Source organism: Zonotrichia leucophrys, chromosome 2 (genome assembly GCF_028769735.1).
Source record: "Zonotrichia leucophrys gambelii isolate GWCS_2022_RI chromosome 2, RI_Zleu_2.0, whole genome shotgun sequence".
Classification (NCBI taxonomy): domain Eukaryota; kingdom Metazoa; phylum Chordata; class Aves; order Passeriformes; family Passerellidae; genus Zonotrichia; species Zonotrichia leucophrys.
The window spans coordinates 67,877,214-68,020,808 of NC_088171.1; the positions used below are offsets into that span (position 1 = coordinate 67,877,214).

General features: G+C 44.1%; 2 protein-coding genes across 7 annotated transcripts; both read left to right on the forward strand.

The window, feature by feature from the left end:
- Positions 1-13,038: 13,038 nt before the first annotated feature.
- On the forward strand, positions 13,039-72,527 carry F13A1 (coagulation factor XIII A chain). 4 transcript variants are annotated; one of them, XM_064703423.1, is made up of 15 exons: positions 13,039-13,079; positions 14,006-14,159; positions 19,692-19,880; positions 31,309-31,560; positions 38,117-38,235; positions 43,874-43,981; positions 47,051-47,225; positions 50,311-50,449; positions 56,758-56,861; positions 57,656-57,744; positions 58,600-58,753; positions 59,348-59,635; positions 63,640-63,800; positions 66,619-66,755; positions 70,598-72,527. In XM_064703423.1, the coding sequence occupies exons 2-15, from the start codon at positions 14,012-14,014 to the stop codon at positions 70,740-70,742; spliced, it is 2,208 nt and encodes a 735-aa protein (XP_064559493.1). In that variant the 5' UTR covers positions 13,039-13,079; positions 14,006-14,011; the 3' UTR covers positions 70,743-72,527. The 4 variants fall into 4 exon arrangements, with proteins under 4 accessions (XP_064559493.1, XP_064559496.1, XP_064559494.1 ...); XM_064703426.1 differs by lacking the exons at positions 13,039-13,079; positions 14,006-14,159 and adding an exon at positions 16,473-16,608 and having other exon boundaries at positions 19,727-19,880; XM_064703424.1 differs by lacking the exons at positions 13,039-13,079; positions 14,006-14,159 and adding an exon at positions 16,636-16,902.
- A 45,542-nt stretch (positions 72,528-118,069) lies between these two features.
- Positions 118,070-134,581, forward strand: NRN1 (neuritin 1). 3 transcript variants are annotated; one of them, XR_010439164.1, is made up of 6 exons: positions 118,070-118,489; positions 122,543-122,687; positions 125,330-126,050; positions 131,003-131,227; positions 132,423-132,473; positions 132,809-134,581. XR_010439164.1 is itself a non-coding variant. In XM_064705325.1 (3 exons), exons 1-3 carry the CDS (start codon positions 118,435-118,437, stop codon positions 125,559-125,561), a joined length of 432 nt encoding a protein of 143 aa, XP_064561395.1. In that variant the 5' UTR covers positions 118,070-118,434; the 3' UTR covers positions 125,562-126,653. The 3 variants fall into 3 exon arrangements, 1 of the variants encoding a protein (XP_064561395.1); XR_010439165.1 differs by having other exon boundaries at positions 131,106-131,227; positions 132,809-134,580; XM_064705325.1 differs by lacking the exons at positions 131,003-131,227; positions 132,423-132,473; positions 132,809-134,581 and having other exon boundaries at positions 125,330-126,653.
- The last annotated feature ends 9,014 nt before the right edge of the window (positions 134,582-143,595 follow it).

The following is a 143,595-nucleotide window of genomic DNA, read 5'->3' on the forward strand; positions in this document are numbered from 1 at the left end:
TAGTGTGGTTGTACCTTAACTGTCCAGCAGATACCATATGAAGGGTAGAGCTCACTGCAACAGTGGGGAACTCCAGTCCAGCTGCAGGGCTGGGCTCTCCTGCCCATGGTGGCCTGGAGATGGGATGGAGCACATTGATGTTCGCTTGGTCTTGGGCCAGCATGAAGCCGAGAAAGGGTTGCTTTGATCCCAGAGATGCACTCTTACTCCAGTCTCATAGCTGCTTGTACTTATGTGGCATAGTTTGCTCTGCCAAAGTAAAACATGTCATTAGCCAAGGGGGGAAGAACAAGGGTGGAAGGGTGAGGGGGCAGGAGCAATATTGTCACTGCTTGAACTGAGGCACATTATGCAGGAGTCTGCACTGGAAACCTCCTCTTACCAGGCTGCCCACACTGTCAGTGAAGATAGGACAGCTTTTTTAGAGGCAGTCCAAGGACGTGACTTAGAACAGTTGAAATGATGTCAAGTGCTTTGGTGAATTCATACTGCATTAAAGACTCTAAAATCATCTTATGGAAGCCCAGAGCACATGGCTTTTGAGCACTGGAAGAAAAGGCACACAGTGCAAAGGCTGTGTGTTCCCATTCTCTTGCCATCAGTATGAGCACTTATTTAGCTGTTTGTAGCTCCAGAATTAAACCCTGGATTGTTGTCTGTCCAGGGGGCTGCTGTCACTTTCTGGCTTGGATTTCTAGCTTGAAAGGATCTTCAATTATTTTTGGGATCACACATTTTAAATAAATGGTGTTTGACTGGTCTGTGTCTTTAGCCTTTTCTACTTTCCAGATTCACAGATGTTTTGCAAAGGAGGTGTGTGCTCCTGCTGAACAAACTTAAACCTACTGATTACAGACTTGCTTTTCTTTACTCTTTTTTTATGTAGGCCAGTGCAGCTTGGGCTTGGCCAGATAACCTAAGTGATGCCAATGATATCCTGGCCCCATTTGAAGTGTCTACTGAATGATGGGTCCAGTATATGTTGTATCTAGGTCTGTTGATGCAGACTGAATTCCAGTAATGACCCATACCTGAAGATAACATGGCTGGAAAGGGGTTCCAATGGCTTGGAAGCATTGCAAGAAGCACATGGAGCTCTCTCCTGACTTGTAGGACATGCTGTTCAGGGCCCTCGTGGGCCAGTGCCAGACAGGCACATGAGCAAGCAGGAGGTTTCAGTTTGATTAGGCTGAAAAGGTAGTTGTTGAAAAACAGGAGGTAACAACAACTCTTGTTGTTACCTCCAGCTTGTAAAGAGCAGTTAATGGTGAATTTGGTTGCTCTGCAGTATTCTGCTTTTTTGGTTTTTAAGTGCAAATTTTAAAATTCTCATTTGAAGAGTCCTATGGGCCCTTGCTCTCTTTTCTGTCTTTTGATGGCTGCCACCTTGCTGTGCCCACTGTGGCTCCAGGGCCTTGCCACATGGCGTGGGTTTTGTGCTGGTTGGTGGTGACACTGAGCCATTACAGTGGGGAAAAGCTAACAGAGGCAGCTGGAGATAATGAATCCTACATCACCCAGGATCGAGGACAGGAATCCCAGAGCTCAGAGGGTTTTCATGGGGGTCTGGTGCAATCTTGATATGTGAGTGACTGGAGAGGATGAAAGCACATCTGGATGGGCTAAGGAATGCATAAGCACTGGAATTCTAATATAGAATTCACTGGAATTCTAATTCTAATTCAATGCTTGTGCATTAGTTGGTTTGGTTTATTGGTAGTTTTTTTCCCCCATCTCTTTTTAAGATTTGCTTTTTTTTCTGGATAAGAAAAGATGAGTGGTACATATGGTTAGATGTATGTTATTGTGTGTGGAGCCTTTAAAAATAAAGTATTCCCCAGACAGTGGTCTAGAAGTAAACGCTATGCATCAAAGCAAGATAGCCCTTACAGTGAGTTACACTCTTGTTTGTTTCCCCTGTAGATGTTATTTCTCTCTTTGCTAGTTTGATTTAATTTGAAACAAAAACTATTCCGGCTGTAGGCAATTTTCATCTAGGCATTCAGGAAATGGAACAGGATCAGATCTACAGAAAATACAACTGCAGAAGTCCTGCCAGAACAGCATGTTGCTTCCTCCACCATCCTGTCAAAGTCACATCTGATGAGGATGTCTACTCTGTACCACCCTGACCTACCTGTGAGGAGGACGGATTCTGAACTGGATGATTATGGACACTGATTTTCTTTCCTCTTCAAAATTACTGTCTCCAAACTAAGGTCTGTATGTTATAACCAACACTCCGGTCGAGAAAACTGAAACTATTCCAAGCTGTAAAACTCATATCTGAGTTCCTGATGAGATAATACGTTAGAAGACACAAATTTCTTCCATCCAGATTTATGGGATGAAAGCCTCAAATATGAGGGATTTATCTAAAGCAGCTGTGGGTCTTGCCTGCATTATAGTTTGGGAATAACAGTCTTGGTGGCCTCTAAGCTGAACTCGGCCTCATGGAGTGCCTTTCTGGGGACTGGTTTATTCTGTTTGTTGTACCTTCCTGTCAAATGTGATGGGAAATCAGTGATGAACAGGAGGTCTCTAATCTCCATGGATACTTGTCTCTGCATGGTGTCAAAATCTGAGTTGGCTGTTAATTTTCTCATATTTTGCATATGACTAATTTACTTAGGAAGGGAGGGAAAGGAAGGAGATTATTTGAGATTGAAATAAAAAATGAGAGAAAGAAAATTTGGCAGTGGTTCTCAATTGTAGCTGCTGGGAGGCCTCCAGAAGCCTGTCCCATACCTGCATCTCCCAAGCCTGTTGTCAGCTCTCAAGCTTTGTTCTGTGCTCAGAGCAGGGTCTCAAAGGAACACAGCTGCTGCAGCTGCTTGCAGACCAAAAGGTGACCTTTTGAGTAGCTGAGCCATGATGCATTATTTAGTGCATTCCTGGCTAAAATGGAAATGAAATATTTTTGTTAGCACAAAGATTTGTTTGTCCTTTCACTTTGATGCATCCTTTTTGCATCACACAATAGCGCGGTGTGCACAGCACTCTTTGGGGTTTCTTCTGGGCAAAGTTGGTAAGACTTTGAAAAAACACTGACTGTTTACTAGAAGGACCCTACTAGCCAGATGTAATAGATTTCAGTTTAGAGGTACTGAGTTTGCAAAAAAACAACTTCTATTTAATAATGTGCAAGAGTGAAATCTCCCTGGTGAAGAGCATGTCTTTAGACTATCAGCTGATACTGGTAAGTACCATAACCAGCTGTTACTTCAGCATGACGTGTTTTGCTACTTCCAATTAATCAAGAGCTTCTTGGAAGTTGCCATAGCAGGGCATTCATTACAGGGATGTTTAATGAGTAGAATATTTGTCATTTGCATAGAGAGAGGCTTCAGCAGTGATCCCAGTGATCTGTGATTGTCAGGTATTTGGGCACTCTCTGTATCGTGTTGGGTGAAGGAGGGGAAGCAGATGGGACCAATTTTTCACAATGTCTGACATTAAATTTCCTATATGGTCTTCCAAACAGAGATTCAAAGAGGCTGGAACCTACCTCTCCTGCTGACTGTGAATGAAGACTGCAGTATATTCAGCTACAAGTCCATCTGCTCTTTAACTTTTTTTTTAAATTCTATCTAAGAGTGTTTTTCCTTTGAAGTTTCTAGCACCATTTATGAAGGCTCAAAAGGAGTATTATTCATATGTTTCAGATGAGGAAAGCTAAACTGTCAAAGTAACATCTGACTTGAGAGTAGCCAGTATTCTCCAAAGCATCAGCATTTAAGAGGACCTGAGAAAAGATCCTGTGCCTACCAGGAAATTTCACTGATCTCATCAAGCCACAAAACTCAGGAAGGAGGAAAAATCTGCACAAATTAATAAGTGCCCAGTAGATCATGCTGTCTTGTTGAAAACTCCAGTGGTAACTGGGCTTCTATGGGATTATTTTTAGCAGTAAAAGAGTAGATGGTGTAAGATAAGGGAAGAGGGATTCCATAAATAGCTGCATTTCAATTGCCTGTTTGACATAATCTTAATTGTTACAACAAACGGCACAAAATGACAAAAATGAACACCTTTCTACTCAGAAGATAAACTGTTTTTAAATAGAAAGGAATGAAACCTAGGTCTATTATTTTTAGAATCCCAGTGAACTAAAATGGACAGGACTGGAGAAGCAGAGACACCTGAGCAGCTTTGAAGACATTCCTCTGGCATGTTCTCACTGACTCCGAGACCTATTTCCAACCACAGTGTCTGCTCATCCTAGTGCAGCACCCTTCAAACCAACCTTTCCCAAAGGATTCAGCAGACATGGTTGAGAAAAGAGCTAAGCACAAGCTGGTAAGCACTCGCTGCAGGGACTTGTAACTGCTGTGGGATTTAGTCAAACAGTAAAGTACAAGCTTCTACTATGACTCATCTGGTGCAAAACTAGTGCTAAGTATTGTACATAATTAAGACAGCATTATTACAGTGAGATGGCACTTCTTTTTTTGGTATGGTTAAAGTCATGAAAAGGTGTAATGTTTGCAGCCTTCAGAGCTGTGAAGATGAGGAGTTCTGATAGGAGTTCATTCTAAAAGATATCATGGCTACAGTGAGTTTAGATCATAATTTGCATTACTGCTGAAGCTTTACATGCATATTTCTGTTGCCTTTGTGAAAAGCTCTGGTATTTGTGAGAATAAACACGACCTTAGACTCATGTTCATTAGATAACACTTGCAACACTGGCCTCTCTACACATTCCAAGGGTTTTCATAATTTTTAAACCCATAAATCAAGTTTGTTTTTTTTTTTGAGATAGAGTTTTAAAAGAGACCTTAATGGTTTTTCAAGCAACAGGCACAAGAAATTATATTTGCCATTGAATGTAACCGAAAATGTAATGTCAGTGAGCTAGAGGTTCAACATTTGAGCACTGACTGTCAGCAGGTACAGAAGTATTAGTAAGACATTGTCACTACCAATGGGAAAAGTTGAAAAATTTGCTTACTTGTCCCAACTTTTTCCTTCAGCCGTCCACAAATCAACTTTGCTTTTAGTGAATGCATGATCTTGGTAAAAATTTATTGTGATACAATGCAAAAAAATTCAGCTTATTGGTCATTCTCAACCCAATTGCTGAAGTTACTTGATTCTTGTTATCCTTTACTAGAAACTCCTATGGTGTTAGGATTTTCTTTCTGTTCATTGGTTATCTGTCTGACTTGCAAGAGCAAGGTGGGAAAGCAGACTGCAAGATGGTGACATGGACCATTTTAAGGGACAGGACTTTAAAAGAACTCATTTCCACCTATGTATTCCAGTGGATGCCTTTGTAGTATGTTTATGCTCTCATTGGAAAACCTATTGGCTACCTATTCAACCTAACTTTAACACCACTTTTCTTATAGTTTCCTCACATACTTTTTATGCTGTGTTTCATACACATCTCTAAGGAATTATTTGTGTAAGTTACAGGATCTACAGAGCCTCAGGAGGAATCCCAGGCAAACAATGCACTTGGGTGAAGACATCTCAACAACAGCCAGTGAGCCCTTTCTTTTTGTATCTATAATATTTTACAAGTCTGAAGATTCTGAATTCCAAGGGTCTTTCTGAAAAAACGATCATTTAATATAAAAGATACATCAATTCCTGTTTTGTTTGCACTGACACTTTCTATATGAGTTTCCAATCTATTAGTGAAGCAGTAAATGCTCCCCCAGCAACCAACCATTGATGTTTTGAAAGCAAATCAAAAGCAGTGCAAGACTGTTGAAGAAAAGGGCTTGAAAGGAAAAGAGTGAAAGATCATACCATTCCTATGGTAGCTGAAAAAGTCTGTGAAGATCACAGCTGAGAGAGGGATGGTCCAGAGACCAGAGAGAGACCAAGGACAAGATGTCTGCCTGCAGAGTTTTGTCCTTACATGCCTTCTTGCAGGCTCACAGCCTAAACAGCACAACTAAAACTCTGTAGGGTTGATCTGTTAGGGGCACCCCGCCAGAGGTGGAATTGTGTGAGAGGAAGGATAAGCTAAAAAAGGAGAGAGCACATATTGACCATAGTTTTTACCTTGGACTTTACCAGCCCTGACAGGATTTCTGGACATGTAACAGAAAAACTCTGCATGCCTGTTCTTTGTAACATAGGGTTTTCACTTCAGCTGAGGGGCCAGGGACCTTGCTGTGGGTGCATGCTGGAGTTACAGTCCTGATGCACTCCCAGCTGCTCTGACTTTTATCTTTATTCCAACCATGAGCTCACTACAAGCCCAAAGGGAAAAGTATTTGTATTCCACTGCGCACGTTGACAGTAATTTTGTGGATGCAGCACAACACTGTAGAAAGAGACAGGTATATGGAGCATTTAGAAGGCAATAATTTCTTCTAACTTTTTTATTTATTTATTATTTTTAGCCACACTCCAAACATTATAGTGGGAATAGCAAGGGAAAGAACTTGCAGACTTCACAAAAATCAAAGCCTGCAGCTTGTCCTGGATGGGTTTATTTGGCACACATCTGTGATTATGAAATGAATTTTGAATTGCTTTTGAACTTCATCTGGGTAATGATTCATCCTTTCGATTTCCCTTTTCCCTCCAGAACATCCGCCATTAACAAACCAACTAGTTGCAATGTTTTACAATCCACATTTGAACTAATGTCTCAAAAGATTGCACATTTCCTTGAATAAACAATTACTCAGATCATTTGCACAGAGATAAGGTCAGTCTTGGGACTGAAAAATGAATCAACACCCCTCTCTGGCAACCGTCTTTGAAATAGTCATAAAGCAATTGCAGTAAGAGCATGTTAAACTGCAACTTCATGTTGCAGAAATGCTGCATCAACAGGCAGCTTAAGTGTTTCTGTACAAACAGATATTGTACAGCCTTGGTTTGGTTGAGTGGAGCCCATTACAGAGTTTAGGCACATGCCTGAAGATGGAATTACACGACTGAAGTTAAGATGTGCTTAAGCGTTTTGTTGTGTTTGGCCTACACGCTACATCTGTGTTTGTATTACGAAGAAAAGCTGTTCTACAAGACATTCAGGCATTTTAAAAATGTATTTTTGTTCTGAACTGGAACAGGAAGTTTTATCTTTTAATGAAATTTAGGAGATCTTTAATTCCAGAAATCTTGTAATTGAGTGTACTTAAAACATTGTGTGTCAGTAATGTTGAAATTATTTGAGACATTAAGATTGAAATATTGCCTGTCCACATATGTTACTTAATTAATTAGAAGCAACTGTTAACTAAGCATGCCGGGATTGCCTGGGTTGTGTATTACCACCCCCTGGATACGGAAGGGATCTGTGGTCTGGTCTAGCTTCTTGGCTGAGATGCAATGTTCTGTGAACATGCTTCTCAGCTGAGCAGTAAAACAAGGACGTTCATCTGTGCACAAAGTAGACCTGGATCTACTAAACCCCGCTCAGTCCAACTGGATTTAGGTAGGGACATCTCAAGTGTCTTGTACCAGGTCTTTGCTGCAAGTGCGTCAGAAATGCAGGGCACAGACTCTGTACTTCTGCTTTTAGGTGGTTTGGGTTTTCCTTGGCTTGTTGGTTCTGCCTTTGATGTATCCAAGATGAGTTCATACTGTCCAGGAACCATGGTAGTTTGGGCACAGCACCATCATTTTCATCTGATGCTGTACATGATAACTGAGCCTCTCTGGAGCTGAGGGCTGCAGCCTGCAGCGGCCAGCCAGGGTGCAGAACTAAGCTGCAGCTACCTAAAGTCAAGCTGGGTCAAGCTGGGTCTTTGCAGGAACTTTAATGTTACCTTCAAGCCTGTTCTGCCATCGACATCCCCCTAGCTGAGGACTACAGTCTGGCTTTAAACTTAAAAGCTAAAATTTGCAAATTAAGCATGTTTTGGTAACTTCTTGTGAATTATATTCCCATAATCAGTCGTCATTTTCTTGAAAATGTTTCAGTATTATGGAATCAGCCTTCACTATAAAGAGACTTATGCACTGGGAAGAATTCAAGAATTCAAGCAATTCAATTCTGTGAGTATATAGCAAGAATGATAGACAAGGTCTTACCAGACTGAATATATTGCTTGTTCTGCCTGTGTCTAGATATAGTGGGTGTTCAAAAGGGAGTAGATATCTGGAAAAAGGCTGTGAATGGGAATGATACTCTGCTCCTTTCTGTTTCCCCTGCTCTTCAAGTTACAATCTCTTATCTCAGCCTCATTGCCTGATAGATCAGGTAGGGTTGATCTCCAAACCAAGGGCTTATCTGGGTAGGTGAGCTTAAGAAGACTGAAACAATTGCTTTAGAGAGGAAACTTTCTGTGGTCAAGGCATATGGCACCTGTGGTCAATTTTATTCAGACAAATATTTCATCTAAAATGGCCTTTCCTGTTTAAGTCTCTGGGTAGTTATGGCTTTGCTTGGATGTCCTGCCCTTTTCTTTTGGGGTTGAAATAAATATCTGAGGTTCACAGTCTTTGTATCCCTGTCAGCTTCTGGGTCAGCTGGCCAGCAGAGAGGTGGTCTAATCCCATTTTTGAGATATTTTCTTTCATCTTTTAAGGCCACAACTACAGCAAAACATAAATTTAGTTGGAGACTGTGAATATTGACCCTTATGACAATTCCCTCTGCCCTTGCTTGTCTCCTCTCTTACTCTTCCTGAAAGAAACTAGTTTCTAGTATCCAACAACAGAATTCTTTGGATTTAGATGTGAATAAGAATAGGAGTGGGAACCTGGATTCTATGTTCATAATAATTATATTATGTTATATTATATTTTGCTGAAGTTACTACATGGTATGGTTTTATTTCTGTTTGAAGAAACAGAACAGCTTCACAAATGAGTATAAAAAGATGTATGTGTTTCCCCAAGCTTGTATGTGCTTTACTGTAATCTGACACTTACTGTAAGAAATACATATTATATAATTGGCAGTGGCAGACACATATTCTGATAGAAAAAAATATGGATTTAATGATACACTATGTATCACTGATAGTGACTTGCAGCCGTATTTCCATAAAAGTAAAGAATAATTTAGCACTTGAAAGTCAGGCCTCAAAACCAAAATAAAATGTTTTTCTGTTTCTGTACCTAGCCTTGGATATATCTGCCCTCACTGCAGACATCAGCAGTGTAGACACATATGGCAAAACCCATCACCCCAAGCTCCTTTTGCAGTCAATACAGGGAGCAGGCACTTTTAGGCCATGATTCATCTGACCTATTTACATGTCTGCTGTAGGAGGAGATGAATCACTGCCTAGACTAGATCTGTGCGGAGGATAAAGGGAGCCTAAGATGGCCAGCACAGATGTAGATGCTTGTAAAGATCTACAGTTTGAATTTAGGCTTTCAGTTTGGAACAACAATTTTCCAGAGAAGAGTAAAATTTCCTAAGCCATGTCTTTCTAGCAGAATATGTGTATGAATATATACATCTATGGTATCTTTCTTCCTGCAACAGAAACATTTTAAACAATATCTTTTGAACACTGGTCCTGTAGCCCCTTCCAAATGTTCTACCATCTGAAGAGTTGCCATTTTATCTCTGCCTCTGCCCCTCTTTTACACATACAGACATGTGTACACATACCATGTTTCAGAGCTGGGCCTTCTGAGTTTTCAGCATTAACTTAAAATATATTCCTCTGTGTGTGGTAACTAGGGCTGCTGTTACACACAGACAGATATTATAACTGGGTTTGTTTTTTTAAAAAATCCAAAGCAAAATATGCAAACAAAAACACCAAATGAAGATTTCTGTAATTTCCTTCTGTTTAAAAATAACATTTTTATTAGGTTTTTTTTGGTTTTTTTTTTTTCTTCTAGGATCTGCTCTACTCTGCCCGCAGCCTTGGTAAGGCAGAGCATCACAGGAAGAGGAACGCGAATTCCTGTGAGACAAGTACTGGTGCAGAGGAGGGGGGAAGACAAGACTTGATCATATAAGGAAGAGTGAGGCAGGTTCCTAAGTAAAGCTGTGAGACAACAAGAGAGAGGCACAGTTGTGTTTTTATGCACAGAAGGCCAGAGTTGTGTCTGGTTTCTTGAGGGTGATGTCCTGGCAAGTACTCTGGCGCACATGCTGTAGTATAGTGTTCCAGTGCATCCGTACATCCATCTATGCTGCAAATGGCACGGGAGTGAGATTTTAATAAAAGAAGAAGAAATGAAACCACCCTGTTGGAGAGCTTTACAATGCTCAGCTGCTCCTGAGGAGTGCTTGGTGTAGCTACAGCAGGCAAAACATCCCTCCCATCTAGTCACTGGCACACAGCACAGCAACCCATTTATGTGAGCACCTGGTTGATCAGTTTGCCTATGACAGATCTTGGCACACCCTCTCCTCTGGCTGTAAAGCTTTACTGACTTGTGTGTTTTTTCCCTCCACAAACTCTTGTCTGGCATGGGAGGACTTGGAACAGAACAACTCTGGCTCTGGCAACAACAGGAAAGTACATTTTAGATAACCCTTTATGGTGCAAGCTTTGCAGCCATTTAAGGGCTTTTCTGTGGGGTTGGAGAGGAAGGGCTTTCCATCATCCAAAGTCTATTGCTGTGGGAAGGGTGCCTGTGGCTGCAAACGTCTCTGGCAAAGGCCACAAGCATCTGAAGGCTGCTCTGAGAAATGGATATGGGCTCACAGTTCCCCACAGGGTGCTGTGCAGAAGTGAGCACTCTTCCAGCGGTCATCCCAGTGCATCATTCATTAAACATAACACCCTACAGGAAAATCAAGGCTTTGTGTTTTCCATACCCCCTCCTGCATCAGCCCTGACGTCAGTAGGTTGGAACAAGTGAAATTAAGGCCAGTGCAGTCTAATAGGCGAGGGATAGCAAATGCTAAGAAGTCAAGGTGATGAGAAAATACCTGCCATCTGGAGCTGTCATAAGCATGAATTTACATCTCTCCCCACAAAATGAATAAATCACAGCCTGCAAAACATTACTTTCCCTGGATGCAAAGTCCCACTCCTGCTGCTGCCACCAAAAATTTTGGCCTCCCCACTTTCTGTGTGGTCGGTGGCTTCTGCTGAAAGCCCCAGGGTGACGTGCCTGGGCAGGGAGAGGCATCTGCAAGCGCTGCCTGCTCAGGCGCCGTGGCTGGAGCACAGGGAGCCGCTCTGCTGCAGCCGCTCGCTCCAGCCCTGGCTCTGATGGAAAGTTTTCCTCCTGGCTCTGACAGCACCGCAGCCACTTGGGGAGGCACATGACTTCCTTGGGAGACGGTGTTTCTTGTTTGTCTTGCAGGCCTCCAGCAGGCATGGCACCGAGGCAATATTTATATCAGTTTTTGTAACATCATCACAGCAGCTGTAATTTTGGGAACTGAAGTGCTGGCTGGAAGTAGGAGAGAGAGGCACAAAGCACAACACGCCACATAGAAATGTGGATGCAAGGGGGAAAGAAAAAGAAAAAAAAAGGCAAGAAAATTGGCAATCTGCCTCCTCCCCCAGAAAGCTCATTGTGTTCCCCAGTGCCAGGGGTGCTGCTTGCCCTCCAGATGGTTACCACGGGGCCCATCTGTGTAAAAGCAAATCAATGGCAATTACAGCTCAGGATGTGTGTGATAGGATCAGATCTGTCCCCTCAGGGTCCTTGCACTCCTGGGGGAGCAGGACAGGGGAAGGGGAGTCCTCCAGCCAGGTGGCTTTCTGTGCTACAAGCCAAACAGTGTTCAGCAGCCTTCTCCTACCCTTCAGCTGTGAGAAAGCACAGTGCAGCACTTGTGTGCAGGTAACCAGGCTGCCCCCAAAACTGCTGCAGCCCCATGCTGTGCCTTGGCAGGCAGCCCTAGCAAGCTCCTTATCCCACCTACTGGTGCAGTCATGCTGCTCCCAGGTGCCCAGCTCGGATCTCTGACCCACACTCTGCATGTGTCCTGACCTCTGTGGAGCTACCATGCTGTGGCTGGGAAATCCCCAGGGAGATAGGATAGGAGTCCTTGTCTTCCAGATGATTTGCTTGCTGCTTCCCATGGGAGGTATTCTCTCCTTTTCTGCCCCCTGGCTTGATTTCAGTGGTGTTTAGCCATTGGAGGTCTGAGAATTCTCTGGTGCTGTGGGGCTGGAAGTCACAGCTGCCTGAAAGACAGTAGGGTTGTCTTCTCTATGTGTCCTTGTTTCTTCATCTGCCCGGCAGATGCAGAGGCGAGTGAGTGCCCTTGGTGGGTGCCACGTGTGCAAGAGGGGCTCTCCACTGCCCATGCAAGTTCTCAGTAGGTGGTTTCTACCTCTACTGCCAAACAGGAGCAGCTGGCAGAACAAAGGCTTGAATTCTTCCCTCTCCTTAGCTTTTTCTCCATGTAACTCCACTGGCCTGTTGAGTTATGTCTGACAGAGGAGGTGTCACAGTGTCTCCAGTTGCCTTAAAGCTTGATGAAACTGAAGAAAGTCAACATGAAGCTAAAAAGCTCCCACAAGGTGCAGCCCCAGACCTGTCAGGTGATGCACATTTGATCATGGGCAAGAGCTGAAGGTCATTTGACCCAAATATAGCTGTGTAGTGCAAAACACCTTCATTGTCCTGGACAGCACAAGGTCTCTAGAAAAAGCTGGGCTCCCAATGAGCTCTCCAGTTCCTGTGTCCTGCAGCCCTCTGAAAGGACTGCTGTGAGGACCTAGCAGGGGAACCATCACTGTGTCTGCCTGGGAGGACTCCTGAAAACCAGCACCTGAAGCTGCATCACAGGCTCTCTGAGGCAGAGACACCACCAAAGTCTGGCAGCGGGGTAAGCATGGCTTCTTAGACTGTGTGCCTCAGAAAATACCCTCCAGTCTCCCATTTCATATGCTCTTGCACCATAAGTACTCCTACTTGGTCTCAAAAAGAACTGAAACTTCAATGGCCAAGTTGTTTCCTTAGCACAAACACCCTGAAATGCTCCTGGTGAGCAGAGTTGGGGTAAGAAAGGCTGGGAGGGGAGGGAGGAAGAAAAGACATGCCAGCTGTGGTGGCAGATCATCCGAGGTGGCGCTGGGAGGGCTTGGCAACCTTTCAGCATTGTCCTATTGCAACAGGAAGGAGGAGGATATACAGAGATTATTTAAAAGCCCCCAACATTTTCCCTGCTTCTATTGCACTGCAGAAATTCTGCAAGGGAGAAGGGAAAAAAAAGACTATCTGAAAAGAAGGTACCCTTCATAACTGAAAAAATTTCCTTTTAGAGCTTACTTCTATTAAATAATTGCTACGTTTTAAATTGCTGTTTTCAGGGGCTTTGGGAAGAAGTTTTCTTCTCAGTCATTAATATTTTCTTAGAAGGGCTGCATGGCTTTTTCACTGTTACATGCTTACACTGAAATAGATGTGAAAGCAGTTTTCAGTAGCTCAAAAAGAAGTCTCTGAACAGCCTACATCTAAGATTTCCCTTAAGGACATTAGTGGGAAAGAAATAAGTGGATAAGTGCTTTTTTCTTTTCCTTTTTTCCCCTTTATCCCCCTCTCTCTTCCCCCCTCCCCCTCTTTTTCTCAAAAGTGGATTGTCGGGGTGCAGGAGTTAGCCCTGTAGATATTGGGTGTTTGTGTGCATAGGGACAAAAATACAGTTCTCCACTTATCCACAGACTGTTGCAGGCTGTAATATTTGGCTTGATTGCAGTATGACTTATAATGTCATTTTTATTAGGGAGAGGTAGTGTGTGATGCACTTTCTGAAAATATAATTTGCTATTTTGGATTCAATAACGCTTTTATGGAGAAATGAGAGAGTGAAAGATTTTCCAGTTATTTTACCTGAAACTTCCTAATGTTTTTAGTGCCCTGCTTCTCCTAGACAAATACTTCTCTGTTAGACTTCCCTCTCCTTCTCCCGCCCCCTCCTTCTTCTCTTATTCATGTGTTTTGATGAACACAAAATGCCTTCCAATCCTTAGAGGGCTGTACTTATCATTAGACTGATGTTTTCTGCCTCTCAGGTTTTATTTATGTAAGTCTAAAAATGTGTAGCTTACTGGCACCCCACATTGCTTTTGGCTTCTCCCATCTTGCATGTGCCATGCTAGCTCACATTTGCTTTTTCTTTGAGCTCTCTCTCTCATGCTATTACAACTTTTTTTAGCACAGGATGTCTGAAACAACGAGCACCAACGAGGAGAATAAACTTCCTTTGAATGGGAGAAGAGCCATCCCACCAAACTACTCCAATGATGAAGAAAATGAGGTTCCTGAGATGGAAGCTTTTGGAGTGATACCCAGAGGATTTAATCCCAGAGGTACAGTGTACAATTAAGCTGTAAATATTTTTACAACTTCCATACTCTTAGCACAGGTCTGTGAACTAAACCCAAACCACTTTTTCCTTACATATTTCCAATTCGGACAGTTTTTCTTGCTGTTCACGGGAAAACTTACTGAAACCACCTGTGTGTATGGAAGTGTTGGCATGGGTTATGGGTATGGAAAGTGAGGAGTAAAGAAGCTGGATGATCACTTATCAGCTTGAACTGTGGGACTGGTTAAAAAAAGGCAAGAATGGTTTTTTTCCAGTTTGATCACAATCACAGAAGCACTTAAGAACCTACTGGCTTCAGGCATGTCTGTGGCAGCATTGGAGCATAGGGCCAGAAGGAGTCTGTTCTCTTAATGGCCTGTTTCATTTGTATGGCCTTAATCTGCCTGTGAAGCTGCTGAAAAATGTTGTCTGGCAGGGAAAACTTTTGCTATATATGTTCAGTTCACTCACAAAAAATAACATGAGACTAAAAGATGTACCCATATGATTTTTGTATTCTCCTGTGAAGAATGTTTCAATCTTTGGCCGGGGAAACAAAGCAATATCATGATAGAGAATAGACGAATCAAAGTATGTTCCCAATGTTGGCTCTTTGGAGTCAACCAGAAATAAAAAATATGCAAGATCTGGTTTAAAAGAAAACAGGATTAAATTCTGAATGTCTCATTAATGAAATTATGTTACATTTTTTGCCTATTTGAATTGAACAGCAGAAGTTGTTGAATGTGGCAGCTCAGGGTAGCTGGATGTAATACTACTTAATGCTCATAGGGGACTTTTCATCCAGAGTTGAAGGAGTGCTTAATAAATGTGGACAAGAATTAATTACTGAATTTCACACATTGGGAAACAGGCAAAGAGATTTTAAGTGACAAGTTGCAAAGCATTATTTCTGCAATCCTAATCATGTGCCTTAACCACATTCCCCTCCCCACACACCCCTCCCTACCCCCATCTTAATACACACACATTTCCTTTCAAAGCATTTATTTTTTAAAAAATGCCTGAGCAAACCAACTGGCATGTTAAGACTGCAGAAATTTTGCTTGAACCTAATTCTGACAACACTGTAGCTCTGGGGCAAGTGTGTGTGTTTAAACTGTCAAACGCAATGCAGTGCAGGTCCCAGCTAGACACAGTTTCAAACCCAACACTCTCACAGAAACTGGAGATGTATTACTGTGGGATACCTTAGAAGGAATGCAGCCTGTAGCTAAAGCCCACCAGTACCAAGAGAAAGATTCCTGTTGCTTTTTGATGTGCTTCACATCAGGCTCTGAATGAAGTGTGGTGCCTGTGGGCGGCAGCCTCCTGCTTTTCAGAAACGCAGTGGAAACTTTGGAATGCTGGGTCAAGTGAGTTGAGGCAGGAGCCCAACATGTCCTTAAGGTGATGCTCTGGTTGAGAAGAACATCCCTTGTCCAAAGCAAGAGTTTGTGGCCATTGAGTAAACCTGGCTATGGGACTGGTATGGCTGAAAAATAAATCTGTGCATTACAGCAGGACTCTTTGTACAGCTGGATCACCTCTGCTGTGCAATTCTCTCCAATGCCTGTAGCCAAAATATGCAAGGGGTGACCTGAGGGGTCCCTGAAGGGACTGCAGCAGTGTTTCTGTTTTGGTGCCCATCAGCAGTGATCTAAGCCTGTGGCACCAGCTGATACAAGCGTGGTCTCTGGACATACTGCTTGGGGCAGGGTGCTTAAGTCACCTGTCAGAGCATGTTAAAGGTTTCTTGCCCCATGGAGCTTGACCTGACATTCAGGAGCTGGGCTTACCCCAGAGCCCTCTCAGTGTTGTGCTTGGGGGATAAAATGGTTGTCCATGGGCAGAGCAGGAGCAGCACAGTGCAATGAGGCCCTAGAGCTGGGAGCACATCCTGGCAGAGAGCTGCTTGTGACACCTTCCCTTCTCCTCCACACCCCTTCACTTCTGGGCTGTCCAGATTTTTCTGTGGTGGTTTCCAGACTTCATTGCCATAACACACTGAAAAAAAGCATGCAAATGCTTCTATCTCTGCTGTTACAATGGAGGTGTTTTCTAGCCTTTGGACACCTGATATAAACATCCAAACACCTGTGTCTTCACCTGTGTCAGATTGTAGTCAACACAGAGCCATCCAGTGAGTGGAGGTGAGGGCACAGGCTGTCCGGAGAGTCACTGGATGTCAGTTCCATGGTGATCTGTGTCCTCCTTTCAGCTCCACTGGCTGCAGCAACCAGCCATCAGCTGGCCATAATAACTTGTTACATACCAGGCTCACATCATTTAGATGCCTAAATTTAACAGAATTCTGCCCTTGATCTGTGCAGTGTAGGAGTCTACAGCTGAGCTAGTCACCCTCGTTTCCCTTGACAGCCAACAGAGAGAAACAGGCATTTTTAGGGTGTGATTCACTTGACCTATTTTAGCTACTACTCTCGGATGAGGTAAGACCCTGTGCTTGCCTCGCTCTCTGCTGACACCCACTTCGGCTGCGCTGAATCACAGCCGGGGCGAGCGCGGCGCCGGCTGCGTCCCCAGCGCGGTCAGTGCGCTGCCTGCTGCTGGAGCTGCGGCAGGAGATGCTCACGATGGGGACGGAGCCCTTCTTCAGCAGGAAGCCTGTGGCTCCGGGAACGTCCCTGTGCTCGTCCCGGCCAGCTCATCTCACCACAGTGTGTCGTGAGTGGGCTCGGTGGGAGGACGCATCCCTGTCATCCGGCTCACCCTTGCAGAGTCCGGTGAGTCGCCAGGCGTTTGTGCTTCCCCTGCTAGCGGAGTGATGGGCACTTCCTTTGGAAATTCACGCCATTTTTTTGTAGTAATTCAAAGTCCTTCCTCTCTGGTTGTTTGAGGAAACCTGATGTTTGGAGGCTATTATTTTTATTTGAAAAATTGCTCAACTTTGTGTTCATTTATTGCCCTGCAAGCTTAACATTACACAGGCTTTTAGAAGGCATCACACTGTTGCCTCTCATGCAGCAAACTGAGCAACAGACCAGGCTACAGGCAAACCCTCAAGTGTACCTGACTTCAAAGGAGGTCTCGACTTGCCACCTGTCCCTCACAGCTGAGAATCGCCTGGAGCTTTCCTTTGGATCACACCCTGGTGCTGGTCCTAGCACATCCCATTACCCTGCTCATGTTTTGCTCTTTGTAATTACCATTACTGTAATTAGCACAGGCTCAACCATGGGTTGTCTTCATCTGGCAAGCTACACATACATTTTAACACTGAGTCTAAAAACAAAATGTATTTTTTGCAGATGTGGATGGCTGTGTTCTGACAGGAGCTGTGTAAAGTCCTGTGATAAAATGAAGCAAATACTGAACTGAAAGCCCAGGGTGGCTTAACTTTGCAGTTTCTTGAAGGGGCTAACAGGCAGAGGAAGGGTGGGGTCACTATTGCCCCCATCTCCTGTTTTATTGCAAAACACCAGATGAAAACAAAACAAACCCTCAGCTCTGTTTTTGTGCATCCTTGGAATGAGGGAGAAGCTGAGCCAGTCTCTTATTGATATTCACAGAACCCCAAAATACACAGCTTTTAAATGTAGTGCTTTTGGGGTTGGAAAGATATAAGGGGAGAGATTCTCCCCTGTCCCTACTTTACCCCTGTACAGAAAATTCCTGCTTCATGTAATGCAATTGTGAGTTTTGTCAGCATTTTTGAAAGAGCATTGGTAAGTTTTGCAAGACATGCCCTACTTCACAGAGGGGCAATGGGAACCATTTCTGGGCAAAAATGTTTCATACAGACATCTCTGTAATCTCAGCCAGTGCTAAAATCAGCATGGATTTTTACAGAAGTTACTCCAGAAGCCTGGTGAATTGAGCAGAGAATAACAATAACACTATCATGGGACTCTAAACCTGACTCAGGATTGAACAGTATTCTAGCCTTTTTGTAAATTAGGGTTAGCAGGAGGCAGATGGTTTTGGGTTCAGTTACGCAGGGCTTTTCCATTAAAGGTTCCTTATCATGCTGTGTCCTCAGGCATATTACTTTCATTCTGTTTCCTAAAGGACATGGATAGGGATCTGAGGGATGATGCAAGCAGGAGTGGGACCTACTCCCATTGCCATTACTCCCCTGTCTCTTATTAGCTGGTGCCCAGAGCCCAGGCTGGGGCTGGAGAAGGACCACGCTGATCATGCTTCTGATCCAGGGAGGGTGCTGCCTGCAGGGCTCTGCTGCCTGTCCAGAACTGGCAAATTAAACAATTGTGCTGAGCTTCTGTGAAAGGGGCCACATTCAGCCTTCACACTTGAATGTCCAACTCAGTTACTGAGCGCATCATTCTTGCCCTCAGTGTGCTTAGTAGAAAGCCAAATTAGCCACCATCAGAAATACACACAGCTCCACCAGCTGCTGTAAATGTGCAGCTCTTTTTGCCAGAGCATGAGTTTGGTTCTGCCACTCTAAGTATAAAATGCAGGAATTAGCTTGTTTCTAACTGTCAGCACCTGGAAAGACAAGCTGAGAGCTGCAAATCTGGCCTTACTCTGCTGTCTGTCTCCTGGTGGTGAGTTGTAATGGTCCTGCTCCTCCTGGCAGAGGTTTCATGATTATGTCCCTAGCATGCAGGCGAAAGAACAATGTCCAGTTCATTTTCATGTGGTTTCTCATAGTGTGAGAAGACTCCAATTGTGCAGATTTGTGGTGTGGTACAGTCATGTAGCTTATGGTGACTGTGAGTGCCTGTGGCTATCCCAGTGCCACCCCACACTGGTCATTTGCTGAACAAACTACTTACAGCTTGCTATAACACTTCATACAGCCTGAATCTGAAGGGAGTAAAGCTTTGTCTGTGTGTGTTATAGATACCTACTGCTGCTTGCCTGTAACTATGCTGTAATTATATGCTGTAATGTTATATTTAGTTTTCATAAGGAGACACTAATAGCAGTGGAGGTGTACTGAGAAGCTGAGACAAGACACATGCAGTACACCCAAACCTTATCTAATACAGGCAATCCAAGCTCTCAGCTGAGTGCAAGATCATTAACTGCCTCTCAGACTCTTCAGCTCTCAGCACTGGAAGCATTTTGCAAACAACATATTTAAGTGTCCCAAAGCCCATTTGAATTTGCATTTTACAAATGGGGGACTTCAAGAAGGGGGGCACAAAGCCTCAGTCATCCAAATCCTGCTGATTGTTCTGGTAAACTTGTGACAGCAAGGCCCAGACTTGCAGAAAACCAATGCCAATGGAAAGGTGGGTCCAGACTCTCCTTGGGGTCATTCAGCTTCCAACACCTAGCAACCTGCTCTTTCTGTGGTTGCTCTCACCATGCACTAGAAGAATTTTAGCCTCTGTGAAAATGGCAGGTGGACAGAGAAGTGTCTGCCTATAAGCCTCTTCTCAGCCAGGAGCATGTAAGCCTCAGACAGATCCAGCATGTTCCTGTTGCATGGTGTTCCTTCCGTGGAGAAGGGGAGGATGGGGCCTCTAACAACATTGATACCAATATTGACATTTCAGCATGCTGACTCCTTCCCCCTCTGCTCATTTACGTGTCTCTGCAGATTACCTGCGTGTTGTGGATATTTATATGTTCAAGGAGCCTCAGGAGATCAACAAGCAGGAGCACCACACTGACAAGTACTACAACCCCAAGCTGATAGTGCGTCGGGGACAGGCTTTCCAAATCCAGATTGACTTCAACCGACCCTACCAGCCACAGTCAGACCAATTCTGGCTGGAGTTTTTGATGGGTAAGTGCCTGGCAAAGGCTGTGTCTTATCTGCAAAGAAATAGTCTCTTATAAACAGGAAAACAGCAGAAATTCATGGCTGGGTCTTTTCCTGTTATGATTGATAAACCATAAAAACAGGCTTAGCCACAGGCAAGGAAGTGTTTTTCTAAACAGGGTTTGAATCCTTTCTTGAGAAAACCAGCAAAATTTCATATGCGAGAAAAGAAGCAAAATCTGGGAGTTTCTGTTTTGTAAGCTGTACTTTTTTGAGCTTTCAAAGTTATGTCTGGTTAATGTTGTATGGCAATGCTGAAAGGTAGGTGGAACAGGAAACCTCTTTTGTCAGTGTTTAGGAGATGTAGGGAAGAGAGTCTGTTGTTTGAAGCAGGAGAGGTGACTGTATGAACTGAGATAGCAAAATATTGATTGCATAAAGAGGGGAACTTACACTGGGTGGAAGAATCTTGCAACTTTTCAGTCTGTGCTTATAAACAACTTAGTAACAAGAGACAGAGTTCAGTGACGGTGATTTTGGACCAGAAACAGAATCATAGAATCACTAAGGTTATAAAAGACCTCTAAGATCATTGAGTCTACATGTTAGTCCAGCACTGCCATGTTTACCACCAAACTATGTACCTAAGCAGGGGTGGTTATTCCACCACTTCCCTGGGCAGCCTGTTCCAATGCATGGCTACCCTTTCAGTGAAGAGATTTTTCCCAATATCCAATCTAAACCTCCCCTGGTACAACTTGAGACTATTCCTCTTGTTCTATTTCTTGTCACCTGTGAGAAGGGACCAGCCCCCTCCTTGCTACAGCCTCCTTTCAGGCAGTGTAGAGAGTGATAAGGTCTCCTCTGGGCCTCCTTTTCTGCAGGCTAAACACCTCCAGCTCCCTCAGCCACTCCTTATTGGGCTTCTGCTCCAGACCCTTCCCCAGCTCTGTTGCTCTTCTGCTGGACATGCTCCAGCACCTCAATGTCCTTGTTGCAGTGAGTGTTCCAGAACTGAGCACAGGATTTGAGGTGTGGCTCCACCAGTGCTGAGACACTTACTCAGGATGATATCAGAGACTTTCTTAATTTATTGCTGAAAGAGAAAGAGAGCTATTTTCCTCTCACTGAGAAGTCTTCATCAGAGACCCAGGTCCTAAGGTTCCTGTTCACTCATTGAAGGCATGGAACTAGAGAAAGGCAGGACCTCACTAGAAAAGGAGAGAAGCTAAAGGGCTCCTGCTATGCTCCAAGATGGCCCCACCAAATTCTGGTCCCTACGACACAACTCTGGGAAACACCCAGCTTCATCTAGATTGATCTGGGGGTTTTTGTGCTAAGACATCAGTGTTGCCCTTATAAAGTCTTTAAAGTAGGTTATAATTGATGTTTTAATTTACTTTCCTGTGAGATGCAGATCTGAAATTTGTAACACTGAGTCTTTTCCATCATTGAATTATGATGATGTGGCCACTTATTAGATTTGTTGCCTTCTCAAGCTAGATGGGCGTTTATCTCTTAAACATATGTGCAGTGAAAATGTTACTGGCTGAACATTTTTTTTCCATGGCTCTCTTCTTTCTAATTTAAATTAGGGTTGGGAGGCATGTTATGACAGTCCAGTGAATGATTGGCTGAACAGCCACAAGTGCCTTTAAAAATTTAATATGCATAAATATCATTAGTTCTTTTGGGATTTAATTAAATTCAAGATTGTTCCCTTAATCTTTATATGTTTAAAACAAACAGCTGTATCAAGAAGACGTGGAAAATGGAACATTTGTTTTTTATTGCACTCTGTGCAGCTTGCATTTGTTTTAATCAGATATTCTATATTGGAAGAAGAAAATTAACACTTCTTTTGACATTGCACAATCCACTTAAGTGAACATATTCACTTATTTTTCTATTGCTCTTTCCTAACACATCCATCCATGGTTTGTAGCTTGAATCTCTAAGTAAGGATAAAAACACTCTCATATTCAGCCATGGTAGGAATGGGGTTAATACAGCCTGAGCAAGGGGAGTCTCTGCAATAAACACAGCTCTGAATGATTCCTTTGGAGCTAGCCCTGAGTGTGTAGGGGAATTTCCCTCCCTCTTCTTCACTGTTGCTGTCCTTCCTGTGACATGGGATGGATGTCCATGCGTGGTGGCTGACAGCTGGCTGCAGATACCAGATAGGGTTCAATGCTATTGCCCTCCCCTGCTTTTTCTTTGCTTCTGTGAGCACCACTGCCCTCATGTTGCGAGGACTTTAATTCACAGAGATTCAAGCTCCTCTTCTGGGAACTAGTCAACACTCAGCACTCTGCAAATGTTTCTCTTTGTGAACATGTGGTGAAAATGCAGTATATTTGTTCTCAGAGGCTAGCAACAGGAAGCAAAACAAACACAGTCCACAGCAGAGAAGGAAAATTCAGAAATTATATGCCTGACTCTTGCCATTTCAAGTCCAATGTTTAATGCTGAGAAGAGAAAGGAAATTTCTCTTACTTAGGAAAGACAACTGGCTGCTGAATGTCTCAGTGCTGTGCTCTCAAACCTTTTGTCAGGGGGAGCTGTGGCCATTTTCATCCAATTTTTTTCGGTTTATCTTCCTGAAGAGCTGGCTCTCACCTCTTGTACTGCCTGAACAGCAGAACACAGACAAAAAGCTCTTGCCCAGGCTGCCTGTGAGCAAGGGAGAGAGGCAGGCACCTCCAAGCAGAGTTTAACCCTGCTGTCTTAAAGTGGGATTAACTCTCTTCTGGATTTTTTTTTTCTTCCTCTCTTGACTCTCTGTCATAGACCAGACTCTGGCTTTAAGAGCACCAAAGGCAGGGAAGTTGAATCCTGCCCTTTGGTACTGTCAGGCAGAAGCTATCCCTAGGGAGTGGCTCAGAAAACAGCCTTGCAGCAGAGGCAGCTTGAGCTCACAGAAACTTTTTGTTCTGAAAGGATTATACTTCCTAGGAATGTGCTGAGCTTGGGAGATTAAAGTGATGGACATACAGAAATATTGGCAGGCTGTTGTAAGATGACCTTTGCAAGGAGCACTCTGTGTGCCTGAATAGAAGATTTCAAATGGTGCAGCAGAACTGTTGAATAGAATAACCTCGATTGGAGGGGCCTCTGGTGGTCTCATCTCTAGCAGGTGAAAGCAGGTCCAGCTTCTCCAGCATCTCTGGATCTTTCCCTATGAGCAGGTTTTGAGTATCTCCAAGAGTGTGGATGCTTCCCCAAACAATGTGGACCAGGCTGTCCTGAACTGCAGAATATTTTGAGTGGTTCAAGGTTCTATTCTCATAAGGGATGGCTGGCCTTGACTCCCAGGCAATTCAGTTGGAGCTGGGAAAACTTGAAGTCTTCTTTTTCAGGGCTGTGCCTGGAGTGGAGGCTGTTTGTACAACAGTGTCTGCAAAGCTATTCAGAAGTTATTAGTTCCCAGCTTTGAGAAAGTTTCCCAAGTTGACATTAATCCATCACAGAATTTTTATCCATTAAAGACTAATTTTGATCCTGAAAAATGTGACAATTGTAATGGATTGGTCCTGTGGGTGTGCACAGAACTATTCTATTTCCGCTATTCCCTAAAATTTACTTTCCTTTCTCTTTTTTTTTTCACTCCTATTTTTTCTTCTTTTGCATCATTAAAAAGATGATTAATGAAGCAAGTAAAGCAAGTAGAGACTGCTTAATCCTTCTAATTGATAATGAATCAAGGGTACCTGGAACAAATACTTTTTCTGTCATGTGAAACAAGATCTGAAACACTCAGAGAGCAATCTTTAATTACAATCCTTCTTAATCTACAGTCCATTAAAATGCCATTTTCACAGAATTCAGGGGTTAAATTGTATAAATAAATATATATATGTTTGTGTGTAAATATGTATATATTTGTGTATGTGTATATATATATATGAGAATATATAAATAGTTCACCCCAATCTCTTGGAAGTCACTTTTACAGACATTCTTCTATGATAGTTCCGTATGACTGTAGTCATTCTTGCTTTAACACACTGTTTTCTGTAGAGTCATCCCTGGTGAAATTGACTGAAATGCTAACATGTGAATTATTGTAATTCAGTTTTGCACATAATCCTTTATTAAATTAGGACCATAGCTGCCTGCCAAAATATGGAACACAATGAATGTGCCAAAAAATCCACATGGAAAAATATCCACTTATAAAGAGTAATTAGATGTAATTCCAGTTCTTGTGCTGAACCTCAGCCCTGCCTACGGTTTGAGAGCTGCTCTGTCACCACATATTTCCTTCATTTCCATTTACTTTCTGGCTTTCACAAGAGGAAAGGTGAGCATCACCTCTTGGATGAAACTTGTTTTATTGGTCTGGGGTTGTGTTGAAAAAGCCACAGTAGAAGTGCAGGTGCTGTGCTTACATCTAGTTCCCCACAGTGGGATTAATTCCAGTTTGTTTGGAGCCTTAGTGAACCCAGAAGAGCCAAAGGACTTCCTCACCCATCTTGATCTGTCCTGACTCCTACCTTTGTGGCGATGGGGGTATTTTGTGTTCCTCTTAATTTTCCATAATGCAAGGCTTAGTGTGGGACAGCCAGTTTGGTGTGGGTGCTGCAAAGTTTCCACTGGCACTGCTGCACTGGCAGGGATTTCTCTGAAAAGCAGATGAATGATGAGATGGGCTTATACAGCCTTCAATCTTGCTTTTAGTAGTAGTTTCCAGTACGTGGCTGTAAATCCTTGAGGAGTTGATGAGTTTATATGGTGCATCCTGCCTCTAATGATGTATTTCCCCACATCCTCATAAATTGCTGTCTATTTGTGTTTTCCTTAAATGGCTTCATAAATCCATATATATTGGTCTAGCCCTAAATGTTATTATGAACGTTTTATTCATTGACACACTTCTGGAAGGGCCATAAATTCCAGTCCCCCAGGCTACTCTCACCTTTCCACACGTGTGCATGTGTGGATACCCACCCACCCATCCATATGGTCTCCTCAGGCTTCTATAAATCATTGGCTTCTGGCCAGAGATCAGAGGAGAGACTTACTGCTCCTTTTTCCACAGTCTTCCCAAGCCAGTTCCAGGGGGATAGTTATAAACACATCAAAGGAGCTAAGAACATAAAGATGTTAAAGCTGATCCCATATGGCTTATTTAGGTGATACCAAATTCCCACTTACAGTCAGAGGGATATCTGAGTTCAACTAAATAACCAGAGGTCCAGTTCAGGATATGCACACCAGAATCTATGGAGCTCTTCATACTGTCCTACAGTGTCCACTGCCTTTCCCTGTTTTCACAGCAGAGTTGGGCCAGGAAAGATTCCAGGGTTATTGAGGTTTTGATGATTTTGTCAAGCAGTAATTCTGCCTTAGTGGGAAGTATTGCTACCTCTGCTGTCACCTATTCTCCTCAGCAGTGTTGGGGCAGGGTGGATTGTAGCCAACAGAGGTGCTAGAACATGAGATGTCCCCCAGCACTAGGGATGGGATGCCAAGCTGAATCTTACTCTGGGTGAAAGTTGCTCTTTGGAAAACTTTGGATCTTCATGTTTTAGGAGATTCCTTGGCTCTATCAAGAGAATTAACCAGTCTAGAGGACACACTGTGTTGGTAGGTAACTCAGCACTGTGAGTTTATTAGATCTTTGTTTCACAAAGAAGTACAAAAAATTGAGCAGAGATACAAAAACACCTGATGGTCTAAACTTGGAATTTCAATTTTATGTCAGAAAAAATAATTTATTAGCAGCAGAACGTATTTCCTAGAGATTGCCTCCCAGCAGACAAGAGACCTGTTTGCCAGCTCTTAACAAAAAACAAACCTCTCCACTTTCTGAACAAAGGCATTGGGGTATTCTTTTCCTCCCCTCTGGAATTCCCAGCTGGGCCCCAGAGGAGTAGAGAGGAGGGAGTCCCTTGAGGTGGTGTATGAATGCAGTATTTCATGCAAATTAGGCTTTATTAGGCTGACTTTTGCACTGCTTCAGCAGCATCAAGTGGCACATAAAATCTGGCTGTATTTTTTAGTTGTTTTACTAGCTAAGGTGCGTGGCTCTGATGTGTGTTTTGCAATTGTAAAGTACTACAAACATTCACTGCTGGGACAGAGTGGCCAGATGTTGAGGATTCATAACGGGAGCCACGAGGAAAACTTCTTTCAAGATATTTGTGTTTACTACATTTCCAAGTTTGTATATAGCACTTCTGAAGGCAATGGAATTTGAGGGTGGTAGGAGGCCAGATGAGATGTTAGAGATTTAGAGACTAATGTTTTTAACAAAAAAATATTTCTTCTTCTTGCTTCTTTTGATTATTTGGAATTTTATGGGAGCACCTCTCCTGTTTCTTTCTAATTTGTTTTACTCTGTGTTTCATGTCATAAATCCCATATGCTAACACCTATCTCCAAGGCTGCTTGCTATCAAAAGGCTGACCTCTGCTGTACTGGTGACTTCCAGCTCAAACTTATTTATCACAGTAATTATACTTCCATAAATGGTGCTGAAATAGATTTTTTACCCTTTATAAGAAAGAGTGTATCTATATAAAACAAATGAACTTATAGGAAAATTGTTAATTACTGTGGGCAATCAACAACTCCAAAGGGAAACAGGTCACTTGACTTCTTGAAAAGCCAATCTTCCAAGGAAGGTTGCTAAAAAGACAAAGGCTACTGAGATACAGCTTTGTTCGCCTCCTTCTCTTCTGAAGTATCCCACTTCCATGAGGAACGAAATTCCCTGTGAAGGTCACTAGATCTCTAATCTCTGTGCTACCAAACCTTCCTTCCTCCCTGCTGGAACTAAAGCTCAGTTGTGTGGGACCTATCCAAGAGCACCTGCTGGTCCCTCCAGTGTCTGTGCCAGCAGCACAGCACTAATTCAGCCCTGGCATTTATGAGCTGTTTAAGGCACACACACACACACACAGAGCAGTGTGCATGTCCACTGGGGATCAAGGGGAAAATTAAACTACAAGTAGTCAGGAGCTTCCAGGGACAGGATAGAGAAGGAGAAGGAGGAGAATAGAACCAAGCAAGCCTTGGTTCCCGTTAGTCACTTATAAAGAACAGTGGCAGAATTGGATAACTGGAGGAGGACTGCTCGTGTTTTGACAGCTGAACTCACTGTACCTATCTGTCACCCTCTCTCTGCTGCTGTAATCCCTCCCTGGTGTGGCAGTTTTACCCAGAATGTAACACATGCTTGATGGGCCCAGAGCTGACATGCTAGGGATGAAAGGCATATGTTGAAAATAACTGACTTTGAACGCATGTGTGTGGCCACAGTTCTGTGATTTAGATGGCTTATTATTTTGCTGCTACATAAATAGATTTTGGCAAGTTTTAACAAATGCTGCACTTTGCTCTTTGCCCCTGTAAAGTGTTTATGTGTGACAGGGGACATCCCATGCATACCGACATCCACATACACTGCAGTCATGGTGCCTTTTGCCATGTAGATCTTTACTCATGATTTTTTAATTTATCTTCTGAACTTCTTCAATAGCAACAGCAGCTACTTTGCTCCTCTTTTCCTGAGTGCCTGGAAACCCCAAGGAGTGTAGAGTCAAGCTGAGGTGCAACTGAAGTGAGAAGGAGCTTTAGGACCCCAGCTTAGTTAGCTACAGAAACCAGGGTGGAATAAGAAAGGATAAGAAAAAAGAAAGAAGTATCAGAACATTGCAGACCTGTGCACTGTGCATCAGGGGAAATAGATTTGTTTGTGCCATTAGATGTTCTGTATAAGGGAGGTTTCTGTAAAAATTAATTTCTTCTGGCAGCATTGTGGCTCAGGACCTAGCACTGAAATGCAGAGTGTTGGAGCCCTGAGAAAGGGGGTCACTGTAAGTTCTCTCTCCTCTCCTGCTTCAAAGACAGCACAGTCAGTAGCTTCTATTCAGTACGTGATATTTTTGAAGGAGCCTATTAAAAAATTCACCCAGTGCAGGAATCTCCAGACTCTCTGAGTTCACAGGCTGGATTTTCCCATTTCCATGTGCTGTTAGAGTGAGCAGACAGGGACATCCCAACAGCATAATGTCATGCAATGACTTTGTCTGCCACAGAGCAATTGGCTGTGAAATGTCCTCATATGAGGGCCAGGGCCTCCTACACCCAGAGAAAACGTGAGCACTGGGGAGTGAGGCAACCACAAAGAGCTGGCTGTGGAGCATAGTTCAGGCTGCCAACTCGTGGTGCAAATCAGAGCTGGAGAGATCCTGAGCCCGCTAATGCTACTGGCATAATGTCAGCACCCTCCTGTCAGCATAAAAAGGGTTTATCTTGTCTACATGTCCCAGTTCTGACATGCACTCAAACTGCCTCCTGCCTCTCTGTGGGTTGGGTTAGCACCAGACACCCTACAGAGAGTGCTCTGCCAGGCATTTACAGGCTTTTTGTAATAAGTCTTTGGATAGTATTGAATCTTCTTCCTTGGAGACTCAGCCAGAGAATGAAATCACCACTGCATGTTACTCCGTCTGAGGAAGGGCCAACATTGCAGATATCCCAACTCTGAGCCAAAGCTGGCTCTACTTTTCCACTGCAGCCAGAAATGTGTGCTCAAGATGTAGATAAAGGTGAAAAGGCCAAGCCATCCTGATAGGACTTCCCTACAGAGTTGATAAACATAGTACTGAGCCTATGTAAGAATTATTTGGCCAGCAACCTTAGCATGCGATGCCAAAGTTACTCAGCTTTATAGCACTCTAGTACCAAGACAACAGATGTGTGTAAATGAGACTAGTGTGGCTGATGCTGTCAGGTGTCTAGATGTGTGTTTACAATTCAGCTCCACAAGCTCCTGACAGAAGTAACAATTCCCTTACTCTTTCATTTACACCCCCTATTGTTCCATTTGCATTTTGTTTTGTTTGGTTTTTGGTTTGGTTTTATTTGGTTTGGTTCTATTTCAGAAGAATGGGGAACCTGTCCCCTCTTCAAAGAAAACATTGGAAATTGCTCACTGTGCTGTTGAAGGCTCTGCTCATCTTCCCAAACTTCCTTGTGGGTTCAGGATTTATGTAACCATTAGCAAGCACCAGATCATGATTGTCTGTCAGGAGCAAACACTGTCCTCTTGTATTTACTATTTATAACACCTGCAAATTATCCTGACTTCTAGGATATCCGTCCCTGGCAAACCTGCTATGTCTGCAGGGATGTAGAGCATCCCTGGTGTCCCAGAGCACCTGCTCATGAGAGAGCAAGCTAATGCAGTGACCTCTTACCCTGTGGGACCAGCTGTGTGGGGCTCTGGGCTGAAAGAACCTTGCATACTCCTTCAACAGCAGCTACAGCTGCTGCCCTGTTGAGCAGAAGGTATATTAGGGTGTCTTGTGGCTTTGCTTGTTTGGAAGGGAAAATGCGATTTTGAGGTTTCAGAACAAATGAGAATGTTTTTTTTGCCAAACCTGCTTATGAGGTGCCAGTGGCAGTGGTCCCATAAGGATGTCTTGAAAAGTTTTGGTGGCCTCTTTGAGATCCTATCAGATTCCTATAGGCAAATTTTCTGGGAAGTGATTCTGCAGTCTCCCCATGTACACATGGCATACACAGACATGGTGGTGCAAAGTCACTGCCAGAGCACAGCTCCTCCTGTCCCCAATAGGCTCCTACACCGACATGCAGCTTCCAGCAAAGACAAGGATGTCAGTTCCTAACCATGTTAAAATAGTAATCTCTTCCCCCTCCCACCTTTCTGAAGGAGGTATGGGAGGTATTTTTAAAAGTAGCACTTGTTAACAGTTTTCAAGGATATCAGTTCAACTGCTTGGTTTGCTCTGCTGCTTTGTTTGGATTGCTGTTTTTAGAAACAGATTATGTCAAAACTAGAAGCAAAATATCAACTGTAGATGCAAGCTGGGTCATGCACAGTTGCACTGCAAAGAACAAAAATGTGTTCAGCTCCCAGATCTGTTACCTCTATAGGTTCTTCTCTCTACACTGGCTTTCTTTTGATGGTTGATATTTGAAGTGTCCAGTGCTCTATCTTCTAGTGTTTTCTATTGATTTTGCTCTCTTATTCTATTCCTTTATTCTTCTGTAGGTCTTTTCCTTCCATTGTGTTCCTCACTGATCTGAATGAGTTTCATGGGTTACAGCTTCCCTGGCCTGTAGGGCAAAGTGGGTTATTTATGTGCATTGAATATCTACAGAATGAAAATTCATGTGCTCAGAATAACCTCTTGGATGAAGCACAGTAGCCCCAGATTTCTCAGAAACACAAATGTCGTGGCAGCTTGCAAGTTTCAGATTTAAAGCCGGAGTTGTCCTTTCCCAAAATGTAGCAGTGTTCAGATCTGCGATTATCTCTACATGGGCAGTATAAAAATAAGCAAGCAGGAAAATGAGTTTAATTTTGAAGTTCTTAAATAGTAGGAATGAAAAATATAGAAGTCTGTCCCTCCGTCTGCCATCATTGCTTTTCATTACCCTATTTTTGAATGAGGCCAACTTTCAGCCTAAAATATGAAATGAAGAGTAGATTTGAGAATGAGATAAGGAACTCATCCTTCTCACAAATGTGTCTTCTGTCTGTGCTTCTGGTTGGCTTCCAGATTTAGTTTGGCTCTACCTCAGTCTCAAGGGGTGGAGCCTCACACAACTTTGAATCCTGGCACTGAGCATGTTTACATGTAGCCTATCCATCTAGCTGTTTTTAGAGTTGGCGGAGTAAAATAAGCTCCTCTGGGGTGTGATTTGTCTTACTATGAGGCAGACTCTCACGTGAGGTACTTTGGAGGCGTGTCATACTTTGGGACCCATTTCTGGCAGAGAAAGTTTGGTGATTCAGCCCCAGTGTGGTGGTTTATATTCTGGGCATCCAGAATCTAAACCACCTGAGGAGTGGATGCTCGGAGGGAACCGAGCACTGCATATCTGCATATGGACTCATTTGTGTTTCCTCCATCCGTGTGGACTTCATGAAAGAGCTCTTGGCCTCCGCTTGGCAGTGCAGTAGTGCAGAGAAGAACAGGGCTCTGCTCTGCTAAAGAGCCCCAAAGCTGATGTCTGTGCCTCAGAGGGCACTTGTGTGCTAGCAACAAGGGTGGTGGGTGCATCTGAACTGGGGAAGGGCTCTCACCTAAACTCCTAAACTTACCAACAGTCTAGCTGGTGTTGTTGACACCAAGGCAAGGAGCAAGCTGAAGTGCAGCTTGCTGCACTAGGATAAACAATGGTGAGCAAGAAAGGCCTGGACAGCCCCTTCTCATGCTGGCAGGGCTATCTATGCTCTAGCAGTGCTCAAGCCAGTGAGACTGGAGCCTGCTGGAGAGAGGTGGGTGGGGTGTGGGGACAGGCCGCCTGCAGGGAGCTGTTGCAACTATTTTTCAAGTTACCAGGCCCTGTGAGGGGCAATGAGAGAGTAGGCTCTTTTTGCCCACTAAAACCTGTCACCTCCATTGAAAATAAAACAAAAAGACAGAGGACTACTAGAAAATTTAAAAACTGTCTTCACTTCTCACTCCAGGTCGCTACCCACAGCAAAACAAAGGCACCTACATCCCAATTCCAGTAGGCGGTGCACTAAAACCTGGTCAGTGGGGAGCAAAGGTTATCCACAGGGAAAACAACTCCATTCGGCTGTCCATCATGTCTTCTGCCACCTGCATCATTGGCAAGTTTCGCTTTTATGTTGCTGTCTTGACTCCCTATGGCATCCTTCGGACACGCAGGAATTCAGCGACCGACACGTACATCTTGTTCAATCCCTGGTGCCAGCGTAAGTACCTGCTCAAAGGCTTGCACTTTGTGCTGCTGGGCTCATCAGCTTTTAGGTGGGTTGGTCCAGGAATGGGGCAATGGTACCAAGGAGGTTGGAGACGTGTCAGTTTGGGTCTGGAAAATTTACAGGAATTCTTGCCAAAGGTCAAGTCTTTCAGGCTGGGGAATAGCCCTGTGTGAGCAGGGTTCTGTGCTGGAAACCAATTACTTCATTTTGTCTAAACTGCAGTTTTATGAGGCCAAGCCTGTGTTTGCCAGCTCAGGCTCCATTTCTCATAGTAAACACACCCTAAGGCTTTACTCCGACTTGAATAGGCAACACCGAGAGTCTCCAGTTTGCCTATGTGCGCCTTAAACAAGTCAATATAAGCATAATTTTTTCCAGGATTTGTTGTGGGGCAGGATGTGGTGGCTTCACATACTCTGTTGTCTTACATTGCTAATTGCCACATTTGCGATTCAACATCTGAAGTCAAAATATTGTGGGAATTTAATGGGAGCTGCACAGTTGGGTGGAGTCAGCTCGCTGTGGCATCACTGGTGGTGCCTTCCTGCTGCTACATGACATTTGCCCTTATAACTTCCCTTTTAGTGGTGACTAATTAGCAACGGTGCCCTCTCTGAGGAACAAAACATTTTGCAAATGAGCCTTTTTTTTATAATACAGTGGGTTGAAGAAAAATTATTTTTTTTTTTAATCTCTCGGGATCCTTGGAAGAAATTAAGCTTTATGCTGTCAGGGTTGTATTTTACCCAATGAACTCTGTGTCTGGCTTTCAGGAGAGGGCAAGGAGGACCAGAGAGGTTTGGCTCTGCCTTCTGACAGGCTGTAGCACTGTCTTAGCTTCCGACACATGCAAAGCTCCAAATCACATGTATTGCAGTATATTTAGGTCACCAGCTACCTTCAATATTTTCCTGCTACCCTTCCTTCATCTTTCCATTTTTTTTACCACAGTATTTGCATCAAATAATCCTGTACCAAAGAAGGGCCCTCCTACCAAGTGACAAGTAAGTTTAGCATTATTAGTAGAGCCCATTATTCAGCTGCACTGCTGTCAGTACATGGAATGATTTGTGCTGGGTTCATTACTTGCCCCTAGTCCAAGGGAATATAAGCAATGATTAGCTTATGCATTATTTAAGAAGATATAGATTAATGCTGAATAAAGAGGAGTTAGTTAAGTGGGAATAGGAGGGAAGGGCAGGGCTGAAGGCCCTGCCACACTGTGAGATACTTCTAAAATCATTGTAAGGTACCTCAGAGCAGTGTGCTAACAGTTTGTTCTGGAGGGTGGGCAACAGAAAGAGAGGAAACTTTGCCAAAGCTATGATCAACTGTGAGCAGATAAAACTTCTCAATGTTTGTTTTGGCATGATCAGACTCACAGCTTCAGCCACGGAAGGCAGAAAGCTCTGCCTAAAGGTAGAGCACTACTTGGTTTTAGTCCTGTATGTTGTAACAGCCAGCACAGTGATGCTGCAGAGGCTCAGCTCGTCTTTGGAAAGGTATAAACCCCAGGGAAAATCTTCTTAAACTGCCTCAGTTTACCTTGTGTTTAGCAGACAACCAGCCAGGGCTGCATGCTGTCCTAATGTGGAGAAAAGATGTGATGTGGGGGGGTTGCCTACCCCACTGTGATGTGCCTGGGACCACACAGGCTGATGTGAGGTGTTAGTCAGAGGGAAAAAGGAAAAATCGATCCCTACTTCACACCTCCTTGCCCAGCAATTCTACATGCAGACTGGTCCACCATTATTCATGGTATACAGACACTTTGCTCGCCTGTGCCCTCCCTCCCTCACACCTGAGCTGAATGAGTCCAAAAGCCAGCAAGATTAAAAACCACAACACGGGAGTAAACTCACAGGGAGCAAGACATGCAGCAGTTGCCTCCAGTGGCAGGCATCCTCAAGGCTGATGGAAAAAGTCTGCCTTAGGAAAGCAAAAATATTTTCTGTACAGCAAAGACATGTTGTGTGACCCTAGAGCCAGGGCAAGCAACTTGGGGACCACATTTCCCTCTGCAGCTTACATTTTCAGGTGTGTCTCAATGGCTTCAGGTCCTGTCCCTTGCTGAATACTGTGGTTTTCATTTCCTGCTTGTTTAATTTGGATTTGGATATATCCTCATTTCTTGTTCCTCTTTTACTCCTAGGTAGTTTGGGTAATTGGCTCCTATATCTGTCTTTCCCTCCTCTCCTTTTTTAGAAAATCAAGGACTGTTTCTTCATGCTTTATCCCCTGGCTGGAAAAGATTTTTCAGTGGAATGACAAAAGGGTAGAAAAACTGAGGCTGTTAAAGTGCAGAGAAAACAATAGTTTGAAAATCTTCTAGGCTTGTTTGCTGGTTTAATAGCTAAGCAGAAAAGTCTGAGTGAAAAGCCTCATTAAAAAGAGAGGAGAGTGATGCCAGGAATGAATGGGGATTGTTATAGCAGGGAGCAGAGTGTCGGCTCTAGAGCCTGGTGCAGCTTTCCGACCCATCATCTCGGAGGAGCATCAATATGTCAGTATGAGCTTTTCTTTGAGACAGAGGCATTTGTGCCCTTTCTTATTACTCCTTTTCTCACTATAGTTCAGTTTTGACATATTTTCCCAGGCAGGGTTGTTTTTCTTGTCCTGCTGCTTCAGAAGAAGTTTGAATACTTTACCAGTCAAACTACAGAGTACTTTGCTTCCAGAATCATCATATGCTTTTATATATTTTAATCCCTTTAGCTATATTTAAGACTGATAACAAAGAATGCTTTAAAGACACAGGGCCAGGTTCTCCAAAATTATATACACCAGTCCCAAACATCTGGGAATTCAGCTAACTTGTAGATTGAGATTTCAGTTACTCAGGTGAAGTTTTAATTACTTAATAAGCAAGGCAAAGTCTATGAGGAGAGACAGCATCCTTTCTACAGCCAGACGACATCGCTGGATAAAACAGATGTGCTTTTAGGCATGCAGAGCTCTCTTCAGTTCTGGAACAGAAGATACAAATGGCAAGTAGTTAAGGATAACTTTTTGGAATTTAACTAAACTCTTGGCAATATCAGACTACATGAAAGCGGAGAAGAACTCCTTTGATCTGGATACTGTGAGCTCTTTCCAAGGAGCTGCGAGCTCTTTCCAAGCAGGTGCTGAGTCCTTGCAACTTTCTGCTGGGGAGTATTAAGTGCTTATCAGGAAAAGACCTTGTGCTGACTTCTGTGACTCTCTCACAGGTGGAGGTGCACAGTGTATCTGAGTAAGTTGCAAACCTTGTGGGCCGAGGTGTGCATTTTGCTTACCCAAGCCTCATGCAAGTGGATTACATTTAAACAATTTAAATATACTGCAGCTTTATTGGGTCAGCTGCATATTTCTTCTGCTTAAATGTTCTAATACAGTTTGAGGATTAGTAACATGTGGTTGACTCTGGACTCATCTCACATGTTACCAGTCATCCAAATCTGGCCCAATAACATTTTATTACTTTTATGGGTAAATCTTAAATTTGATTGCTTTTGCCATAGATTCCACATGGGCAAAATTCACACAGAGCTTCATCCTTCTGCTACATTAATGTAGGCAAGTACTAGCACTATTCAAGGCAGCATACTGACCTTGATCCTGGGTAGACTGTTTTTTGTAGATAACTGCATTGACCTCTTGCAGCTTGGAGTTTGTCACAGCACCATCCTCTTCCCAACACGAGCCCTGCGGGTTCCAGTTGAGGCCCAGCCTCACATTCCTGGATTCCCTCAGGAGCACACTGAAGGGAGGCTGGGAGCTCAGGGCAAGCCTGCTGCTTCCACTTCCACCTGTCTGCTGGTGCTGCTGCGTTCAGCTGTCACTGTCTGCATGAAGAAATGGCTTTTCCAGCACCACAGGGTGGCTGTGCTGGGGTTGGGGTCTCTCCATGCAGAGTATAACTCATTCCCTTTCCCAAATATAAAGGGTTACTCTGCACTCCTCATGTCTTTAGCAAGGGATTCCTCACCTGCAGTGCTGTCTTCACGTGAAGTGTATTTTCACCTTTCCCAACTTCAAACAGAGTAGTATGGAAGCTAATTTGCTTCTTTGTAGCATTGCTGGTGTCTCGGTAAATTCCCAGGATAAAAGTGAGTAAAAAAACCTCTGAACTGCTAGAGAAAAAGAGCAAACAAACCCAGCACATTTCTGTGGAATTCTTCTGTTTGTCAGATGTGAGCCTCCACTTGCACAAAATAATTAGGAGTTGCATTATGTAGAGCATGCTTAGCATCAAAGTAGTCACAAATGCCTCATATTTTTTTCTAAACAGTCTCAAGGGCAGTGAAAGCTGTCAAAAATCAAAGCAGCTGGCTTCCCTATAAAACACAAAAGACCTTTTTACCTTATCAAAAACACAAATATTTAAAATAATCGACAGAGAAGTTAATCAATTTTCATCTGATTTAGCAAAGATCATGCAGTCTCAAAATAACATAAGCATCTCAATTGATACCAGCAAGATCAATGTTGATATTTTTAATCCCCAAAAGAAAACAACAGCTGTCAAGAAGGCATATGCACACACTTCACTGAATGTGTAACTGCACAGAAGAAGGTGTGAATTCTCCTTCTTTAAATGAACTCTATGTACTATTTGTATGAACAGACTTTAATAAAATCCAGTGCTCAGTGAGAGAATGCAGATAATCGTTCAATGAGCAAATCAGGCAAATCCAGCCTAATGAAACAGAGCCTACATGATCTATAACACCTGCCATATTTTTAGTGGGATGTTATACAGAATTTGTTGGACCACAAAAAAATCATGTAATATACAGTTTCATAAGTGTATGAGAGTCCCTGCTTGCAGAAATGGCTGCAGCCTTTTCATTCACTGTCAAGTTTGAACACTCTTTCACCTTGTAGTCTCTGAATATAGCAAACCTATGATCATCCACTTTGTACACGGCTGCAGCTTTTCACTACCCTAGGTCACGGGTACTGAAAAGCTTACAAACTTCTTAGTGGCCCTGCCTTTAGAAGGCAGGTGAATATCACCCTGCCAAATAACAAGAGTGGGTCTCAGACCTGTCTACTTTAGGTAAAACTCCATGGAACCTGCTGTTCCTCTGCTTGCTCCAAGTTGTACGTAGTCATCAGTCATCATAATTTAAAAAAATTATTTGTAATTATTTTTATTTATTTTTTATTTTCTAAATTTTTAAAGTTATTTTAAAATTTAAAAAATTTAATTTCAATTTATTTTATTTTTAAAATTTTTAAATTTTTAAAATTTAATATTTTTTATTTTTAAATGTATTTTTAATTTTTGTTTTAATTTAAATTTTTTATTTTATTTTAAATTAATTTTTTAAATTTTAATTTTTTTTTAATTTGTTTGTTTGTTTTGTGGGCTCAGGTTTTAGCTTCTTTTTGGCCAAATTGCAGATTCATGGAGAAATGAAGAAGCTTTTGAGGATGAGGTTTACACGAAAGTGCAAATCTGATTTGCATTTCAACAAAACAGAGCAAATCAATAGGCTTTTAAAAGTTAAATGATCCTCTAGTAATTTGTAATGGAGTGCTGAAGAAATCTACTATGACAGTACTGAGTGTAGTTTTGTACTTGCTCATATCAAGCTGTTGGAAATTTCCTTTAATTTCCTATCTGGAACCACAGTACTGATTACTTCAAATTAATTCATTTCCCTGGTATTAATTGTTAACGTGTATCTTTTACTCTCAAAATACAAGCATTGGTACAAGAAAGAAATCTTTAACTATTCTAGAATCTCAGCATTGCAGCCTGCTTCATACTTCTCTGTGAATGTCTGAATTGTTTCCTGTCATTCAGGGTTCCTTATGAACGTAAATAATGAGTTATTTACACATGTAAATTATATTTGCAAGTCAAGTATGTATGCATATGCTCTTGATTTTTGATATAAGTCTAGTCTAGAATGTACCTTTTGTATATGTTTTGATAAAGACCTCTTGCAATTACTTCTAGGTCTCACTTAGACACTTGTGAATATGAATTTCTCCTCATATTACCTGATCAGTCAAGCTATGTGGGGAAAGGATGTTCCAGTCAATAAGTAATGCACAGAAAAGGCAACCAAACCTTTCTTTTAATATGTTAGAAAAACTGTATTCCAATTTTTTTAATGCACTACAGATTTTTCTTTAGATCTCTTGACCTGAGCTGTTTTCCATTAACATTAATAGGTTTGAAATTGTTCTTTGATCTGTTTATATAGATGCAGAATTGCATCATGGTGCTCCAACTTTTAAATTAGTTGTACACACTAATCATAAAATTCTTGACGAGATGTGACATTTTAATCATACTTTACAGAACCCTGAGAATACGGACAGGAGTTGCCAGCACTTTTCCATCTTGCATGTTTTTAAGTTGTATATCATATTCCTAACTAGGATGACCACCTCCTTATCCTTGTACTCTGTTGAAGCAAGTAATGCTTTGTTTGATGCAAGAGCGGTACTTTTCACCAAAGATGAATGTATGATATGCTAAGATGTTTTATCGGTCCTATGTGAAAATTAGGCACTTGTACTAATATTTATTTTTGGGAAACTAATGCAGTGGATGCTGTGTACCTGGATGACGAGAAAGAAAGGGAAGAATATGTCCTGAATGATGTTGGTATTGTATTCCATGGAAACGCTGAAGATGTAAAATCAAGAAGCTGGAGTTACGGGCAGGTGAGCTGTTTAGATCTCCTCTGGATGCTCCCAGTAGGACAGCAAATGAGTTTAATTGACACCAGACTGTGGCTGAGACTGTGGGCTCTGGAATGCATTATTGGTTTCTCCTTCAGAAAGATAAGGGGTATCATTTTAAAATTGCATGAAGTGGGTGTATGCCTAATCCAGTAAAGCAATATTATAATAGCTGATATTTAAAGACCTTGTTTCAGGGGCATATTTCAGATACTAAGAGGCTGCCTGTTGGAAGTTATAATCATTAGCTGAGGTTTCCACAGGGCAGAGGTATTTCTGCTGCTGCATTATTGCTGCTTCAGGATCAAATCAATTTATGAAAGGTAGAGTTGTTTGTTTGGCTTTTTTTCATTTTTTGACAACAGGTTGTATTGCTTTTTGACTTTTCTTTTTAGCTTTAGCAACTAGGTGGAAATAATTTTGTTATTTTTGGGGATCAGATAGTCACAAGGTTCCCATGACAAAGTAGTGTTTAATTCCAAAGTTCTAAATTCTCTCTCCCTTTTCTGCCTGAGCTTGATATCATCAGTCTCCAGTGGTCTCTTGCAGTCTGGGGAAGACACCCTCCACTAGGCTGGAGTGGGATATTGGTGTGCATTCAATAACACAGAATCATAGAATAATTTGAGTTGGAAGGGATTTTTAAAGATCATCTGTTTCCACCACCTCACCATGGACACAAACACCTTCCATTAGACCAGGTGCTCAGACTCCTGTCCAGCCTGGCCTGGAACACTTCCATGGATGACCACCCACAGCTTCTCTGGGTAGCCTGTTCCAGCAATTTACCACCATCATTGAAAAAACCTTCTCCTTTATACATAATCAAAACCAACCCTCTTTTAGTTTAGAACTAAACTAAAACAGACTTTTTACTTGCCTATTTTACCTCAACTTTCTCATAAGAGCTACCCAGCCTAAAAATCCCCACAGGATAGAAGAATTAATTTATTGTGTTAGAATGGGAAAAAGGCATTGCCGAGCAGAACTGAAATTGAAGCAAAGCTATAATCCTAGCTGTCACTCAGAGGGGCTCCAAGAGACAGATATTGGACATGGTCAATTTGTCTCATCTCATCTGTTGATTTTCACAACAGCATAATTAAGAAGGTATTTCCTTACTACTGTGGTGATGGATCCATTCAGTTTTTGTGGTACCTCCCTAGCACAGCCTTGCAGAAGGGTCCTTACAACCTGCTTTTTCTCCCTCAGCTAAATACCACCTCAAAGCTTGAGCAGGATGGATTGCCAATGTGCTTGCCCTGGAGAGCTCTTTGAACTCACATCTCTCTTTTTTCCTAATTTAAGGGTACAATTTAATCTTTTTTTCCCTGTGGCAGCACTGCATTAGGGAGTTCCTGCCTCTGCACCATTCCTTTGGTTGTGTCAGTGCCGTTGTTTGCAAGGGCTGAGTGGTTTCCTGACTGAGACAAAAACAACCCATAAATAAGGAGTGGGGAAGAAATTCCATAAACTGCTGGTGCCTCTGATATAAGAGATGTGGAGCCAGCTCCTGAGGCCAAAGCTGGGCTTGCATGTAAGCTGACCAAAAATGCCCCCTCCTGGCCCTTCTTTCCCCCTGCAAGCACTTGTGCAGCCATGCAGTGACTCACACTGGAGAGCTGATCTAGCTGAATAAGACTCTCCTTGATTTTTTTCCCCCCTGGGTAATTTCTGGGTTTGCTCTATTCCTGGATTTGGGATTCACTCCATGACAGATGTAAGGGGGAGGGAGAGAGGGGAATAAGCAGCTGGGGTGGAAGATGCTGCCTAAACCAGCTGCTGGATTTATGTCCTAAGATGTTAAATTTATGGCCTGTGATGGCTTGGCCGGAGATGTTTATATTCTGGGATTCTGGCATCTTCCTGACACAAATACCAGCCTTCCTTGAGAAACTGCATTATTTATTTGGTTTTGCTAGGAGGTAGTTCTGCCTGGGAAGTTAGGGCCATTCCACAGTCCTTTGTCATGTACTTTGGAAATGGAAATTCCTGTGTTGGTTGAAATCAGAGGACCTGATTTTCACCTTATGCTGTGGTGCATCTTTTGGTATTGGTTGCCCATGTGAAAGCTGAGTGTGGCAGATGCATCTCAACAGGCCCAAGCCAAGAGCTTTGATGGAATTAATAATTTTGTGGGGGTTTAACAGACATGTCAATCTGCAAAGGAACAGAAAAATGTTCTTCCGGTTCCCTTGCTTTCAGTGAAAGGGAGGAGAGAGTGTTCCCGATCTTACCCTGTCCATTTCCAACCATTAAAGACATTTTTGGCAATCCTAGGTGTTAAAAACAGCAGTATTTCTGTGAGTAAAAGCACTAGCAGAAAGGCCTATATTAAGATATATCATATAATTATGCTTTTTATATTTATGATATATAGCCCTTTACAACATGTAAGTCAGAAGCACAAGGCCACACAGAGTCAAAGAGGTGAAAGGTACGTGGTCATATACAAAAATGCAGATAGACTAGTGCATGGTAATATTCTTAAGCTAAAAAATTACTTAGGACAATGACAGCTGGAAGCTTTAACCCATAAAAAAACCCATAAAAAAGAGCATAGAGTTCAAAACTGGTTGGAGATGGTTTTCAAATCTGTTGTCTATAACGAGAAGCATCAACACGAGGGAAAAAAAGGCAAGAAATGTGGACAGAGGAAGAGAAAAACCCAGAACAGCTGAAACATGGCTGCAATGAATGAGGACGGAGGTGTTCCTTGTAACCTGGCTGTGATCCCTCCTAAGAAAGTGTAAAAGGCAGTCACTAAGAAAATTCCATGGAGGATCCAGGGGAAATTTGGGTTTGGAAGAAATCTAGGCACATAGGAATTCTCTAGCTGAAAAATGTCAGAAGTTGGATGCTATATCGATCATTTAATGTTGACTTTTGGTTTTGTGAGAAGCAGAAAAGAAAACAAGTGAACACAGAGTTCTGTTGCCATCATGGCTTCTCTCAAATCCACACATTGATCTGCTTGAGCCTGGAAACCCAAAAAACTGTGCCCATGTAATTCTACAGCACATGCATTTGGTCAGGTCAGACCACAGGCAACATGAGATCACATCTGCCTGCAACTGATTGTGAGAAACACAGCCTCAAGTCAAGCAGTGCAAAAAGTGATACAGCCTCTTTACTCTGGTTTTAATGGAAGATGATCTATTGGAAACAGTTTAGCATGCAGGTGGATGCCCAGGACAGCTACATGTGCTGCTCTATAAAACAAGGCATGTCTGTGTGCACTTCACCTGGGTGCTTTCTCGTGCCTTATTTTCCACCTGCATTTTTTCCCAGGTGGTTTTACCCAAGTTCCTTCCTCCTGAAAAAGGTATATTTTCATTTCAGCTTCAATGGAATAGACAGGGACTGTGCCTGAACCAGGTTCACCCAACTATCCTAGCTGCCCTGCCTACTACTTCTCTAGTTCCTCTGATATTTCAGAGATGTTCAGTCTTATAACTGCTATTTTTCTATTCCACTTCCCTCTAGGGAGAATTTTCTTGCCAAGAATGAGGGCAGAAAACTGATTTAGTTTGATTAATTATTTTTAAAATTCCTTAATAGTCAAGAAGGGTAAAACTGGCCTTAGCATTAAGGCTACTCTGCGTCCTACACTACTCCAAAAGTGTAAGCCAGGTAGCCCTTGCAGCTTGTCCTCTCTTCCCTGTTGATCCAGTTATTTCACTAGCATTCATGTCACTTTGTAAATGCTAAGGTGGAAGGCAACATCCCTGATAGCTATTTATTTCCTCTTTATTCTTTCTGTGAAAGAATACACTGGCAAGATTGACAGCGTCTCATAAAATGTAGATGAGAAAAGTTTAATTTGCAGGGTAAACCTCTTACTGATCTAACCCAGGCCTGATTAATTGAAGTGCAGATAGCAGATTTTGATCCTGGTAAAAGATTGTTGGGCCAGACTCGAAGAAAAGTGAATTTGAGCCTGGAATGACAGCTTCAAGGGCCCAGAGTTTACATTTTCTGTTGTGAGGATTCTCCTTGGGAAAGAGGTTCTCCACAGCACAGTTATTGACCCGACATTATTTGCATCACATCCCAGTAGAGAGGACTGGGATGTGCAATTATTCAGCTTCCCAGTAATGACAAAATACTAGTAGTAGGTCTCTGAGAAACACTGATCCTTGTTTCCCTATTCCCAAACACCATTAATTCAGTTTTGCTCAACTATAAAGTGATCACTAGCGAATATCTGCTCCAGAGAAAGTAATTCAGTGCAAGTGTGGGTGATAATAAGAGAGGTGTGCTGCCTTGGAAGATGCTTGCTGAAAAGGATCCATACGGCAGTGGTATCCTCAAGGCAGAAGCAAGGGACTTCCATTGGCCAGGAAATGGCTGAAGATGGTGAAACATAATTGTGCTTCCCCTTTCTTGGCTTATGCCAGAGGTCAGTGTCTAGGATGTCACTTCTATCCCTCCCATCTTCCCTGTTGTATCAGCACCATACAACAGGGCCTTTTTGGGCCTTCCTTTTCAGCTCTCTGACCTCACTCTTCATTCTCCTCTCCCCAGACTGCCTAAGCAGCAGTTTGATCTGGGACCTTTCTCACTTTCTTCAGGAGGTAAAATTCAGGATGGCCTTATCTGCCAAGGAGCTCTAGGCCAGGCTATAGAGAGTTAGGAAATCAATCCAGCTCTAGAAGCAGCTTGAGAGCAAAAATCCTATTAGCATGAATCATACCTTTCAGGATGCAAGCATAGGACATAAAACCTAACACCATGAAGTTTCTGTCACAGCCTTGAATGTTAATATAAGTTTGTGTATCTAGAAGGTATTTGTTTTATTATTGTGCATTTCCTGTCTACTGCCATTTTCCAGGCGACAGAGGTATTTTCCTTTGTTATGCAGTTCTTCTGAGGAAAATGAAATACATAGCAGGGCAAGTTCTGTGACAAATGGCTTCTGGTCTATTTAGACACCTCTGCCCTCAATTCATTCTTGTGCTTGTTCATGCTAGATTGAAAAAAAATGTACCTTTTCACTCTGTTTTTGAAGAAGACTGCTTTAGGTAATTTGGTACTTTTGATGTCTAAATTTTTTAGACCAGGATTAATCTTTATAATAAGCCTTTGGCTTGTCAATTTTAAACAGATTTAAAAAATAACTTTGAAAGATAAGTGTCTTCAAATTACCACTGGCAAACCCCTTATTGTTCAAGTTCTCAGCAGTGTACTGGCTGTGTCAGAGAAGCCCTGGAATTAGCAGGTCTGGAATCTATGAAGGACATAAAGTCCTTTGCAAGTAGACAAGCTTCTTGTAGTTATTATTATATACCCTCCTATTATATACTTGTTAGCACTTAAAATTTCATGTCCTGTCACAAAGTCTGTGTTGTCATTTCAACCTTGAAACTGGACTGAGATTGAACTGAAAATTGCACTCTCTTCCCTCACAGACTCTCACATTTTTATTTTTTTTCCCACACATGGGTGATTATTCCGGAAGAAAATTTCTATTGTTAAACACAGAGCTTTGATGTGACCAGCTAATTTTGAAACTGATCAGCAATTACAACAACAGGGAAAAATAGCTTTGCCAGTTCTTTCCAGAATAAAAAGTGAGTGAATTTTTCCCCTGTGTCCCCTTTTATTTTCTTTTATCTAGTTTGAAGAAAACGTTCTGGATGCTTGCCTGTTCCTGATGGACAAGGCAGAACTGGAGCTCTCTGGTCGTGGAAACCCAGTCAAAATCTGCCGTGTTGCCTCAGCAGTGGTATGTAATGGATGACTAATATGTTTCAGAAAGGACGCATAAATCAAAGCTGCGCTGAATTAACTGGCCCTCTTGCCCTGACATGCTGTCTACAACACACAACAGATCAGTTGTCCATTCTGACAATTGTCCATTCTGGAGTCTAACATTTTATTTCTCTCCACTAAGGTTCAAGCAACTGCTGTTGGCTTATTGCCTTTTCCTGAGAATTGTGCCTCACTGGTGGGAAAGCCACTTTTAGACATTGCACTCCAGGCATAAGTGTTTCTTATGTGAAAATGTGCTCATTTTCCAGTAGCTAATATAATTGAGAAAGCAGTTTCTGCTGTGGATAATACAGTGGCATGATGGGTGGAATTTTGGATGGGGAACTGAAGGACTTTATGTGGACTCCAGCACCAACCTCAATGGAGTCTTAGAGCACTGCAATGGTGCATGTTGTTTTGTCTGATCCAAGGCCCAAATGACCTAATCCAGCTGAGAACAGTCATATAAGTGGGCTGCTTTGGCCCCAGAGGAAAACACTGTGGGAACTGTCCTCTTTAACATGAGTTCCACATACCCCAGTCAGAATGAAAGTACCTAAAATAACTGAGGAGACTATCCGGACCTCCATTCTTTCCAGCTGCCAGGCACCAGGAATCATGCTATGGGTGCAAGAGCAGTCCTATCCCTAATACTCAAGATACTAGACTCATCCAGGTTGTGGAAGAAACAGGCTGAGTCCTCTCTTTTGCCTTGTGAGAGGTCTGAATTGGTGCTTTCTGCTTCCCAGAATAATACTCTAGTCACTGAGCTAGAGTAATTAGATGTTCTCCTGAGCCAGCTACTAAAATAGACTGTCCACAAAACAGGGCTGCTGGAGATAGATGATTCATTTGTTATAGAATTTGCCCAGGCTTTAAGAAAATGAGGTCTTTGTCTTAGAAGACATTGAAGTGGAATCTCCAGCCTCTCAATCTTGCATGTTAAATAGAATAGCTTGAGCAAGAAGTATTGAGAACATCTCTACTTAGCTTTGTCTTTTAACATTTTAGTTAGTTCTTTCACCCCTGACATTAGAAATACAGCTTTGGACCTTTGGATAGAAGAAAGAATCAAATGTGGTTTCCTCATCCCTGAACTAGTAGATGCAAAATACCCTCATGTATGGACTGTGAAAGTCCTCAGGACAGAATTGAACAAAGTTTATGAATCCAAATAGGGCTTGGATTCATAAACTTTAGTTGGGTTTTGAGCCACTCAGCATTTTAGAGAAATGGAGGAGTTCACCATTGGAAATCCAGGACTCAGTAACGGTGTGGCCAGCAGGAGCAGGGAGGTCATTCTTCCCCTGTACTCAGCGCTGGTGAGGCCTCACCTGGAGTATTGCGTCCAGTTCCGGGCCCCTCACTTTAGGAGGGACGTTGAGATGCTTGAGTGTGTCCAAAGGAGAGCAACGAAGCTGGTGAGGGGCTTGGAACACAAGCTGTATGAAGAACGACTGAGGGAGCTGGGGTTGTTCAGCCTGGACAAAAGGAGACTCAGGGGTGACCTAATCACTCTCTATAGCTTCCTGAAGGGTGGCTGTGGTGAGCTGGGGGTCGGTCTCTTTCTCCAGGCAACAACAGACAGAACAAGAGGACACAGTCTCAAGCTGTGCCAAGGGAGATACAGGCTAGAGTTAAGGAGGAAGTATTTTACAGAAAGAGTGGTCAAATACTGGAATCATCTACCCAGGGAGGTGGTAGAGTCACCATCCCTCGAAAAGTTTAAAAAAAGACTGGATGTGGCACTTGGTGCCATGATCTAGTTGAGGTGTTAGAACATGGGTTGGACTCAATGATCTTAAAGGTCTCTTCCAACCTAGAATTTCTGTGATTCTGTGATTCAGTAGACTTTAGGGCTGATCTGCAGTATTGGGCCATAACTGGGTAGGGAGTTTGGTCATTGAAATCTGGATTTCAATAAGTGGGCCAGAGATGCTGAAATCCCACCTGTGTTACTTAACCTCATTCTTGCTCAAGTTGAAATGTGGTAGAGTTGGGCTTGCCTGAAGATATGCACTCCCCATGCTGGAATCCTTCTGGGGCTTTCTGGCACAGCAGAGGTAGAGTCCCTCTCTTCTTCCACTCATTACAGTCAGAGTAGAGAGTGAAGATCAACATGTTGTCCTGTCCTTGAAGTAATTCTTTCCTTGGCATGTTTCCTATGCTGGTGAGATGGGCACAACCTCTTAACCTGTTGGTTATGACTCTGAATACTTATCTCAGTTCAGTCCTAGAGTTCACAGGAAGTCGATTTTCTAATTATAAAAGAGTAGTTAATGCAGCCAAAAGCTTTTAAATGAGAATTGTGATTTATTTGGCTGGCGTGTAGCTGTTCCACATTAGCATAATCAAAAGGTACAGTGTGAATGAGCTTTTTGCACAGCCTCAACTGGTTTGGTTCAAATTGCAGCTAGGAGACGTATTGCTCGTTAATGCCTATCAGTATAGCCATTAGTCAGCAAAACTGTTTGCTTTGTATAATCTTACCAGAGGAAAACTTACACAGCAAATTCCTTCTTGTTTTCACGTGGGCCAGACCTAAGAAATTAGTTTCTACTCTGAAAATAGGAGTAGACTGGTTCTCTTCTCTATCTGGTGTAAATTAGGAGTGATTTTATTAAAATCTCTGGGCCGATATGGACAGAAAAACAGATGATGGAAAGAATACAGCTTAATATTTCTGAGACTTGCTTACCAATATATAACTGATTATGTTTATTAAAAATACACAACAATAAACATGTTTAATGTTAATAAAACTTATTAACTGGCAACATGGATACTCAGTGTGGTGATTTAATTTCAGAATTATTTTTAAGTGCTTGACCTTCATTCAGAATTGTTCAGTGATGGAGAATCCATGTCCCTTAACAAGATTGTCCTACTTATACTCCTAGCTTCATAATGAAACACTTCTCTCTTACTTTCTAGCCTAAACTTGGCTATATTCACTCTTTCTCATCTTTTTGGTTTGCTGAGTTAAAGAATTTTTTGTTATTCAGTCTCTGACATCTCTAATGCTCATTTCCTTTGATTTTAGATTAACTCCAGGGATGACGACGGTGTGATTGCTGGATCCTGGAACAATTCGTACGATTATGGTGTTGCACCTTCAGCCTGGACAGGAAGTGTGGACATTCTCTTGGAGTACTACAGTTCTAAGCAACCTGTCCGATATGGCCAGTGCTGGGTTTTTGCTGGTGTCTTCAACACATGTAGGTGTCAGTGAGAAAAGCTCCAAGCTGCTATGCGGCTCTTGCTTAACAGAGTTTTTAGGTAAAACTAACTAAAATACTTCCTTGCTCTGTGCTGTTCAGGAGCAAATTGTAGAGATACTTAAAAATACATGGCTGAAATAGATGGTCTTTAAATAAGCCTGTGGTGTGTCCTTCAGGTCAGCTGCTCTTCCACACAAATCTATTAACTATTTATTGGTTCAGTGAAATGTACTCAGTGACTCATAAGGGTAAGTTTATGTGAAAGGAGTTGAGTCCTTCAGCACAGACCACATTTCTGTCACGAATTCTTAGACAGAGTGCTTGTTTCTAGACATGAAAGATTAAATAAATACTCAATATGGCATATGTGATAGTGTTTCTGCTCCAGAAAGGCCAAATCTTACCTACTGAGTATTGGTCCTAGGAAAATTGCGGTACACTGTCCCTGCACCTGTTAATTGAACACTATTAACATTTTATGTAGAGTTCATGAATGGAGAAAATAAATGATGGCCTATTTTATGAATTGTCTAGCACTGCAAGGTTAAGTATAAACACATTTGGTCAAACTAGAGTTCTAGTGTTGCAGTAAGCAGAATGTTGCACGTCATAAAAATCACTGGGGAAAGCAGCCTTGGATTAGTCCCATATTTTGACTGTCTAGCACTTTCTAACAACATGATCTTCTAATGCACAGGAACACACTTTGTGGCCTCCTATGGAGTTGCTCCAACAGGTCCATGTCCTTCCTATGCTGGGGACCCCAGAGCTGGAGGTAGCTCTCAGAGTGGGGTCTCAGCAGAGCAGAGGGAAAGAATCCCCTCCGTTGCCCTGATGATCACACTGCTTTAGATGCAGCCCAGGATGCTGTTGGCTTTCTGGGCTGTGAGTGATCACTGCCTGGTTATGTTGAGCCTCACACTATGGGTTGGAAAAAGTTCATGCAAATGTTTCTTATGGATGCAATTCCTTGCCGTGGATTCCATGGGCCTCTTTGTCTTCTCTGCCCATTGCCTTTTCTGGATTTCCCTAGGTGACAGACAGACAGACACACACACCATTTCTCCCACCTTCCCCCCACACTTGCCCTGAATCACCACTACGCAGTAATTTGCCTGCAGGCCCCTGTGAAACTGGGGCGATGCAGCAGAGCCTGGAGCCTGCTGTGTTAAAGGGAGAGGCATATTTATCTGGGGCAAAACTTGCCTTGGTTTGCTGACTAAGTTAGTCAAGTCAGAGACCTGGCACTTTGCATTGCAAGTATAAAGTTTGTTGAGCATTATGAAATGCAAATATTGTCCAGTATTGGCTGATCTGATGATGGCCACTGACACATACAGCTGCTGACCACTGCACAGGGGACAGCGAAGGTCCAAATAATCACATGCAACTCTCAGGGTTGTTTTGAGGTGTTTTTGAGTCTCTCTCATCTGTCAATGTTTTATCATTGTGACCAGTTCAGCTTTCCAAGGTCACTATATTGTACACTCCAGATACTCATCTGTTAAAAATGCTAAAACATTCCAAAAAATGGTCATTAATCTTGAAATTGTCAGACAAATTATTTCCAATGAGCCCTGATGGCTCATGTGCTGGAAGCCTGGGAGGGCACTTGAATTAAGTTTAATCAATAGGTACATATGGTATTGGATGCATCCAGGTAATTTTTCATCCAGGAACTTGAAATGAATGTGCAGTGTTACACTTTATTGGGAGTCACAGTAGTGACAGTAATGAATATACAAAACCCAGCAGTAGCAGCAGGGCTGTTCAGCTCTGCAGTATTGGAACTATTTTTAAATAGGATTTTCAATAAAAACCTTTTCCCTTAAGGAAACAAAAACAAACCACCCCCCCAAAAATCCACCCCAAACCAAAAACCACCGCCACCACGACCACCAAAAAACCAACCAAAAAACTGAAAAAAAAACCCAACAAAAAAGATTTTTAAAAACCCCAAAACAATAACAACAACAACAACAAAAACCTAAAAAACCAAAACAAACCCTGTCAACCACCAAAAACCCCTCACGGTCTGTTTCTTGCAGAACCATGTTGGCCCCTAAATTGAAAGCCAGGACCTTTTCCTGGCTGAGACAATGTATGTCATCTGGAGTAGCTGAGATGATGTGTCACCCCACAGACCCGTTCCCCTAGCCCGGGAATGTGCTCCGTGCCTATTTATCTGCCAGAGTGCACAGCAAACACAGAAGCCTATTGGTGCACTTTTTCAGATTATAGATATAGCTGTAGCACTTCCACAGTTTTTCCACATCTCCTAAATTTACCCCTTGTCAAATGGTAAGAAGGGTCATCAGTGCTATTTTGTGATGGTGTGAGAGTGAGGGCTAGGGGCTTTTTTTGTGATCCTGCTTTTAAGGCCTTAATGAAGGAAGGGACTATTGACAACAAAATGCTGTTACTTGGCAGGCAATATGAATTATGTAACACATTTTATTCAGATTCTCAAACCTTGTGATTTCTGTTGCAAATAATGCAGCTTTTCCCCATTGTTAACAGTAATTTTCTACTTTATTCTTTGTGCTCTCCAGATCTTGTCTGACAGCAGACATCAAACAGGAAAACTCCAAATAAAAACTCCTTAAAAGGAATTTAAACTCCTTAATACTTTCTATTAATTTCCTTTTCACCATTGTCCCATAATTCTCCCAAGTTACTGATGCTAAGAGACCTAATGTATTGTGTATCTCTTGCAAGCTCAAACTTCTTTTGTATCACATTTGGTCATGCAGCTGACCCATTGCACCCAGATTTGACCTGAAATTCCACCATGTGGTCACTATGCAAAGCTGCTTTGAAACTATTGGTAATCAGCATCTGGTAATCAGATGCTTCGGTTATAACCCTTGTATCAGTATTTGTCTTTAATGCTCATAATTTTGAGACCAAATCAAATATTTAGCATGTGCAATATGAATCAGATGCAAGGAATTATTTGGGTTGATTTGACTGAATTTTCCCATTTTGTTCTGGTAATTACTATTTCAGTCCTCTCACCCTGTCTTCCATGAACGCAGTCTCCATATTTGTCCTTCTCATCACACTTCTGTCTTTGTCACAGTTCTGAGATGCTTGGGGATACCTGCAAGACTCATTACCAACTATTCTTCTGCCCATGATAACAATGCCAATTTACGGATGGACTTCTTTCTGGATGATGATGGAAAAGTGGACACCAGACTTACAAAAGATTCTGTGTGGTGAGTCCTCCTGGAAAATGCCTTTAATGTGTCAATGATCAAAGTAGTAAAAAACATGATGGCAGTGCCTGTATTGTGTTTATTTCTCTGTGCATTGAAGAACACTGCTGGCTTATGTGAAACAGAATGAATAGAATGTTGGTAGGCTGACTAATATGAAGACTTGTGGTATAAACAGGCAACCCCTGGGGAATCCTGCTATTAATATTCCCACACAGTGCTCATTTAAGCACACTGGAGAGCTGGAATGGGCTTATGCTCCTTAGGGATCAGTTTTTCTAAAAATGGAAGAGGGTAGGATGGGCACTTCCATTCTTCTGGAGCCAAGGTGCAAGGGGTACCCCAATATCTGTGTAAAAACACCCTTTTTGATATGCTTGTGCCCAGTTTCCATATTGTAGGCTGTTTCACATTGTGTGCACACAGTCATTGTTGCAAAGGGGTGCTTTCCAAAATAAACCCTGTTCAGCTGAAAAAGAAACTAGTCAAGGTATCAGAAAAGATACTGAAATGCTATCACCAGATTTATAAAAAGGAAACTCCCTAGGGCCAAGAGGAGTTTCCGCAATCTTTTTAGGAAGGCAGCCCTCTAACTGGCTCTTCAAACTCTTACTGTCTTCTGTCTGACAGGAGAAGTGTAGCATATATTGATTATATGCTCTGTGTGGGATATTGGCCCTCAAGCCTCTCCTCCTCAGAGTGAAGAAATGAATGTGACCTCTACATTCCTAAATTCAGGAGATCCTTGTCCTACTCAATGTTAATATACCTGACTTGTGTCAATGAGATCTTCAACTCATTAGCATAGCAGCTCATCAACATGTTTCATTAATAACTTAATCTCTGGAAGTCTTTGTATTAAAACTGTAATAAACCCACTACGTGGTGGAGGAAGTGACTGAACCTGTTGCTGTGACATCTTTTATGTGATTTCCATATTCAAGAGGAAATCTAAGGAAAGCAGGTTCATTTACATGTGATGCTTGTGTCACAACAAGACAGAGTAGTTGAGACTAGAAGGGACCCTTGGAAGTCACCCAACCCTCCTGCTCAGAGCACCATCAGCTAGAGAAGGTTGCTCAGGTCTGTGTAGAGTTGGGCTTTGAGTATCTCCAAGGATGGGCACCCCACCACTTCTCTAGGAAACTTGTGCCAGTGCTCAACCATTTTCACAGTAAGAAAAGTGTTTCCTGATCTTCACACAGATTTTTCTGTGTTTCAGTATGTGCCCATTTCTTCTTGTCCTGTCCTTGGACTACTGAGAAGAGTCTGGCTCTGTCTTCTTTCCCTCAATTCCCTAACCAGGAATTTATACATATCATAAGATCCTACCCATTCTTCCCATCTTCAGTCCCAGCTGCCTTAGTTTCTCCTTGTGTACAGTCTGTGTTGTATCAGCTATTCCTTCCAGTTTCTTTATTAGCAAACTTGCTGAGGGTACAGGTAATCTTGTAACCCAGGTAATAATAAAGCTGTTAAACAGTGTCAGACCCAGTATCAAACTCTGGGGTACACAACTAATGACTGAGTTTCAGCTGGGGTAATCACTTCTGATCACAACCCTCTGATCCCAGCAATTCAGCCAGTTTTCAATGTATCTTGCTATCCATTTGTCTAGTCTACACTTCAAAGGTTTGTCTGTGAGGATGTTCTAGGAAATGGTACTAAAGTCAAAAGGACCAACCCCTATGCAGTGGTCTCCCCTTTGTCCTTTCAGTCACTTGTTTCATCAGAAAAGGCTCTCAGGTTTGGCAGGCACAGCTGGCTGCTTGTAAATCCATGCTGACTACTGCCAATCACCTAGTCCTTAATGAGTTTGGAAATGTTTTCCAGAAGAACTTTCTCTATAAACTTCCTAGAGATCAAAGGGAAGCTGACAAGTCTCTCTCTCCCTGGATACTTCACTCTCTTGAAGAGTAGAGCAATATTTAATTTCCTCCAGTCTGCAGGAACTTCCTCCAATTACCATGATCTTTTGAAGATAGGTATGAGTGGTCTTACAGTGACATTGGCAAGCTCCCTCAGCATTTTTGATGGGATTACCTCATATTTTCCATCAGATCCATTGGATTTGTGTGTGCGCAGTTTGTTTAACTGTTCTCTGTCTTGTTACTTGTCTAGTTTTCAATGTTCCAAACCTCCACACTGGTTTCATGGGCTGTGATTCCTGAGGGCAAACCTTAGCAGTAAAAACCAAGGTAGAGAAAACATTGAATGCCTTCTCCTAATCATTTGTCACCAGGCTGCCTGCTGTGTTCAACAGCAGAGCCACGTTCTATAGGCTTCCTTTTGACACTGATTTGCTTGCATTTCCTGCTGCTATTCATGTTTCTTGACATACTTTTTTTGCCCTGTTCTAGCTTTCCTGTACCTGTGCCTGCATGCTCAGGGGGTGGCTCTGTTTTCCTCCTGGTCACCTGTCCTCACTCTGCCCCTCTTTCTTAAACACCTCTCTTTTATGTTTAATTGGAGTTTAATTGGGACTGCCTTGTGGACTTGTGCCACTTTTGGTTGATTTCCTGCACACAAGGATGGACCATTCTTAAGTCTGGAGGAGGTGACTCTTGAAAAACATCCAGCTCTTGTGCATCCATCTTCTACTTAAAACTGCCTCCCATGGGATTCTTCCAAGCAGGACCTTAAACATGTTAAAGACTACTCTCCTGGGATCCAGAGCTGTGGTCCTGCTATTTGCCTTGTTGCCTCCTGTTAGTACCCTTGGGCAGTTTTTCTTGCTGTCGGTGAGACAGAAGGACTCAGCAGGTCTCATGGGGCCGGTCCTTTTATGGCTCAGAGAACTGTAAAGGAGAAGTCTTCTGAAACCTCCTCTGCCTATAAAACATGTGAAACAAGAGCCAGTGTCTGGGAGCCTCAGTGCACAATCCATACAAACCCAGCAATGGATCATTGTTATACTTTACAATTTTCACTCTCATCCCTTCTCTCCTTCTCCTAACCTGATCTATTAAATACATCCCACCAATTTTTCACACTTCCTTTTACTTCCCTCTCTTTTACCCAGCTGTTTCCCATGACTTCTTAATTTAATCTCTTTTCTCCTGCATTCTTTTAGGACAGGGTAAAATAATCCAAAATCATCCTAGTCTCAATGAAATCCACATGCAATTTTACACTTACATTTCATCCTTCTATCCTACATTTCTTTTCCTTGGCTTGATAACTTTTTTAACTGCCTTGTTCATCCTTTTATCCTCCCAGTGCATTTATTAGTACATGGTGCACATAACCCTTTGGGCATGACTTAATATATACACCTCTTTTCATTTCTCCTCTGTGTCCTTTCTTTTCATTACTCTGTAACACTCCTTGGTAGCCCACATGCTGACTCCTAATGACTTGTGTCTTAACCCTGATTTTATTTTTAATGCCTCTTTTATTTCTTTTTTTAAGAGGACAAGCTCAAGGTATTTATAATGATTTTTTAAAATGCATTTTTCACTTTTATTTATAATCTCTTGCAAACTGGAAGCAAAGCTCTTGTTCTTTATTCATATATCATTTCTATTGTACTCTAGCCTTGTACTGTTGGAGCTGATCTGTCTTCAGGTCTTAAATACTCTCAGACTTCAGGGATACTTGGAGCCAGGATTTTTAGTCCAATCAATCTCTGAGTGTGGGGTTCCCTCTGAATGTTATCTGACATTTATTTATTTTTATTAAAGATTGTCTTCTCCTCAGGATAGGAAACAACACCACCACCAACAAAACTCATATACAAAATTACACAAACTTTGCAAAAAGTTATTTTTATAAATCTGGCCGGATTTAAGGCCATCAGTACTGTCTGTTCTCCTTGTCTTTCTTAATGATGATATAAAGACACTTAAAGAATATTTCTCTTGGATGGGAATCAAGACTCACTCCTACTGTGAGGTCCAAGCAGATCAACATCAGCATTTCAGCAGAAATTTTCCTGATGTCACCCAACTCCACAGGAGTTCATCCATATCCAGGCCTGTGGAGAAAGCCCTTCTGAGACCTCTGCTCTCCCATTTAGTCCCAGATCACTTTGCTCTAATTTCTCAACAATATTGTCAGTGCCTGACCCTTAGCAGTCCCTCTCAATCTCAATGCCTGAACTTGTTAGCTCATAAAAGGGCAGCAGCTGCTTCCAGCATCTGCCTGTCCCATAAGCAATACGAACTACAGTTCTTGAATTGTCTTCCAGGCATAAAACCCGCCTGGTCATCTTTTATTAATTTCCCCATTGCTTTGTTTAGTCTATCCGTAATTATCTCTGTAAATATTTTATGGTCACTACATCGATCTCTATTGCCATTCTTGCTTTCTTTAATGTCTCAGGCTTGCTGTGGAATACAAGAATTATAGAATCAGTTCAACAAATTATGGCCATGGAATCAGCTCCTCAGCTATGCTCACTTCTATAGTGAGGTTTCTGCTACCTTTAGAAAGGCAAATATTTCCCTCATCCTCCTTTTCTTAATGCTTACTGCTCTACAAGCAGTGTCTTTCTGTCCATTCAGATTTAATATCCTTATGTGTGTTTTTAATTTGCATGGCAGGAGACCTAAAAAAATTGCCATCCTATTGTGTCCAGCACTACAGCAATAGAAACCAGAAACAAAGGTCCTGTCCCTAAGACAAATACAGAAGAAAATATAGAAAAACTGTGTTACCTAATTAAATAATGAAGTGGATTTGCCATTTTCCACAGTTACCCGACTCCCAGCCTTGTTTTTATCATCCTTTCCTTTTGCCTGCTCTTCAGGTTCTTCTTTCGCAGAATGCAAAGCCAGTGACATCCAACTTTGATTCAAAGTGAACCAGTGAAGGTTTCAGGGCAGGGATTGTCTTTCTCATATGTTGGCATAGCAGTTTGCAAATACCCACCTTCCATGAAGTGTGTCCCCAATCTCGGGTAGCCCTCAGCAAAGTTCTGTGAGCATGATTCAGCGCGGAGTACTCAGCAGCATCAAAAATTCTCCAAGTGTGCGTCATTTTCCTTGAATAATTCCTTTTTCTGTAGTGCTGCTTCATTAACTCTCCTAACTGACAAGTTTTGCCCTGATCCAAGCTTTCATTTCCACTTTGAAATGTCTTGTTAGACAAGCTTCAGATCCTTCTGACTCTGCTCCATACTGTTTTTCACCTATTATTAATGAAATGGTCAGAGTTTAACAATCCCCCTTTTCGTTGCTAATATCATTGCGTGTACTAGAGGCTATATCAGCAGCTACACAGATGTAAGTTTATTCAGATCTGCTGTAGGATATGTATAATTTGCAAGCAAAATTGCCCCTTTCTCTACTCTTTCCTTCTTTTATTTTTTGCAGTAATGAAATTCAAACACTTTGCTGTCTTTACTGAAAGACCTTCTTTCCAGATTATCTTTTTTTCTTGCTTGTTCTCTCCCTTGAGCATTGGTAGCATTGCCGGAAGTTACAACATCTGTCTATCCTTTCTGCTTATCTTTGAAACGCCCAGGGCAGACAGGGATGGTGCTGTGCTGTTTTTTTAATTCTCCTGAGCATCCAGCCAAGTGAGAGCATTTTAACCCTGAGCACCTAGATGAACTACTCTCAGAATTTTATAATTCAGGTCACTGTCCTGAGCCCTAAAGATGCAAGTTGGCCCACAGTGATTGTAGGTAGGTTTTATGAAAAGATGTGTGTTTTAGGAGGTCTGACATCATGCATTGTCATGACACAAGTGGGAAAAAACTTACAAGGAATCAACATTGAAGATAGTTTTCAAAAGGCTGTGCAGAGTCTTTTTCTCAACCAACACAGAAGCCAGTAAAGCATGCTTGTTTTGAGCCATGAAAACAAAACTACACACTGTACATTGCAGAGTTGATCCCAAATCTCTTCACAAGAGATGCCAAAGCTTCAGTCTGAATAATTATAAAGCAGACCATCTTTGATTGGCTTGAAGATTCAAAGTTTGCTTTAGCAGGCAGATTGAAGTGGAGGTGTCTGTCTGGAAAGGAATTCTAGTTTGTGTAGCTTTTCATATACCCCAACAGTCTCCAAACACTGGCATATCTTCTGAGACATTTACACTCAGAACATATTAGAAGAATCAAAAAACCTTCTTCAACTTTCAGTCAAGAAACTACAAGGAAGGATTGTGGCTTTCAGATTTTAACAGCTAGGTACCAAACTTATAGACCTAAAAATCTGTTATCTTTAAAGAGTCAACATTTTTATCCCTGAATTGGCAAATGGTGTTATTGAAGCAATGCCAGGACATAAATACACAGGATTTGTTTGGTCTGTGTGCTTGTTTCCAAGAATTTAATATATTGGTCCCATCTCTTTTCTAAGGAATTATCATTGCTGGAACGAAGCTTGGATGACCAGACCTGACCTTCCTGTTGGCTTTGGAGGATGGCAGGTTGTTGATGGGACACCTCAAGAAACCAGTGATGGTAATATTGCTTGAAGTCCTCCTTAGTTCACATTCTAATGTTTGGGATCTCTGTTTCAAACAATGAGCTGATGGTAGCCGAGCCAGTGGCACCATAAGGCCAGTGACAACTTCTTGAACCAAATAACCACACTCACCTCAGGGCCTTCTCCTGATTTGTTCTGAACTCTAAACTAAATTTGTCCTTATTATAACACTGCTCATGATGCCCTGGGACACAAAATCCTTCATGAGAAACGTCCTGCTTGGTCCTGAAGAGATGTGATCCTGTTGCCAAAGATGGCTTTTCACATTTTAGAGTACCTATATAGGAGCCTGATCAGATTAATTTTCCTTTACTTTATGCAGCCCTAACTGAACTGCATGAATAAGCAGTAGGCAGGAGAGAAAAAAGTCACTGGTCTTTCTTTCCAGTCCTTAATTTCCCAGCCCTCAAAATACAATCTTCTCAAATTTGTAGCAAGGTCTTTCTCAGCCTGTGGTGTACCTGACTCCTCCCAAAATTATCTGGGTTTACCAAACCCAGCCGTAGCTGTATTTCAAGTGCTTGAGACTTATAGTGAATGTTATAGTGCCATTAAAGTTACTGAACCACCAGGTTTCTCCAGACCCGAGTCTGTGTTATCTACAAGGGCTGGTAACAAAATTTAGCTTTTTGCTTCTTGGTCAAGAGCTCCTGTAAACTATTAGAAGATTTTCTCAAACCCCAAAAATTCTTTTTCTTTGAGAAAATATAACATTTTTACATGTTTTTAATTAATTTTGTCTCTCACTTTGTCTCTCTTCTCCCTATAGGTATGTACAGGTGTGGTCCAGCCTCAGTTCAAGCCATTAAACATGGTCACGTTTGCTTCCAATTTGATGCTCCTTTTGTCTATGCTGAGGTACAAAGTGAAATTTTGTTTTATGTGAAAATTTTTACTGGAGTGAGTGATATCAGAGAGACCATAGTGAGACCGAAGATAGCTCTCCAATTTATGAATTGAAAAGTTACTTCATGTATACTTCCTGTCACAGAACAATCTCATCATTGTATTTTGACATGTCAGCAGGCATGATATGGCTGTAATGAATGACAGAGATTTCTCTACTCTCTGCTCCTCAATGTAATAATAAGAAAAAGTTGCTCTGATTTCACTGCATCCTCAAGCTGTGGTCATTTTTCCTTCCCAGATTCAGCTATGCTGAATGGGTCACTAGCTCTAGCTGCTCATTCTCTTTGCCCATCACATTCCTTTTGGCTGCAGTGGGTCATGGAGATCTAACAAGGGTGATTTGACTGACAGATCTGAGAGGGAAATATCTCAATAAGGAGATAGAGGACCTGGTCTGGAGCTTCAACCTCTTGCACCACCAGAAGAGGCATGCCCAGAATTGCAACACTGTGAGACAAATTTCTCTCTAATTGAATTGTAAATGGCTTAGGACAGAAAAGAATGAAGACATTTTAGCTATTAAGCATTCTCCTCTCTATTTCTAAAGCTTTTTGGTACAAGAAATGTGTAGTAGCGCTCCTCAATTTTGAATGACCTCTCTGTAGCCTTGTAAAGTTTACACTCTCTGTAATTCTGGAGCTGTGAATAGTAAAATGCATCTCAGCATACAACTAATTTTAAACATGAAATGTAGATGTGACATTAGCAGGACTTCAAGTCAATGTGTCATTATTTTGGGGGGAATAGGCTGACTCCTTCTCTCTACTTTCATATACCTCAATCTTCTTTCATTTAATTTCATAGGTGAATAGTGACATTTTCTACACAAGAATGGAGAAAAATGGAACCCAAGTGGTAGAAAACATTGACACAAGCCGTATTGGGCAGTTGATTGTGACCAAGGAAGTTGGAGGTGATGGAATGATGGACATTACTGAGGAGTACAAGTTCCGAGAAGGTAACCTGAAATGAGCTGAGACCATATGGACATAGACTTATATGAATAAGACATAGACAGTCAAATCCTGGATGATTTGGAAACTTCTGTCACTGAGGGAGCTTCATGAAAAGCTGCAAAAGTCCCCTCTGGAATTCTTTATTTGTAACTCCATCACAGAAACACTGTAGATGCCTTGATCATAAGGCACAAGCAAAACACAAACTTTGCTACACTGAAATGCTTTAGACTAAGTTAGTTGTAGTGAAAATAAAGGCTAGTCATGGAGCAATTCAAAGCGTTCAAAACAATTCAAGGCTTTCTGTACAGATGTTTAGACATTTCTTATTCAGGCCAGATGTTCACACAGAATAAACCAGTGTAGCTGTATTGATAAGAATTCAGCTACATCAGTTTGTCTGATATGGTTTTAATACCAACTCCTTTGGTAGCTGTGAAGTTCTCCCATTGCTGGTGCTACCCCAGGAGGGTTCACTGTCCTCATCTATTTATTTCTGCTACTACAAACTATGGAAGACACACCCTTATCATCAGTAGGGGGTCTAATGCTGCACTTCTGTTTCTTTTCTAAATCTGGTTTTCATTCATTCCTAGGCTCAGATGAGGAGAGGCTGGCTCTTGAGACTGCTGTGATGTATGGTGTTAAAAAGCAAAGTATCCAAGACACCACATACCAGCCACAGACAGATGTTGACATGGACTTCCAAGCGCAAAAGGCAGTCCTTGGCAATGACTTCAAAGTCACTATAACTTTCAGGAACAAGAGTCGCAACTCCTATACTGCAACTACCTACTTTTCGGGCAACATCGTGTTTTATACAGGAGTCCCAAAAAGTGAATTCAAGAAACACTCTTTCAGTGCAAAACTGGAACCCTCTTCATGTAAGTCTTGCATAGTTATTTTCTGTGTTTTTAACTTTCACCAGTGTTTACATCCATGGGTAGAGCCAGTTCTAGTAGCCAGGGGTAGGATATTCTATTGAGTATCAGAAGGATCCTTTCCCTACCCTGAACTGGATACCAGGGTCATTTAAAGCTGAGGCTGTTTCCTTCAGGCTGTTTCTCCTTGCAAAATTCTCTTTTACACCAAGCTGCATCTCTGGGAATTGTTAATTTTAGTTCTTTTGTACAAAAGAAATCAAAGAAGCACAGGTGTTAAGCTGCGAGGTATTGTTTTTCCTTTGCATTCCTTTATTTTCCCAGCAGCATTTTAGCAAGTGAAGGGGAAGTTCTGGTTCCCAAAGATGCCATGTACAGAGACAAGAGGGTGTATTTTTTTGCCTTACCTGGTAGAAGCTGACAAGTTCTGAGTAGATTCAAGTGGATATCTGCCTTTGGAGGACTCTGTGGCTCAGGATTTCATATTTACAGTGATCTAAAAAGTTTATATGCAATGAGAATGTGCCACAATAGAGCAGGGATACTTGTCAGCTGGGCAGCAGCCCCTAAGGTGAGTTATCTTTACACATGCAGCATTTACTTTTCCTAGTCCCCTCTGGAATACAGTAGGGAGATCCTGCAACTTCTCATGAGAGAAGAAGGTCCTGGCAGACCAGCTTAGGAGGCTGTGGGCAGGTTTTTGTACTGCTCAAAGTAGGAAAGAGAGATGTTCTCCTTTTTAAATTTGGACATAATCTATTTCCTGTTAGCCATTGCAACACATGTTTAGGACCAGCTGTACTTCCAAGTGCTACCTAGCAGGCTCTAGCAACAAGTGACTGCCAATCACTTGTTCTCCTGACAGGCCTGTGTCTTTGGTCAGCAAAAGTGATGACCACATGCTCTTACAGAGAAGAAGTAGAGGATCTTTCACTTGAGTTCCCTGCTGAGAGGGTCAGCAAGCCATGACTTTGCCTTCTAGGCACTGCTACTGGGCAAATCAATCTTTCTGAGTGCAGGAGGAGTAGCAGGACTTTGGGAGACCAAAGGATGGCCCTCCTGAACTGGGTCTGCTGCTGGATCACAGCAATCCTGGCTGGCCTCTGAGTTTTCTGTCTTCTCTACCTCATCCCAGCTCCAGAGACATTGTGAGCCCTCTTTCTTCCAAGAGGACTAGTTTTGTCTCAGTGAGAAGTCTCCATGGAACCACAGTTCCTATCAGGCCACAAAAATAAAAAAATCCACTGCTTTCTTCCTCACTTTGAACATCATCTGAAATGGCACATTTTATTTGGAGCTCATTATTCTGCAAAAATATAAGTCCACTGATAAAGATCTACTTGTGAAGGTTAATAAAACTTCTACCTCCAGCCTGTAACAAAGCCCTGAGAGCTACTTGCTGATTCTTTTTACCTCTGTGGATCATTTGCAGGGGGCCTGGAAATGGGCATTGGATTGTTCCAATATATGCTATCAAAACACAGAGTGAGGGCTTATAGTGACTTATGTCAGTTACTAAATATCTAATCTGAAATACTGCAAAACTTTTGGAGACTTGAATAGGTGCAGCAAAAAAAACCCAGTTTCAATAGTCTTGTTCTAAATTCTGTGCCACTTCTTTGATGAGGGAAAATTTGGTCATCTTGTAGGAGAAGTGTCTACTACATTTTCTGGCTGTGATTTGTGCATGGTTTCAGGACTTATTTATGTCTGCTCTTGTATCAAAGGTCTGTGTAGGGTATTACTACCTAAAATACAGCTTCTGCAGTGCTTTGAGGATCACCTGGCTCCTCTCTGCAAGAAATAAAATTAATAGATTTTTCAACATCACTGAGCATCACAATTAATTTTTTCTAATTTAAGTAAATGCTAAGAAAAAAAGCTTTTTTAAATAGCGCTGGAAACTCTGAATTGAGCAGTAGTGAGTGAATGCAGACTGGGGAGAGGCACCTGAAAGACCAGAACATGGATTTTTATGCATGTGTATCAAGAGTGTGTCCCCATCACTGCTTCTGGTCAATGAGACATTTTTAAAGTTATTCCCACTTTTCAAGTTGGGGATTTGCTTATATCTGACCTACAGGCATCAACTTGTGGGGCACCCTGTTCAGTAACAGGACAAAAATTCCTCCATTTCTGGAGGTAATACATGACATTTGAGCATGAATTCTTTCACCTTTTCCTTGGAAAGAAGTACATGTGAAATCAGGAATAATGTCTGAGCAGGTGGGCAGTGTGAAGGAAGGTAGTGTGATTATCTGCAAGTGTGTGAGAACAATCTGTCAGGGATGTAACAGGAGAGTACCTTCTGAGGCACCCAAGGAGGATTTGTTCAGGTCAAGAAGTGTGTGTGTGTATATATATATATATATATGTAACAAAAAATTACAATGCTAAACAGATTTATTAAAGGCATTCTTCCAGCCCAAAATAGTGAAAGTGTGAGTCAAGCTCAGTTTTCAAACAGGAAACGAATGAATTATTTTCAGAATAATGATTAAAGGAATTGTGTGGGTTGAAAACATCTTTGAGGATTTGAATAGCTTAAACCTTCCAGTGCCTTCAAAGGTGCTCTTGGATCTACTGAGTTATATTTAGTTTTCTCTATTTTTTTTGAAAAACTATAAGGCAGCTCAGTGTTGTGTCTCCCTTGGCTTTCCCAGATGCAGTAAGTGGTACTGACAAATTATCCACACAACCAGTGCTAAGACAATGGAAGTATATTCTTTTTTTCCTGCAGTGATTAAATTTGAACAGAAAAGTTTGCCTTTTCTTCCATTGTAAAGTAAATTTCTCCTTGTTTGTAACTAATTTATTTACTTATTTACTTCTCAGATGAGAAATGCCTTGCCTGATTTATAATTTACAGTTAAGGGTATTATGGGAAATTCTTTTACACAAGATAAAGAGTGAGAGTGAGGGCGCAGGAGCACATCAAGTAATTTTAAGGCTGGCCTAGTAAATCCAGGTCAGGTGGCCACCGAGGGAATAGCTTTGAAACCAAATCAAGGAACTGGTTTTGATGTGAGTGGATCGAAAGAGTGAAACGGGGTGAATGTCATTTACCCAACTGAGTTCAATTATCCCAGTGTTTACAGTGTATGTCACAAATACAATACAAATAACAGATAACAGTAATCATCATAGGTAACAGATGGGAGATCTTGATGTGTTTACTAGGGTTATAATGAATGTTTATAGAGAGAAGAGCTACAGGTCTATATATTTTGCCTGGTCAGTTAGTTAGCAAGTCTGATTCTCTGCATCGCATTCTCACACCATTGTTGGCCTGGGAATTGCAGTTCAATATAGTTAAAATTAATGATTCCCTGCTTCTTAACTGTCTGGCCTACAGGGACTTGTTCCCTCCGATAATTATTGTCAGAGAGCACGTGAAAAATCTCTGGAGGGCATGCTCGTGACAGGAAGACCTTCTTGCTAAATTTTGCAGGCAAATCCAATGTAGAGCAAAGGCAGATAACCAGACATGTCCTGGAGAGCAGGTGATCTCACAGGTAGCCTGCATGGCTCACATTCCCCAGTTACTGTTCTGGTGGCATCCCTGTGCCAAGAAGAGAGGCAAAAGAAGAACAGGAGTAAATTGAAAGAGCAAACATTTACAGGAATGACACTCAAAAGCTGGTTTGGACCTTTGTGCCCAATAGATACGTATTTCCAGCTTTCCTGCTCATTAATTTTGTGATACCACCTAGAAATCTTCAACAGTGACCTGGCCCACGCTGAGGGTACTGGGCAGGGGCTGTGCACAAACCCAGCCTTTGCCCCTGGAAGCTCACAGCCTAAATGGAAAGAGGGAAAAATAAGAGGGGAAATGGTGTAGTGAAGAAATTAAGTTAGTTTGAGGGAAAAAGAATCAAAGCCATTCTTTATCTCGAAAGCCACCTTTTTTCTAGGCACTCATGTAATTGGCACTGGCCATGATGAGAGGAGCAGTTAGTGATCAGATGGCTTCAGATGCCTTTTTTCTTTGCTGTGTCTCCCCTCAGCCAGCTCTTTCGACGTTGTGATCAAATCAAGCGAGTACATGCGCGACCTGCTGGAGCAAGCCTCCTTTCATTTCTTTGTGACCGCGCGGATCAATGAGACGGGGAAGATTCTGGCCGTGCAGAAGGCGGTAATGCTGGAAATTCCCACCCTGCGGATCAAGGTAGCTCAAGGTTGTGGTGGAAGGGATGTGTTCTCTACAAAGGTGTTGCATTGGTTGCGGGGTGGAGGAATGTGTGGGTTTATGCACATTAGAGCATCTAACAGGGACCTTATAGAGCAGTGGCTGGCTGGAGGGTCTGAGGGTGTACAGGTACAATATTATATAGTGTATTGAGCGTCCCTACACTGAAGAGTAGGCCGACAGACGCACTGGTAGTGAGGAGCTGAAATAATCTCAGTGAAGGAAAGAGGGGGAAAGATCTGAGAAAGCCTAAGAAACTCAAAGGGTAAGAGAGTTTACTCACTCAAGTCACTCAAGTTCTTTAACTACTTCAAAAGTTTATTATGTTTAAAGCAACACAGCACAGGGGCCTCTTGCTGAAGAATGAAAAACATTGCTATTGAAGTTATTTTGCTGGGAGAGCTTCCACAGGTACTGTGGACAATTTCTCCAAACTTGAACAGGCAGCACTGATTCTGGATAATATCTTGGGACCTCAGTGCTTTGCTGCCACTCTAAATGTACTGCCAGTGGTGTTCCCCGAAAGTTGGAGTGTTTCTGCAGGCAGTGGTGTGTTACCTATGAAAATGGAGAAGAATAATGCCTGTGATACTACAAGGAGCATATGTTGTATGGCAAAGACCAGGCATTTTAACCTAACTGGGATTAACTTAACAAGCCCCTTTAACTGGGATTTAAACGTCTCAATTCATAACCGAGCATCCAAATGAACTGCATTGATTTCAAAAGCACCAAGCCTTCGTCTGCTTTGAATGATGGAATTTGGATATGCTTGTTTCCTAATACTAGAAAAAAAAAAAAAAATCAGAACACATGTTCAAGAAACTTTATGTAAGTATGAATACAGCTCTGTAAAATTCAGGACCTTGAAAGAAATCCAGCTTTTCCCCTCTATATATTTATTTGAACTAATGCTCAGGTTTCCATATAATAATTTATGTAGCAACTGAAAAAAGAACTTTTTTAGAAACATGGATCAAGACTACATCAAAGTTGTCCAAAAAATCTACTCTGTTTTATGGTCATTAGAAATACCATGATGCTCTGATCAGATAATTGTATTTTCAGTACTAAGCATTCCAGAGAGGAGGTAAACAAGACAAGCAAACTCTACTTCAAATAGCTGTCTCCAATAACTAAATTTTAAAAGTAAAGAATTCTTTCAATTCAATACCTAAACCGAACATCTTCTACATCATCTCAGATTTTCAACTTCAGAATAGTTTATCTTCCCTGTTGTTCTGAAGAAAGGATTTTTAGCATATAGAGTAGACTGTTGTCCAAAACCCATGTTTCTGAGTAAAACTAAGTTTTTCTCTTTTCTGTTTCTTTGTGATGCATGAAAATACACTGAAATTTTAAAAGCTGGAATTTTTAAGGGGTGTGTGTGTATGTGCACATGTGTGTGAGCAGATATTGATAGAAGAAATTTTAATTTATTTCTTTTCAATGAAATTTGAGATAGTTTATCCGTGATATAGTTTATCTGTGAAGTTTGCTTGGTGGATGTGATTGGCAGACCAAATGTCTTGATGTGAGAGGCAGAGACAAGAATGAAAAAATGTATATCACATTATGTCTTCAGATGAACCTTTGGTCTTTGTCTGTTGGTCTAAGGGGATTTTCAGACTCAACAGTTGAGGAAATCACACCATATTCTAACCTTGAGATCAGGTTACAAAAATAAGACCAGCAAATACGTATCATGGTCTCAGCTGCAAGTCTGGGACTTTGGGATCATTTTGATTAACATCCAGTGATCTCAAATGGTCAGTTGAAATTAAGAGGTTATAGGATCTCTAATTGAGCCAAGACTTCTGAAAATGCCAGTGATGTCCTTTTGCGTATTCAGGTGGCCAAATGCCATTGAGAGCTTAGTTGTATCTCCTCCTTTTCTCCAGTTATTTTATTGGTTTTTGGCACAGAGTAATCTCTTAGACCACAGTCTATGTAGCTTTTTGCAAGTGTCATACTTCCTTAAAGCTCCACTTTAAATTTATTGACAAGGTACTTGATTCTCTTACTTACCTTTCTCAAGACCTTTTAAATCAGTTGATGGACCATGAAGTGGGCTGGAAGATCTGCCAGCCACAAATTGAAAACCCTTGCCTGAGCAAAACAAGTTCACATTTTCTGAGAGAAATGCTGAATTTCCAGAAGGATAAAGAACCCCAAATCCCCATGCATGTAGCTGTTGTTTAAAAACACATTTGTTTGAAGGCTTACTATTTTCCAATGCTAAATGTACTGCCCTTTTGCTTACATAGGGTTTGAAGGAAACTAGCCTTCAGGCCTCCATAGAGCCCATGTGGAAGGTTGAAAACCCTTCAGGGCATGAGAAGAAAATGCAAAAGCGAGGGGAAAATGGGCATGACAATTTTGAGCGTGTAACCACATAGCCTGGTGTTTCTAATTTAGAGTAGAAAGACCTGCCCTTCTCTTCTGGAGCTTATGTCCTGAGCAGATCCCCTCAGTGCTGGCAGGGAGCTTGAGGAGGGGGGCAGAGTCTTGGGGAGAGGCCCCTTCAGCTGGACTCACCCTCAATTGAGTCCTCAACTCCAGAACTGTACATACAGATTTCTAGTTTTCTATGGAGATGAGGGCCAGCCTCTTGATCTACCATGTGGTTTGAGGGAAAATTACAATGGGTGGAAAAATGTACCATCCAACAATTTTCTTCTCACTAGGCTTTCTTTGCCTCCTGGAATTTTGCTGTGTGCTCTGTTCTTCTGCCTTGCCAGTACTGTGTATCTGTCATTATCAGTTTCTGGTGCATTGTCCTTTCCTTGTCTTGCAGACCAAAGGTGAACTAGTAGCTGGTAAAGAAATGTCTGTGATTGTGGAATTCACCAATCCTCTGAAACAAACCCTGGAGAACGTCACACTCCGCCTCGAGGGACCTGGCATGCTGAGAACAATAAAAAAGCAGTTCGGGTAGGAAAGAAAGCACAACCAGCTGGGGGTTTGCCCCCTGCTTGCTCACAGTAGGAAGCTCACAAGAGACACTTAACTAATGCTGTGCTGAGTAATTTAATTCAAACACTCTCTCTGTACTTTAAAATCCAATACACAGGGGAGCTATAGGTCTCAATAGTCAGTAGAAGTTGGGCTATCCAGAGAGATTGTGAGAGCATTTCATCTGCTCAGTACCAGGGCTGGAGGAATTGGTAGCATTTGTGAGTAGTTGCTAGTGCAGCCCAAGTTTACTTTTTCACTGTATTACATTAGTTTTAGCACTTGACAATAGCACCTACAAGCTGCTATTGCAGAGAGGAAGATTTATCCCGCACTTGAAGTGTTTACTGCCGCTCACTCAGCATGTGCAAATCGAGTCCTGTGCTGTTTCTCAGAAAGGGCTTTTCTCTGCTCATGTTAATCATGATTATACAAGACATTCAGGTACCTCAGATAATCTTTTCAAGCTCTTGTCAAGACACAAAATGTGTGTTGTTTGCAGAGCCTGCTGGCATAGCTGCGGTGTGTGTGTGAGCGCACAGCTCCCCCCAGTAGCTCCACTGCACAGGGCTGCCCTGGCACACAGGCATGTTCCCAGCACAGGCCACTCCCAGATCTGAGGAAAAGGAAAGCCACCTTCATTATTCTCAGAGTCACACCTTACACTGATACCATGATACCCCTATGCTAAGCAAGTTGTATATCCTCTTTCCATTTGAGTTCTGTGTTATGAGCTTAGCATTAGCCAAGGGTATATAACAAAGAAACTTGGAAAATTTTGAGGCTATGAGCATCTATCTATCTGGGCTTAGTATCTATCATTACCTGAGCTGATGGTCCCCAGGTGTGTGTAAAAGGAGTTTGAGAAATTGCCTTGTGCTTCAGCAGCTGCATAAATTGTCAGCATCCGCTGCAGCCAGCAGGGGAGGTCTGATCCTGACTGCACCTGGGACAGAGATAAAAAGATCAAAACCGATCTCCAGAGTAGAGCTGATAGAAAAATAACCATGAAAGGGCAACATACTGTGTTTGCTTTGTGCACAAGGTATCTCACAGGTGATGCTGAGCATGACTCAGCATGGTCCACAAGAGTTACACAAGTTGTGGCAATAGCCCTCATTGCTGCCCAGCTGTGCCAGCCTCTCCTGTTGTTCTGCATCCTTTTCAATCCAAAAGCTGCTGGGGACTGCCCTCACCTTCAAGGATGCAGAAATTATCAGGTGCATCAAAGACACAAGAGTTAGGGGAGAAAAATGACTCACAGAACACATGTCATTTTCCTTAGAGTCACCATGTTTTCCCCTTTTCAGTAATGCCCTTGGCAACATTGAAAATGGAAATGGATCAGCTTAGTAATTTTAAGATTTAACTTCTCTGAGATGAATGTAGGATGCAGGTGATACACACGGAGGACAGAGCAAGGGGCAGTTGTAGTTTATTTAAATAATAATCACATTTGTCTCCATGCATTCAAAGTGATAAATGGCTCCAGTGTATTGATGGCTCAGCATATTATGCAGAATCATTCATCACTAAGTTCTCTCCCAGGAAAATCAGATCAGGGTGGCTTACTCCTTTTGCAAAGAGAATTGAACACATTCTAGGCTTTCCCCGCCATTTCAACACTTCCCTATTTACCAGGGACTGTTACATATGGGATGGAGCTTTTAGTTCTATGTGGAGATAAGGTTTTTGGCCTCTGTGTACTTTTCAGGTAGTTTTTCTGTACCACTTGAATGGCTCCAAAAAACTGATAATGTGTGACCTAGCTGATACAACATTATTCTGGCAATGTAGTGGCTGCAGGGCTTCAGTCTTGACCATTCATAAAGTCTATATATAGATAAAGACATTGATATTTAGCTATTAGCCTCAGACAGATGAGGAGCATGAGTTATGGAAAAGCCTTTGGCAGCAGCGATTCTTACTCAGGGCATAGTCTTTGCATGACAAATGAGAATTAAACAGGCAGTGATGGATAGTGCTAAAACAATTATAGCCAAGCATACTTTCACACTAGCAGGTAAGTAATTTTGGGTGTTTCTATATGTCAGAGCTAAGCTAGTATTAGCATCTGTAGTGAGAAGTAACTTGTTCTAGGAACAGGACAGTAGAGAGACAGGAAAAGGCAGCTTTGGTTTCCCAGCACAGCTGTTGTCTTCTTGCACATGCACACACACACACATATATATATATGCAGAGAGATGATAGCACTATAAAACAAAAATGGTACCTTTCTCTCACTGGAGCACTGTGAAACTGTGGCCCAAAAACCTTCATCCTTAGGGAATCTGGACACCCAACTGCTCAAGAAGTCTGCATAGCAGACTTCTATAATTACTTCACTTTCCATTCAGATAATCCCTTGCAGATAATTCCCATAAACTCTAAAAGGTGTTTTACTTTCTTCAGCAATTTAATTCATTGGTTTATCATAATTCCATTTTAGTGGGCACCTGGTAGATGCAAGCTAACCAGCTATAGGGAACAGAATCTCTCACATTAAAAACAAAGATAAAAAGAGGGAAAACACTTGCTAGAAGTAGTCTGCATATGTTCACATCAAAAATATGATCCTTCTCTGCTTACTTTTTTTTTTTTAAAAGTGGGTACGTGCCCCAAGGTACCTCTATCTGTGTATGCAAAAAGGAGCTGGAATACCTCATTTTACCAGGGGCAGACTTGCACTGAAACAAATACTCAGGTGGGAGGATTCCAGGCTAGCTCATTTAGAGCTAATTAAGGTTTCTTGTCTCATGGCAATTTGTGCTGAGCCTGGGCAGACATTTCTGTCCTGACCCTGGCATATGATATGACACCTGAGAACCAAATCCTATCAGATGAGAATTTGAAACAGTGACTGAAGAATAGGCTTGCTTTGCTCTCACTTTGTTCTGTTGTTTTCAGGACACTGTAGCCATATGAGATAAGAGCAGTGAACTTAGAACCCTCTTATTTAATGCTGAGGAAAAAATAATTCATTTTCATAAATAGCTCCCCACTATACTGCTTTTTCCATTGCTTCCTTTGGAGCAGTTGTATCCCAGCATCCACCAAACACAATCAATCAATCAATAAATATCAGCCTTTAAGATCTGCACGCAGAACCTTGTGAAAGCACTGAGAAAACACAAAAACCAAATACCTGAGACTGTCCATGCATCTTAATTTTAGCAAAAAAAACCTGAAAATGAAGAACAGTGCAGAGTGCCGTTATTTTCCATATGAGTTATCAGGAGTCATACATAATGTAAAAGAGTAACCAACAACAGCAGGACTCCCAAGAATATTTTAACTTGCTTTTTGGACATGAAGAAGTCATCAGAAGGGGCCACTGAGGCAATCTGCTTGATGGCAGGGTGGTTCAGGGTAGGAGTGACTGAGGGGTTGAACATCTCATAGGGTTTGCAGAGAAATGGCCTGAACACCTGGACTTATCTAACCGCTTAAGGAATCACCACCAGGCTATAGGCTATAATAAACAGGAAAAATGGAATTATAAAGTAGAAAAAATATATGTTAGATATAAAGAAGGCCATTCTGAAGGTGATAATGAGAGGAAGTGACAGGAGGCAGATGAAAATGGATTCAATTTGGAAATTTAAAATTAGCCTGGAGGAAAGGCTAGAAAAGGCTTTAGCAGGGTCAGTTCTGAGGAATAGAAGATGGAGAGAGTAATTTACATGACGTTTATGAGAATGAGTGAAACATAAAATATTTGAGACATGTTATACTTATCTACCTTCAGTTTCTCCAGTTTTGTGTCAGGTTGAGAGCATGGACTGACTGCAAAATTCAATTATTTTTTTTTTTTTATTCAGGAGAGTCCCGATGAACTCTACATTGACCTGGGAGGTAAAATTTACCCCAATGCGAGCAGGTTTACGGAAGCTGATTGCAAGCCTGAATTCTGATGCTTTGAGGCATGTGTATGGTGAGCTGAATGTCCAGATTCAGAAACCATAAAGCAAGGTGCTGCCTTCTTCTCTCATTAGCTATATTTAAAAATATCATGATCAGGGGTGGCTGATGGAGAGATATAAATCTGCTTATTGTTATTTTGGTCATCCTTCTGCTGTAAAAAATTGATAAAGCAAACTAATTGGTATGACTGAGGAGAGCATAAAAGAGCACCTGGATGCTGAATGATTTAAAATTAGCTATATGTAATTAAAAGGAATTCTAGGTCATATTATTCCTGTAGCTCACTTGTATTTATGGTCTTTTGCATTAGTGCTGCAAGGGAATTTGAAAAGCTCCATTCGCCAGAGTAATCTGAACTTTAGTTTTAATTAAGGCCTGGTATTTCACTGAAAATGGAAAGAAAAAAATAAAGAACCCAGTGTTATAAATTCTTAGACTGAATTACACAATGTTATGGTAGATCATTCAGGCTGCAATAGAAACAGGTATTTCTAGCTAAAAGGGTCTGCTCTATCCTACAAATTAATAATGTTCTGCTTAGGGGAGAGCTCACTTTGCTGGAAGCATCTTTCAGGATGTTTTATCTCCAGAATATTCTCAGCCTCTTGTTTTGTCTTGCAGCTTCCCTGTGCTTTTTCTCCTACTCTCTCATGTGTGCAGGCACTCACACAGACTCACTTCATACCCTCATCAGACCCTGTATTTAGTTGGCGTGCTGTTCCTTTACTTTGCTGGGTGAAAATCCAGAGTTTTTCTGCCTCTGCTTAGAGTTTATCACACAAAACCTGCACTTTCTGGTCATATTTCTTGCGTAAGACATGTTTTGTCTTCACTCTTCTCTGCCTTTTTTTCTCTCCTGAACCCACCCTGTAGACCCCGAGTGTGTCAGGAGTGTTTGCTGTCCCAGAGCGGTCCAGGCTGGCAAATGGGGTGAAGGAAAGAGGAGTGGAGCAGGGAGCCTGAGGCTCTTCTCCTGCCAGTGCCACAACTTAGCCAGTGTCCTGCACTGGAGCTGGGGGTGGCTTTAAACTAAAAATATGGGTATGAATTTAGATTAAACAGTGCCTGAAAGTTCCCAAGAATCATGGCTAAAGCAGAATGAAGACCTGTTACATGAGTAACCCCAGGAATACAGAGGGACAGAATCTCATCTGGGAAAGGAATAAAGATGTATCCTGAGAGTCAGAAAATTACACAAGCCCCAGCAACTCCGCCCCTCTGGCCACAGTGTGTATGTAGGAGCAGATCAGGTATTAACAGCACAGGGGAGCTGGCTGAATTTCTAAAGTTAAAAGGAACACATTTCTCATTTAACCCTGGGGCTTTCCTGGATGGCCATGTCATTTGTGGTCTCAGTGAAAACCAAGAGAGATGCCTTCCTTCCCTTCTGCTCCTCTTGTTGCTGCACATTGCCCATGGTACTTCTGCAAGACCTGTAACCAGCTGTGAAAGTCTTGGGGGAAGAGAAATGCAGCTCTTTTCACTAAAGTGTGGGAACAAAGCAAAAATTCATACCACCTGATACAGTCTGGGACTACCCCAGAATCCAGGAAAACCAGATTTTTGGGGACTTTCACTTCAGGAATGCACACACCTTCATTTTATACAGCCTATGTGACCACATCAGAAACTTTGCCATGTCAAAGTCCTGTGGGGTAGAAGAGACTGAAGAATGTATTGTCAGTGCAAGGTGACAATCTCTGCTAGATAATTAAGCAGTCTTACCAAGCTCTACATCTTCTAATAAAATAATCCATTTTGTGCTCTTGCATATAAACCTGCTTTCTATTCCAGGCATTTTATAAATACAGTGTAATAAGAATTCAAAATAAAGTGTGTCTGATTGCACTTGTGTGTTGTGTTCTGCATTTTGATCAATTACTTCTACATAGCAGCACTGTAGACACCAGTTGCTGCATCTTCATTGTAAAAATTAAAAAATACACTTCTGAGCCATGTGTCTTTTTTGGTGCAAAGGAGAAAAACTCATATTCATTTAAATGAAAATATTATATTACAGGCTAATTTTAACTGTTTTCCTTTGGTTTTCCTTCTGTTTCAACAACTGGCTACCTAATGAATTGGAGAAGGTGATGATTTCCAGAGAACATCACTAGTGCCAGGAAAAAGGTTCCCTGGAACTTGTTTTAACTTGTCAGAGACCATTAAGGCACAAGTTTGCCCCTAATGAAACCTTACCTATGTCCCATTTCTAAGAAGTGCTTCTCTCAGCGAAATATTTCAAGTCATTTTACTAACACACACTTAGCTGAATGACCTTTGCCAGGAAACAGGAAGTGTTTTACTTATAGTTTATAGAGAGGTATGTTGAAGTGAAGTGATGGCTGGGAACAGAGACCAGGGATGGCAGCAGCCCTTGGCACCACCTACCCTCTCACTGTGCACCGAGATGCTCAGAAAAATCTAAGGAAAAAATGAGGATGGATTCTAGGATTTCAGCCACTCACCAGCCCATGCATGGGCTGTCACATCAAGCACAGGTAAAACCTGACTGAAGGAGAAGGGAGTGCTGTGATTGCACTTCCTGTGCCTATAGGGTGAGATCAAGAAATAATGAGGACAGATTGGTGACCTCAGATTGGGAGGAGCTCTGAACTGGAAATGAGTTATAGAGTTCAAATTTTTCAGCTGAGGGTCTTTTTTGAGAGAGCTGAACTTGGGTCCTGAATGCAACCATCACAGCTCAGAGATGCACTGGGGAGGAAACAGTCCAAAAGCAAAGAGACAGAGCTGAGACTTCCAAAGTTCTCACAGTCCAGCAGCTCAGAGATGCTAAATGCAAACAAGTCACTCCTGAAGCAAACCTCATTTGTTACCAACTTGTTTCATCTAAGCTGTGGGGTAGCTTGCTTCAATAGCCATTAACTTGTCACATTCCAAATCCTGCTATGATCAAAAGGAGACACGTCTTACATGCAGACCTGGGAAGAATATGTTGTTAGTCTTGTTAAAGATAATCTAATCAGAGAATTATTAGTAGCTGGAATAACTAGGATGGTATTATATTCTTGTACTTTAATACAATGATACTACCATTTATAGTCCAAATTATATTAGGTACACATAAACTTTATAGAATTCTCCATTTTCTCTGCTTTTATATGGATCTCTACACTGCCCCTGTGATGTCTCCAATCTGGATGGGGGCATGTGTAACAGCAAGTCACCAGTGTCCCAAGTCCTCTACCAAGCAGAGTTTGATATTAGTGGGGAGTCTATCTTCCTCCTCACTGGGATAATCACAACAGAAAATTTCTTCCTTGTCACCCTATGATACATCAGAGGTCATTTTTACAGACTTCTTGTACACACCATGTCTTGTTCTTTTTTTTTATTGATTCAGCTCCACAGCAGATCCTAATTTGCTACGTGATGCATTTTACTTGTGTTGGGTACTCAGTGTTAGGTCTCCTTTGTTATATCTAGAATTTTTCTGACCTACCACCTAATGTTGCAGCCTTTGACAACCACTTATTAACTACTGGTGAGCTGTTTGTAGCCTGAGGCCTCATATCATCCTACACCTGCACTGTCAAGGCCCCTGTTACCATCCCATTCTAGTGAACCTTTATGCTGCATTTTATTTTGAGATCATGAACAGTTCATTCTACAAGGAATAACTACCTGCACTTACTGTTCTACTAGTTACAAAAAGGACATATAACAACAAGAATTTCACCATGCAATTGGATAAAGCACAGCAAAAACTAAAAGAAAGCCAGTAGTAGATAATAGGGCATTAGATAATTGCTTTTACAGGTAAAAATCTTGACAAGCCCCAGTGCCTGTGCTGCTACGTTGTCACCAAGCTATGATCTTTCTCAAGCAATGGCACATCTGATTTGTGCACCAAAAGGAGAGAACATGACTGAGCATTGACTTTTCTAGTGACTGGTACTACCAGTGATAATTGGTTTGAACTGAAACTAATCAATAAACAATGCCAAATCAGTGACACACCTGGCCCCCTGCCCCTTTCTGCTATGCCATTTTCTCAGCATATTGCTTTCATATTTGTCCTTGTTTTTCCCAAGGAGAAGGCTGTGGCTGCTGGTGCTAACTTCTGAATTTGAGTGATGGGACAAGAGAGGAAGACAACAGAAGACAACCAGATGAGAGGAGGTGAGGAAACCAGAATGGCTATCCCTGTTATGAAAGAGGAAAGTCTAAAGTACCCTTAAGTGTTGATGGAAGGAGAGGAATTGTCTTGTATATTGGAGCTGGCATGATAGCTGGATGAGAAAGGGAGAGATGAGTGTGCCCTACAAGGAGATCCCAGCTGGGCTCAGCCTTTTCCATAAGTCACCTGCAGCCCAACTCAAACAGGGCCTGTCTGGTCTCTGCAGGATTAGCCTGGGAATAAAAGGGACTCTTTGCAAACACTCATGCAGCTTCTGCTTGGGTTTTGGCTACCACAGAGTGGGCACAAGACCCTGACATATGCTGGAAGCACTACTCAAAGCCACAACAACACACAGGCAGGACATGATTGAAGAGGAGGGCAGGAGGTCATTCTGCAGCTGCCATCACCTGCACCTTGCCATCCCTGCAGCCATAATCCTGCTGTATTGATTGTGTGACCGTTTCATCAGGATCCACTAACTTATGGAAATGGTGTAGATGTAGATCAAGATTCCAAGCTGGAAGTTATAAATACATCGGCTTACCCAAAAATCTTTTGAAGTGGATCCAACAGCAGGCAGACTGATGAGACATTTTTGCCTCCAGGTGTGAAACGGGACACCCACAAAGTTATGGGGGAGGAAGAATGAACACTCTCACTGTCTACTTGGTAACTTCTATGTTCATTGCTGTGTGAGTTGCAAGTTATGAATAAAAGAACTGCAAGTTGGAAACATGATTAATTAAGTGATGAATCAGTGAATTGGCATGTTAGACTGATTTGTGCAAAGTTTGAAGTGTCTGTTTTCTTTCCCAGTGTGTTCACAGAATAGAGTTTAATTTAGGTATTAATTTTAATGTATTTTCCTGTAATTTCAAGCAATCAAAATGCATCATGACAACCCTAATGGAAGGAGTGGGAAACATCTGGTCTAGTGAAAACTGTAGTAGCAATGAATGGTGTTGCAGATTCAAGTATTTTGCTTATGCAACAGGACTATCCTGGTTGGGCACAAATGCAACATAGAATCTCTGTTTAGTAGCTTTGGTGGCTCTTTTTTTGTGGTCTTTGACAGCTTCCTTAGATTTTGGCATCTACCAAGGCAATTCCCAAGTGTGCTATCAACAGATATAATCAAACATCTCGTATTTACTTTGAACCTCATTCTCCCACTGACCTCCCTTGATATCCTGTGTCTCTGGTACTGGGAGAATCAGAGACCTTCTTCCCTCTCCAACATGCAACCTATCGTTTCATCGACTTCTGAACTGCATTCCACCCACATCACATCTTCTTCACTTTAGGAGTCCTATCTCAGTCATTTTGTGCATGTAAACTCTTCCAAGCTTGTAACCTGTCTTGTTTCTCTCCTCTGAACTTCTCCCAGCTTTATGTCACTTTAAGTACCATTTAAACACAGCAGTTTTAAGCATCTGCATTTTGAAAGGATACTGCTAATGAGCGACTGGCCTACCTTTGCAGGGAGAATGAGGATCTCTTGGCACCCAGATTCATTAAGTTAAACCTGGACTCAGCTGTGGTTGAAACAGATTCAAAACCAGCCCTTGGTGCAAGATCTGTACAATAAAGGTTGAACACATTTTGTGCATGCATTGTTTCATGAAATACCTCTATTCTGTCAGAGAAGTGTGACTGCCCTTGAAAAGACCACAGGTCACCTTTCTACAGCAGTGTATGACAGTAAGTAGGGCATTAACATTTGAAAACCAACTGATCTCTTTCATCACTATGTAGATTCATAGGATTATGAGATGTGCTTAAATGTTATCTGCATGCTGCCCTTCTTCAAAGTAAATATGTCTCAGAATCTCTGTGGTTATATGGTGCTCTAAAGGTTGTTTTATCTGATTACAAAATTCCTCTGCTTGGAAATAACCTGCAGAATAGTAGTGAAATGCTGCTGTGAACTTCAGACATCTGCACAGAAAAAAACCTGAGAGACTAAGGGGTAAATCCAGTGAGCTGTAACTCAGTTTTAACATTCTTCAGCTATATTTGCATTAGTAAGTTTTACAGGAACAGATCTTTAGAGTGAAGCTGCTGGCACTGAGTTCCCAATAGCTACACTGTATTTTGGAGGGTTTATATTAGACTTGCCATCTCTGGTCTGAATGGCTGTGAGCCCTTGGAGAGCCTTTTGTTGCACTCTTCAATTCAGTCACTCTTCACTCTTCAGTCAAGTCAAATAAAACAAAGCTGATCCACTGTGTGCTCTCAGATCACTGTGACATGAACTAAAACACTGTAAACCATTTTTTCAAAAACCTGTTCCTGGTCAAAAGATGTGAGGAATGGTCGAGAGTTCAACATCTGTGACAGCTGCATGGCAAAGATCTGCCTGGGCAATGCAATCTGAGAGCATGGAAGCATTCACAATTTCTCTGTGTAGATGTACTGGTACAAAAGTTCTCTCATCACTGTTGCTAACTCCAACAGGAGGTACAAAAAGTGCACCTTCAGAAGTAATGGTAGGAATGTTTGGTAGACCAGCTTTAATTAAAAAACTCTCTAGTATCCCACAGGTCTGGTTTTGTATCAGCAGGAATGGATGGTGCTCTCTCCAGAGTGGCACACTAACGCTGTGCGATCCCTAGAAGTATCTTTATGCTGATCTGGCTGTATCTCTGCTTGTACCAAGATGCATGCTTTGGGAATTTGTCTCCTTTTAACCAAATGCTGTGCACTTCACTAGTGATGCACGCTGCCTCCAAATCCCCTTTGCAGCTGGAAAAGTTTGCCCTGCTGTTTGCTTAAAAGTTTGTTGGGTTTGTTGTCCTTTATAGAACAAAGAAGTTGAGCTAATTTAGGGACTGTTATAAAGATGATGTTCCAAAGCCTCTGCTGCCTAAACAGTTTAGTTTGTAGGAAGACATTTTCCTTTACTAAGATAAGCTTTGCACAGGGCCATTATAAACCCCACTGCAACATACTGATGAATTATTTTCTGCCTTTCAACTGGTTTAAGTTAGGTAGCCACAGCTTTTGCAATATAAAACAATACTTTGTGCTCCAATCAGCTGGTTCTGGAAGAGCTTTTAAGTAATAAAACCTATTCCCAAAGCTCTGTTGACCTCATCAGCATTACTGGTGCCCAAGAAAAAAAAAATGCCTTTGCGTTCAGAGACTCAGCAATGGGGAAGTGTCATCATCAAACTGCAAATTAACTTGCATCCAACTGTGGTTACAAATGAAAGTGTGAGATTAAGCAATGAGAAAAGCTACCATTTTGGGGAAAAGATAAAAAAAAAAAGGAGACTTTAGATGAGAGTGTAGAAATTTAGGAAAGTAAAAGAACTTCTACCTGTGATTTTTACATATTTAAAAATTGAGTAGCAAGAAACAAATACAGCTAGGAACAATTTTGGGGGAGAGAGGAAAAAGAGGCTGTATCTAGAACAACATAGACATGCCAGCAGGAAAACTGATTATGCCACTCTGAATCTGTTAATTCCCGTCACCAAGTGTATCTTGGTTCCTTTATATCACTGCTCAAACAAAGAGCAGACAAATATGTCTCTTCCTGCAGAACAAAAGGGACTTTATGGCTCAGACCCCTTCTTGAGTGCTTTTCATCCACAACAATTTGTTCAGCCTATGGGTCTCTTTTACACAAAACCTCTACCTAGAAAATTGGTGCTTAGAAACAAAGCATAGACTAAACTGATGATGCAAGTGCTCCTTGACCCCTTACCCCAGTCCTTTCTTTGCTTCCTTGGCCTTGCTGAACTTGGTGCAGAAAGCTGAGACACATTGCAGAGCCCACAAAAAGACAAAGCAGGGGATGTCTGAAAGCTGAAGGGGAGAAGGCAAAACTCCTGGCCAAGATCCAGGGTATCTGTGGTCATTGCACTGGTGGTGGGATCCCCCCTTCTGAAACATCTGTGGGAACAGAAGCTTGAGGCGGGCTGGCTGTGCTAGCAGCTTGGAAGTGGAAGTATCTCATTCTGCTTTCAGTGGGACTGGAGTGGCTGAAGTGATGGGCCATTGCAGTAACCAAATTTACAATTACTCAATTGTCCAGTTATTATAATTTTTTATTTTAATGATTTGTTATATTAATTGATGTTGCATGTATGGGCAGTTGAACACTTCTATCTTCCAGTTGGATCAGGGCTTTCAGGAAAATCAGAAACCCCACACTGAGCCTACCAGCTTGGAGCTTTGGTGAACCATAAACCCAGGGTGATGGAATTGAATGCTGGAATTAAAGGTTGATATGGCTGGGAGGTAGCTGAGATAAGTTTGGTAACTGCCTATACCAGCAGATACCAGAAATCCTTTCTGCTCCCCTTTGCTAGGTCTCATCACAGTCCTTGGTGAGGGGAGAGTTTTGATTTTGTTCTTCACTCTCCATTCCTTGAAAAGAAAATAATATACATGAGGAAACACCAAATAATGAAAGATAATGGTGGTTTTTCCTCTTCCTTTTTTACTTTTTTGTGCTTCATTAGTTTTGAGCTGTATTGTTGATATCTGGCTAAGTTACATTTACTATTGCAACCCACCCTAATAGGTTCCTGGTAAAAGACATGGGCAATGAAGTCAGCTCCAGGAGCTCTTCCAAGGAGTACACCAGAAAAGATAAAAAATAACACAGAGAAGAGCAGGCAAATCTTCCTCAGAAATGTGGTTGTTGTTTCTCTTGCTGTCACATATGTTGACTACAGGAGATTTCCAAAAATTAACTGGAAAATCAAGGGAAATAAAGGGAATAAAATCAGAGAACCTGAAGAAAGACAATAGTTCCACAATATAGGAATTAACTAAACCCATTCCTGAAGTCAGAGAAAGAGGAAATATTTCTGAGGATCAGTCATTTGCTGAGGGAGGCAATAATGTCAACCAGATAGAGCTGGACAGTGATTCAGGATAAAGTATCTCTGCAGATGATTTTTTGGCATCCTTGTGCAAGTCTGCTCTCTGGTTTTCATCCTGTTTCACAGCTGGGACAGGAAGAATAAACAAGTTTCAAATTAAAATCTGTACGACGATCAAAAAGTCATATGTTATTTTTTTCCCAAAGACTTGACATGGACTGTGGATTTAAAAAAAAGTATAAATCAGAAACATGGTATTATTATTCCAGGTTATTATAAACCCTGTATGTAACATAGAAGTAGACAGAGGAGTTAAAGTTGTTCCATATGTAATGTCTCCAGCAACAATCATCCCAGATGGTTGCTTCCAGCGAGGGTTGATTTACAGTGAGATACAGGGCTGTCTTTCAAAGGTACTGACTAAAAAGTGCTTGGCTCCTGCTGACTTCAGTGAAAGCACATGGTCCCTCCCAGGACAAGTCATGTCTTATCAGAACACATACAAGACCATAGATAATGTGCCAGCTTTTAAAGGAATCGATATTAACTATGTTTTGTTGTGCTGTAAAGGCAGGTTAAAGTTATATCTAAAGCAGCTGCTGTTGCAGGGTTGGACTGGCTTACATCAGGTCTTGGTTTGGCTTTTTGCTCTTTATTGACTAAAACATAGTACTTGATTGCAACAGCAAGATCTACTTTTAATTAGCCCAAGTTGGATGCTTGTATCCTGGGTCTTTGATAAATTTACTTTGATAGTAGTGCAAATGCTGAACACACCATTGCTGTGTCATCTTTGACTCAGAAATTTCTCTTGAGAAGAACATCAATTGAGTATTTCTGTGAGTCAAGCACAGTAAATCAACATCCCCATACTCCAGTCAGGTTTTCTCATTTCATCAGAGACCAGCATTTTTACTACTGCATCAGCCTTGAAAACACTTTTCACCTTGTTTCCTCTCTCAACAATTCTGTAAGTCATCTTAAGCATCTCTCTACACTGGAGGCTGATCCAGAATGGCTCAGAGTGATGTGGAACAACACAGTTAGATAATTTTTGGCATCCTAGAAGTATGTATAGTGATATTTTGATGACTCTAATTCAAAATTAGCCACAGCTCTACCTCCTTAAAAGCTTGTTTCGTTCTATTGCCACAGTCTTGATGGTTTCCTACTACCTCTGAGTCAGTCACTTCAGTTGATGATGATGCTGAAGTATTGCCTACAATTTTCCCTTTAAACTGATACATCAATTTTTGAAATATTAGCACATATACAGGTTGTTGATACAAAAATTAATCAACTTTGTGGTAAAGTACATTACATAGCCTGTAGCCTGAATGTTAAACTTGTCCCCTGGAAGATCTGTAATAGTTTTGAGGTCTGAGCCCAGCTCTGTTTGACTCTGCAGCCTTGAGTACATTATTGAGATCCCAAACAACTCAAAAAACAGGCACTGAGGTCTAAAGGCAACACCATAAACCCAAGAGCCGGTGCTACTCTCTTGCCACCTCTTTGTTTCAAAAACTCTTTCTCTGCAGTTGTTTTATCTTAGGTCTTCCAAGTCATTCCATGTAAATGCTTAGGCACCATCAACCAGAGTGCCCTCAAGGTCTCCACAAATGCATTACACACATGCACACACATGCTCACCTTCAGGCATCTTCAAAGCACTCACTTACCCAAGGACATTGAGCCCTGGCCCTTTGGAATGTATCAAGTTGGTAAGAAAGAGGCCTACTTTTTTTTTTTTTTCTAATGCCTATTAATGAATGTATAAAGGGCTTTCCAAGAGCTGCTGTGAAGAAATAACCTAATGTGTCACATGGCAATAATCAGGGTAAGGGTTCATAGAAGCAATAACAGGATCTGACCACTTTCTACAGGGTTAATATTTTTCTGATAACTCCAGTCTATGCCATGGTCTTTGCTGATCATTCTTCCTCTTTCTCTGCTGTGCACTTGTCACAGAAGTCCCTGCCCAATCTCTCCATGTGGGCCCAGGGGTACACTTAAGTACTCCTTGCATGAGAATTATCATCTGGGATGGAGCCCTTCGGGTTTGGTGCTCATTTGCTGAATTCCCTGTGCTAGCAAACATAATATGCAGAATTGTGCTTTAAAGACCTGCTTACATCTTAAAAATAACTTTTTAGAAAACAATTCTCCTTTACCTTTTCCCCTAAGTCAGACAACTCACTCACGTCCTGAGTTATATATATCTTTTTTCCTTATGCGTTCCTAATAATGGCAGTGGTATTTTACTGGGACAAGCTTCTTGCTTGTCAACAATTTCTCCTCTCCTGCAGCTAATTTCCTCATTGGGATCACAATTCTCTGCAATATCTTCATTGATTTCTTCTGCAACTGTTAATATAACTTAGTTCTTTATACATAATTATCAGTAAATGTAAACTGGCAGGATTTTAGAATGTGACTAGCAATCTCTGCAAATTCATGCTGCAAGAAAGCTCATTTTCCTAGCGAATATTCCTCTGCCTTCTGAAAATAAGTTTTGCCCTCTAAAGTGGTTCAGGCTGCATGCCCATGTTAAAGCTAACAAGTACCTACTACTCACTGGCCAACAAGTCTGAGTGTGGAGCTTCATGTCCAACTCAGCATGCTGGAAACACCCTCAACATCTCAACCAAGGCTGTGCTCCCAGTCCCCTCCGCTGCTTTCACGACTGCTGCACGAACCTTTGCAAGGCTACCACCCCAACCTGCCCCCCCAGGCACACATACACCTTCTCATCCTCCCATACAAAGCCTTCAACACTGCACTTTCATCTGGTGAACCTGCTAGCAAGGTTCCCAAACAGATGGCAAGTCTCGCGCATGAGACAAATTTCTATTTCTAGCCCCATTTTGCAGAACACAAGAGCTCTGGAAGAGGCTTGCTCACAGCCTCGCAGTGAAATCACGGAGCTGCGAGAAGCAGACGGGTTCTCGGACCTCCCCAAGTGCCATTCTCCAGCCCTGAGGCCAGGGTGGGCTGTGCTCTCTTGACAACAACTCTGCTGCTCCTTCAACCACTGCAGGCCGGCCACCGCAGGAGCTCAGGCTGTCCAGCAAGCCAGCAATCATGCCTTTAAAAACAGAGTGGCCACAGCTCATGAGAGATTAATTTTCAGTCTATGTCTGACCTTCAGCCATAGGTTTCAAATCCCTGCATTAGATTGCAAACATGCAGCATACAAGGAACAAAAGGTGACCAGAGACTGCAAATGTACATTGACCAAAGTGGAGAGATGATCTCTCTTCCAATTTTTTTGTTGTTCTTTTGTTTTAATCTGGCTATCTGACATGCTGAGAGGGTCTCATATGAGGGGAAGTGGTTTCATTTCCTCTCAGAAAGGGAAAGTTTGTGGACACAGCAGACAGTGACATCTTTATGCTATCTCCAGTGCCTGGAAAGTTGTTTTGCTTGTGAAAGGCAGCCAGGCTGGAAAACAGTGAGAGGAGGTCCTTGATCCAAGGTATCACTGAGACCCTCAAAGGACAAGTGGATGTCCTTACTCTCTCTGTACAACATAAGTGAAGTGATGAAAATGGAATTGCCACACAAGGGCTGGGAGAGACCATCTGAGACAACTTCCAATTCTTCAGACAGAGAGAACAGCAATGAAGATCTGGAAAGGAGGGTGTATTTAGAGTTGCAGGTGCAAGAAGCTGTTGGGAGAGCTTAGAACTGAGCAGTTAAAAATCTCCTAGGTAGGCAAGAAACACAGGATCTTGATGACTTTGGTCACCACAGGTGAATGGATCCACTGGTTGGACACTCTGTGTGCAAAGAAAAACACCTGTATTATGGTGGCTTCAAACAGGTGTCTCGTGGGAGTGGATCCTTCACAACGAGTTTTTGTAGGCTGTTTTAATAAATCAAGAAAGAAAGCATATTCTGACCAGCAATTCCTTGTTATTATTTCAGCTAACTGCGAACTCTGCTACTATTTTGGCTCAGCCACCTGCTCACAAAGCTTAGTTTGTTGCTAAGTGTCAAAATACCCTAAATCAGAACTGGTGTCTCAGCTAGCAAGCAAGCAGCAGTAACACTAATGAGTCTGCAACTTGATTTACATACAGGATCTCGGTGCCTGCTACTATAAGAACAGCAATGATAGAGACTGGGAGGTCTGCATGAGCTTAAACAGAAAAATCTATCACAATGATGATCGCTTTTGGGAAAAAACCCCACACATTCGGGGGATTTAGAACATTTTAGTATCCTATATCCTCCTGAATTACTGAAACCTTATATTCATGCTGACTTAAGAAGTCAGTATTTTTCAGACATGTCCCAGGAATAGCTTTTAGACATTTTAGGGCTTTTTGTTTTTCTATTTTTGACTAGGAGTAAGTATTTTTATGCAGAACAAAGCAAAGGTAATTTTGAAGTATTTGACTCTAGAAGCATTATGGTCAGCAGGTCAGGATCTGGCTATCAGGACATTGGATTATGGCAGCGCGCCAATTTGTTTTTCTTTGTTTGCTCTGCTTGGCTCTGGCTGTACTCTAGTCAACAAGGATTGGTTGCAAATCTCATTAACATTGCTGGAAAGTGTTCATGTGTGCAGGGGATGAGGCTCCAAACACCCGAATATTCATCAGCAATGACTCAGAGACCAGAAGACATTAACTCATAACAACACAAGTGCGGGGCAGATGCTCCCAGACACAATTTGAAGTCTGGGATGGCTGGGGGAATTCATTACACAAACCAGCTATGGTGGGCCTGCACTACTGAGAGTTGAGCAGTGGGACCAGCAGGGAGCATGGAACATCCACAGACTCACCTGGGGTTCCTTTCCTTGATGACACTTAAATGCACAGTAAATGCTGGCATTCAATTTTGACCTTCACTCCATGAAAGCATAGAGGGGAAAACAATTGGAATATGTATCCCAATATAACCAGTTAGATGGTGCCTAGGCCAGTTCTGACCTTCGCTGCTGGGCCAGAGGCAGCGCTGCGGTGTTTAACCGCAGAGATACCTTGGCTGGCGGCAGAGTGCAGCGGGGCACAAGACAGGACTCCGTTCTCCTCAGGAGAGAGCTTCTGGCGATGGTGGAGAGAAAGGGAATGGATTCTGCTAGAAGGTAGCCAGATGTTTATTCCATGAGTACAGATACGTCTGCACTGGGCCACTGCTGGTAACAGAATGAAGCCGCATGGTCTCATTCACATTTTAAGCTCAGGACAGGGGAAGGGGAGGGACAGGTGAGTCACCAACCAGGTGAAGGGGCAGGGTCTCAAGGTACTAGGGACACCTATCACACGACGCCTTGCTGGTATGTTAGCCTGATTGACAGGGCACACTCAGCGAGGGGCGAGGGGAAGGGAGAAGGTAAAACAGGATATTGCAACACACCACAACATCTCCCCCTAGTTTTGTTTAAAAAGAAGAGGGCTGTGTTTATGGTGCAGAATGATTCTACTGAGGCTTCCAGGTCATCCACTGGAGCACTGAGGGCTTCCAAATGGTAGACTTCAGGAGGGGAGATGAGTTTGAGATTAACTTGAGAACCATGCGTCTGATTACTCCAAAAACAATGCTAAAAACTACAATAACTACAACTAAAATAAACAGCACTAAAATTACAGTTTTCAGAATAGATCCCAACCAGCCCGAGAGTCCCCAGCCATTGAAAAGTCCATTCAGCTCGTTGTCAGTTTCTCTGTTGATGTCTGAGAGCCTTTGTCAAGGTAGTCCATACGTGGTTTGGGCTGCGGTACTATGTAGGAGATTGCAGGTGGGATGATCACGAGTAGGACGAGAAGCAGGCTCGGTCTCATGACGTCTCGAGGCTACACACGAACAGTGGGATCTAAACTGATGCAAAAACTTGAGACAAACATATATTACAAACTATTCCAGATAGGAGGCTTAAATGGAATTTCCTCCAGAGAACGTGCGCGGCGTTTTCTTCTCCAGGCAGCGTGAGCAACCTGGGGTGCTTCTGCAGATTTCTCTGAGACTTTGGGAACATAGGGCTTTACCCATTTGGAAGGAACCCACCTTAAACCAGAGGGGGTGGACACACAGGCGTATCCACGTCCCCAAGTAACCAATTTGTAAGGTCCCACCATTTTCCAAGTCTCAGGTCCTTTACTAAAACTGGAGGTTTTTCTTTCATCAACCTGTGACTGTTCCCCCCAAAGTGGCGTAGGATGGGAGGGTTCAGGCTGTCAAAAGAACAATTCAGAAAATTTATTGTGAATAGCGCCCTGGATAACCGGATGTGGGGAGGTTCTACCTTCAGAACCTGTTGTTGCTGGTCCAGGACCCTTTTAATATCACGGTGAGTTCTTTCTACAATGGCTTGACCTGTAGGGGAGTAGGGGATGCCAGTTTTGTGCTCTACTCCCCATTGCTGCAGGAAGCTCCCGAATTCCTTGGATCTATAAGCAGGCCCATTATCAGTTTTCAGCTCCTTGGGGATGCCCATGAAAGAAAAAGCCTGTAAGAGGTGCTTAATAGCATCAATAGATGATTCTCCTGTGTGGGCAGAAGCATAGACCGCTCCAGAAAAGGTATCTACGCTAACATGAACATATTTCTGCCGTCCAAAAGCCTGTATGTGTGTTACATCTGTTTGCCACAGTTCACAACTGTTCAGTCCCCTTGGGTTTGCTCCCGTACTCACTGTAGGGAGTGCATGTTGTTGGCAATTTGGGCACGTGGCCACAATCGCTTTGGCCTGTTCTCGAGTGATGTTAAACTGGCGAACCAGGCCAGGTGCATTTTGGTGGAAAAGCTGGTGGCTGATTTTTGCCTGTTCAAAAACATTTGGGAGAGTGGCCATCACTGCAGGCGCAGCAAGAGCATCTGCCCTTCTGTTGCCTTCAGCAATAAACCCTGGCAAGTCAGTGTGTGACCTGACATGCATCACATAAAAGGGTTGCTCTCGGTGAGTGACTAACTTTACCAGTTTGGAAAGCAATTCAAAAAGTGCAATGTTAGATACATCTTGCAGTATTGCTTGATCTGCTCTGGATACTACTCCTGCCACGTATGCAGAGTCTGTAATCAGATTAAATGGTTCTGAGAACCTTTCAAAAGCCCTAACAACTGCAGCCAATTCAGCAACCTGAGGCGAACCTTCCACCTCAGCAATGTCCGTCTCCCACTGCTGGGTTTGAGGATCTTTCCAAGTCATAACAGACTTGTGGGACCTCCCGGACGCATCTGTAAAGACAGTCAGAGCCCTTTTTAAAGGTCTCCTACTTAGAGCAGTTCTTAATTTTAAAGTAAATTGAACATCTTGTTCAAACAATTTGCAAGCGGGCCGTGCTACCGAAAATTGTCCTGAGTAGGAATCCAGAGCAAACTGCAACACTTCATTTTCTTGAAACAATTGTTCCAGTATTTTCATAGTATTTTGACCTGATTTTAACTCAACTGGAATGTGAATGCACTTAAAATCACATCCTGCTAACTCCCTGATCCGGGTCCTTGCTTTCCGGATCAGTTCTGCTATCAGCTCTTGAGGCTTTGTCAGCCTCTTGGACCTTTTGTGACTGAGGAAAACCCATTCTATGATCAAGAGAGAGTCCCTCTGGTCCCGGTCCTTTTTTGGTGTGTCCTTTGCCTTAGGTGTTTGTTTTTCCTCCCACTGGAAAATAATTCCATGGAGGTGTGGCAACTTACCTAGGATGATAAATTTGAATGGCAGGTCAGGCCGGCATCGGTGGGCCTGTCTTGTGGACATTGCAATCTGAACCTTTTCTAGAGCTTTCCGTGCCTCTGGGGTAATAGACCTAGGAGCCCCTGGGTCCTCTCCCCCTTTCAATAAATTGAAAAGAGGGGCAAGGTCTTCATTAGTCAGACCAAGCCATGGTCTTACCCAATTCAAAGACCCACACAACTTGTGGACATCCGCAAGGGTCTTGATCCTTGGATTGATTTCTAGTTTTTGAGGAACAATGGTCCTATTTCCAATTTCTAAGCCCAAATACTTCCAAGGTGGCATCTTTTGAATTTTCTGTTCCTGGAGCTCGAACCCTGCAACAATCAATGCATCGATCGTTAGGTCAAGCGCATGTGTTAGTAAATCATCATTGGGGGCACACACAAGGATATCATCCATATAATGATAGATGATGGCCTTCTCTGCGGCTGCACGCACTGGGGAAAGCAGGGAAGAGACATACCACTGGCAGACAGCTGGAGATACTTTTAGGCCCTGAGGAAGAACAGTCCAATGGTACCTTTTCATAGGAGCTTCTGAATTGATAGAAGGGACAGAGAATGCCAAACACGGTGCATCGTCAGGGTGCAATGGGATTTGGAAAAAACAATCTTTAATATCAATAACAGCTAATTTCCAATCTTGGGGAAGCATTGTTGGGGATGGCATACCAGGTTGAGGAGAACCCATATCTTCAATTACATTATTAATTTGTCGGAGGTCACAGAGAAGTCGCCACCTCTTTTTGTCAGCTTTTTGGATGACAAACACTGGAGAGTTCCATGGGGACATGGTCTCCACAATGTGGCCCTTTCTTAGTTGCTCTTGTACTAGTTCCTCAAGCACCTTTATTTTTTGTTTACTGAGTGGCCACTGTTTCACATCAACTGGTTCGTCTGTTTTCCACTTAAGTTTTTGGGTGGGGCGCTGTTGTTTAATGACTGCTGCACAAAAATGCTGTGGAGAGTCTGGAATATTAATTGTGACACCCCACTGGGCCATTAAATCTCTCCCTAACAAAGGTTCTGAATAATCTAACACAAATGGACGGATATTTGCCAATTGTCCGTTTGGACCCTCGAATTGAATAATGCTTTTGGATTGCCTTGCCAATTGCAGACCTCCTACACCTCGAAGGTGACCAGCAACATTTTGTAAAGGCCAGTGTGCTGGCCAGTCTTGTACTGGAATCACTGTGCAGTCTGCACCTGTGTCTACAAGCATTTCAATGCGTTTAGACTCCCCACCCCCACTGACATTGCACCACAATTTGGGTTTATCTGTCCCAATAACTTGGACCCGGGCGACTGTGGGCCCTTGTTTATCGACATTTTCAGGTAAAGATGGCACAGGGATAGCTTGAGCAACAATTTGTCCCTTAGGAAGAAACAGGGGTGGGTGGAAACAGTGCAGGCTGAGAACAAATTGCTTGGGATCTGATGTTGTCAGTCCCGGAGCAATTTCGATCTCTTGTGGTGTGTTTTTGTCCCCAGTGATGATGTACTTACAACGAATTTGGTTCCAAGTACCTTTCTGTTCAGGATTTACAGAGACAATATGCCAGTCAGTGTCCTTCAGGTGGAGTGACTCTGTCAGCTGCAACCTGTAAGGCTCATTGACAGAAGATGCGGTTAATACAGAATTACTTAAATCATAACAAAGGTTATTTTGTTTCACTTTCAACAGTGGACTAGCAGACTTGGTCTTTGAAGCACCTGCTTCACTTACACAAATGTTAATATTATCGCGCGCTTGATTTATTTTGCTACCCTTATTCTCTTGGCCTGCTCCTTTTATGTCTGCACGCCTGGCAGGCTGGCGCTTTATTCTTCGTTTTTTTGTTGTTGACCCCCAGGAGGGCTTGCAGTTCTCCTCCCCTGCTATTTTTAAATTCATCAAATTCCCTTTTCAGGGGCACTGGTTACTCCAGTGTCCTAGGTTATTACAAAGCAGGCATGGTTTAGTGGGCTCAACCATTGCCGGTCTCCGCTGCTGCCCAGGGTACTGCTGTGCTGAAAGAGAAGGTGCAGGGCTGGCAACAGCAACACGCTGAGGTGGTCTTGGCAGCAGCCTTGGTCTGGTGTCTTCAGCTACAGTCATCAGAGGCACTTTCCTGTTACAGACTAGAAGCATATCTTTTAATGTAGGGGAAGGTTCCATAGGAAGGCTCAGGATTGCTGCTCGACACTGTTCATTTGCATTTGTGAACGCTATTTCTTCTAAAATTGCTTCCCTTGCATTTTCCTTTTTTACTTGTATTTCAATGGCTCTAGTTAGCCTTTCTACAAATTTCACAAAAGGCTCTGATGGTAGTTGTTTGATTTTACTATAGGGCTCAAAAGGCCCCTCAGGTTGGAGGGAAAAGAATGCCTTTTCAGCTGCTTCCTTTACTTTCTCAAGTGTTTCTGCAGGAATTGCAGCAGCTTGGACTGAGGGAGAAGACCATTGACCTTCACCACAGAGGTGGTCAATAGTAATAAGGTTACCATTGTTGTCTTTTGCTGTGTTTGGATCAGCCTGTAAGCTTGGGAGAGCATCTTTTAGCAGTTGTTTCAATGCTGATTCCCATAATTTGAATTCCGTGGATGTCATGAGACATGAAAACAATTGTTTTAAATCATGTGGAACCACAATAGTCCTACTTAATTCAGAATTTAAAAGGCCACGGAAATATGGACTGTGTGGACCATATTCTTTATGAGATTTACAGATCTCTTTAATCAATTGTCGTCCAAAAGAACTCCAATTAGCAGTTGGGGCTGCTCCAGCTTGAGCTGCAGGCTGAAACGTAACAGGGGCCAGTGACAACATGGCACCATGCATTGGGTCTGCTGTCCCCTGCTCTGTATCCCTTGAATCAGAAGCATTGGGATCACAGCTACAGGTTTGGGGACAGGCAGTGGGTGTGTCCCCACCGTGGGAACCCGGGAGGGGGCGGGACAGGGAGCCGGCAAGGGGCGGGGAAACCGTGGGAACAAGGGGCGGGGTCAAGGGGCTGGCAGGGGCGGGGATACCGTGGGAACAGGGGGGGGGGTCAAGGGGCTGGCAGGGGGCGGGGATACCGTGGGAACAGAGGGCGGGGTCACCTGGTGACATCACGTCAGCAGCCGCCCCCTGGCAGGAGTAGAGGGGCGGAGCTGAGGGTACTGCAGGAAAGGCGGGGGGAGGGGGGAAGGTGTCACGAGGAACAGGAGGAGAGGGGATGGGGCAGGAATTTTGGGATGCTTAAGAGGATTTTGGGAAGAAGAAGACCAGGTTTGGGAAGATGCCACGTGGCACCCACCATCTTGTGCACCCCCTAGGGACTGGGGGCCATTTTGGACATCACTGCTCTCCGAAAAGCTAACACGTGCTCGGGATTTTTTGGGGAAAGAGGTTTAGGGGTTTTAGAGGGAGAGGGAGGAACAGGGAGAGCAGAGGCACATGGCTTTACATTTGGCTTTTTCTCCATTTCCTTTTGTTTGAGCAATGCTGTTCGAATTTGTAAACTCCAGAACACAAATTTAGCTGAGGATAATTTGCCAGATTGTCCTAAGGTTATCAATTCATTCCCAACTTTATCCCAGAATTGAATATTGTGGATTTCTTCAGGGGAAATGTTTGGGAACTGCAGAAAAAGCCATCTTATAAACTGTTTCAATTTTCCTTTAGAGAATTTCACATTACTCTTGATTAAAATGCTAACAATATCATAATACACTCCCCTTTGTACAATGCTAAGTTTGGAACCCATGTTAAAAAGCAAAGTACTTAATCCCGCCTGACCAAAAACAAAGCTAAATTCAGCTACCAATTTCTAAAAAAAACCACAGATAGAAAGCGATAACGAGCAGACAAAAGCTTCACAATGCAGCTGTATATACTGCTTTTAAAATTCCCGGGCAGCAGCAGCAGGGCACGCCCTGCCGAACAGAGGCAGACACAAAGCCTCCCCCGCGGTGGAATGCAACACCCCCGCGGAGCAGAGACAGCAGCCACTCCACGTGGCGGCCGAAACCGGGACGCCCCCCCCCCCCGCCGCCGCGTGTGCAGAGAACACTCCCGACCCCGCAGATCCCCCGGCCACGTGGAAAGAGAGCCCCCCCCTCCCCCGCAAAGAGAAAGAGAAAGAGAGTCTCCTAACACGTGTCTGAACACGCTGCTGAGCCGGGGGGGAAGGGCAGAGAGCGATCCCGCTCCGGCGCGAATTCTAAAAAACAGTGAAACACGCAGCAGGAAAGCTAACACTAGAACGCTATGAATTCTCGTCTGTGGGGCTGCGCAGCCAAAATGCAAAGGCAAAAAGGAACAGAACTCGCGGCAGAGTCTGTTTTTGAGCTTCTGCTCTACCGAAAGCAGAGATACTCACGTGAAATGGAAGCTGTAGGCTGGGTACAGGCAGGCAGGTCTCCACCGGAAAAGGACCTCTCTCTGGGTGCAAGAGAGGCTGCCCTTTTCTCCCTCTGGAAAATCTGTTCACCACAATGAAGCAGGGCTTTCCAAAGGCGCCGAACAGTCCACGAAACTTTTTCTGGGAGTATTCCCAAAGTCTCTAGCTGGGAGTCTTGAAGCCAGGCTCCTTTCAGCTGGATGCACGGCTGGCAGAAGCTTCTCTGAGGAACTGCGAGTCCTTTTTCGGGCTGCAGAGTCGAGCCACCCACAGGGACGCCAATATATTGGAATATGTATCCCAATATAACCAGTTAGATGGTGCCTAGGCCAGTTCTGACCTTCGCTGCTGGGCCACAGGCAGCACTGTGGTGTTTAACCGCAGAGATACCTTGGCTGGCGGCAGAGTGCAGCGGGGCACAAGACAGGACTCCGTTCTCCTCAGGAGAGAGCTTCTGGCGATGGTGGAGAGAAAGGGAATGGATTCTGCTAGAAGGTAGCCAGATGTTTATTCCATGAGTACAGATACGTCTGCACTGGGCCACTGCTGGTAACAGAATGAAGCCGCATGGTCTCATTCACATTTTAAGCTCAGGACAGGGGAAGGGGAGGGGACAGGTGAGTCACCAACCAGGTGAAGGGGCAGGGTCTCAAGGTACTAGGGACACCTATCACACGACGCCTTGCTGGTATGTTAGCCTGATTGACAGGGCACACTCAGCGAGGGGCGAGGGGGAAGGGAGAAGGTAAAACAGGATATTGCAACACACCACAACAAAAACTGTGGGGAAAAAAAAAAAAAGTAGATAATAATCTCTTACCCTTTCTTTTCCTTGCTAAACCAGCAGGCTTTACCCAGCAGGCTGCCAAACAGTACAGGCCTGATCTTCCTCCTCTTCCTCTACCCCAGCAGGAACTACCAACACCTCAAACTGTGCCATGGTGGGAGATCTGCCTGGCAAATCTGCTCCAAAGAGATTGGTTGCAGGAATTTGCAACCAATGGGCCCAATTCAGAGAGGACATCAGAGCTGCTGGAAACCAGCAGGACTGGGGCAGAGGGTCTCAGTTTGGGAAGGAGCAATAACAGCTCAGATAAGTGATTTGCAGCACCCAGAGTCTGAGTTTACTGGCACTCTAGCAGAGGTAAAACAACATCTCGTAGGGACACTTGAGGCTTCAGTTGTAAAACCACACCTGGCTCAGCAAAGCATCAGAGCACGTGATGATGTCTACATGTGAAGTAATCACATGCATAGAAATGCGATGGAGCACATTCATCCTGACATGGGAGTGTTGGAAAAAACAAGGCCTCCTAGGGGGAAAACTTGTTATCTTCAATAAGAGGAGAGGAGAGGAGAGGAGAGGAGAGGAGAGGAGAGGAGAGGAGAGGAGAGGAGAGGAGAGGAGAGGAGAGGAGAGGAGAGGAGAGGAGAGGAGAGGGGAGAGGGGAGGGGAGGGGAGGGGAGAGGAGGGGAGAGGAGAGGAGAGGAGAGGAGAGGAGAGGAGTGTTTGGTGGGGTGGAAAAGCAGTTTAAAAAACTGGAAACAGTGTGACTTCCATATGTAAATGGCTTTTGTGGAAGTTCTCCCAGTCTAAGATAATTTTCCATGGAGGAGTAAAAAGAAAAGCATTGCTTAAATCCATTAAATGTGGTGGAAGTAAACTGCACATCAGTACTGGTCTCACCCTCTGCACACAGGGAAGGAGGATCCATTTTTTAGCAAATTGAAGCCTTGGTGCTGAAAGCTTGTCTTCAAGTTTAGGTAAACAAAAACACAAACTAAGCAAACAAACAAAAAACAAAACCAATCAATCAACCAAACAAACAAAAAACCAAGCCCAAATCATAGAGGAAGGAAAAAAATGGGGGAGGAGATAAATCTAACAGAGTCATTCCCCTGCATAAGAAGCCCAGAGACTTAGCTCCACTAAACACTGTTGATAAACATATGTAGATATTCAAGGAGAAACCCTTTTCCCACTTCTGCTGTGGGCTTCAATGATGCCACAATTTCATGTGTTCTGTTGCAAATGAAGTGTATGAAAATTCAATGCATAAAACCCATCACAAAAGAATGGGCCAAGAGCAAGGAGGGTTTATTCTTCATCCTTATATAAAACTGGACACTCTGTGCTGCAAAAACACATTTACAAGAGCATTTTTGACATGGTGCACAGGAAGATAGCTTCATATATGACTATCAGTGAAATCAAGAATAGAATAATGCCAAGTCTCTTGCCATAAAAGCCTTACTGTAAGAGCAAGAAACTAAATAAAATACATGGACTACCTCCTTTCTCCAACACACCATGATGTACAGTACAAAGGTATTTAAAACAGCTCTAATTGGATAGAGTATAGCTTGAAAATGTCCTGAAAGGACACAATTACAATAATCAATGCAATAATGTGGGATAAGACCTCACATTATGCCTAGACCTGCACCTTGACTCAAAAGGATTTCTCTCTAAGCAGAGCCCTAAAATCCAGGTTGTTTTGCATTCTGAGGCTATGTTTGACAAGCATATGAAGCAGCAGCTGCTCCATCATTGCTCCATTTCAGATGTCAAAGTCTGACCCTGTCAAACCCACTCACAGCCTCACGTGTTCTGGTGAGGAGCTGGAGAATTGCATGGACTTATTCACCAGAGCACTGTTCATTCATAACAAAGTCATCTGTGCTACCCACATCCATTAGCCAGAATCTGAAATACCACACAGAAAAGCAACTGCCTAAAATTTTCATGAACTGAGGTATTAGTCCTTGAGACATGAATGGAAAGAGAATCGGATATGTGCTTGTGATGATGAGTCATGGGTTTAAGAGGATATTGCCAGGTAAATATTTTTTGAGCCTTCCTCTTTCTATTAACAGCACTTATCTCGCTGCACCTGTGAGAATCTGCAGGCCTGCATCCTTGCCTGGCAAATTCCAGCTGAACACCTCAAGCCACTATTTCCTGCTCAAAGGCTAAATGGTCACACCTGGACTGAGAGTACAGCATGGCCTTTAATGTAAAGGATATTGCAGCACCAGTCAAGAGGTGTTCAGCTTTTCTGGACATGCCATGAACCAGGTGGTGGCAGAAAGGCACTCATACACCAAAAGTTTCTCCAAAGACTGGAGAACATTATGGCATATAAAGGGTCCATTTTCAGGAGGAGCTTCTACACTGAAGCATGTGGTAGCCCTTCAAAGACTCCACTCATGATATGAGCTTGTAGGAAAGAAATTAATGTTTCAACAAAGGTCTGAAAGAGACAATTACATGTAAAACCACCTAGGTTTCCATAAGATTCTGTATTAAGACACAGAGATGAATTCATGCAATCATCTAATCAGCTACCTAAATGAGCCTTGCTTGGTCTTATCCTATGCAAGCTGTTACAGCTCCAGAGCTCAGTCCCCAAGGGGACTGGGTGCTAGAAGCCAGCTCGCTCTCAGACCAAGGCCACGGGTTAGCCCCTAGCAAGCAGGGAGATATTCAGCTCTTAGTGATTAGGCAGCTCTTGTGATTTCAGCTTTGCTTGCTAGGTAGCTTTTCCCTTGGCCTAAGGCTCCAGCAGACGGTAGAGAGAGGAGAAGCAGAAGACGCTGGCTGTTCCACGAGTATGGCTTTATTGTAGGGTCCGTGAAGGGTCTCAGCTCTTCTTCTTCCAAGTTAGTAGGGGTACAGTATGCTACTTTTATACCCTTGGCCTGGATCCAATCCTGACCAATGGCAAAGGTGTTAGAGTGACCATAAGTGACCAATAGTAGGGTTTAACACAATATTGCCTTACATGGCTATAGGGATAAGGTACAAGGCGGATGTCCCTGGAGACAGGAAACTTCTTTGCCGCTGTGTCAGCATTCTATTCTCCAAGGGGCCCTGGCTAAACCTGAGGGGTTTACTACAGCTACCCACCAGTGATGGAGGCTGTACAAAAGTGGCCAAATTACCCCATTTCCTGCTCACCCTTGTGCTGGAGTATCTACATGAAGAGAACAAATCCTACATTTTGGGAGTGTTGGCTGGGGAGAGAGATCTTTGGATGTCCCAGTCAGTCAGCTGGTTGTCACAGTTTGGAGCTACACCTCTTGCTTCAGGTAATGAGGAGTTCAAAAGACAATCAACTTTTTTTTTCCTCAGAGAGAGAATATCACTGAGAGGGGCTGGCAAATCCAGCCCGGTGGAGAAGGGAAAGAGGAGTCTGCCATGAGAAAAGAGAGGGCACAGAGAAATGAAAACTATTAGAAGGGATGGAGTTGGAAGTGATGGGAAGAGAAAGAGGAATCTCAAGGGTAGGCAGCAGCAAAGGTGTTGCTAATCATGGTGCAGAGTAATATGGAAGGTTATAGAGACAGAGGACTTTGCTGATGTACATGCAGAGAGCGTGTGCTTCTTGTCCCTTGTGAGGATCACAGTGAGTTGTCCCTTCTGCCTTGGCACAGTTCAGGTGAAGGACCTGGATGGCCTCAGGTGGACTGGATTCTCCTACCTAGTGCCAAGTTTTCCATCAAGGTAAGCAGTGCTGACGTACACCAAGGGCACCTTGTGCATGACCAGCACGGCCAAGGTGTGTGAATAAATTTCCTGCACACATTGCACACATCAGTGGTGTCCCACTGGGCAATGGAGGGGTCAGGATACCCCTGGAGAGGACAGTGTGTCCCACTGGTGGTCCCAGCACAATTGGGGTATGTCATACCTCCAGCATGCTGTAGTGGCCACTTGAGGTACCTTAAACAGCCTCAGTTTATGGTTTGGGCAGCAGTGCAGGGCTTTGCAGCTCTCTGCAAAGTTGACCTGCCCTTGGAGCTGGAAGACAGCATAAATACACATAATTATTTCCCTAAGTGGAGACCACAAGTACCTCTGAAGGCAACCTTTCACATCCAGACATCAGTGGACGCACGACAGGACAGAGGCCTGTACAGGTGCAAGGTGCTCTGGGTACTAGAGGGATCTCGTGTCTCTATTATTGCCATTTGGCTGAAGGAGGGGATTGTCCTGTTCTACTCCATGCTGGTGCAGCCTCACCTCAAGTCCTGTGTGCAGTTTTGGGCAACACAATATCAGAAAGACACAGAGCTATTGGAGAGCATCCAAAGGAGGGCTACAAAGATGGTGAAGAGCCTTGAGGGGAAGCCATATGAGAAGGGGCTGAGGTCACTTGGTCTGTTCAGCCTGGCAAAGAGGAGACTGGCAGACACTCTGTGGTGGCCAGTGACAGGGACCGAGGGAATGGCCTGAAGTTCTGTCAAGGGAGATTTGGGTTGGATATCAGGAAAAGGTTCTTCACTCAAAGGATGGTTGGACACTGGAATGGGCTCCCCAGGGAAGTGATCACAGCACCAAGCCTGACAGAGATCGAGGAGCACTTGGACAATGCTCTCAAGCACATGGTGTGACTCTTGAGGCTGTTCTGAGCAGGGATAGGAGTTGGACTTTGATGATCTTTGATGGTCCCTGCCTGCTTAGGGTATTCTATCATTCTGATTCTCCCATTTTTCCAGAGGTGATGCAGCACAGGGTAGGTGCATCCTGAGCAGATGAATCCTGTGATGTGCAGTGTGGATGCCCTTGGGACAGACAGCTCACGAGGGGTGAGGACTCAGCAGAGCAGCGTCCATGGGCCACCCTGTGTAGAGCAGGGCCATGAGCCTAAAGTCACTTAGCTCACCATTCCCTGCCTGCCAACAGCCATGCATTATCTTCCATCCTCTATTGAAACAGCTGAGGCTGGGGCCATCTTCCAGGAAGCATGTTTTGTTCAATATCCAGCACTGCCATACTGTGGTCCATGACTTCTTGATGGGAGATGAGTTGAATTGCAAAGCTCCATCACTGAATGGTAACTCAGCATAGATTAAGGAGCAGCGGGCAAGGGAGAAGCATTTGAAAATATTGCTGTCACAGCCCTCCCCTCTTCCTCATATTCTCTTTTCACTCTAGATCTCTAATAAAAATCTTAATCTAAGAATAATATCACAGAGAAGCCTCTTGCATTGACATGTGAAACAATTTTTGCCTAAGCTGCAAGATATCATCAGCTTGTGGAGTCTGTCAGAAGGTCAGCTCTGTGACTGAAGTTTATTAGCAGGGCTGACAAGGTTGTGCCTGTCTGTGCCAGCAGCAAATCACAAGGTTCCTGACTCAGAGCCTCTAACAGCAGTCCTGGTTCCTTGTTTTTATTTGTAGGACTGATTGAGGGCACTGTAAACCTGTAAGTGAGCAGTCCAAAAACCTGAGTTAGAGTGTGAGGGGGCCAATTTTGGTGGGAACAGCTCTGTAAGTGTGTGCACTGCCCGTGATTCCCCTGCTTTGCTGAGGTAGAAGCTCAAAAAAAAAAGGAGCATGTGAGGTGATACACAAGAGAAGTAGGATACCCATGACTTACTGGTGTTCTTTAGCTCTCTTGCCTCTAGAGAATGGCACTCTTGGAAATACACAGCTGTCATGCAGACCTTATCAGATAAAAGGCAATTTGCCTGGGGAAAAAAAAAAAAAGCTTTATTTACTGAATTCTGATGCTTTGTACCAGATGACTCATTGTCACACTTCTTTTCCCTCTTCTCAGTGAACTAGAATCGTGTAGCAAGTTACTTTCATCCATTATGGCTTGTTGATAAGATGAAAGGACAAATTTTAAACTTTAAGATTTAGCTTATCCTAGAAGAGCATCATTCTTATCCTATATGAGCATCATTAAATTTTTCTCTCTGGCCACCTGGTTGGCATTTTGAGTTGAGGAGTGCCACTTAGTATTGGTGACCTCAGACTTCAAATTTATATTTTTTATAAAATTTGGTTCTGGGCTTCTTTGCATTGGTTCTGAGGCCCTCAAATTGGGGGAATGAAGGTTGCTTGAAGCCCCCAGCTCTGCTTGCTGGATTTTAGCCAAGGACATTTGCATGAATATAATTCCTTGGCTATGATATTAAAAAATCACACAAATTACAGTTTCCCCCATTGTTTCCCAGAGTCTGGTCTAGCTCTCTAGGAAGCTGGCAAAAGGATTATTTGGTTTTAATTAGAGTTGGATAAAGACTTAGAATACAATGGACCAACTATTTATTTTGCATGGAGTCGACAGAGTACAATTGGCTTCAATAAAGATGTGCCAGTTTACAGCATGTGACAAACTGACAACAGACAGCTCCTTAACAGCTAAAAAATGCACTAACTTTACAGTCACAGGCTGATGTCAAGATTTGGGTGTCAATATATTTGGATTTGGGCCATTTGAGGAAACAGGTAGAGTGAATAATGAAAACGAAGTGAATATTTTTTCTCAATAGTAGTTCCATTTCTGTTATTCTTTTATGTTAGGTGTCAAATCAAATATTTTACAGATGAGACATTTTGGTATGTGCTAGACTGAAAGAAACCCAATCTTGTACGGGCCTTCTAGTTGAGCATACACCCCAGCTTTTAGACCAGAAGCAGTAATATTTGGTAGATTATGAAAGCTAGGCAGACAAATAGACCAAGCTCTTAATTACACATCCTGGAGAATTTCTAGATCCTGTTAAATTGATTTATTCTATATTTATGAAATGAGAAAAAGGTCCACATGTGGGAGGCTCAATTTGTGTAGCAATAAGATGGAAGATTAAGACAAGAACACTACTTTATTACATATATCTTTTTTCCTTGCAAAACAGAAAAAAGGTAATTATTTAAATTAATTACTCTAATAATACAAACCCATTATAATAGCTTTTGATCATGTTAAATAATGACACAACACTTATGAGGTAAAGTTCACCTAAGGAAAGTCATCACAGTAGGTATTTGGGCTCAAAGGGGTGGCTGCAGTTAGCACACAGCAGGATTTTATATAGATAGAATTAGGATAAAGAAAATTGATTTTTAACCAACCATGAGGACCACAAGAAGAAAAATTACCATGCTCCTAAAGGGAACAGAAGTGCAGTCACCCCCATGGGAAGAGAATTAGACTTCATTTCTCAATGAAGCTGAATTTCAGCAAGATTCAATAATTAAACTGCTTGCTTTAGCAGTCAGGATATTTGCAGCCAAATTATTGTTTCTTCCTGCTTAATTGATAGGAAGGTACATTTGCATTCAGTGCTTGTCTGAGTCACAGCCACACCATGGCGTTTTCTGCTCAGAGGCCAAGGGCTGGAGAGGAATCCGAGCGCTTGACAGAAGCTGGAGGTCAAACCCCACCACCTCCACTTGTGCTGGGCTGCACAGCCTGGCCCTCCAAGAGCCACAGTGAGCTCTGCTTGTCACTAGCTATTCCCATCAAATTAAGGGAAATTTTGAGATAGAGCCCCTTTGAGGTTGTGTTTTTCACAGGCAGCTTATCTGCATTAAGTTGTGCCGGCATATGTGGAGGCAAACATTTGCGTTGGGCTCTGAGGCAGTTTGATCATTTTTATTAGTGCCTGGAAAAGCTTTCACAGGGAGTGTACCACTGCCACACGACAGGTGTCTGTCAACAGGGTGTTTTGAGGAGTAACAAGGAATGAGGTGCTGGAGATACGTGAGATTGCTTGAGACTCACCCTGAATTTACAGCTTTTTCCTAGTGGTTCAAAGGCAATTTCTGTGATGCTCCACTCCTCCAGGCCTTAGGAATTAAAAGTAGAGCAGGTCATTTGCTCTGGCCTGAGCAACCACCAGGCCACCACCAGCATCAAACCTGTGAGCTGTCACCTGCTGGTTTCTTTGGGAATACAGAGAAGTTGGTCCCAAATGGGACACTGGGTGCAATGCCCGGGGGCTGATTGGCACCCCAGGCTCCTGGTGCCAAGCAGAGCTGCTGCTCCAAGCCTTCCTTGCACCACACAGCAGAGCTGACCATCCCACTGCTGACCACAGAGCAGGAGCACCAAGTCAGCGGGAGGAGAGCGAGGAGAGTTCAAACAACAAAAGCTGGGAAAAGAAGTCAATCTGAGCAGACAGAAAGGGAAGAGGAAGGAAAGGAATAAGGAAGGATGGCATTTCAGTGGGCTGGTAAGGAGAAGGATAAATGTATCTGGGAAGAACTGCATTTGCTCATTCCTTTCTAAATTAAGACTTGTAAACTGAAGTAAAGAAAATAATTGGGGAAAACAAGAAGCAGGTGCAAAGCAGGAGGTACTGCGTGGCTGGTAATGAGGAAGAGGATTTTTCTTCATCATGCAGAGGAAATGCCAGGATAACAAGGGAAGCAGATGCTGCTTCCTGGCAGCTTGAGTGAGAGGTAATGTCAGGGAAGTCAGGAGGGGCAACAGTTGTCACTTTTCATGATTTTTCGGTCCCCATAATGGCCTTTTCTATCAGATTACAAGATTATTTGCACTGGAGAAAAGAGTGAAAATGGATGTCTTGCTGCGTATGCATGAAGGACAGAAGGGCAGCAGCCATGTGGAGGGACTCAGCTGGGTCCCAAATGGAGACAGAAACACACCAGTGTGAAGAGAAATGCCAAAAGTTCTCCCATAGCTTGTGTACAAGCAAAATTCCTCCTCACCTTATCAAAATCCCTTGAAAATTTGAAGCACTGGAAAACATTTTCAGTAAGATAAACAAGAAAGCTGGTCCCCAGGTGGAAGTCTATAGAGAAACAGAATATAGAGAGCTGTTTTAAGGGATTGTTTCCTTTAAAAATTCAGATCTGCTGTAAGATTATATGAAGAAATATTTAGTTTTGCTATTCTTTCAGAAATTTCCTGAGCTGTGTGACTGGACTTGAGCTCCCCTAGGTCTTCCTGCCCCATGTTCACACCTAACAAAGCTGTGATTGATGGATGCTAGCATAAGAAGGCTGCTCTTTGGCCCCTGCGGGAACAGAGGATTAGGTATTAGCCAAGCTGCTATTGCAAAACAGCACCATGACACCTACTGACCCATGGCTGGGATAGCCATCAGCTGGTCTTGTCAGTGAGGGCTAATTTGTACCTGCAAATGCAGACTGTGAGGATTTCCTGTTGGGCCAGCTGCATGAACTTCCACACAGGCTCAAGCCAGCTGCATATACAGATGTGGCAATTACTTTTGCTTGCAAGTTGTCAAAACCTTTTTTTTGTGGCAAAACGTACATTGAAAACCTTGCCATGGATCTGCCTGTGTTCTCTCCCTCTGAGTTACTTTGTCATATTGCTAATCACAAATCAGACAATACACTCCTGGGCTTGCCAAAATCGGGGCTTGACATGAGTCAGAAACTTTGAATGCATGGATGGATTCCACCAACAAGATGAAGCCACAATACCTCTTGGATGGGTATTGGAATATGAATCCCAATATTAACAGTTAGATTGTGCCTGGGCCAGTCTGACCCTCGCTGCCAGGCCGAAGGCGGCAGCTGTGGTGTATCACCCCAGAGACACCTTTAGCTTGCTGATGGTTTCAGCTGGGCACTAAACAAGTCCAGGCTTGTTAGGAACTCCGTTTACCTCAGGAGGAAAGCTTTAGGCGATGGTGAAGAGAGAAAAAGGAGAGGATTCTGCTGGAGGGTTTAATATCCAGAGGTTTATTCCATGGTTACAGAGGTCTGAATCTTGGGAAGAGCTCCAACAGAATCATGACCGCATGGCCTGATTCACCCTTTAAGCTCCCGGGGCAGGGGGAGGGGAGGGGACAGGTGAGCCACCAACCAGGTGGGAGGGGCAGGGTCTCAGGGGAGATTGACAGCTAGACAGGCCAATGACCTCTGGGCCTGAGGGGCATCCTTTGAACTTGACCAACCACACGACGCCTTGTTGGAATGTTAAACCTGATTGACAGGACTCACTCAGGAAGGGACGAGGGGGGGGAGGGGAAGAGGGTATTGGTACACCTGGGGCAAGGACCTGAAAGTTTAAAACACACCGCAACAGATGGGCATAGCTTATTTCAAGGTCACTGGAAAGTACAGTGGCCTTCTCCAAGATGCAAACATCACCACCCTGGCTGCACTTCCAGCAGTCATCAAGCCATTACTACTTCAGGTTGGCTACACCACCTGCAGCAGTGTCTAGAACACAATTTGATGATTCCTGAAGCCACTCTCTCCCTCCTACATAATTTTCATTCACTGCCGATTCCTCTTCTTTTTGTGCTTGTTAGCTAATAACTAGCTAAGTCAAAGTCACCTTTTATCATGTGTGATCCAAAAAATATCCTAGCAGTAATACTCAGAACAGTGAAACATAATTAGAAGCTTGCCAGTTGCTGAAGCAGCTGTGATGAATCTCTGTTTCTCCAGACAGTTTGCTAAAAAAAAAAAATCAGCGTGGAAGACAGTAACCTTTGTGATGGGATTTGCTGTGGGTTTTTTCTCAATTTGTATGTGATTTGCATGTTGTCTCTCTAAAAGAGTAGCCAGAATGAATGGCCATGGCCGTAGGTCAGGAAGGATTCCCTACTTTTCCTTTCCTACAATGCAGGACACTGCGAGACCAATCCTAAATTCACCAAAAATATAAGAAAATGTAAAATTTTTCCTCTAATTGGTAAGGGAGCAGGAAAAAAAAGGTGTTCATGCAATAAAATTTACTGCTTTTTATTTGAAGGGCTTTAACCACTTGCCTCTTCTCTTTTGTGTCTTCAATAAGAAATGAAAAATTCTTTAATGGTGGTTGTTACTACAAAAACAAGGAAAAAAATCACTTGCTATAAACCCCTGATTTAAAGTTGATTGTTTAATCTTGCAGCAATAAATCCAAGACTTTACATGAGATGCAAATCTGATCCCTTCTTTAGCCCAAGACACTCCTTTATCATTAACTCATATGCATCAAAAGGCAAGATTTACCCTGGCATTCCTCTTCTTTTATGATCTTACATGTAAATATTATTTTTCTATCCCCTGAGGCCATTTAGATATTCTGAAGAAATTAGAAACAAAGATGGAGCAATTCTCAGCTCGAGTGATTAAATCAGCTTAATAGAAACCCAGGATCAAGGAAGCGCATTTCCTTGCTAACTCTCTGAGCTCCTGGTGGGCTCAGCTCTGGGGCAGGAATGAGCCACTAAGCACATCCTTAATCACAGCTCCTGAGAGATGGCTTGTGTGTTTTCTGCTGTACTGTATAGCCATACCCTTATGGCTCCCAGTTACAAAAGTCCAGACTAGTTTTACCCTAAGTTTATCAGACTAATTCAGATCACACTAATTTAGATCTCACTTCAAAAGTAAAAAAAAGAATGTACCCCATGTGTGCCATGACTTCACACGGTTTTCTTCCCTTTAAGAAAAAAAAAAGCATGCTAACAATTCAACTGGTAGAAATTTCACTTAGCGTCTGAAACAACCAGAATGTATTTCAAAATAAATTCTTTACTTCTACTGTAATTTTCCCCAGACCTGAAGAATAATGAACGGCTTTATGTCCCCCACCAGCTCTGTGGTTCCTCAGTGGAATTCTTCTCTCCAGCTTTTCAAGTTCAGTCACTTTCTCAAGATGCAATTTCAAGCTAATAATACTAATAGTTCTGTGCCTAGCATTCCTCTACAGCCAAGGACCTGGAACAGGATTCACTGGGGAGATGTTTGTTTTGGGTTTGTTGAGGGGTTTTTTTGCCTCTTGTGACAGGTGCCATCATAGACTCAGAATTTTCTTAAGTTAGTAAAACTGCTTCTGGAGTTTGCTACAATGCTGTCTTTTAAGTCTCTGCACTGATGATCTGCACCCTTATGCTCTTTGTGGAGCTCATTACATTAATTGTTTGACCTTTCCTATAATGAAGTGAACATTCTGCTGCTCTATCTACTATCCTTCCTGTGTGACCCTTCCAGATTCCAGGATTCTGTTGGGCAAAAAACTGGCTGACAGGTTGGGCACAAAGGTTTATAGTGAATGGGGTGATACCAGGCCAGCACCTGGTCACTAGTGGGGTTCTGCACAGCTCTGTTTAGGGCCAGTGCTCTTCAACATCTTCATAAATTACTTGGACATAGAATCAAAGGTATACTAAGCACATTTGCTGATGATACTAAATTGAGAAGAGCTGTTCACCCCCTTGAAGGCAGAGTGGCCCCTCAGAGAGGCCTTGACAAATCAGAGACATGGGCAATCCCCAACTCTATGAAGTTCAACAAGGGAAGGTGACAGATTCTGCACCAGTGGCAGAATAACCCTGGATGTACAGACAGACTGGAATGAGAGGCTGGAATGCAGGCCCATGGAAAGGGACCTGGGGCTCCTGGTCAGTGGCAAGCTGAACAGGAGCCAGCAGTGCCCTGGCAGCCAGGAGGGCCAGCCCTGTCCTGGGGGGCATCAGGCACAGCATGGCCAGGCAGGCAAGGGAGGGGATTGTCCTGCTCTGCTCTGAGCTGGGGCAGCCTCACGTCCAGAGCTGGGGGCAGTTCTGGGCATCACAGTATAAGAAGGATGTAAAGCTGTTAGAGACCATCCCAAAGAGCGCCATGAGGATGGTGAAGGGCCTTGAGGGGAAGCTGTATGAGGAGCAGCTGAGGTCACTTGGTCTGTTTAGCCTGAAGAAGAGGAGATTGAGGGGAGACCTCACTGCAGTTACAACTTCTGTGTGATGGGATGAGGAGAGGCAGGCACTGATCTCTGCTCTCTGGTGGCCACTGACAGGACCCAAGGGAATGCCCTGGAGTTGTGTCAGGGAAACTTTAGGTAGGGAATTAGAATCTTTAATAGCTTTGGGTGGTTGGGCACTGAAACAGGCCACACAGGGAAATGGTCACAGCCCCAAGCCTGACAGAATTCAAAAAGTTTGGACAACACTTTCAGGCACAGCCTGTGACTCTTGGGTTGTCCTGATCAAGGCCAGAAGTTGGATTTTGATGATCTTTGTGTGTTCCTTCTAACTCAGGATCATAGAATCATTTCATGGAATGGATTGGGTAGGAAGGGACCTTAAAGATCACCTCCCTACAACCCCCCAACCCCCCCTGCCATGGGCAGGGACACCTTCCACTATGTAGCTAAGGAAGGCTGCTCAGAGCCCCATCCATCCTAGGCTTGAATATTTCCAGGGTATGGGGCAGCCATAACTTCTCTGGGCAACCTGTTCCAGTGCCTCACCACCATCCCAGTAAAGAATTTCTTCCTAATATGTCATGTAAACCTACTCTATTTGAGTTTGAAGTCTTTCTCTCTTGTCCTGTGACTACCTGACCTTGTAAAAAGTCCCTCTCCAGCTCTATTGCAGACCCACCTGAGGCACTGCAAGGTGCTGTAAGGTCTTCACTGGGCCTTCTCCAGGCTGAACAACCATACAAATTTAAATAATGTTGCTATGATTGGTGTGAGATTGGAATCTCTTGGCCTGAAAGCCCCGCTGGGCTTAATAGAGCAGAGTTTAAACTCTGTCTTGGAGAGAGAGCTGAAACAACCTGGACTATCACCCAAAATACAGTCAGGACACTCTGGCCAGTGAAAAGTCATATGATGTGACTGGCAATGTTTTACAAAATGAGTTTGGGTGAAGTGCATGTCTGTGAATGGAAGCAGTAAGAAAACTGGAAGATAAAAGGAAGAGAACATCATAAATGTTGGAAGCAAAGTACAGGAGGAAGAGACAAAGAGGCATAAGTAAGAAAATCTTTATTTTAAAGAAAATTTCTGAGTGGAAACAAAAAAACAAAAGACATAAATCAATAAAACAGAAACATCATTTCCTGATGGTGGGTTCTTACCACACCAGGGAAAACAAGACTTATTTCCACAATGGGTGGATCTGTTGGATCACATGAAAGAAACAACGAGCTCCATTAACCATTCTTCTAACAATCAGGAATTGGGAATTAGGAAAATAACAGAAAGAATCAGGATTACAGTGAGAGATCTGTTTTTTAAAACGCAGGAGCTGCAAGGGCAAGAAAGACAAGGTTAAATGTAGGTCAGCTGTCGAGCTAGGGAGGTCCCCAGTGAGCAGAGCAGGGGCTAGGATTTGAGAAATCTGATGGCACTTCAGATTTATCTTCCACTTCACTCTGCTGCACTTTAATCCCACTGATGTGAAAGAGAAATCTTTCCTACCTACCAAAATAAGCAGTGAGGAATAAATTTAGCACTCTGGAGATACTGGTGTGATTTGCTGCCGGTTAGACAACTGAGCTCCAAGAGTAAGGCCAGCTAAGTTTTCATGTTACCTGAGACTCCTTTACTTGGATGGAGCCTGAAAACCTCCTACAATTTACAGCCCTTGAGCCCAAATATACTTGCAGTGCCAGACCTGAGTCTCACCAGAGCTGGCAGGAGCGTGGTCACCTGGGCAGACACTGAAGTGAAGCAATCCATAAGGTGATGCTGGTGCTAATAGCGCCCAGACTGTGCCTGCATCAAAGGCTTCTAGCAAACGGCATGCTAATCAATAGAATTTAAAACTAAATTATTTGAATAAGTAATAGATAAACTATATAGCCTATTACATAAAATATGCAATTAAGTGTTATTTGTGGACTAGGAAGTCCAGCATGAAGATTAAGCTGACTGTCCAAAGCAGCAGGAAGGTCAATTCCCCTTCTCAGCCACGTCCCAGAAGCACCAAGACACACTAATATTCCTCACAAGATTGATGAGAGTTTCCTTAGTCATTCACAGAGAGCAGACATGACATTTCCTCTCTTGTGTCTCTTCACAGGGTGGGAGGGAGGAGGGTGGCTGCATCTGCCACAGGACCCCACAGCAAGCTGCCCTAAGAGCCCCAGCAGCCCTTGCTGGCGGTCACCATCCCATCAGCAGCAGCCCTGGAACCACCAGCACTTCCCCTGCGCCTCTCGTCTGACACAGTTCCTCTCTGGACACGCACCAGCCAGCAGAGCCTCCCTGTACCACCACAGTCATCAGCAGCCACACTAGCCTATCTCGCAACCTGTTTAACCAGCAACAGACTGCAGAAATTAGTGAGAGAAAGGAACAAATATGGATCTTCTAGGAGGTTTTAAGCTGCTTGTCCAGTTTTCTCTAGTTTTCCTAAGGTTGTCTGTTCATTCATAAAATTCTATGTAGACAGAAGAGGGTTTCCCAGTCTGCTTTGCTTGTAAAAGCGCAGAAACTTAGGCATATAGGTGGACTTTTTATTTGAATAAGTGCTTAGGTTGTTGCTGGCATGAAGTAGATTGAACTCAGAGGCCTGTGTTAAAACAATTACACTGTGGAATTCTTCAAATTAAATAGTGTCCTTGTTAAAATATTTATAGGGGAATAATTTTTCAGATAAGAAAGCTAAATAGTCACAAATAAATGCTTCCATACCTCGAGTTTAGAGATTTGATGTTTAAAAATATAATTTAAAAATCCCCCAAACTGAAAATGCTATACCAACAAGAAAGCCTAGTCTCAGTGTGAGGCTCATCTCTCTAAGAATCCTTGTCAGATTAACTTCAGACTTTACACACACAAAAATCCTTCTCTGGCTAGAGAAAATAATTGAAAAATTCTGAGTAGAAAGCAGCTTTTTTTCAGAAAGTTAGGAAAAGAAGGCTGAGCTAAGTGCAAAGCTAGGTGTAATCCTCCAAATGGAATCACTGGAATATTTTTAATATATGAAATATTTTAGGTTTTAAACTCTATACCTCAGTCTCACTGTATTGCATCTATAGACTATCAGACCACTAGGCTTCCTATCATCTTTTCCTGATACTTTTTTTCTGTTTCAAGACTTTTTGTTGGAAAATGTTAGAATCCAAACCCAATACAGCTGTAGTAGTTGAACAGCTGCCTCACTTTTGAGATGAATGGTGCAGCTCTATCCTCAAGTGCACTCAGGGCTGACTGATGTGAGGCACTTCCCAGGTGATCACATCCAACCTCAGATGTCTCAGCAACTTTATCACAGAGAGATGAGGGCATTAGCTATGGGAATGGGCTGGAGGGCCTGCAATAGCCTTTACCTGATGGCCTCAAGAGGTTCCCTTCTCCATTTCATGCTGAAAAAATATATGCCCAGCCACAACCACTGCTGTGAGCTGTGGCAAATGGCTCTGCATTTGCTTTCACAGAGAAAAAACGCATGCAGCTCTTCGCAACACTTTGTATTGCCTTGGTGCTTCTGGTCTTGGCTGGTTTCTTCAGCCTTTGCAGCTGGTTAGAGACTCCCCTTCACCAGGAGAGCAGAAATTCCACCTGTTCCCTAAGAATGGCAAGAACAGCCTCTTGTGACCTTGGTGCAGGCTTGCAGGAGGTGAAATCCATGGCCTTCTCTGCCGAGCTTGGAGGTGAGTTTGCAAAGCGTGAGTGCTTAGCAGGAGCAGCAAGGTCTGTTGAAGGCATGCCTAAGCATTTCACAGGCATGCAAACACAAAATATTGGCATTTCCTTCAGTTGCATTTCTTAGGCTACTCAGTGTAATCCCTCTCTTTGGTAACAGCAATTCTTGGTGGTGTTTTCCCCATTAGAGTCCTTGGATGCCAGGAACTTCATTGTGTGTATCATATTGCAATACAGCACGCTGCTTCTATTCTTCTACATGCTCATCACTTTCAGGAATTGTATCAACTCTAGAAGAGTCTGATCCTGCTCTTATTACAGGTGATGACTGAGCTTTTCCATGAAGCCCATACATGCTAACTATCCATTTAACCTCATTCCTCAGAAGGAAATGAAAGCAGCCAGTGGCAGGAGGCAGGTGGGAGAGGGCTGTGGTGCTGACTCTGCAGCAGCCAGACCTTGGGAGCAGCCCCAGAACACTGTGCTGGCAGCCAGGATCAGCAGCATGGTGGGTTTGTCCTGCACTCCCACTTCCAGCATTGGATCAAACTGGTCTGCTGTCCAGTACCTGCTTCTGGGGATATGTGTTTATTAAGGGTAGAAGCTGATCTCACTGTGACACATGGCATCCATGAACCTATAAATTTCCTTTAGCCATTCTTCCCTTCCCTGCTCAGTCTGGAAATCTCAACTGCAGAATTCCTCTCAAGAAAAAAAAAAAAAAAAAAAACAACAACAACAACAGCAAAAAATCCAAAAACAAAACCCAAAAACAGAAACAAACAAGCTGTGCATTGCAAAGAACCCAATTATGATACTGGAGCTGAGATCTGGGCACTAAGGCTGCTGGAGTGAGTTTGCTAGTGAATTTCCCAAATACTTTTGGGAAAATTAGCTGGAGAGACACTGGAAAATTCACAAGCACTTCATACACTACTAAGTAAGTGTAAACACCTGGGGATGTTCACTGATAAGTTTAACAAATTCTGTAGGAAGTCACTAGCTGTTCAAACATGTAATTATGTGTTAACAAGCTTAACAGGGCAAAAAATAACAAGGATTCAATAAGTGGAGGATGGGATGCTTTTCTTCCTTGTTTCCCTGCAGATTAGAGGCAGCATATGTACCTTTATTTGTCCAACTTAAAAAAATAAATAAAATGACCTTTCAGGAGCCCTTCAGCAGCTTGACAATTGTGTCATTTTAGTTCTTTTAACAATCAGATGGACTCCAGAGCAACATTATTTCCTGGCCAGGGGAGTGTGGAGCAAGCTATGGCTTCTCACATAACCTGCTTCCTTGGGCTCCTGAAACTCATACTGCACCAGCAGTGCTTTTCCCCGGTGCCAATTCAAAGCCTAGAGAGCTTTGGGTTTTACCCTATTTAAAAATAAATACATGCTAATTATAGGACAAAAGTAAAAAATCTCCATTCTACTGTGCTGTGCAATTCTGCTGCTTGGCATGGGCAGAGGGTTCAATGCACCTTTGCTGTGAGCAATGGGGAGGGCTGAAAAGGAAAAATCAATGCCATTTCTTGTTCAATTAAGTTCATTGTGATTCAGAACCACCTCCTCACACTGCAGAGCCTGCAAGAGATCAGTGCTGCAATCACTACCTTTTAACAGCTTGTGTTCTCCGTCTGGACTGCACAAGTCACTCACTGGCAGGGCATCACACTCTGAGGAAAAGAAAAAAAATGGGGGAAAGAAGAAAATCCTCCTTATGGGACCCTCTGAAATGTGTTGTCTGAATCTTGGGTCTTCAGGTGGTCATTTCACAGGGGGCAGAGAGGGCAGTTTTCTCAATGAGTCATTTTATTCAGATGTCAGAAGTACTGCTGTCTTTTTACCCTTCAGTAAAAAGTTTGCTCTCCTTGCTGCCTGGATGAGAAATATCTGCATTACCTATCGTGCTGCTTGGTCTGGCTCAGGCTAAGCAGTGTGATGGTCTGACTCAAAGACTTTTGGAAGTCAAGAGGAAGATTCTGAGGACTCTGTTGGACTACAGCTCAGATCAGCCCAGCAATCAGGGGCTATCAAGAGGTCGTGACAAAGGATTTTTAGGGGCTCTCCCACCAACTGCCTCACTTTCACTATTCTGAGGCAGCTGTAAAAAAAAGTCTGTGCAGAAGAATGGGTAACCTGACGAGTTTCTAATCCCAAATCCCAGCCTGCTGAGGATGCCAAGGTCTACCATGGAGCAGGGTGCCCCCTCAATGCCAGCACCTGCCCTGGCACCCCACAGGCCTGCTCAGCACCTCCCAAAAGAGGAGACCAGGATGCTTGTGAGCATGTCTCACTCTAGTGACAGGACAGAAAAACTGCAGCAGCCTGCCTCTTCCTAGCCTGCCTTTAGTGGCCACTGCCTGCTCCCCAGCTGGAAGGGCTTGTGCAGGGCCCTCCGGGTTCAGTCCCCAAATCACCGGGGTCTGGCACAGCTAACTGTTCATTGCAAACCCCAAAGATGAGAATGATCAGGGGTGGCACAGGCAGAGAACAACATGAGAAAGAGAAGTAACTCCTTAATGTTACTAAGCAAAGGTCTTTGGTGCTCACAAACATGCTTGTTTTAGGTCCTGAGTGCATTTAAGCTAATGGCAATGAATAAGTGATGCATGAAACACCTTAATTCACAGCCGTCCACATCCCTTCCCAGCCTCTTTATTGCACTGCTAGATCATCTCAGGAGCAAGACAAGTCCTCAAGGAGGCTCCTGGCTGTGTGGGGCTCTTATGCACCTACGAACAGCAGCTTGGAGCTTCTCCTGATTTTCCAGCTGCAATCACCTGCATGGCAGCTGACACATGACAATGATATTTGAGCTAATTATGCCAACTGGGGCATGCACAAAACAAATGTGGCCCAAATGCAGCTGCTGAAGAAGGGTGTTCTTTGATGAATGTGTGCTTCTCTGCTCAAGTCATGCCTTTGTGAAATCACTTTGCCATTCACATCAGGAAGAAGCTTTCTACTCAGATTCACAGGACTTATCTCTGACCTTTCCCAGTTTCCAGTGTCATAAATAGGTTCCTGAAGCTAATAGTAGAGAAGGGAGATGAAGAAGTTGCCTGTTCTCAGCACCTTTGCAAATCAGACTGCTGATGAATGTACAGATCCATAATGTGTTTCCTTGTCACAGAGCCCTTTTCATCTTTGTATACATTCTTCTTCCCAGATTTCATCCTTCCTGGGAAAGTGAGATCTCACTTGGAGTTCTTGCAATGCCCGTGTGAGTGGCTGAACATCTGTCCTAGCAATGTTCTCATCAGCCCACAATTAATTAACACATTGGTTTCCTGCTCCCTAAAGCCCCAAGTTCCCCAGAAATTTTGGTTTTCATGACTAAGGACTGATGAAGAAAAATCTTGAAGCAATATCTTCCTATGAAAGCTGGAAATCTGATAAGGTTTGTTCTTTAAATATGTATTTATGGTTTTTTTCTAGAACAAATCATATTGACTGTTACAAAGAAAACTCAGAGTGGTATTTCAGTTATTGAAGTCCTACTGTAACTGAAGGTTAATAGCTGCTGTGGCAGTAGATACTCTATAAATCAATGGCAGAAACACGTGGATCAGAATATCACCCCACTGAGGCACATCCCATCTCACTGTGGTCAATAGAAGTTGTGCTGCCAATGTCCATGGAAGCAGGAAATGTTCACGTGTCAGCAAATTTTAACACTAGTTATTGATACATATTGAGGATATAGGCTTTGTGCTTCCAGATTTTGTTCTGACAATGGCACTGTTTACTCCGGAATTGAAGTTTGGTTCTGAACCAAGATCCAGAATTTGGTTATTGGCGTTTGCAACCAGAGAAGCTGGAATTACCTTAATGCCATGGGACTACACTCAAGGTTATTACTGGGCACTCAGGATGACAAGTATCTGGGCCAAGGTGTCTATTAAGGATGTCAGAGAGGGAACAGCAGCTCTGGCATGTTATCTACAGCTCATCACAAACCTTCTGATTCCTTATGTGGTGTGGATTTCACCATAAGGAAGCAGCCACTGGAACAACCTCCAAAAGGATAGAATGGACTCCCCAGCACTGGAGGTTTCTAAGACACAGCTGAACAGGGTGCTACATAATCCCACCTAGATTCCCTTTTCCATCCAAGGTTGGACCAGATGATCTCTGGAGGTCCCTTCCAATCTGAGTTGTCCTATGGTTCTGTATTCTATGACAACAGGAATTCTGGATGCCAGGAAATCCAGCCATACAAGCCTTTACACGGCCATTTTCCAAGTCTGTATACTTCCCTGTAGCCTATAATCAAAAGTTCACTACACGTGCCATCAGAGTGAAAAAACCCCAAAGATTGGCTTTAGGCTTCTGCTTCTTGACGGAAAATATCAGTGGTAAAGATGCCAGGAGCTGATACTGCTTTTCTTCTGAGACTGCTTTAGTGAAGCCACCCCACTCTTTTGAAACATCCGCAGGCACCTTAAGCAGATCATGTGTTGCAAACATAATTGTGGTGGGTGTGAACTCCATCTGGCTCTCAGCATGCCTCCCCTCAGCTCGCCTGGGCTCGGCAGCAGAGCCAGTGCCACCATCCCATGGAAAGGGGTCGCGCTCATGAGCAGCACCTGGAGTGCACGCACAGGCACCCTCCTAAAAATACATCCCAGAGGAGTGCAGCTAAATGCAAACACTGCTCTCTCTGTAACAGATAGCACTTCCCTTCCTGGATTGGCTGGCACGAGCTGATCATGGTCAAATGATGCCTTGGTTTTTGAAGGCTGCTTTTTAAAGGAAAGAAAGCACTGAAGAATGAACACGGAGACTGAGCTTTTCAAATGAACATAGTGGAGCCTGGCATTCTGGTATTCCCCTTTGAAAATCACAGAAGCTGGGCCTGAAGTTTCCATTATTCTAATCACTTTCTAAGTTTATATCAGATATTTTTTTAATGTTTCAAATAGGTTACAAATACCTTAACCAGCATTTTTCATTTTTTAAAAGATTTGGTAACAAGCAATAATGTCCCTTTTACATCCACTCAGCCATATACTTTTTCTTTCCTGATTTTGTACTTGAAACCAGAGCAACAGTTTACATTTCAGAAATATATTTTCACAAACGTGAAATGACAATGATTTTCCTGGTGAATGATAAGTGCCTTTTAAGTACTAATTTCTAGAGAGATGTGGGGCAAATTCTGGCGCATAACTTTAATTTTTTATGCTTAGCTAAAACCAGACATGTCCAGCCAGTAATGAAGCCAGGTGTCTAATGAACAAGACCACCCAAAAACCGCTTTAGAATTCCAGCTGTTAGCAAAAGGTATTTCTTTAATCCTACCTGTCACATTTTCAGTGTGTTCTCATCATTTTTCTGCTTAAATATAATCTTGGAGGATCATACTTTGAACGGCTATTCATTTATCAGCCAGGTTTGATATTTGCATGTCTTTTTCTGGCTGGCTGCCTTGCTCTAGGGAAGGACTGGGACCCACAGCAGGAGCAAGGACAGCCGCCTGTGCAGGACTGCGGGGCTGTCACTCAGCCCGTCCCTGCTTCCCAGGAGAGCCCCGAGGCAGGAGGGTGGGAGCACAAGCCACTGGCTCCCGTTTCCATCAGCTTCTCCAGGGCCAGGTCTCTCTCTGGCTGATGGTGAGGGAGAGAAAAAGCAAGCGGTCACCTCCTGGTAGAGGCAGTGTTACTGCAGGATGAGCTAACAGCGAATGCATCGCTCAACACCCATGGGAGGGACTTTTTAAATATCACCGTGATCGCTGGACCCTCCCCTTCAACCTGAGACGACGCTTAGAATAAATCAGTCTCTGACTGACAGCACCAAAGATTTAGTTTTTATCCCTATTACTAGCCTGAAAACATGAAATAAAAAGCCCATGGTGTGAGCCGTTTGAAGAGATATTTTGCATTTTAAAAAAGGGATGAAGGGGAAAAGAATTTGTGGGGATACAGACAGCTTTGCTGGGGAAAGCATCTCTCTGTTACCTTGAGCCGGCTGCCTCTTTTGAGTTTCAGCCATGACAGTCAGCCAGCCAAAAACTAAATGAGAAAACACATCCTCTAAACGTGGTGGGTCCCCTTGTGGTAGATAATTTCTGTGGAGCTAGGCTGGAATTAAATCATCTGCCCAGCACACTGCTCCGTGCCTGGCAGCAGCAGCAGGGCAGGGCTGCCCACCCAAGCATCCCCACAGCGCACGGAGCTGCCCACACCGTGCCCATCCCTATCCCTGGCACGGCTGTGTCTGGCCAGCAGCCCTGGGCTCTGTCCCTCTGCCTCCCCCACCACGGCAGGACGTGGCAGACTACCCTCACAAGTGGAGCATGAGCCTGCTGCTGCTGCTGCTGCTGCTGCCAGCGTGGAGAGGTTTTTCTTAAAAACAAGGGCAAAATCGTACTGCTGAGCAAAGTGTCCTGACAGGAACTGAGCAGGGCACCGTCAGATACTCCTCTCCTTAAGCACAGACTGATGTCTCTTGGAGGCAGGCTGATATTCAAGCACCTTCTAAAACATGACACCTTCCAATACTAGCTTGGGGGAAAAAATAAAGGAAAAAAAGGACAGTCTGATAAACAACTGTCCCCACTCCATCCTGCTCCCCGGCTCCAACAGAGCTGAGAGTGCTGCTATTTGAGATGGGCAGAAACTGCTGGCTTTTGTTCAGAATCTATAGTGCAGTGGGCCTCTTCCTGGGGCAGGAAAGGTGGTAAGACTGGAGTCAGGCTTGAATTTCAGACAGATCTGGACTGCCACAAAAGTCAAGAACATTTAGAGGAATTTGGCCAAACCCTTTTCTCCTCCGTAATTGATGCCTCAAGCTGTGAGATCTCTTTTTGTTGTTGCTTGGCCAGAAATCCCCCAGAAATGCCTGTTCTTATGAGACTTGTGGCCAGATTGCCAGAGGCTACAGTCATTTCGGCAGTGATAGACATATCAAAAGCCAGATATTAAACTCTTCCTGATTGTGCATTGGAAACTGCCCCAAAGTTAATTCCAAAGCAGATTTGCAGAGTGCAATATTCAACACAAGCTTCTTGGAGCCAGCCCAGCCTTCAACCTGAAGCTATAGCTTGTCTGCCTTCAGAAAAAAAAAGGAACAGTCAAAACCCTAGCAGATATGTTTATAAATCTATAAGAAATAATAAACCAATAAACCAATACAGTTATCAGTAGGGCAGAGAAGTGAAATGAAAAATTCCTCTGGCTGCAGCCTCCACAATCTGGTGCTCCTGCAAAGGTGTCTTGTCCTTCTAAGCAGCAAACACAGCCATAAATGGCCAAGCTGCCAAGACCTGAAAAGTCCAATGTTTATGCCCATGCACCTCAACCAACACTCCTTTCATCCTCTTCCTTTTTTATGCTGATAATGCACCAACTGTGAGATATAAAAGGTCTTTTGGGCTATCAAACCATCCCTCTGGGTAAAAGGACAGGGCTCCACATTCTGATAGCTGCTTCAATCTCTCTTATGCGTTATAAAATCCCTCATCACCACAGCAGCAAAGAGCTGGGTACTCAAAACTTTTGCTACTTTGAAGGAGAATTTTGTGCACAGTGCAGAGCTTAGCCTTTGCCTCCTTGATATTGCCATTGTCTTCAGGAGGGTGTAAAGGACAGCCCTACTCTGGGCTGGAGGTTCATGGTGGAGTGAATGGAAGGGCAAGCTGCCAGGGGACACAGCCCCTGGCCTGTGCCTTGCACTTCATTCACTGCCATGTGCCCACGTGCTGAGCTGGCTCTCAGAGCTGGCTGAAAATGAACCCTTTTTTTTTTTTTAATTCCTCAGATTAGTTTTCAGTCAGCTCTGTCCTCTAATTCTTCTTCTCTCTGTCCATAGTGGAAATCTATAAATAGGAAGAAAAGGTGGAACTAAAGGAAATTATGGGAAGGCACAGAGGTGGCAAGCCGGCGTTTTTCATCTGCAGGGCCCAGCTGATGGCTGGCATAGTTACCCAAAATTACCCTTGCCTTTGAGCTGGAGAAACAGAGCTTGGGGGCTCATGGTGGTTTTGAGGGGATGCCCATGCAGGCTGCCGCTGCACACATTAGGGAGACCTAAGGAGGCAGTGGCACTCACCGGCACTATTTTGTGAATGGAGCTCTCAGCAAGGAAGCTTTCCCTCTTGCCCTCCAGTTCCTTTACTCTTAGCTGCACTGTCATTTAACCCCCTGAACTCCCTCTCCTTGCCGGCTGGCTGCATTTGCAGCCCATGGGAGTCGTGGGTACCCGGCCTGGCAGCTGCTGCCTCTCTGTCATTCAGGTCTGAATATTGGCACGAGTGGTTTGTAAAAGAGAGGGACCCTGCAGCACAGCCAGCACGGTGGGACTGCAGGCTGGGGGGAACTGGGAGGAATGGGAGCCAACACTAATTTTCCCTCCCACGAGCTCTGGCTCCTGGCGATGGGTGATGAAGGTCAGGGCTGAGCTGGGCAGGGGGAAAGCTGAGCAGTGCCAGAGCCACGGGAGACGGCTGCAGGGGTTTGTCTGATTACTTTGCGCTGGGAGAAGCCCATGCTGGCACCTTGGGGTCCCTCTCGTGCTGCTGGAGGCGATGGCCGTGAGGACGGTCCCGGGAGGGTGCCCGGGTGCCGGAGTAGCCCAGAAGGAGCCTGATCCTCTTCAGGGCTCACCGGAGCACGCCGCCCCACCACACCTGCAGCCTGTCCCCAGAGGATGGGGTGCCACGGCTGGGTGCCACGGTCCCCGCCGCGGGGCAGCCCCACTGCCATGCCCCGGGCTGTGCCACGCGTGTGACCCCGGTGGCCACGCCACCCTGTGCGGTGTCACGGCCGGGCCGCCGCCGCCGCCGGGATGGAGCACCGGCGAAAAGGCCGGGAGAGACCGGAGAGACCGGCCCCTCTCCTTCCCCGCTCCCCCCAAACCTCATCCCGAGGGTGACGTCATGGTGGGGGAGGGGCGGGCGGGGGGAGGGGACCCCGCCGTCCCTGTGCCCCGCACGCCGCGCAGCGCTGGGCAGGCCCGGCCAGCCCCGACGGGGCGGCCCCGGGGGCGGGGGGCTCTGCCGTGCTATCCCCACCCCCGGGGGCGGCTCCTCCGCCTGCGTGTCTGTGTGTCTGCCTGTGTGTCTGCGTCTGTGTGTCCCCTCCGCCCCCGCAGCGCTCCCGCCCCGGGGGGACGGTCCCGGCCGCCGCCCCCATCGCCGCCACACGGGGCCGGAGGAACGCGGGGGGGAATTTCTCTGCGATTTATGGGGAGGGGGGACACGGGGAGAGCGAGTAAATCCAGCCTGTGATGCCTATAAATGGCGCTCCTCTTCCAAGGTGCACATTTATAAAAAAAAAATAAGAAGGGGGGAAAAAAACCCGGCCGGTGTCATCCCCCCACGTCAGGGCCGGTGGTGGGCGTGAGGCTGTACTTCCTCCGCCCCCTCCTAATGGAGCGAACCATTCCCAGCCAGCCTTCCTCGCCCTCTCCCGCTGCCTCCCTCTTCCTCTCCTTCTCCTCTTGTCTCCCCCCCTTGTCTGCAAAGTCCTCCGCTGCTCGGAACTTGTTGGCAATGTCTATTTTTCAGCTTTCCCCCACGTTCTCCAAAGTAACTATTTAAAGATCTGCAGCCGCAAATGGTTTTACTAAATGTAGGATGGGACTTAAGTTGAACGGCAGTTATATTTCTCTGATCCTTGCTGTACAGATAGGTAAGTGGACTGCCAAATTCCGTGTCAAGTTGTGCGCGCCCCAGCCCGGCTGCTGCATGCGGGAATGCCGGGATAACCCCGCGGTCCGTGCGGGACCCGCTCCCCGCTCCCCGCGCTCCCTCCGCGGCCGCGGCAGCAGCTCCGCGTTCCGGCTCGCTGTCAGGGCAGGGGAGCCCGCAGGAAAGGGAGCCGCTTTCTGGTTTCTTGTAAACCACTTTTGGTTTTCGTTTTCCTAAAGCGGTGCATGCTCACTCATACTTCGCCTTTTATTTTCCCTCCGCCTCTTCTTCCTTCTTTTCCCTCCTTTTCTCTCGGTTGCGTTTTGTATCTGGGTTTCGGATGTCCCCTTCGTTCCCTTCCTCTTACAGTTTGGTGACTCCGGTGCTAAGAAATTTTCCTCCTCTCCCTGAGGGACAGAGAAATTAGAACGGGCACAAAATGTCTTGAGAGAGATCTAGCTGGAAAGTTTTTTTGCAGAAAATTAGGGGGACAAGAGAAGGTCTCTCTTTGGGAACCAGAACGTTTTCCCGTTTGTAGAGCATCTTAAAACCAAAGAAAACCCATCACTAAATTAAAGGAAATAATCAACTCGAATGCAGTGATTAAACAAATAAAAATTACTTTTAAAAATCGAGGAGTCCCACCGCCCAGTCGTTAATTTTGTGTTTGGAGAAGACCTGTCAAAAACCGAGCAGGTCCAAAAAAATTCTATATATGCTGTAACTTAAAATAGACCAGGTTTCTTTCCATGCCGGTGTGTATTTTGTGTGCTTGTTGCCGGTTTTGTTCAATATCTTGGGGTTTTCGCTGGTTGCTTTTGTTGGTTTGCTCTCGGGTTCATTTTATACATTTCTTTCATGAGATTTTTTTTAGTTACGGACATTAAACAATCTCCAAGTTAATGACCACCTTGGTCCTACATAGGCAAATGTTAAAGATTACTACTGGATATGTAGATTCCCGAGCATGATCCAAAATAAGGTTCAAATGAAAGGGGGATTAAAGCACGCCTTTTATTATCTAGACTGTCAGGTGTGAAGAGCCCTTTGAAAATATTTCCCTGCAAAGGAATTCTGATACAATTTAAAAAAAAAAAAAAAGCTCGGCATTGCTATTTAGAGATCCTTTTGATCGGTCAAACTCCTCTCCAGAAAACCTCTGCAGAATTTTATAGGTAACAAAGAAAGAAGAAGGAAAAAAAATTTAAAAGGAGGGGAGATTTAGAAAGGGAGGCAAAAAATCCCTTGAACATTTATTCATGTAATGGGGGGGGGGGGGGAGAAGAAATAGTGCAGCGAAATTTTGACCTCTGGGAAATGTGGTTAAATGATGCAAACCCCTACATTCGTAATACAATTCCATTTAAAATAAGGCTGAACACTTCACAAGGCCAGTTTTTGTACTGTCACAGAAAGAAGAGGGAAGGCTTTACTTGGATGTTATCCTTAATTGCAGTCCTTGCAATTTTTGTTTGTGTGTTCGTTCATTCATTTGGAGGAGGAGGAGGAAGATTTTCTTTCTGTTGTGTTTATTTGGTTCAGCCGAGGATGGATTTTATTTCAAATTTCAAAAGGCAGCTAGAGTCGCTGGGAAATGCCGTTCCCGGGCTGGCATCAGCATGAGCAGTGGTTTGGAAAGTTCCCCCCAAATGCTGCTGCACACCGTGGGGATGGTGGCGGTGCGGTGGCTTTGCGGTGCCCTGGAAGGGGACAGCTCTGAAGCTCGTGGAGAGCTCCTCTCCTCTCTGCTCCTCCTTCGGTATTTAGGGTAACCTTCCCCCCACCTCCTCCGCACCTCCCCACCCCCGGAATCAGCTTCTGGTTGCCGGTGTGGGGTTTGCGAGGGGCCACTGGCTTTGCCCCGTCCCCGGTAAAGGCTCGTGTGAAATGGATGCTCGGCTCGTTCCCAAAATGTCTATGCACCGGGACTTAAAAAAAAAAAAAAAGAAAAGAAAAAAGGGGGGGGGGGCGGGCGGGGGGTGTGTGTGAGGATTTATTTATTTATTTGTTTGTTTAGGATTTAAGCATAGGAGATTGGAGCTGTCCGAAATCCCTGACATTTTGGGAGATGACCGAGCGGGGGGCTGGGGTGGGCTGAGTCTCCGCGGAAGGAAGGGACAGGAGGGATAGACCAGCCGCAGGAGAACGGGGAGCGGGTTTCGGGAGGGGGCCCGGTCCGTCACGGAGGGCTCCTGCGGTCCTGCTGCATTGCACATTGCTGCACACGCTGCTGTCTTTGCAGGGTGCGGGCTCTGGAAGGTCGCGGCAACGGCAAGACACAAGCGACCTAGTTCATGAAAAATCCCGTTGTCTTTGAACCAGACAGGAACCGTGTCTATCTGCTTTTTTTCCTTTTTTCCTTTTTTCCTCCCTCCCTTCCTTTTTTTTTTTTTTTTTTTTTTTTTTTTTTTTTTTTTTTTAATTTATTGGCGGGGTATGGGGAGGCTTAGAGCCGGGGATACCCCTTGCGGAGGCAGCGGCACGGGCAGGCAGGGCCAGGCTGCCCCTCGGGGGCGAGGGATGCTCGGCTCAGCGCTGGTCCCAAACGTGACCCCGCCACCCCCCCGGCCCCAGCCTGGGGCAGGGCTCCTCTCCGAACCCCGGATTCTCAGCACAGCCCGACACTTTTTTGCCGAAATTCGTGACAACTCCCCCTCGGCTGTAGCTGCTGGAGCGAGATGGCGCGGGTTTTATAGGACATGGTTTTACCCTCGGGATGGTCTTCGGTTCTTCTCTATTTGTTTGCCTGCCTTCTTTTTTTTTTTCCCTTTTTTTTTTTTTTTCCCATCGTAGCCAATGTCTGGAGCCTGCTGGGGGTTTGATGTGGTGGCTGGTGCTGGGGTGTGTGTGTGTGTGTGTGTGTGTGTATGTGTGTGTGTGTGTGTGTAGAGGGGAGTGGCCACCAAGTCATGTTAGCGATGAATCAAACGGCAAGAGGAGGATTTGGGTTGAAACAGTCTCTTTTGGAGTCAGCCATTTAGCTTGTAACCCGTACCCGGCCAGGAAACACATGCACACACCCCTGGGGTGTCGCAGCCGTTCCCTGGGGACACGGTGTGGGCGGCAATGGGCTCCTCCTCAAGGGACGGGGGAAGCCCTTCCCGCCCCCGCCGGCCGCAGCGACATTCCCGGGCCCAGGGACAGCGCGGCGTCCCCAGCTCCCGCCGCGGGCAGCAGAGCGGAGGGCAGCAGCGCCTCGCCGTGCCCGGGTACCCTGTGTGCGGGATGCCGTGCGGGGACACGGGCCTGCCGCGGGTCCCATGTCCCGCGCCGTGCCGTGCCGCGCCCTCCGGGGCACGCAGGAGGAGCCCGTAACTCATTTTCCTCCCGCGTTTGCAGGCGGTTGTTCTTGTGTTGGTTCCTGTCGTGCCGAGCAGAATGCCCTTGGCCAGAGCCATCCCGGGGGTGCCTGGGCTGCCCGGCAGGTTTGGGGGAGCGGGGCTCACCCCGGCCCCGTCCCGCCCTGCCGCCCCCAGCACAGGCACGGCCGAGTGGGCACCCCACCAGCTCTCTCCGTGATGTCGCTGTCCTTTCTTTGAGCATCTCTATCCCAGCTCTTTCTAGGGATTTTTTTATTATTACTATTTTTAATTTAATTTTTTTCCCGCTGCGCCTTGCACGGTGTTTGCCCAGCGACCTGGGCGATAGGGAGCGTGTGCGTGTGCGTGCGCCTGCGTTTGTAGGGAGAAACGCTCCTGCTGCTTCCAGGAGGAATTTTCTAACAAAGGATCAAGTCCGGGGAGAAGCAGGCAGCGCATCTTCACCTCCCCTCCTCCTCTCCCCTTAGAGAAAAAAATGGAGGGAAAAAATAGAAAAAAATATGAAAGCAGCGTCGCTAATCCACAGACACCCAACCCTCCTGTACTAAAAAAGCAAAGGGCGAGGAGCCCCTGGCTCATCTCCTCGAGCGGCCGATGGCGAGCCCGGCTGGGTCCCAGCGCCCTGCGCTGCCCCAGGTCGCGCTTTCGGCCGGGCTGGGGGCGGGCGGGGCGGAGGGGGCAGCTGCGAGCGGGGCCGGGGGCGGCGGCGCTGACCTGTGCCCCTGCCCCCGCAGCGTACCTGGCGCAGGCGGTGAGAGCGGCGGGGCGGTGCGATGCGGTCTTTAGGGGCTTCTCGGATTGTTTGCTGCGGCTGGGCGATAACATGGCCAACTACCCGCAGGACCTGGACGACAAGAGAAATCTGCAAACGATCTGCGCGTAGGTCTTTCCTCTCTTCTTCGGGGCCGCGGGGGGAGAATGGGGGTCACCCGGGGCTGGGCGAGGGGGGCGAGGCCCGATGGCGGCGGGAAGGAACACAAGAAACGCGGGGGTTGCCTTTGGGGTTGGAATCTCCGCTCCAGGGTCCCTCCAAGCTCACTGCCACGGGGTCAGGCCGGGCTTGGGGAACAGCGAAGTCTGGCGGGAATTTTTACAACGCCTTTTTTTTTTTTTTTTTTTTTTTTTTTTTTGCCTCCGTGAATCTGAGGTGCTTTATTTTCCGGTTTGTTTTCTTGGTTGGTTTTTTTTTTTTTTCCCCTTTTCCCTACTTAGCTCCTCTTTCATATTCTTTCCCTTCCCCCGATCTGCACTGGGGTGCTGACATTAGCAGCCCCGGCATCGTTATCCCTTTCCCTAATGCTGCCTGTGGGACACGCTCACCGCTGCCCACCCTGGCGCTGGGGGGTGGCTCCTCGGAAAACAAAACGTAATTAAAAAGGGAAGAGCCCTGTCACGATATGAATCGCCCAGCGGCAGGGAGGCGGCCGTCCCAGCGCCAGCTCTCTTCTGCCACCTCCATGGCCCCGGGAAAACCCATTTGCTCCCAGAAGGGACAAGAAGGAAAGGGCAACCATAAAGGGGAGTAAAATAATAATAGTAATAACAGTAATAACAATGATAAAAGCAGTAACAACAACAACAGCAACAAAAATATTAAGAGGAGAAAAAGAGCTCGCCTCGCAAAATCGCGTCCCGCACAGGGAGGAGAACACAAGCATTTTCGATATGTCTGGGAGAAAAAAGGAAAAAAACCGCCACAAAACAAAAAAACAATAAAGCCCAAACCCAAACCACACGTACAAAAGAAAAAAAAAAAAGAGCGGTTGCAGCACAGGGTGTTTTTCCCCTTCTCGGTGCAAAAATCCCCCTGTTAAAAAAAAACCCAACCAAAAAAAGAAAAAGAAAAAAAGAAAAAAAGAAAAAAGGAAATCTTTAGAAACGAGATAGTATCTTTAGACGTAAATAAGTTTGGAATTGTTTTGGGTTTTTATTTTGCTCCGCAAAAATCAGGAAACAAAAGACGTGAAGTGGGAAGGTGAGAGGGAAAGGAAAGGAAAGGAAAGGAAAGGAAAGGAAAGGAAAGGAAAGGAAAGGAAAGGAAAGGAAAGGAAAGGAAAGGAAAGGAAAGGAAAGGAAAGGAAAGGAAAGGAAAGGAAAGGAAAGGAAAGGAAAGGAAAGGAAAGGAAAGGAAAGGAAAGGAAAGGAAAGGAAAGGAAAGGAAAGGAAAGGAGAAAGAAGTGTGAAGAGACTCTGTAACATTCCTCTCTCTCTACCTAGAGATTTCTGAGTCAAACACCTAAAAAGGCTGGCACCTCTCTGTAAATGCTGGGCTGAGGTTTACTTAGTGTCCTGCAACAGAAATAAATACCAGGGAGCAGCAGCGTCCTGATTAGGTATCTTGTGCCCTCGAGTGCCAGAGCAGATGTGATCCTGATCTCTAAAAATAACTCTTTTCCAAGAAAGACCCTTTTCCCGACCACCTCCCACCATCCGATTGCCTTCGCCCTGTGCTGGGATGTGTATTGAAAGAAGATGGTGAAAGATTTAATTTTCCTTTGGGAGATGCAATTACAGCAGAAATACTGCAGGAGAGGCACACTCTCAGACTCTGGCTTCTCAGTATCTCATTATTTATTACAAATGTAGCAAACATTGGGAGTCTACAACCAGCTTAGAGTGCTCATAAATTAGAGGCAGCAGGACTACTTTGGAGGGGGAAAAAAAAGGAAAAGGAAGAAAATCAAGACCCAGTTTCGCAGACGCCTGCCTTGAGGCGTGGTGGGAATAGAAGGCGGATTTGGGGTGATTTTCGATAACTCAGACGTGGAGAGGGAAGATCCTCCAGTACCGTCCATGGGACGGCGGGTGCCTGCCCGGGGACAAATGCCTCCAGTCCCCGAGAAGAAAGAATTAAAAAAAAAAAAAAAAAAAAAAAAAAAAAGGAACATTTGTGCGAATAGCTGGAAATTATCCTAGGAAATGGAATCTCTTCCCTGCCTACAGACCCCTGGCTACAGATCAGGGGTCGCTCCCGCTGCCCTGCTGCGGGTCGGTGCTAGGCGCCCAGAAGAGGAAGATGCTCCCTCTTCCTTCCCCTACCCTTCCTGCTTCTCCTTCTCTTCCCCCTTGAGCTTTTCCCGCAGTAAGGGCCTTTCCCCCCCCCGGGGAGCCCCTCCCGAGGGCTCCTGCCCGCCGCTCCCCAGCGGGTCCCTTTCCCACCCCCTCTGCCCAGCCCGCTGCCGGCGGTGAGGAGGAGCCCCGGGAGGAGCCCGCGGGTCCCTGGGCCGGCCCTGGCAGCGGGGGGGACATGTCCCCTCCTCCCGCCAGGCAGCGTCCCCTCCGCCAGGGGCCCCGCAGAGCGATTGTGGCAGCCCCGACAGGGCTGACACCGAGGGCGGGGTTGGGATGGGGGGACCCCGAATCCCGATCTAGCGGCTCCTCCCCGCCGGCCCAGCTTCCCTGGCAGGCATGCCCGGCTGGGGCGGCCCGGGAGGAGGGGGCGGCGGGCCCGAAGGGCGGCCCCCGCCCCGGCAAGGTGGGTGCCTGCCTCTTCTGACGCCGGCTGCTCTCCCTCCCTGCAGGTACTGGGATGATTTCCACGCCTGCACCCTCACAGCGCTCACCGATTGCCAGGAAGGAGCGACAGACCTCTGGGAGAAATTGAGACGGGAATCCAAAAACCTCGATTTCCAAGGCAGCTTATTCGAACTGTGCGGAGGCGGCAGCGGCGCGGCGCCGTCCCTGCTGCGGCCGGCCCTGCCCCTGCTGCTGGCGGCTCTGTGGGCCGCCCTAGTGACCTGGCTGCCTTTCTAGGGGCGAGGAGCACACCCACACCCACACCCTCTCCATGTGCTGGATCTATAGAGGAAGTGTCCATCCGTTGCTTTGGGGACGTTGTGCTTTTCTGTGGTTGATGATGATGATGATGGTGGTGGTGGTGGCTGATGATGGTGAAACATCCATGTAGGACTGTGGAAGCGTTCTCCCTTTTTTTTTTCCCTCTTTTTTTTTTTTTTTTTGTTTTATTTGCCAAATCTTACCAAACAGGCAGCGGCGCGCAGCCCAAATCGGACCTCAGCTTTACTATCGCTTCGAATCAAAAATAGAGAAAAAAATATAAAGAAACTAACTCGAGCCCTCGTTGTGCAAACGCAATCTCAGGAACGGCTCTGGGCCACCCACTGCTAAGGCTGTAGCCGGCCGGGCACCTCCCGGCGAGCCACGGGCTCCGCTAAAATGCGGCAGTGTGCGAGGCGAGAACAAAAACCGCAGACAGGAAAAGGCACTGGCGAGAAATCCAAGGTAGATGTCCACGTGTGAAGCATATGGTGAATAATTCACAATCTCTCATCTTTCCTCCACAGTCGCTTGTTTTTTTTGGTCATTCCACTGGAAAAAAAAAATTTAAAAATATATAAAAAAGAACATTTTTTTCCTCAAGGGGAAAAGAGAGCGAGAGAGGGAGAGAAAGAGAGGGAAACGAACAGCTAAGGAAGGAAGGAAGGAGCGAGAGAAAGAAAGACGTATCTAAATGCCCGGAGGAATGAAGGAATGCTGCTAACATCTCTGAGAGTTTATCTTTACTTGCTGTTCGAAGGCATCTTTCCGAATTCACTGCCTTTAATTTTTTCCTCCTTTGTTTTAGATGTTACACATAACAGTAAAATACCTGAATATCCAACCGTAGAGATCACAAAAAGGGGGCTTAAATGTAAACCTAAAGGAAAAAAAATAACAACAGCAAAATGATTTTGAAAAAAAAAAAAGAGCCTTGATTTTAAAAGAGAAGAAAAATGTAATTTAAACAAAAGTTTATTATAAAGTCAATTCAGCAAAAAATAACAAAAAAAGATTTGCTACAAAGTATAGACAGAAGTATAAAATAAAAATTATTGTTTGAAATGAGGGTGTCGTCCTTTTTATAAAATATACCTAGAGTATCTTGGAAAGGACAGGGCTTTTAAGGCAAGGAAGTCTAAATCTTGAACCCATCGCTTGACGTACACGGCAATTTCAGTTCAAACAAGGACAGGGCGCCTCAATCGCTTAGCCGAAGCCTTTCTCTCTCTCTCTTTTTTGTTTTGGTTTGTTTTTTCTCTCTCTTTTTATTTCCCCCTTTCTTTTGCTCCTTTTAAATACTCTGTAAACCCTCCCACCCTCCTCCTCCTCCTCCTGTCCCCAAGCGGGAGGCGCAGCAGCAGCAGCCGCGCGTTCCGGGCCGGCGGGGCGCGCATCTCCCGCGGGCGCGGAGCTCTGCCAGCCCCGGCCCGGGGAGCGAAGGCAGCGCCGCCACGGAGGGGGAGGCGGAGGAGGAGGCTGCGGAGCCGGGGCCAGAGGAGCCCTTTCATAATTAATAAGGCAGCTCAGCCGAAGGAGCAAGGGGAAGGGGGGACGGGGTATTGATTTCGCAGCAGAAGCTGCTCTAACCTCGGCTATTTATAGACGCCTGATGCCTTTATAAAGAAATACACATCAAATAGTGAACACGTCCTTTTTGCTTATGAGAGGAGAGCCCAGCTGGCGATCGGGGGTGGGTGGGTGGGTGGGCGAGTGGGCGATGGGGAGGTAGGGACCACGAGTTGGTGCGAGGTGATTTATTCCGCCGGGAGCCGTCGCCCTCGGGATCGCTCTCCTTTGCCAATGTGTAGGGTGGCAGAGTCTCTCCTTCGCCCCCATTCCCTGCTCCCTCCTTTCCCAAGGTCCGCAATGTAATGTGTAAGCAATAGCAAATGTAACAGTTCATAAATCAAACAGTGGGTCGCAAGCCAATCTGCATTTCCCAAACGGATTGAATCCCAGCAACGAATATGCTCGGGAACTGGAGCCAGGCGCCTTTACCACTGGAAGCAATGTTGATTTTTTAATGATAAAATACATTATGCGTGTGTTGGGGGGGCTTTGCAGAGCCCAGCCTCGCTTCGGCAGACACAGGTCTGCTTCAATTTCGTTTTACTTTGGCCTCCCTCTAGATTCAATCCCCACCACCACCAAAGAAAAAGGAAAACCCTGGAGAGCAGAGCTTTGTTTAAATGGTTCGGGTTATTTTCCCTCCCCACAGAGGATCTAGACCTAAATTGATTTTTCTGTGCACATCTCTGTATTCATGAGGTCAGGCTTTGCTGTTACGGTTTCCTGTGGCACGAAATGCCAGATGCCGAGGAGAGAGGGGAGAGGAAGCCCTTGCTGGGGTGCCGGGGACTCCGCAGCTTGCTGTGTGTCCCGGCTGGGCCCCGGCTGGCGGCGGGCAGAGCTCCCCGCTCGGCCCCGGGGTGCTCGAGCTCCGCTCCCGGCCCCGCGGCACCCCCGGCCCGGCCCCGGGGCGCTCCCGCCGCCTCCCCGGCCGCCCGACGGGGCCCGTCCGTGGCAGGACGATGGAAGGGAGCCTGCCAGCTTCCCCTCACCCCACGGAAGAAAGCTGAAACGCCCTAATAAGGGGGCGATTTCCAGCTCATTAGCGGACTCGAGTTATCTTCGTGTGAAGTTCAATTACTAATGAATAATCTCTCCGTAATTAGCACATCCCCCAATTAACCCTCCGTTGAGGGGAATAATAAACGGCGGCAAAGCAGTGAAAAAGAGCGGAGCGGGTGGGGAGGGTGCCCGGTGGTCGCTCCCGGGCCCCTTTCCTCCCTTCCGTCTCCTCCTGTTTGGGGCAAATAATTGTCGGGCGCTCACGCCCGGGGCACAGGCCTGCCGGGCTAGCTGGGATGCGCTGGCCTGCACTGCAGCCCGGGATGCCCGCACAGGCGGCAGGGAGGGCAGCAAAGCCCGGTCCCGCCGGCTCAGCTCCCCCGGACACGCTGGCGAGCGAGGCGTTTCCCGCCGGCTGCTCCGTGCCTTTTTTCGGGGAGCACGAGCAACCAACAAACTCCCCCTTCCCTCCCGCCCCTCCATTTTACAAGAGCCCCCCAATGCGCCGGGCACTGGTTGTTCCCTTTTCTGCTCCTTTCAAGGGCCATTTCTGAGCGCCATGGTTGATTTTACGTATTTAATTTTCTCCGCCACAGGGATGGATGGCTGCTCTGCCTTGCCATGTTGTGTGGGCAAGGAAACTCGAGCCCTCCGCCAAGTCCCAGAAAAGGACTGAGTGTACTGGCCTTGCCTCCCGCCGCCTTGCACCTGTAGGGTTTGTAGAGGCTGCGGGAAAGGCTGCGCTGGCGCTTGCCAGGCCGGTCCCGCCGCCCCGGGCAGCGGCTGCTGGAGCGAGAGCTGGAAGAGGCTCAACCCTCGAACATCCCTTCCTAACTCCCGTGAGATGGTGAACTGGAGAGGGGAAAAACGCAACAGAAGGGCGTTTAAACCTTGGCAGTGACCACAGTAAAATTATCTCCCGCTTAAAAGAAAATGCGCACACACGCATGCATAAAGGGAAAAAAAACCAAAAACCCAACAAAACAAAACATAAATGCAGATCAACAGGGAAAAAACCCGCAGCTGAAACAAAAGACAAGCCAATGCATTTCTAGCTGGCTGGATAATCAGGAAGAGTTGCAGCCATTGCGGCTCTGCCTGCCCTAATTCCTATTCCCAGCTCCGACTGAGCAACCGCAGCCCCGCAGTCCCCGGAGGGCTGCACAGCGCTGGCTCCTTCCTCCCCGGCAGCGCTGGATGCACCCGGCTTGGCCTGCGGCTGCTCTCCTGCTGCCTCCCTGCCTCTCCTGCTGCCTCCCTGCTCTCCTGCCGCCTCCCTGCCTCTCCCCGTTAGCAGCCGGGCTGAGCCCTGCAGGGAGAGCCGCACCTCAGCCCGGCCCGGGCTGCCCTCCGACACGGCGAGACTCCGCCGGCGCTGCGCTGAGCTGGTGCCGGTCGATTATTTTTGCTGTAAGGGGAAAAAAAAAAAAAAAAAAAAAAAGACCTTTTCCCATCTGTTCAAAGGCTGTAACAGGGACACGGAGTGGGCCTGTGCTGGGAGCAAAAGCTTGAGCCAGGACACACAAAACTGAGGAAAAATCTGAGCTGTAGTGAGAGCAAACGGGTTGGTGCTTGTGGAGGGAGCAGGGAGGCATGGTATGAAATAAGGTGCAGTATCCATTTCTGACAGGACTTTTTGGTGCCTATATCTGCATCTCAGAGGAAGCAGCCAGTTACTGTTGGTCCTTGGCTCATTTACACAGTCTAGGGATGAATGGATCTGTGGCTCTTCCAGCCCTCTTCTTCTCCAGGGTCCTTTTAAAATCTGTGCAGTTGCTGTCCTGCCCAGTGAAACCCACTAAGTTCTGTGAGAAGGACTGACAACCTAAGGAGAGAGAGAACAGTTCAGCCTTTCTATTCACCAAGCAGATTCATTAATGATTAGTGCCATTAGGTGGACTACAGTAGTGCCTGAGGGCCCCAATTAAAGGAAAAGTGAGCTTGTTAAATCCAGAAAGCCAGATTCTCCCTCTGATACTCCCGCCTGATGCAGAGGTGGTGCCTCCAGGGCGGGCAGCAGGAATAGCCCTGGCTTTCTGTGTGAGCAGCCTCTGCGCCTTCTCCCCTCCCTCCTCCATCGCTTCCCTCTGCCCTGCCTGAGCTGCAGATCCTGCTCGCAGAGTGCTGCAGAGCAAGGCTGTTGCAGGAGTTGGCTGGCAGGACTTGCAGGAGGAGGTGTCAAATCAGCTTATTCTTCTGAGCCACTTCATTCTTCATCACGAGTGGGTTTGGGTGGGCTTTTTTTGGTTTAGGTCTTGGGGTTTTTTTGGGCAGGGTTGAGAGCAGGCAAAGTGGTGGGGATTGCAGAGGAGTCTGTTATGAAATCAGATGCGATTTTAGATGTCTGAAAGAGTTTCTTTAGGCTAAAGGCAGCTGAAGATCAATTGCACTGTTGGCAAATGTGCTTCCAGCTGGTTGGAGCTTCTCTTGAGGGAGAGTTTCAACCCAGGGCCCATTGCAATGGTAGTTCAGGAAAGGGCTTTCCTTTGCTTTGGGCTAAGGACCTTCTGCTGCCCAGTTCTACCAGTGAGAAGAGAAACTGGAGATGATGTGGGAGAGGCACTACAGCATTGTTACTGGTGAGTTACTGGCTGTTCCTTTCTCTTCAAATCCCCACGGTGGGTCTGTGTTTGAAGATTTTGCTCCAAGCCCCATGCTCCTGAACTATGGGTTTGCTAACAAATGGGCAGACTGTGCTGGTACAGACTTTGCCTTTCAGGAGGTACTGAAGAAATAGGTTTAAATGGATCAAATTCTCAGAAACCCAGCCTGCGGCTTGTGCCTTAGCTTTTTAGGCTGTACAGTTTGTTTTATTTTGTTTCTTTGTTTGCTTATCTCCAAAGCTGATATGAAGAAAAGATGGAAACAGCCTCCTGAAGGTCAAGGTGAGACTGACCAACACCTGATTGCTGGTACTCACCAGTAGTAATAAATCCCTGATCACAGGTGCTGGAAGTCTCTTCAGAGAAACAACATTGCTGCAGGGGACCAACAACTAGTCCTGACCTTCTTTACACAGCCATTCTCTGGGAAATGTATCCCCTGAAGTCAATGTGGATTCTGCCTAGGTAAGGATTTTGAACGCTCAGTTTTACCTTATGTTATCCCAATATGAACTCCAGGCTCATGCCACCAGAGTACAAAGAGCTTTGGTGTGCATTGTGTGTGCTTTGCACCTCCACATTTCTTGTCCAGGATATAAATTTTTTAAGTGCTGTGAAAAACTTACTAGATTTCTCAAGCATCAGAGATCAAATCTGCAGAGCAGCTTTTTTTTTTGCCAGGAAGCATCCTGAAGAGTGGAATGGGCAGTGCATCCTTTAATACCACTTTAATACCACCAATTTCTTTAACACTTTGGAAACTACTGGGTATTCAAACTGATGCTCCCCAAGGCAGCAAATGAAAACCTCAGAACCTCAGTCAACCAAAGTAAAAACCAAGTAACCAACGAAAAAACCATTAGTAACCATGGAGAAAGAAACAATCACTGATAGCGACAGGAGTTGTTTTATCAGATTTATCCCCTTAAAACACCTATTTTGCTGCAGTGGCTGTCAGTAAGTTTCCTTCAGATACAGCTATGCACACGGTCTAATTCTGCCAAATTAATTCTGCACCTCTTCAAGAGTCAAACCATGTGTCTAGTATAGTCTCTCTTTGTCAGGACTTCTAATAGTAGCACTTCTGACAATTGTAGTACCTTAAGCGCAAGAAGTTTTGCAGTAAATGGTCAGTTTGGTATTTATGCTTCTTTTAATGTATTTTATTTTGACTGGGTATTGTAAGAGGTTTTATCCCTGCCTCTGTTCCCCTGGGGCACTTTCAATTTTCCAGTCCTCTGGCATGAGCTGCCTTTTGCAAAGGAATGATTCCTGTAAAGGCGCTGCCTCATTTTGTTTCCCATATTCTAACAAATTCTTAAATTATGTTGTCAGATGAAAAATACAGAACATATTTTGTTAGCATGGAACATTGGTCACATTAGTTTCACAATGCCTCATTGAAGAATCCAATATGTCAGAAAATTGTCCTAAGCTTTGCTGTTTATTGAGGCTTAATAGGTGCCCTTGTCCCTTTTACTAGAGCCATGATGCAATACTTGTTTTTTTCTGTTGCCAAGACATTTCACTTGGTCTCCTTCACCCTTACTCCTAGTGCCCATTAAATGGGAGCAGCACTTTCAGATCTTTGAGATTTATGGGAAATGCTACATGAGGAGATAGGCTTTATTAATTGCAAAAATTTTATTTTACCTTTTAGCTTTCATCAGAAGAAAAACGCCTGGATTGAAATGACAGCAACAAATAATAGGTAAAGGATGCTCCCGTGTCACTTCACAGGTCTGTTATGTAACAGAAAACATCCAGCCCGGGGTGCAGGAGAGCTGTGGCTCCCGTCCCTCTCTGAAGAAGCCTCATCCCACAGAAGGTTGTAGCAGCCCAGCCTCACGCAGGTGCTGTGCTGCAGCATTCCAGGCTGTGAATTTCAGCCTGTGCCCTTGGCTGGACTGTCCAGGGCAGGTTGCAGTATCTGTCCTGCTTGCAAAATCCCAGTCCGTTTTCAGCATTGTCACTCACTGCTCACAAGCCCGCTGTTTTACTGTGCATCAAAAGTTCATTTAATTACCTTCCCTCCATTTTCTTTAGGTGCTGGTGATTTGCACTCTCTCCACCTAAATCAGATATCTGGCACATCAATACTTAGAAGGCTTAGGAGAAGAAGAAAACATCAATATTTCACTGAACACAAAAAGTTGCACAACTCCCCAGTTTTTATTTTAATGTCACCTGTGGTTAGTGGGTCATATTTCTTTTTTTCTGTAAGACGAGTGATTTCCACTTCTCTTTGAATCCCACCTGTGCAAATAGCTTGTTTTTCTCCCTAGCAAGTGTTAACAAGGAACTGTGAGGGTTTTGTTCAGGCTCAGTAGTCAGGCAGTCCTGGGGCGTCTGACTTCTAGGAAAAGCCACAGCAGGAACAAATGAGAGCCAGCCCACGCACCAGGCACAGCTCACAGCTTTTGCTGGTCCTCAGCTCTATGTTCCAGCTCACACTCGTGGTAAATGGATCTCTGTTAGCAACTGCAATGCCGACCAGCACCGGGAGCACAGATCTGGACGAGCTGGGTGCTTCATCATGGAGCTGCCCTTAGAAACCACGGCCCATTATGAGGCAGCTTCACCGTCCTCAGCAGAGCCCACGGCAATTCAGGACTTGCTCTGCTCACTTTAGTCCGTGCAATTTCATCCTTTGTGTGAACCAGATCATGCAAATGGGGGCACTGGAGTCACAAGGGAGTCGAGTTCCACGCGAGGAGTGGCATGAGAAGGAGCAGCAATTAGCTCGGAATTCACTCTACCAGCCTGTCATTCCTGCACTCTCCCCTGCTGCTCTGCAACTGGAAGCCTTGTGCTCTAGAAGAAGGGGAGAAGAACATTTTGCTCATGCTCATATTAATCAAGTCATCGTGTGAGCTGCTGAATCTGTGAAATTGTATCTCCCATGGAGTTCGGAGGTAATGACTGTCTTCGATGTGGACTCTCTGGTGTCTAATAATACAGTAATATTTCTGCAGTGGATGCACTCCCAGCATTTCTTCTCCTCTGCCTGCCTACTTCTACAGCACTTGTAGGCAGCTCAAACCTTTGAGACTTCTATCCCCTGTCAAGTTTGATCAAACTCAGTTCACAGGCTCAAAAATTATTTAGGAGGGACAGACTGGCACTTGCACAGACAGTGTGATCTCATAGGCTTCCTTTCCTTGGGAAACTAGGCTACCAACCTAGCAACGGGGTGAAAAAAAGCCATCCTGCTAGCAAAGAGGACCTAAACACCAGGAGAAAAGAGGGGAGGTGGGAGAGGAAAGTGAAGGTGTTTTGAAGGGAAAAATATTGCTGCCTTGTGGCTGCAGAGCTCTCACACACTTAAAGGGCCAGCCTTGGAGAGACACGCTGGAGAAAATATTCTCCAGGAGACGGAAAGTTCTCTCATGAAAATTGGTGAGGGAAAGAAATGACCTGGATTCATCTCACCACCTGGCATGCTGAATGGATATCTCTATGGTAAGGATTGTCTCTGGTGACACTTGTTCCTCCCTGTGGACTAGAGGAAGACAGAGACACAATTAGCATGCAACCTGTATGCCTGCAGCATCTAAAGCGAGGTGTGTCCTGTCCCAAAGGGAATTCTCTTCCTCCCACTTCCTCCTTCAGACCAAAGTTTTCCATGGTGCTGCTGCAGGGTTTGTTACTTCATGTACTACATTTGTATTTTAGAAAAGCTGCTGTGTGTCTTAATAGCTGCAGATGTATGCATGGTTTTACTGGGCATTTATTATCACTTATCCTCTTTGCACTGAAACCTTTCCTGTCCTTGTATCTTATGGAATAAAATTCTTTAAGTGAGCTTTAATGGTTCTATGGTTCTACTTTACGAATTAGGGAGCTGTCATCCCACTTCTATTTGCTATCATACATTGTTTGAGGCTGTCAGAAGTGTTATAGTGCATACCCACATAAATTGATATTTAATTTCAGTAATTATAATGTCACTAATTGTGTTTTTGCACCTGATGCAATTACTTGCATTCATCTATTGCGCTCTTCTTTGTTCTTTCTAAATTTAGGCGTTCCCTTATTCTTTAATCTTCCCTGCCTATGGTAGATCGAACAAACAATGAAACTTGGAAATAAAAGCTCAGACCTTCCCATCAATTTCTATGTGCCAGATGAATGGGATAGTTTGGAGCCCTGTATGTACATGGAGGGCAGGATATGCTCAAAATCCCACTGACTATTTTTATGTAATTTTTATGAGGCTTAGAGGGGGTCTGGTTATCCAAATACTGCACAGTGCAATTGTTTGTACTGGCCTACTCCTAAAAGTTTTCTAAGTTTTAGGGGGCTTTTTTGCTTGTAGCCTTTCACTTAAAATTACTCCAGGACTGCTGAGGCAGTCCCTTTCATCTGGCCCTTTCACCAGCACTCTTTTCCTCACAGCCTTCCAGGGGTGAACTTTTTATGCCATATTCCCTGGGAAAAGGCTTCCTATACCTCAGCCATCCTCCTGTGCTCTTCTCCTCTACCTTTTTATCACGTTGCTGTCAAGTTATAATTCATATCATTCAGCACTGAAGTTCCCACACTTCTTCCACTTGGTGCCTTCTAGATCCATGAGTACATATTACATATGAAGAGTTTATAGTAGTAATTTTAATATAGGATAAGTGATACCTGATTAAAAATTCATACAAGGCGTATCAACCAATTAGCGTGCAACATTCAAAATTGTACTTAATCCTACTTAATCAAGCATAATCCAGCCAGTGCCAGCATTGCCATCAGACAAAGATGGAAGGCAACTTGAGCAGGCTTTACTAAAGGGTGTAATTTTACTGGGGGATTGGTTTTGATAGGATAGTGATCCCCTGCTGCACTGGAGCAGACACCAGGAGAGGATGGCCCCCTGAAGACTCCCAGCTGCATCCTGTCTACAATTTTCCTATTAACCTTGAACTTGGTGTATGCCACCAGCTACAAAATCAGTGAATTAAGCACGTGCTTATTGTCAACCTGCCTCAACATCCTCTGTGATAAAGTGAAAAAAAAAAAAAATCTGGGCTTCAGAATTCCTGCTGCATCCCAGCAGAGAGTTTGAGGATAGTGTTCCCTCTTTTTAAGGATACCTAAGACTCATTGGCCTCTGGATTATAGTCCACATAGAAACTTCATTTGGTTCTATTAAAAAAAAAAATCCTTTAGTGGGCAGTGCATCTTTATTATTATTGCCACATGTCAATATTATTGCCATCCATTATTTCACTTTAGGAGTGGCTTTTATTATTTTAACTTTAAAACTGTTCCCAACTGTCTTAAATTAAACCAACATAAATTTAATTTAACCTGAAGGGAATAGTTACCTCCCAGACAGCTGCTGTCTCTCTGCCACTGGAAATGTGTGGTGCTGCAGGATTTTACATCCTATGACACAACCAAGGCTGCTTTTGGGCTTGAGTGCCCATGTGATAATAAGCACTGACCTTACTCAGTTTTTTGAGTTTAACTCATCATCAGAAACCAGCCCTTTGAGTGAGTGACCAAATTCACCACTTGGTGCAAATGTGTGCGCTCTACAGATCATGTCCGAACAGTGGGGCCTGAGCTGGGCACCCAGTGGGCAATGAGGTACCAGGGCAGCAGATATGTGTTATGCAAACTGCTGCTTGTACAGGTATTTCAATAAACTTTTATGTGTCAGCTTCTTTGGAGCAAAGACCAAGAGGTCTCTTTAGGGAAAAAATGCCTATAACAACATGAAAAGGCAATTTATGCTGAGGTTTCTGGGGAACTCAACCTTAACAATAAGGTGAGTCACCTGAAGGAGGACCTACAGACCTCAAAACCAACATATCCACACAAAACCTTGTTGATAACAAGTATTTCCTGATGATGTTCATGATCAGAAATTACATGGATCACACATGGACATCATGATCTCCTGTGGGTCTCTCCAAGCCTTTTTCACAGCTTTCTATGTGATAAATGAACGTTTTTAGGAAATACTTGTTCTTTTGAAATATTTTCTCTCTGCAGAACGTGATATTTTGGTTAAATAACCAATATTATTTGGTCATCAGTCACTACCACTACTGAATTAATGAAAATCTTTGCTGACCAGCTTTTCTGAAGGCTTACTAGGGCGAAGACTTGCTAGCAAACTCATGCTCTGGCACAGGAAGGTCAGTGTATGTTGCTTTGGAATTGGGGTGAGAGAAGAAGTTCCAAGACATGGAGCTGTGTTGGACATCTGCACTTGGGCTGCTGAATAAGTCCTCTCAGTCAGATCCATTGTGTCTTCAACTGGCTGCTCTTCTCTTCCAGGGCTTTCCTGCAGCACACCTCTCCTCAGCAGCTTTCCCAACCATGTTCCCCTCCCCAGCCATAAATGAGACTTGCAGATATCAAACCCTCTAATGGGGAGAGTGTCTCTTGTGTCTCCAGTGTCCTGAAGAGCTGATGGACACGCAGCAAAAGAAGCAGATTATAAGGCAGTGGAGCTTTCGAGTTTTTACACCATGACAAGGAATTTTTTTATCTCAGGTTACTTACATAACCTGCCTCAGAGGATAAAGGTGTAGGAGGAAACACAGTCAAGAGGTAAAAGTTTACCCTGGATATTTATATTCAGTGACAGGAAAGAAGCTTGGTGACATGCAGATGTTTGTCCCAATTTTTTTTGTGTAAACAGCACCTGGTTTTAACATGTGAATTTAGCACCTTGTTTGGAGGAGCTGGGGCTGCATGGACTCTGCATTTGGCACTGAGGAAAAAAAATCCTTGGGGGCTGTGGAGCCCTGAGACAGAGCTTTAAATATGTATTTAAAGGTCAGACAGCAGCTTTGGCAAGTCATTTTAGTTTTTTTTTTCTCTGACATATTTCTAAAATGGGCTTAGACTCTGGATGCACCTGTTAAAGAGGATAGTAGAAATCAAATCTTTTATGATCATACAAGTGGAGCTTCAAGTCTCGTATTTTGGGAGAAATATATCTCTGGAAAATGAGTTTAGAGCAACAGAATACACTGACTGCAGCTGGGAGTATTGCACTTGGTAATGTAGAACCTGTCTGAGGAATAGACAGAATATATTTCATGTATTGTTTGCTAGGTCAGTGAAACTCCAAATACAATTCTGATGAAACCATTGGGAAGTTTCCTTGGGTTTGTGGTACTAGTCAAAATCCTGAGTGCTTCTGGACTTGATTTTCAGAAGTTTCAGATCCTCTCAGTTCCCAGAATTATTACAGCTGTGGTGCTTCAAGTTTAAGCTCAGCATGAACTAGGGATTACAATATGATAATGAAATATTTTGTTCTTAACCTGGTGAACAAACATGGGTTAGCTGTAGCTTTGAGTTCCATGTGTTAACTGCCTCAGGGCTGGAGGCTGTGCTCTCTCAAAGGCAGGTTTGGTGGTATGTGCTGGAATTGTCTGAAGCTAGTTCTTGTTCACAGGCTTAGGTGATGTTTGTGCACTTGTATCTCCAGGCCAGTTCTGACACAGCTCTCTGCAGGTGGAGAGGCCCGTCCTGAATCTCCCCTGAGATCAGCTGATGGAGCAATGTTAGATAATGCAAGTCCCCAAGTAAATTTCACATGTAGCATAATATATATTCACATAACAGCAAATTATTGCTCAAGAAGTTTGTATTCCCCCTGTACTTGTCACTCCACATGCCCAAACTGTTCTGCCAAGCTGCCTCTGAAGCCCCATTTCTGTGTCTGCTTTTGCATGTTCAGATCCCCAGGACAGGCTGAGCCCAGGTGACAGATGCAGCCGGGCATCCTGTGAGCTGCAGGGTGGGAATGACCCTCACACACTTACCTTTGGCCAGCTGTGCCCTGGCAGCAGCTCCTGTGCTGGATTTCACCCCATAGGATGTGGGAATAGAGTCACCGGTGAGTGGGGCATGGGGGCAATCCCAGACCCACATCCAGCTGACACAGGTCTGGGTGGCACAAGCCTTCATGTTCCTGGAACCCAGCTTGGCATTTGGTGCCTTCTGGAAGCACCTGCTTTCCTCTGAGCATCCACCAGGAAGTCTCTCTAATCATCTCTGCACATACCTGCAGTGGCCTAAAAGGAACAAAGTGGCCCTGGATGATCTGAAAGCATGAATTGCACCCACAGGCACTTTAATCCTGTCAAGGGTAGGGTGTTTTTCCACTTCTGCTTATAAATTAGAGACCAGAGACCTAATTACCTCACAACTTTCCCTAAGATGATAGCAATTATGTATTTTAAAGTGCTTTGGGTTAGGCTAAGAGAATAAAAAGTATAGAGGAAAGCCAAATCCTGAGTTTTGTGGCTTTTTATTTCTGCAGAAGCACATTGCTGAAGGATGCCTGAGAAATGCCTGAAGCCCTTGGATGCATAAAGGGGGCAAAAAGAGGTGAACAGCTTTGTCTGTCAAGTGTGAGGTTATGCAATGATAGATGTTCCCAGATGACTTGACAAGTGCTTCTACAGAGAAGGGACAAATACAGAATAAGGGCAGCATCACTCAATAAAATTTGCAAAACTGAAAGATGAGAAGAGAGCATTTGCAACCCACTAAATGTTTCTTCATAGCTTTGTTGGCTGAGCAGCAATACCATGACCTGACACAGGCTCCTGTGGAAAAGTCTCATCTAGCTCTGGGCTTTTATTTGCATCTGGAACAGTTTGTCAAATGCCTTTTCATTTGCTTGGCTGCTCAACAGGTGCACACACCAGCCAATATTATTAACCATAAGCAGATAACCCAACTAGTACTAATGGTTTAATGCTGATTCCCTGTGGCAACCTGTGGTACAGACTTTAACATGCCCAGCATGGATTGAAATCATCCACAGGATCCTCAGCAGCACTTCCTGAAACACTCTCCTGCTGTTGGCAAGGGCAGCCAGAGCCCTCTGGAGAGGTTTGAGCAAGTGTGGCTGGTTCAGCTGCATCACAGCTGAGTTGTTTCCAGTCACCTCTTCCTGATTAACACCCTGTGAGGAAGCTGTTACTGAGAAATCAGTGCATTATTCCTGCTTAACTCAACCCTTGAGCTGGTCTTAAGAAACAGCAAAGGCACTTTGTATTTGCACCTTACCTTAATCAGTGATAACCTGCAAGTGTGGACAGGTCCTGGGATACATGATTCATTATCTTAGAGGAGTGAGAGCAATGTGATGAATATGCTGAGTGACCCAAGGGAGAATCCTCTATCCAGACATTTCATGAAGGGGATCTGAAATTAATTTTACCTTGGAGATTTTGGAAAAGAGAAATGGGGTTCTTTTCTTCACTTGATCGGTAAGAACAAAGGAAAGAAACCAAAGGAAACCATCCCAGCATTTCAATGGGATACCCTGTTTGCATTGTTCTTGCAGAATAAATTGGGGAAAATACAGTTTTTTTCTCATACAGATTGTCTCCCATCGATGTTTCTCACTGGAGACGGCTATCTGTTTTGGTGGCATCCGTATCTGTGGCAGGGGCACTCAGGGATAGCAGCCATCCCTCAGATGCAGGAGAAGGAAGCCTGCCAAGTTACCTGGGCTCTCATCAGTCAGGCTGAAGATGGGCAGTTAGATATTCACTCATATATGAGAAGTAAATTGTCTTGGATCAAATCTCTTGTATGTCCAGTAACTGATAAGCACCCAGAGGAAAATGGCATTTCTGGGAAGAGAAAAGATGCAGCTCTTTATTGAGAGTGTGCACATGTGACTTGGTTCCCCGGAAGATCTACAAGAGCCAGGATTCCGTGGCCCTTTCCCCCTAAATAAGGCACTCCGTTTATCCTTGTACCTTTACAGACATCTGGCAGCATTGCCTGGTGTTTGTTTCTCATTTTTTCCCCATGGAGATAGGCCAGAGAAGTTTGTGGTATTCCTGTGAGGGCTGCAGTGTTGCAGAGGTGAGATCCTTTGTGCAGATGGACAAAACCCACGGGTTCTGGGGGCTGGGGAGGATCTCCTGCCCTTCAGTGCTCCAGAGCTGAGTGATCAGCACAAAATCGCCTGCATTTTTCAGGGGTTATTCTCTTTGTGCTTTCTTTTGTTTGTAAAAGGATACAGGGAACCTCATGGTAGTTAAGATTAATTACTTGCCACTCTTGCTTTTTTTGAGCCATGAGTGTCCATTTTTATGACTGGACTGGTTTCTGAGAGTTGAATCATATCTGGACTATTTTCTGACCTATGTAGGGACCCTACATGGCAAAATCCATGCTCCTTTACAGATAATGTCCACACGTACTTGTGCTGTTGTGGCTGGGGACTTCTCCCCACTACTCCAAAAAGGCCTTTTGCTGTAGCAGATTTCTCTTCTGGATATCTCTGTCCTGCTGATGTAGCCTAAAAACTGGAATGGAGAGTTCTCCTCCTTGTGCTCAGAGTGAGACTCGGTGTCCTAACTCATTCATTGATCCACTGAAAATCAGCCTGCCAGTGTGCAAGGCGGGTCTGGAAGGTCCTGCAAGGAAAGGACCTTGGTCTGTGCTCAGCCTGCAAATCCCAAACACTGGTGCACACAAGGGCTGTGGCCCTGAGAGCTCAGGAGCAAACCATAGGCTCAGTGAGATGGGTCAAGCCACAATAAATGAGTTGATCATTGACCTTGTCTCATTTTCCTGTTTGTGAATTACCTAAGAATGCACTTGCTGTTTTCCAAGGGTAGGTCAACCTGTTTTAAGTAAAATTTGTGGTTCTTTGCTTTGCTTTATTTAATGCCTAGAAGGAAGAAACAGAGCTGTGGGAATAATAAAGCAGCATGACCATGAACACCATGCAAACCTCCAGAGAGGAGGCATGGCAGAAGACACAGCAAAGGTCAAACTCCACTGCGCTTTTTTAGTCTAAAATGGGATTTTTTTTGTGTGTGTGTGCTCTTAAATGACCTTTGTTTTTGTAATGATTATCTTTAAAAAACCTGTGTGCACAGGGGGCTGAAAATCTCTGCCACTGTTCACTCTTGTATTCCAGAAAGTCAGTGGAAGTGACCTCTGCAAAGCAGGGCATGGTGGGCATGGTGGGCATGGTGGGGAGTGGGACACTGGGGATAGGCAGGGGTGGTGGGGAGTGGGACACTGGGGATAGGCAGGGGTGACAACCTCAGCATCACACATTGCCAGGTCCTGGTGCCCATTCCCATTGCCAGATCCTGTGTGCTGGGGTGAGGGCACAGGACCTTTAGGCTGATCAGACTTTGCAGGGATGATTTCACTGCCTTCATTTACATCCCAGCACTGTGCAACAAACAGTTTTTCAGCAACAGCTCGACAAGGAGGTGGACATGCATAGCAAAGCATGGAAATGAGTTTGGTACTGTCACATGGGACATCTCAACAGGCACAGCTTTAACCACAGGGGCTTTGCTTACAGCTGAGCCCACAGCTTCATTCCCTAAATACTCTTTGATGCTATCTTCCTTTTCCAAATGCCACTGCCTCCCACACAGGCACACACATCACAGAAATGCTGGCAGGACTTCTGGGTCATCTGCATCCACCTGCTCTGGGCTGCACTGTTAGAGTGAAGAGTTCAGAAAGGGCACCACAAACTGGAAATATTTCCTAGCAGACCAACCAGGAAATTTATGATGTGAGAAACAACTCACTAATCTTTTTAATAAAATATCCTGGATCCACATATGACATTTATAATCTAGCAGCAGCTAGCTCTCTGTCACGCGTGGAAAATTAGTTTGCCTGTTCTTAGCTAATTGGTAAAAAGCAAATGAGTACTTGTTATTTAATAGTAGGATGATGGAATATGGGTTACTCCACACTTTGTGTCCTAGATGGCATTTTTTTAATAGGATCCATTTTCCTTATATTCAAAATAAGTCACGAGAGTGGAAAATGACATTAATATTAAACAAACCTTGCAAAGGCCTTTGGGACCTCACAGAAACAGGGTTCAGATGGCTGCACAGTGATGGAGATTCCCCACAGCTCACGTAGAGCAGTGACTGCCAAGTGTTAGCAGTCACACAGCAGCAGCTCCCAGAGGGCATTTCTTCACCATGGCAGAGCAGCCTCAGCCAAGGTAAAAGTGTGCTACATCCAGGTCAGGAAGTCCCATGGCTTCTCATTGTTTCATATTAATATGCTTTCTCATGAGAAAAATTACTTTGCACATGCCTGATTTTCATATTTATCCTCCCCATGGCCCTGCAATGCTCCTGAGTTGAAGGCAGGGATTATTAGCCAGATCAGCTGCTACTGCTACAACTATCAAATGAAATAAAGGAGGCAGAATAGCAGTCTCCTCATTTTTAAGGTAATTAGCGATAGAAAAGATTTATGACCCCTGCATTTATTGACTGTTTAATTTATTGGAGAAATAGCCCTGTGACAGAAACAAATGCAAACTGAGTAGAAGTATTCCAGTGAAAGATCAGACTGAAAAACATCTTTCAAACAGGAGCTGGAAAACATTGCATGGAGATGCAAGACTTTTACTTTACAAAATCTTATTTACTACTTACTTTTGTAGTAGCTGATAACATCCCACTTGTCACATAACCCTGAGTTTGACTGGGCAGCCTTAGATTACAGGGGACTCTTGATCAGGCTTCAAGTGCATGCAAAAGGCTGAAGTTTCTCCTCTGAAGTAACTAGGCAGCTCAGAGGACAAAATTATGGATTTCTAATCATTACAGATGCAGAGAAAATAAGAATCTAGAATTATTATGGGTCGTTAATAATTATTATCTAGGTGCTTTACAACACACAGGTGCATAAAAGGCCTCATTCCCCAATTTACAGTGCTGCAATGCAACACCAATCCATTCCAGATCTAGGGAAAGGCCAAGGGAATGACAGGCCCCTGGTTCCAGCCCTTCAGGCTGTGGCCTGGCACGGTGAGACACATGGAAGCCAAGGGCAGATGTGCCCTCCCA

What these genes read in the sequence shown, in the direction of transcription:
- F13A1 (XM_064703423.1), top strand. Translation starts at nt 14,012, where the DNA reads ATGTCTGAAACAACGAGCACCAACGAGGAGAATAAACTTCCTTTGAAT. An exon ending in TGCTGGTGTCTTCAACACAT is followed by an intron (nt 47,226 to 50,310) that starts GTAGGTGTCAGT and finishes TCTTTGTCACAG; the next exon opens with TTCTGAGATGCTTGGGGATA. An exon ending in AAAACTGGAACCCTCTTCAT is followed by an intron (nt 59,636 to 63,639) that starts GTAAGTCTTGCA and finishes GTCTCCCCTCAG; the next exon opens with CCAGCTCTTTCGACGTTGTG.
- NRN1 (XM_064705325.1), top strand. Translation starts at nt 118,435, where the DNA reads ATGGGACTTAAGTTGAACGGCAGTTATATTTCTCTGATCCTTGCTGTA. An exon ending in GATCCTTGCTGTACAGATAG is followed by an intron (nt 118,490 to 122,542) that starts GTAAGTGGACTG and finishes CTGCCCCCGCAG; the next exon opens with CGTACCTGGCGCAGGCGGTG. An exon ending in AATCTGCAAACGATCTGCGC is followed by an intron (nt 122,688 to 125,329) that starts GTAGGTCTTTCC and finishes CCCTCCCTGCAG; the next exon opens with GTACTGGGATGATTTCCACG.